This window comes from Apodemus sylvaticus, chromosome 6 (assembly GCF_947179515.1).
Source record: "Apodemus sylvaticus chromosome 6, mApoSyl1.1, whole genome shotgun sequence".
In the NCBI taxonomy this organism is placed as follows: domain Eukaryota; kingdom Metazoa; phylum Chordata; class Mammalia; order Rodentia; family Muridae; genus Apodemus; species Apodemus sylvaticus.
The window spans coordinates 4,021,301-4,143,196 of record NC_067477.1 but is presented as its reverse complement, the minus strand read 5'-3'; the positions used below and the strand labels follow the sequence as shown (position 1 = coordinate 4,143,196).

Here is a 121,896-nt window from a genome sequence, read left to right as displayed (position 1 = left end):
ACTGTTCAAGCCAATCAGCCAAAGACCCTCCGCTAGAGTAAAGGGAACTTCTCAGCAAAAATGCTTGCTCTCGATTGAATGGTCTGTAGGACATTCTGGCTTTCTGAATGATTGTCTAGGAACAGGCCAGGGAGCAAAGACAACGTGACTAGTTAACACTCAGGCCACAAACACCACATCCTAGCTCTACTCAGACAGCTCAGCGACAGGGAAATAAAGGTAAGTCACAGGCTTTCAGTGAGGGGGTCTGCAAACCTGGGATAGTACAAGAGCTCTGTGTGTATCAGCACATGTCAAACAGTGGAGACAGAAATGCCACAGTCCTCTGCTGGCTTCTCTCAGGCTGCCTTCTTGATCTGCTCAAGTGCAGTGCTTCTCAAGGGTAACACGGAGCCTTATGGTTAGGCACAGTGGCACACATTTACAATCCCACTGCTGAGGCGATGGAGGAAAATTTAAAAAAAAAATTCATGGACAATCTTAGCTAATGTAGAACAGAGTCTGAGGCCAACCAGGCTATATGAGACCACTTTAAAAACAAATACAGCACAACAATAACAAAATAGCCCTCGGTTTGTATGGAAGGGTTCATAGGATGACTCAGAGACAGAGAAGGTCCTGAGTTCAAATCCCAGCAACCACATGGTGGCTCACAACCATCTGTAATGGGATCCAGCGCCCTCCTCTTGTGTGTCTGAAGACAGCTACAGTGTACTCATATACATAAAATAAATAAATAAATAAATCTGAGAGATGGCTCAGTGGTTAAGAGCACTGACTGCTCTTCCAGCGGTCATGAGTTCAAATCCCAGCAACCACATGGTGGTTTACAACCATCTGTAATAAGATCTGATGCCTTCTTCTGGTGTGTCTAAAGATAGTTAGTGTACTTATATATAAAATGAATAAATAAATCTTTGTTTTAAAAAAAGACTATAGAAAAGAAGTAGCATTTTGAGAAAGAAAGAGAGAGAGAAAGAGAGAGAGAGAGAGAAAGAGAGACCTTGGATTCTGGAATTCACTGAATCTTCATATAGAGCATTCCTTCTCTGGCATGTGTGTAGGAAAAACTTAGCACTAAGTACTGTGCTATTTATTCTGCATAACTTGTGCTTCAACTTCAAAATCTGAAGAGCAAAGCCATTCTTTTCAGTACAATTACACAACTGAGTTGAACCTGAACCAGAGCGCATGAGCTCAGATCTGGCTAGAGGAGATAGCTGTGGAGGAGTGCAGCCATGGCCCACCTCCGCCCCTGACCTATACCCTCCCCTGGTTCTTGGAGTCCAAGCTGTCTTCCCCTCTACTGCTTTGAGAAGCGAATGCAGGACCCCCTGCCTTGGGCATCAGGACTCCAGGCTAAGAATTCCAACTCTGGAAATCAGAAGCTCTTGAGCTTTTGCCGGATCTAAGAATTGCATCATCTGCTTCGCTGGCCCCAAGGCCTTCAGACCGAGACGGAGGCACGGAATCAGCTTTCCTGCTCCTGCAGCTTGTGGACAGCTTGCTGCGGGGCTTCCCAGCCTCCGTACTCGGGTAAGACAGAGCCCTGGAAACTCTTCCTTTCTCTCTTCTTGGTTCCGACCTCCTGGAGAACCTTTCCATGCAGGGAGAACTAGGCTCAGCATCTCGAACGGTGTGTGTGCTCAGCACACATGGATTACCGGACTGCTGTGATGCTCAACACAAAAATAAATTATAAGAAAAAGCTAAACTTAAAAAATTATATTTTTACAGGTACTATGAGCTGCTCATCTTCTAGAAAACCTGAGCCTGCGGTATGGGTGGGTTAGACCTGACAGTGAGGTGAGACGCCCATGAAAACCGGCTCCATTCACTGACTTCCTCTGTTAAAAAAAAAAAAAAAAAAAAAAGGACGCAAAAGCTTGCCTTCAAAATTCGTACGATAACATAAACAAACTATAAGGTTGTTTCCTCCAGCTTTGACAGAATATTAGGTAAAACTCATTTTCACTTTAAAGACTCAAAACAATATGAAGTGCATCTAAATCTTACATTTAAAACAGGAATTTAGCTTGCTTTGCAGGGTACTAACGGGAATCAGGATGAGCCACCAACCCCATCATCTGATACGTTTTTTGCAAAGGAAGAGATTCGCCCTTTACAAATCAGCCTCGTGTCACTTTCCTTCTGTGCACATGAGAGGTGGAGATGACTGTGGCTGTACCCTCTAATGGGTCGTGTGTCTTTCATAACCACCCCCCCCCCAGGCACAGCAAATAGATTCAGTTTATATACTCCCATGAAATTGTTCCCCTCATTACAGGGCGGTGTCAGAAAGAAATACTGGGAAATAATGTCATTTTGTAAAAGTAAGACAAATAGAGATGAAACAATCACTTCCATTCTTTGCTGTTGTTGAAGATTTTATGTTGAACACGAGGCTCTTGTAGATAAGAAGAAGAGGGAGAGTCGGCGGATATTAGTGGGTGTTGTCTGTCAGTTCCCGAGGATTCTCTCTTTATGTGTTCATATAGGCTTCTAATGTTTCCGATAAGCTTCACTGAATCAATTCCGTGTGGAGAGTGCTAGCTGTTTGGCCGTCATAGTGGAGCCAACACTTCACTGGCAAAAAAAGCAAAGGGACTCAGAGACCACATCCTAAGAGAGCAGAAGGCCGGCTAAAACGGCATGTGAGGATCACTGCCCCAGGTGCCGCTTTCTGTGTGAGAAGCCTCCATGATGTTGAGGACGGACAGAAACCCTAGAGTCTGGAAACCAGAGCAGCTCCTCAAGTGGGAGATGCCAGGACGCTGCCCCAGAGGATGTCAGTGTGGAAGGGACAGGGAGCCCAGACATCAGGAGGTGGGAATGAAAGGGGGACTGAGGGCAGGTCTGGAGAATGCTGGAGGGCGCAACACAAGGCTGAATTCAGGTTCAGATCCAGGCTGTGAACATTGGGAAGTCCTATCATAGACCCAAGCACAGGAGTCTCTCTCTCTCTCTCTCTCTCTCTCTCTCTCTCTCTCTCTCTCTCTCTCTCTCTCTCCCTCTCCCTCTCCCTCTCCCTCTCCCTCTCCCCATCACTCTCTCTCTCTCTCTCTCCCTCTCCCTCTCCCCATCTCTCTCTCTCTCCCTCTCCCTCTCCCCATCTCTCTCTCTCTCTCTCCCTCTCTCTCTGGCAAATCCATTCCCATCTTTTCACTACCAGTGGGACTTCAAACAAAAGCAGAATAGCAGGTTAGGGAGCCTCTGTGGGTGTTCTTTCTGAGGTCCAGCCAACTGCTGTAAACAGCAATGACCCTACTCCCCTTGTGTCAGGGTATCTGCTCTTGCTTTCTCAGCTGCCACAGTGATGACCACTAGATGTCATGTTCCACAGGACACCTCTTTCTAACGTTCTATCTGAGGAACCTTGACCTCCTCTGGTGATCAGTCTCTTTGGGACCTTCGCTCCTCTGGGATACGCACAGGAAGAACAAGCCCCTCTTGTCCCCCCTGCCTATATCTTATCCTTATCAGGACTATCACTGCACCTCATCACAGATGCCATTGCTGTAGGTAGAGCCCTGGCATCTCACCCAGTTTTGACCTATAACACCCAGCTGTGAGTTTAGAATGCATCCCTCCTGTGTATCAGCTCTCCTAATTCTAATTGTAACCCTCTGGGGTGGAAGGGCAGGCAGGGGTCATTGTTTTGATTTACAAATGTGCAAGTTCACTGGCTGGAACAGCAGAGAGGGGTTGTGGACAAAGCCAGAGCCCAGGCTTCCTGACCCCAAGCTGCAGACCTAGTGCCCAAACCTTCTCCTCCATAAGATCCCCTGATGGACAAACATAGACAGATGCGCAGATAATGGAAGGGTGACAGACAACAGATAGAAACCTAGGTCCATGGATCCACGGGGCTCTGATGTCAAGGAGCATATGAAGAACTCAATAGGGAGAAAGATAACGGGCAGACAGACACCCCAAAGTGTGAAGGATGCATTTTGTACTATTTTAGTCTTCTGATTTTGTGTTTGAAATTATATCTGAATAAGAAGTTTAAAACTTGCCTGCTTTACTTAATCTAGTGCTATTGTCTGCTGGTAGCTTTCTACTCTTCCCTAGACTGGTCTGTCGAGCAGTGGCAGTGTCCCCACAAGCCTAGTGTACAATGGGCCACACATGTGACACCTCGGGGTTTGGGGTGCCAATGGGCAGACCCACTTTTGCCTTGATGAAGTCTCTGCTTTCTGTTTAACTTGGCCTTGGGCTCTCCAGGGGACAACCATACAAGAGCTTTCTCTTTTCTCTCTGCTCACACTAGTGCAGACCCAACCAGGTCGGACAGAAGCTTTCTGCACTTCTTCCTTGAGCTGCACACAGGCTTCACGTTTGCACAGGAAGTTAGTGCCAGATGCTGCCTCAGCGCTCACGTTCCCTTACCTGGAATTGGGCGATGCCCTTCATAGGTGAGCATCTGCTTACTCGAGCCTCCAGCTCTCCAACGGCTTGAACATGGCAGCCCACAGTGGAGTGACAGAGAAGCGAGGCAGTACAGTTCAGTTAGCAAAGGGAGCCCCCGGGGAGGAAGGAGCAGGGCTGACAAGGGATGTACCCAGGCCAGGAGGGGGTCGGAGTATGGCCCAGGGCCCTGCACCACAGGGAGAAGTAAGGGTGGAGGGAGGGATGCTTGGACAGAGATCTGGTGGACCAGAGTGCCAGGGAGAAGCTAAGCAAAAAGGAGTAGGGGCGCGAGGCGGGGACTGGGCCGAGGGGCGGGGCCGGGGCTTGCAGCTTGGAAGGCGGAGAGGGCGATAGGCGCGAGACTGAGGAAATCCGCGCTGGGAGGCCCCGAGCTGGGGACGGTGCTGCTGAGGCGCCAAGGACCGAGGCGGCGCGCTGAGCCCAAGATGAGGGCGTCAGTGGTGCTGACCTGCTACTGCTGGTTGCTGGTGCGGGTGAGTGAACCCGCGCCCCCTTCCCGAAGAGGTGCATCCTGCAGTGGACCGCTGGGCTCACCTCCCAGCTCGTGAGTCCCAGCACGAGCGGGCGGAGCGTGGGGCCAGCGGAGACAATCCAGAGCCCAGTGCGTCCTATTGAAGCCTTACCGAACCCTGGGCTGCTGGACTCACGGGCAGTTTTCCTATTCCCACCGCCTTCGCGGGTTCGCCTGAAGTGGGGTGCAGGTTCTTCTCGATACCCCGCCCCCGGGACGACCTGGGTCCTGATCTGGCAGTGGGCCTGGAGTTGGGGACACCTCTAGCACCCAGCAAGAAGTGGCCACCTGCTCTGGTTTTGCTTCCAAAGGAAACTGCTGTTACTCTGTGGTTAAATGTTTCTCTTTCCATCTCCTGGTCCGCGCGTTTGTTTAGTATGTGACTGAGGGAAAGTGCTGTGGCTAAGAAAGTTTCCTTTTGGAAATACTCTTTTTTTTTTTTCTTCTAAGAGAGCCAAAGGAACCCCTTGTTACATGGGTTGCATTGGTTTTTTGTAGTTCTCCGGAACTCTACCCTTTATTTGAAAACCTTTCTTAAGAAAGAAAAGAAGGGTTTGAGCCTTATTTCTTGCTCCGTTTCCTTCTCTGCTCTGAAAACTGTATCCCTGTGGAGCTCAAGGTTTCCACACATATCTAGGCCTCCGGCTGAGGGAGCCAACCAAGCTAAGCGTGTGCAGCAAGAGGGGAGGGGTTGTTCAAGGAAATCCATCCGTCATTGTTGATGAAATTTCAGTTTTCTGGAGCATATCTTCTCTGCCCCCACGGGCGGCTGAGGGAAGCTTCCCAGGGATGCTCCTGAAGCCTCGGGACTCCGTCCACTTTATCCTTTCGGACGTCCCAAAATTTCATCGTTCCCCATGTTCCAGGAATGTCACCGATGGCAGGCTTTTAGCACTTTAACTTATCATCTCATCGGTTCTGAAAAGCGGGTTGCTGTTGCTAGACATTGGATCTCTGCATTTTGGTGGTTGTGTAGCAACGAGCTGGTAAATCCATGGTACCTCAGGTGGTCTTTAGGTGAAGTGAATGTGGCAGAAAAGCCAACATTGAGTTTTGTCCTTTGATTCTATTAGGAAAATATATTCCTTGTTGGAATGCTAGCTGGCCTATATCAACTGTAGGATAACTAAACACAGGGAGAAACCAAGACAGACGGACGGACAGACAGACAGCACAGACAAGTAATGACAGCGAGTGCTCTATTAGCAGCCCAGCCTGGGAGGATACTAGGTCTTTATTATAAGAACAGCGATCAAAAAATGCTGTGTTCCTGGACTGTAAGCTCAGATGCTCCTTTAGTCTCTGACTGGCACTCAGCTTCAGTGTCTACAGACACTGTGAAAGCTTTTCAAAAACCTCCCACTGCTCCTGGGATCAGCTCTGTTTCCCTCAGTGCTGTCTCTTCCATCTAGTCCCTCTTGTTTTCAGAAGGCGCTTCATGCCCAGCTAGGCAATGATGACAACATTATCTATAGGAGTAGGGTTACGTTTCGAGTGTGTCCCGAAGTGTAAGGAAGTTCACTTAAACTATTCTGACTCTAGGGTAACCACAGAGAGGGTCCTCGGGTGCACAGAGAGTCTGTGCACACCCCACAGCCACTAAGAATTAACTTGCTTTACTTAAGCCAACCAAAGGCTAGGAAATGGGCGCTCTTCAGTTCTGAGAGGTGCACATTTCTAACTGCCCATTGCTCTCAGTAAGTAATCACAACATACAATGCCAGTTTACTTTCCTGTTCAGAAAAAGTATTCTGCTGGATTTCATGTTTGTTTCACAAAATAAATAGAAAAGTTTTTCTTATCTTTTTCTTTTAATAACCACACCAGGAAAGTGAAATCGCTACTTTAAAATGAATTTCAGCTTCAAAGGAATTTAGAAAGGTGAAGTTTTGAATCTTCCTGTAGTCACTTAACCCCCTCGTGTAATTTTTAGTTACTTCTATTTCTCTAACTTGAACAGGTGAGCAGCATCCATCCAGAATGCCGCTTTCATCTAGAAATACAGGAAGAAGAGACAAAATGTGCAGAGCTGCTAAGCAGCCAAACGGAGAACCACAGAGGTAGGTTTGGGGATTAAATCTGGGCTGTGGTCCTAGCTGTCTACACATCTCAGCCCCTTGAGGGATTGGAGGCCACCTACACCTTAAAAAAATAGGGACCCTTGCCACTGTTCTGGTGGGACACCAGCAAAACTAATGTAATTGGGGATTTCAGCAAACCTTTAAAAAAAAGAAAAAACTTTACACCAACAGTTTCAATGGCTTGATGAGGTAACTCCTCCTAACACCATGTTATAGCTCTGTCTTGCTCTGCAGGGGCAACTCTGGTTCCCAGGGAATAATAGCATATATCTGAATTCTTGGCTCTAAAATATTAGCTATCTTTGAAGGTGGTCCATCTAAGAATGATAGAAACTTGTCAGAAGCGGAACAGGAAAGTGGGACTTCAAGAAAGTGTGTTTTCTGAAGACATAGCTGTTGTAATACTGTGAGTTTGCTGAGTTTGTCCTCTGAGTAGAACAGAAAGTTTTCTCAGACACTAGGCCTTTGATTTGTGACTCCTTCATGTTCACCCCTGCGTACCAGTGCAGTTATCAACAGCAGAACCTTTTCTCTGGGATCTCACTGCTCAACAGTCATGTGTACACCTTTTTCAAGAAAGAAACTAAAGGAAAAAAAAAAGTCCATAGTCTACTCTTTGTTAGCAAGACTCCAACACTCCACTCTGAACCTCTTACCTAACAAAAGAGTTACAGCTACTTCACTAATGTGAATTTTCTAGGAGCCACATTGAAACAAGTTTCTTAAAAAGTGAGATTAATCTTAATAATATATTTTGTATTAACCTAAATTATTGACCTAATTATCATTTTGACTTATAAACAAGAAATTATTGTTTCAACATTCTTCCTTTCTTTTATAGTCTTATAGTGCATTTTGTTTCTACATTGTTGTTTCTACATTCTTCCTTTCTGTTATAGGCTTAGAGTGCATTTTTAAAGAATGCTATTAGCACCTCACCGTTTGGGATAAGTTCCTAGTACCACAGATTGATCAGGGGTTCCCACACTAGTCAGAAAGGCTCTAAATAGGCACCTTTCCCCCATTTCCTCATCTTAAAGTGAAGCCTCTGGCTCAAAGCTTCCTTTAACAGCCTGTGATTTTACAGCACACATGTGGTTCTGAAGGCTACATTCCCCAAATTGTCTAGTTGACCTCAGTCCATCCACACAAACATAATCAGTCAGTCCCGCTGCCCCACGAAAAGCTAGCAGTAAAGAACTGACTTCAGTTGGCAACAAATGAGAGATGTGGGTCAGCACTGTGGTCACTGAAGCTGACTCTGTTCAGTAAAAATTCAGAGTTCAGGAAAGCAATCCTGTGACAAAGGCACATACACACACACACACACACACATACACACTAAACAACAACAACAATAGTGATAACAATAACAAGATGAAGAGGAGGAGGAAGAGGAAATGAACTTAGACATGAGGCTGGTGACATGACTTAGTAGCTAGGAGCACTTGCTGGGTACCCAGCACCCATGGCATCACATTTCTAACTACAGTTCAGAGGAATCCAGTGCCCTCTTCAGAACTCCATAGGCTTCTGCATACACATAGTAGGCATGTATGCTCCCAGGCAAGCATTCATACATATAAAATAGAAATAAATCTTTTTTTAAAAAATGAAATTATAATGGGAGCTAGGCAGACCTCTGTGGCTAGAGCTGCTGGTGGCAGAGCTCCTAGGCTGGGGACTCCTGCTGAGCGGCCCTCTCAAAGACAGCCTCCTGAGCCAAGCTTCCTGGGTTCCCAGAGTACAGTCTGTATGAACAGCCTAGGGAGAGTCTATGAAAATTGCTCAGACTTCCTTCATGCCTGTCTGGCACAACCAGGTGGATCACGTCTGTAGGACTTCTCCCTTGTCATACGGACAAACGGTTTTTCTTGCAAGAACGGATGCCTACTTGGACGTTTTTATGTTGCAGGCTCCTATTATCAGTGTTAGCTTACAGAAAAAGATTGTGTATATCCAATTCATCCACCTTTCTGTTTTGTAAGACTCCCTTGTCATAAGCCAGCCACCCTCAGGAGAGCAGGGCTGACCAGCAGCAGCGGCCAGTGTGCGGCTCCCAGAAGAGACAGCCTGTGAACCCGGTCCTCGTCGGCTCTCTGAAATATGCAGAGTTCCAATGCCAAGAGTATAAATAGCAGTAGGTTACCAGGATGAAGATGCTGCAGGCAATGGGAGCCAGAGGCTGTGCAGAGCCAAAGCTGAGGGGCCGTTTCTGGTGAGACAAGGCCACAGGACATATCCTCAGGCAGTCACAAGTCACATTGCTCAGTTCCTAACATCTGTGAGAGCTGCCATCATATTCCCTGGCAGTGTGTAATTGGTCTAGAAGAACCTCAGAAATTAGAAACAAAATAGCTTTGATGTTGGCAAAATAACTTCCACAACCCTAATATGGAACTCTTCCTCTTTGCTTTAGGATGAATCAAGAAAACAAAACGGAAAGATGTAGTAATCCCATACAAAACCAGTGTCAATTCTAAAAAGGATTCAGAAAGCTCTGGAGGTGTTTGGAGTCCTATAGTTTAATTTTGGTTCGCTGCTAAGACAAGCTTGTTAGTATGAGGAGGAGGAGCTCAACATCACAGATGATGGAGGGTGGAGGAATGTTCTCTGGGAAGTCAGTAGAGGAACTTTCCTGTGGCTTCCCATCACCTCGTGCCCACATCTATAGCCACTGAAGGGATTAGCAGAACAAAAGTTAGCCTGGCATGCCTTGATAATCCCCTCCCTGGAAAAATTTACCAAAGGATGTGTTTTGCTACAGACCACTTAGAACCAGGTAAAGGAGGGTGCTGAACAGTGACCATTGGTTTGTTTTAAACAGAGCGTTGGACTCATTGGAGGAACTGTGAGGGCCTTGTTATTCCCTGCTGGCAAGCTGGACAGACAGTAGCCAGTCACAGATTCGTGATAGTAGCAGAAGATGCGAAGCTGTGGGGCTGGGTACCTGTGGAGGAGACCCGGCTTGGGGGAAGAAGAGGCAGGCCTGTGTCTGGTCTGGCAGCTGGCTGGAAACGTTGAGACTCCGGCATGGCAGGTTTAGTTGGAAAGAGAGACAGGGAGAGGAGAGGAGAGGAGAGGAGAGGAGAGGAGAGGAGAGGAGAGGAGAGGAGAGGAGAGGAGAGGAGAGGAGAGGAGAGGAGAGGGGAGGAGAGGAGAGGAGAGGAGAGGAGAGGAGGGGGGAGGAGAGAGGGGGGAGGAGAGGAGAGGAGAGGAGAAGGGAAGAGAAGAGAAAGAGAAAGAGGACAAGAGAGAGAGGAGGGGCCAAGAAGCTCCTTTTATAGTGGGCCGGCTACCTGGCTGTTGCCAGACAACTGTGAGGTGGGGTAAACATGGCTGTAGCCAGGTGACTGTGAGGGTGGAGTACCAGGGCCTTGGGGCAGGCATTGCCCTATGACTGATGCTCACAGGGTTATATGTCCACAGGAAATGATGAGCCAGAGACAGACTCCCCTGCTTCACACGATGATAGTGTGAGCGTCACAGTCACCAGGGTTTAGTTCTTTGAAGACTCTCAGATCCAAGGCCCATGCATCTGGGTCACAGCCCCACCCTAGTAAATCCTCAGCATCCACAGCAGCTTGTTAGAATCCTGACAGCAAGTTGAGGATCCAAAGGCGGGGAGGTGCCTTAATTGCCAGACCACCCAGAGGAGCACAGTCTCTGTTGCCCAAGGCTGTTCGCATGTGACATCCTCAGAAGAGAAGAGATGCAAACAGATTCTCCTTGCAAATTATCCGTGGAGGGGCTCGGGATCCCACACTGGAGAACGGTTAGCAGACTGAGGCAGCTTATTTTTATTATCCAGGAATGGTGTGTGGTCACCAGTGACCACAGCATACGGGTCATTAATCCTTCTACCATGTGTGTGTGTGTGTGTGTGTGTGTGTGTGTGTGTGTGTGTGTGTGAGAGAGAGAGAGAGAGAGAGAGAGAGAGAGAACATGTTTGGTTCCTGTTACACCTCACAAATCTTATACCGTGCCTTTAAAAATATTTGAACTGGCTTTTACAGAAGCAATCAATGAATATTTTTACATCTGAAATTAGTGTTAGGAATTAGTGACTGTGGACACAGAGAAAGTATTACAGTGAGAAGCCTGTCCATTGCCCTGTGAGGCTGACAGTGCTGGTGCACAGTGCCATTGAAAACCATCCATGTGTTTGTTCTGTGTCTTGATCCCCCTTCTCTCCCTTAGTTTGGAGACTGTGTCTGCTCTACCTTCTCCTTTGAGTTTATGTAATATCTAGTACATTCCTTCAGATGGGTGACAATATTTTGCTATTAGAAACGATGTCCCAATGTTCTTAGGAATTAAATATCTCAACCAGCACCTGATGAACTTCATGATAGTCAGCTTCTTGTGACCATGTAAATAGCAAGGTCTGTGTGATGCAGTTCTTGGTCAGTGATGATTGGACCCTGAGCAGAAAGTTTAAAGCAAGAGGAAAACCATGCCCTGTCTTCCCACCAGGTGCTGAGGTCCAAGAATGGTGTTGTGTGCCTGACACAGGCCTAGGCACTGCAGGGTGTTCAGTACAAAGGAAGAGGCACACTCCTGTGCTACCTGAGGTTTTCTCTGTTAAGAGTGAGTTGGTCCTGAACTTGCTACCAGAAGCCCAAGACCTCAGGGTAAGAACACTGAGTCCAAATAAGGGAACTTTCTAGACCCTAGACCCCCTCTACACATGCTGGTTCTACATCTATTGCTTGTTAGAAACAGAGCAGGATTTTCTAGAAGGACATTGCCTCATTCTTCAGTGTCTGCTCAGAGATAGGAGTGCCACTTAAATGCTCAGCCACAGATTCCAAGCTCCGTTCGGTTCCCTCATCTGGGTATTGAAAGCTGCCTGTCAGGCGAGGAACTCCACCTGCCTGGTGAAGTGAGTGCTTTCTTTCCTTGGACCTGTGTTAGTTTATGAGGTTCCAGGCATTGCCCTGGGTTCTTCTGAGTTCTTCTTCTCTGTGTTCTTCCTTCTAGCTGCTCTTCTGTGTTGCTTTCCACATTATGACCTTGACATAAACCTCTCTGTCTTGTCTGGAGATAAGTTAAGGCTTCTGGGAGCAGCTGTGGCTTTTCTAGATGAGACAACTCACTGGACGGACACCATGTGAAGTGGCACAGATAACCCCAGAGTCTTGGCTGCTCAAGTGTGGAATGAGGGGTTTCCTAACCTTTCCTGAGCAGCCCCAAGAAGACTTGAGTGTGACAGTGGGTCACAAGTTACAGATAAGAATGAAATACATGCCTACCGTAAAGCTGTGCTGTGCTTTGTGGGCACCCTCCATGAGGTTATTCTGCAGTTTAAAGCACACTGTGAACATACACACATGCACACATGGTTTGCCAAAAAACATACTAGGATTTACAAGGAAGGGGAGAGGAGATTTCCACCTGGGTGTTTGGTACTAGCATGAGAGACATGTGTCAGGCTGATCTCAGATGTAGGAAGTATGAGGGGGTTGTGGCAACGGCAGGCTAGGAACATCAACACAGATGAGGAGAGAGCAGAATATGTGTAGCCCCGAGGGTGGAGACGCAGAGGGCTTTGGAGCGGCAGTGTCTTGGTATGAGCTATGCTTTAGGAAGGTCAGGGCATCCTTGGAAATAAAGAGACACAACAAGCAAATAGCATCCCAGAAGAGAAATGAAAATGTTTCTTGTGGACAGTGGTAGGGGACAGCAACTCCCAGAAGCCATTTCAGGGAGCAAGAGGCTGGAGTACAAGGAGAGAAGGGCAGAACGGCCTGGAGGCTACAATGTGCACTGCCACCTGCCCTATGGTGTTCCACAGAAGAAAACCACTCAGAGTTCAGGGGAAACTGCCTCCTGTGGGGTAGGCTGAGCCTGCTTCCATGTGGACGCACTGGTGAAGGAAGAGACCAGCAGGGGCTGTGCCCAGCAGGGAGTGACAGACAGAGCTCAGTCTCTGGCTTGTACAGAAGGAAGGGTGGAAGTTAGCCGGAAAGAGAATGATTTAGCTGCAAGGCCCAGTCACCTCAGGGACATGTCGGGTCTGCACGACAGAGGCTAGAGCAGGAAGAATTACTTAGGTCTCAGAACTGGCCTTGAGCAGTTGAGGAACTGGGTCTGTTCCCAAGAAGTTGGATTGCATAGCTGACTCCTAGCCAAAGTACTGATTGCTAACCTTCCAGGGCCTAGGCATCCTGGAACACACAGCCCTCTGGTTCTACATTGATACAGCTCTGTCCTGGCTAGAGCTGAATAGTGGCTTGGCATTAATTTCCATGAAGGGTTGGACTCACAGCTCCCTGAAGGAGCCAGTACTTTGTTCTCCTTGCCTGGGTCAGCGCCTGCTAGTAGATACACTGGGGTGGTCATGGGAAGTCACTAAGTCCTGATGATGAATCTGAGGGAGATTATTTTGAGATCCATTGGCAGGATGTCTCATGACAGTGTTGGATCTCCAGATGGGATCTGCTGCTATGCAAAACATTACTCTGTTCTGCCCAGTCGTGAACTTCCAGACGTGAAAGCCAGTACCTCCGCCACCCGTGGTACCTGGGCCACGGTAGACTTTGGAGAAAAGCTTTGGGAGTATTTCAAATGAGAGGAAACAAGCTTTGTGAATATCCTAATAAGTCAGAGGGCCAACATTGTGCGAATAGTCAGCACACACATTAGTTAGGTACCCACATTGTGTCACCTTACTATCCACTGTCCACATGGTGCCACATGAGGGTGCCAGGACAGTCAGGTAGGAAACAGTCTCCATTTTTAAGTGGCAGTGACTAAGCAGGTCTCTCCACGTGGATTATAGTGACTCCTGCTGGAATGTACAGATATTGGGGTTTTATTGGATTTGGCAGAGTTCCCCTGCCAAAAAAAAAATGTAGGCTCTGTCCAGATCTGCATATGACTTTATAAAACCCTTTAGTTCATTTAGCAGATTGTGTCGCTTCTGGGTCTGAATTGTGGTGCAAAACTTAGCTCAAGTTTCAGAATCTGTTTTCAACCTCTGAGACCAACCTTGAACCTAAAGTAAACCTGCTACTTTAGATTCAAAAGCCAGATGTGAGATGACTTCCCAGTGCCATCCAGCAGCAGTTCCCTATAAATGGTGTTTCCAGGTCTTGGTTGGTAGTTAATACTTCACCCTAGAGACTGAGGATGAAATTCTAGCCACCCCCGCATTAGGGTATAAGCATTTTACCTGGATCCTGTACAATGTCATGTGGCACTCCAAACTGTGGAGTCCTGGCTTCGAAGAACCTTCTAGCCTGACCTGATTCACCACTCTTTCTCTACCACTAGGAGTGGCCTCATTCATCAGCACGCCCCAGGCTAAGCTTCTGCTACCCATTCCTGCAGGAAGAACTCTGTCAAGAATCTCCTGAGAGACAATGCTAATCCATCCACAGTGTGGCACCAAGCACAGTAGATGTTTAAAAAACCCTCTTTGAAAGCCTCATAATTCCCAACACATAAGCAGCATGACCACAATGTATTTAAAACTGCCAATAGAAAGGAGCAGTGTCCTAATTAGATTCTGTCTCCATGAATGGTTAGGTTCCTGATGGACCCTAAGCCTGTCCCTTTAATAATCTTTGCAATGTCTTCTAGCCCCAGTGTGTGGTCATCTGTACCCACATTAACTGTCTCCTGAGAGGGGCAAGCTTTCCTTGGGCGCTTCATTCATTAGTTTTGACAGGCTATTGCTATTGCTTTGGTATTTCCCTTAAAAAGTTTCTTTGCTGTGCTTCTCCCAGTTCAGTTACTGTCATTATTCCTAATTGCAGCTTTCCTAAAATGGCATTTGGCAACATACCTAGATGAGCTAATGCATAGATGGAGTTCTGATCTCACTGGCAATATTTTAAGAACAAATGAAGCATCCTTAGAACAAAAGAAAGGGATAAATCCTCTCAGCAGATCTCCTGTAACCTCTCTCTATCCTCAGAGCAACTAATGAAGACTCTAAAGCCCTGAGAATAGCAAAGGTTGTTACAATTAGCTACTTGAGTAGCCAATATCCACAGCCATCCCACAGAGAAAGCCAGCACATTGCATTCACATTCCTAGGCGCTGTGAAATTCAGACACAGGTGGTCCACTTCCTGCTTCCTGTGTAGACTTATCCACTGCTTTGGAGCCTAGTGTGCAGTGTCCTAGTTACAAGTTGTCTGTGGATTCTGGACTTTTACTGGAGCAGATGTGAATATACATATTTACCCCTATGGGGCACCAACAACAGGCAAAAAGAAACTGTTGCACCCAAGGCCAGTTTGATGAAGCTTTATGTTTATTGGATTACTTATGGTAGCAACACTGTCATTTGTAGGTAGAAACAATGAAGAGTCTTCCCTCCTCCTACCCCCAGAAACTATGTACTGTTTGTATCATTTGGGCAGAGACCTCATAAGTATTTTAATGAGTTTCCAGCATCTGTGGCCCCTCTCCTTCTTCACACAAGAGTGTTCAAATTTGAAGAAAATAACCACACAACATGGAGCAGCTGTTCAGAGAACAGCCACATCAGTACGATGCCTCCTTGTTCAGGAAAAAAAAAAAAGCATTTTGCTCTGCATGGTGGAGGGCCTGAGTGCCCCACCTAATACTAGGTGTCCAAAAGTGGTATTCATTGAGATTTCTGAGCTGCAAGCCAAGCAAAGTGATAATGAAAACATGCTAGATTCCTGTGGGCCTCAGTTACCCCTGCAAGGCTCCAAGACACCCAACGAGGCTGAGGGGAACAATTCCACACTGATCTGATTTGGCCTCTAGACTGCGAGCAGCCTGAGGGCCAGGCTAGCCTAGGCCAACCCTATGGTCTTTGGGTGTATGCAGCCAAGTGAGGAGGCAGCCATTCCAAAACTGCATTGTATCCTCAGGGCTCCTTCAAAAGACCAAAGGAGGATTTGCTTTTTGTTGTCACAATGCAGAGAAGCCAGCATTCTCCCTTACTGAGACAGTGTAGCATCTCTGTGGGGCCAGCAAGCAGAAGTCTGAGACAATCCAGGTCAAAATAGATGAGCATAGTTCAGAGCAGGACAAGCCACTTGTAAAAATTACCTTTCCCAATTCAATTTCCAAGTCCATCCAGCTCTGCCTCTGAGGTTGATGACAGGCAGAGAGGATCGGTGGATTTGATGGCACAATGATGATTAGGTTTTTTTAAAAAACCATGCTTTAAAATTGTAGCACTTAGAGAAATCACAAAAATGTTCTTGCTCAACAGCCACCGGAGGAGAGAAAAGACAAAGGGCAACACAAGTACACCCTGCACATGTGAGCACAGGTGTGCCTAATACAGTTGCGCCCTGGACAGGTGGTGTGCCTGCACTAGACACTCACAGTGGATACTGTGCACAACTGGGTACCCAGGAAGGTGAGCTCCTGGGCAGGTGTGCCCCTCAGCAGGTGTACCTCTCACAGGAGAGCTCTGGATAAGTGCACCCTGCACAGACGAGCTCTAAATCAGTATACTAAACAGAGTTGAGCTCCCAGAAAGTGGACCCTAGAAAAGGTAAGCCTTGCACAAGTGAGCCCTAAGAAGATATGCTCTGCACAGGTCACCAAACCTGATTACTAGGTCTGTTAATATAGGCTCTGCTACTGGGTTGTCTTAACAGCAGGGCCTCAGAAGTACTTGGCACTGTTTTAGTATCTGCTAAGGATTTGTACCTGGATTTACTGTTTGTAGGAAAAATATGTTGATTCTCTAACTCTGACCATTCTGTATATACTCATCAGCCAGTGTTCTTAGGAAAGTATTCTTTAACTGGGAAAGAATGCCAATTCCTTTTAAAAGGTAAGCCCATACATTCTTTTTATCCCTGTTCTGTACTTAATCACTGTATTTCCTATCAATTATTTCATAAACATAATGGATGCTGAGGTTGTAAAATGGGGTTTGAACTGTTAAATTCAGACTTTGGAATACTTTGCTGCCAATGAAAATAACCATATTATAAACACATGACATGATAAATGAGACAGCCCAGCTACGTGGGAAGATAAATAATAATTCTTCCTCATGAAAAGAAGTCCTATGACACCTCTCCATGCAGTGCGTCTGAGACTATTGGAAGCAGGTGTTGAGAGGACTCATTGAGGACAGATCCGTGAGCAGAACTTAGAGAGGTCAGCCTGAGGTCCCTCTACAACTTCCTCAGCCACTTATGCCTACTTAGTACCTGTGGAATTCCATGACCTTCTTCCTCGGCTCCTTAATACGGCACAGGGAAAGTGCCCTGGGAGAAAGGGAGAGTTAGAGATAACAGCTGAATCCTGGTACTTGTTGAGTAGAGAAGACTAAGTGGGAGCTTTGTCATGTGATATACGAAGATTAAGATGGCTCAGCAAGATGGCCTACAGGCACTGCTGAATTCACAAGGTATTCAGTGATACCAAGGGTAGCACTGAGGCAGCTCCAGTGAGGGAACTTCTGTGCAGACAATGCAGGACCTCAGCGGAGGGTAGCCACTGTGTAGCCATGTTATGTATAAGTGGGAGTCCCTTTGATAGTTTATGTGGAGATACGGGCCTAAAGGACTTATAGGGTACACTCAAGAGGATCTGCTCTGCTCCTGGCTCTCCTCTCTGGATCATGACCTAGGAAGCCTGGCACATCCATAGGATCCAAGAGGAACTCTAATTCTGTGTCCTGCCAGATGGCAGTTCTGGCCACAGCAAATTCTATGCAGGGAATGGCCAGGGTACAAGAAGTACTTTGTCTGGTTCCTCCTGAGGTAAGGAGAAAAAAAACCACTTTCTGTAATAAACACTTGACCTTATCTTGTGTCTCCATCACGAGCCAGTTGAGCTGAGCTGTCACGACTAAGGCTCTGACCGCTTTAATTGCTATTATTAAGTTGCAGGGACTTTTTTCTTCCTCTCTTCTGTATCCTTCCCATCTCTTCACATTAGAGCACTCCTGTACTCACAAACCCACTGCTCAGATGGGACTGACGCCCAGAGGCGAATGTGAGGTAAGGTGTGTAGGGTCCCCTCTGTCTGTTACATCAGAGCATGTATGCTAAGATGTTTGTGACTCGCTGTGAGGCTTCACATTGGCCTCTTGGAGCAGGCAAACAACATCCAAGGCTGTTTCTGTTACCACTGGGAAGGAAAGAATTCTTTGGATAGCATCCTCAGGAGGACTTCTGGCTGCTTGCATGGACAGCCAAGGGGACAGCAGAGAATGACCCCTGGAAAATTAAGGGACACAGGGATAGAATGCATTTAAATACCCCATCCCAGTGGGTGGTCCAGGGACACAGGGGTGAAAGACATTTAAATAATACCCCATCCCAGTGGCTGCTCAGAGGACGAGCATCCTTATCCCTGTATCTGTTGTGAAATAGGGAGAGACTGATAAAGCACACAACTTGAGCTTCCCATAAGCACTGTCTGGGCCAGTCTTCCTTGCCTCATTCTTTTGAGAACTTTTGCCTCTGTGAGTTTAAACTTAAGCTTTTTTTTTTTTTTTTAAGATTTATTTATTGTTATATGTAAGTACACTGTAGCTGTCTTCAGACACTCCAGAAGAGGGCATCAGACCTCATTACAGATGGTTGTAAGCCACCATGTGGTTGCTGGGATTTGAACTCAGGACCTTCAGAAGAGCAGATCAGTGCCCTTAAGTGCTGAGCCCTCTCTCCAGCCCAAACTTAAGCTTTCTGAATGTGGAACGGAAGCTGTTCTTCAATGCTGCTGTTCTACGGCACAGCTCACACTGACTCGTGTCTTCCTTGGCTGCACATACTGCATACAACCAAGGAGGAAAGGTCCAAAAAGCCTCCATACAGCTCTCACATGACTTCCTTAGGTTCCTCCATACTAGTGAGACCAGACCTTCCATAACAATCCACTCTCAAGCCAATAATACCCAAGGACATCAGACCACACCCAAAGCTCCGTGTGTTTGTGTGTGTGTGTGTGTGTGTGTGTGTGTGTGTGTGTGTGTGAACAAGCCCAGGTTGCCATGGCTGGAGCCCACAATCACCTGTTAAGTTTGCAGAACCTGCCTCTAACCTAACTAAGTGGGAAAGTAGACAGAAGGAAGTGAATCTGAATCTCAAGACTGTGTAAAACTAATATAAGCCCTTTCAGAGGAAGTAAAGGAAGCTAAAAACAAACAAACAAAAAACTGCAAAGGACCTAGTGATGCTACCTTCAGCTTTGTAGCCCCTTCAAATGTATGAATAGCAGAACACCTAGATACCTAGAAATATCACCCAGGAAGGACCAAATCACCAAACCCAGCAGCCAGCTCAAACCCAAAGGAAAATATCTGCACTGGCTGGTTTGGCGTCAACTTGACACAAGCTAGAGTCATCAGTGAAGAAGGAGCCTCAGTTGAGGAAATGTCTCCATGAGATCCATGCATTCTCTCAATTAATGATCAGTGGAGGAGGGCCCAGCCCATTGTAGGAGATTTCATCCCTGGCTGGTGGTCCTGGGTTCTATATGAAAGCAGGCTGATCAAGCCATGAAGAAGAAGCCAGTAAGCAGCTCCCAGCCATGGCTCTGCATCAGCTCCTGGATCCTGTCCTGTTTGAGTTCCTGTCCTGACTTCCTTCAATAATGAACAGCAATAGCCGGGCGGTGCCTGTAATCCCAGCACTCTGGGAGGCAGAGGCAGGCAGATTTCTGAGTTCGAGGCCAGCCTGGTCTACAGAGTGAGTTCCAGGACAACCAGGGCTATACAGAAAAACCTTGTCTCAAAAAAAAAAAAATCCAAAAAAATAAATAAAATAAATAATAATGAACAGCAATGTGGAAGTGTAAGCCAAATAAGTCCTTTTCTCCTCAACTTGCTTTTTCGGTTATGATGTTTTGTTGCGGCAATAGAAAACCTAAACTAGACAGTGTTATTCAGTATCCCAAGCATCTGGAAATGTTTAAGGTATACAAATAATGACCTCTGCCCTAACCAGGCTCAGCTCACCAGACTACCGATTCTTCCCCGAGTATTCCCAGACTTAGGTCTCCTCAAGACTTAATACCATGAGGAGCCAGTTTACCACACTGAAGTTGCAAATCAGCAAGAAAAATATAAGGACTCTCTTTTATTTTAAAAATGTGTGGTATGGGAACACAATGGAAATCTTGTTCAGCATTATAAAAGAGGAAACTTATGTTATTTGCCGTAACATGATGGGTCCAGAGAACTTGATGCATAGTAGAATAAGCCAGTTGCAGAAAGGCAAGCACCACAGAACTCACTTATGTGGAATCTAAGTCCGATTCATAAAACAAAAGGTAGAATGGTGTCATCAAAGGCCAGTTTTGGATGCTGTTTAGATGGCATGAAGTTTCAGTTGGGCAAAAAAACTATGTTCTAATGACCTGTTGCATAGAGAGTTGACTATAGTTAGTGACAACTAGAATGCTAATATAGTTCCTTTTAAACAGTCTTACCGCCGGGCAGTGGTGGTGCATGCCTTTAATTTTACACTTGGGAGGCAAAGGCAGATGGATTTCTGAGTTCGAGGACAGCCTGGTCTACAGAGTGAATTCCAGGACAGAGCTAAACAGAGAAACCATGTCTTGAAAAACAAAACAAAACAAAAAACAACAAAAAAAACCCACTCCCCCCACCAAAAAGTTCTTACCACAAAGAAATTACTTTTGAAGTGATAGATACACTAATTTATTCAGCTTTCAATGTATACATTGTATCCAACATCTCATCTATACCATAAGTATATGTAATTATTAGTCATCAGTTTAAAAATAAATAGGACTTTTTAAAAACAACACAGTGTACATTGAATTATTCACACGCTTTCAAGCACAGGCCTGTTGCTTTCTTCGAAAGTATAAAGTGAACACGTAAGCTGCTCCTGCCTCAACAGTGTTGTGTGAGTATCTCAGGGAAGAGCCCTCGGCCAGGAGACTGCCTAATTAGCAGTGTTCTTGCCCACTGTTTAGAGAGATTCGCTCATTCTCAGTGCGTTCTCATGACCCATAACTTGCACCTAATTCTTGCCTCTCCTTCTAGGCTGCAGTGGCGTCTGGGACAACATCACATGCTGGCGCCCTGCAGACATTGGGGAAACTGTCACGGTGCCCTGCCCCAAAGTGTTCAGCAATTTCTACAGCAGACCAGGTACTTGCATTGATTCCTGGTCTCGTGGGTGTTTTTGCTGTGGGGGTGGGGTTGGCGGTCAGTTTTTCCCAAACGAAGCAAGGTCCAGCTTGCTTCTTTTGTAGCCATGTGCTTACTCCCTGGTCCTAAAGGAGCCAGAGAACATCTGGCCCGTGTTGGGCGAGTTCTCCGTTAAGGAAGCAGGAATACCTCAACCTCTGGAGCCTGTATAGGCAAGCAGGGCAGATACAGGGGGGAAGACTGGAAGGTAAACTCTCAGGTGGCAAAGCAGCAAACGTGTGCATGCGTGACACTAGAGATGGGAGTGGGTAGAGGGAGGGAAGGTTCCTGTAAACCCAAGAGAGATTAGCTCAAGGTCGTAATGTTAGGGAGAGAATTTGGGGCACTGCACAAAATATGCTCCGGCTGACCAGTTTGCTGCTGCCGAGAGTTTAGAGAATTTGGTGCCATCTGAGCCTCTGTCCTACATTGTTCTTTATGCACGTCTCAGGATCCAGGTTTTCATAACACAGAGGAATCTGTGTAGAAAAATAGAGATTAGAAGACACAACTCGAGATAGGAAAGTGCAGTGCTTTGGAGAACTGGGAAATAGTTTTATCTGGGCAGAAACGAAGGGAAAAAGCTGTGAGGGATGATAATGGTATCAGGGACTCCGTCTCTGCCTGGGGACCTGGGCCCCTAACCTGCCTCTTTGGTCATCCATGGCCATGTTAGAGAATCTCAGCCACTCTCAATATTCTGACCTCTATAAGCTGTCATCGGGTCCATTCACAAACATCTCCCTCAGGGGCTTGGCCATGAGTGTAAAGAGGCAGTCCACCCTGAATGACAGCGGGTCAGGTGTGGCCTGAGTCAGAGGCGTCAGGAGGGATGCCAGATGGTCCTTGGGGAATGTGATGGGACACTGGTTCCTAGAGTCCATCAAAGACTATGGAGTTGCATCTGCCCAGTAGTGCTGGTTTCAGATTCACCAGCCTAGCAGGAACTGCTAATGTACATTGCCAGATGGGAGATGAGCTCTCAGTGCCTGGTGCCATCCGCTCACTACCAGTGAACAGGTGGCCATCACCATAAAAAAAAATGCAGGGCCTTTGGGTCAAAAAGCCTATCTCCTGCTGAAGCTCAAAAATTACCCAGCCTCCAGGACCTTAGTCCCCCACCTGTAGAATGAGAACTGCAATATAAACCACACTTGCCTCTCAAGTCCGCTCTGAAAGTGAAGATGCACGTAAAGGAAGACCTTTGTAAACTGAAACGTCCTCTACCCTGTGGGTCCCAGGAGTAGCCTGGGCAAGAAACAGAAGCTCCACAGAGGACAAGGTCCTGTGTCATAGCCTGGGCATCTTGAATAAGGATCAGGCCTGGTCGGTTGAAATCACTAATGCCCCGTCTGTCCCTTTCCCACCAGGTCTGTCCAGAGTTCATACTTTGTGTGGTCACCTGCCACGTTCTTTGTAAATAGAGTGAATGCTTCATTTCTGGATAAGTTTGACATTTAGGAATAAATGATGGAAAGGTCATTTTTAAAAAAAGAAGGAATAAATGATAGGATTTTTAAAATCACAAAACTGCTGTATTTCTTACTATTTAAATCTCAATCATGCATTTTCCTCCAACTGATAGCCAAGTGGAAACTGCCCTACGCTGCTTCTTAAGTATTGAAGGGTGAGGGACAGGCCAAATGGAGAGGAGACAGGATAAAAACTAAAGAACAAGAGCGGCCACCCCAGAGTGCTGGGCCTGGCCTCCAGCACCCTGATAGACGCAGACATCGAATATGCTATGGGTTGTCATTCAGCTTGGGAATGTCAACTCTGAGGCTTTCCCAGTTGCAGTCAGTTCCAGTCCTGCTTTTACCATACTGTGATACAGCATGTCCACTAGGCCCTGGCAGGGAGGTCTCAGGAGGAAGGATGCAGTGCGGGGCGACCACGGAAGGACTTCTGGGCAGCCTCAGTCACTTGCCGACTAGGGCTTCAGCTTATCATATCATCCTTGATCGTGAGGCTAGCTTTCAAGGACCAAACATCTGAAATTTACTTTCCAGGAAACATAAGCAAAAACTGCACTAGCGATGGATGGTCAGAGACATTTCCAGATTTCATAGATGCATGTGGCTACAGCGACCCCGAGGATGAGAGTAAGGTAGGTGCCCGACCCGCCACACAAGCTCCACTCATGGACACTGCAAACAGACAGCATTCTCTATAGGGCTCCACACTGCTGTAGCAGTACAGCTTCTCGGTCCACACTTGGTCTCTGATATGCTATGGCATTCAGGATTTGCTGATTCTGCATAATTTGGAAGGCCCAGGAAGGAAGGTTTTCCTTATCTGTAAACATGTCTGGATGGGAGAGACTCCATTAAGTGGGTTATACCTGCCACAGACTACTTCTTCTGGGGTCTCCTGAGCAATGCATCCTTCATGCCATCTGGATCTCTCCATCCCATTTATAGTTTTGCCCTTATCTGGATTTCTGGGAAGCAGATCTGATCCCAGATCTGATCCCAGAAGCACAGCACACAAGTCCAATGCCAAACATCTTCATAAGTTCTGAAGCTGGGTCTGTTTGTAGCTGTTGTTGTCTTATCTCAGGCCACTCGGGCCAGCTGCCAAGAATCTGTCCAGCCATAGCTATAGCAGTCATCTAACTATTTCTAAGACAAGAGTCTTAGAAATGCCACATCCATGAGCAGATCTTTCCGTAAGATGTAGTTCTTGGTGATCTGGACATTCCTAACTCAGCCCTGTACCTCGTCCTGGCTCCATCTCCACCCTGGCAACCTGGTATATGCCAGCATCACCTTCCTTTGTGATTGACCATTGGCTCCTCCTCAGCCTGGGGCACCTTCTCACTGTAAGGAGGACTCTAGCTCCTTACAAACCCACATTCAGTTACAGACAGACATGCTGACTGCTCGGTAAGGTTCTGAATGTATGGGAGACTCTACAGAGACCCAGGAAATAGCCAAGCACAGATTCTTCCACATAACCACAGAGCACGGTCACTTTGTGCCTCATGTCACCTCCTGTCTATCACGGTGCCTTCTTACTGTCCACGGGAGCAGTGCTGCTTCTGGGAGTTGACCCACTTGCCCCTTGCCCCAGACTAATTGTTTCCCTTTCTTCATTAACATTTCTATTTCAAAGCCAAAAGATTATCAAACTCAAGGGAAGAAAACGCCATGTTGTGAACGTTCCTCTAGTTGAGGGCAGCATTCCTGGGCAATAGCAGCATAGCAGCCGCAGAGTTGCCTGTGTCTTATGAACTAGACACTCAGGCTTGATGGCACCAGTTCCACAGACAGGTGCTCAGGCTTGAGATGATGCTGTGATGTGTCGACCTTCATCTTTCTGACCTTACAACCTTCCACTTCCACCTTACCCTTTTATAATACTGGACCCCCACAAATATGGACCCAAATTGCACACATGCTTTGACATTTCCACAAGACAGAGAACCCACTGGACTCCTAACCTCTTCAGCTGCATTGCTAGAGGTCTCAGCTCTGGACTGGGATGTTGGCTGGGATTCCAGCCCTCTAGCACACTCAGAACACCCTGAAGAGGGTTCCACACTGCATCCTGCACAGTGTATAAAAGCTGAGAGATGAACCAGTATTGAAGACCACGACTCCTTGCATTTGAATAGATGCCAACTCACTTCTGACCCAATACCCCACTCAGGAACCCAAACACAAAGCCCTGGTGAGATGTAGAGACAGAGCACCTGTGTCCTCTCTGTCCCCTGTGCTCCACACTCTGATGACCTGATTCTGTTGTTTGGTCTCACTTAATGAGCTCCCAAAGAAAACAGGTTTCTTTCCTGGCTGGTGACACCGTGGTGCTGCCTGCCTGTTCTGTTGTGTGTAATCACTGCCTTTAGTTTCTCTGTGACACGTGTATCCCCTGTTCTCTGTGGCTATGATTATTGGTGAAGCCGTGGGTGGTGCCCATCCCCCTAGAGTGGCTTCTGAGCACACAGGACAATTGTTTGATCTGGACTCGGTGATTACAGAGTGTACTGAATTTCATGTCGCTGAACCCCACCCACATATCCTGCAGACCAACCTCAAGAGGTTCACTAATCTGAGTCAGGCTCACAAGCCTGGAGAATGCAGACAAAAGGCAGCTACTTAGGATGCAGCTGAAGTCAAGGTGCAGAGAGATTACTGAAGCAGAAATGTCCCCACCCTAGGTCACCTGCATCACATCCTGCATGAGTGACGAGAGGCCCGGATTCTCAGACTTCCCCCCTTCTTCCTCATTAACCAAATCCCTGAAATGGCTGTTTCTGTCCCATCAGTTAATGGCACCATCTTAGAGGTCACCTTGGTGCCAAATGATGCTTATCCTTTTACCCTTTTATAATTCTGGACCCCAACAAATATGGACCCAAATCCCACAAGGGCCTTGGGTAGGATCACGAAAAGCAAAATTCTGGGCATTCTGGCCTGCAGCTCTGAGGGCTGCATTCTTAGTACCCCTTTCTTGTCTGCACAGAGAGATAGGCAAAAAACCCATTTGAAAGCTCAAGGCTCTATCCATGTGGAATAAGATCTGGAACATGTTTTTACAGAAGACACGGGTGCATGTTAAACTACCCTAAAGCATTTTGATGAGTTGCCTCTGGGAAGCTGCCCACTGACCTTCTGGGAGTGAGCATCACCTCAGCTCAGGCTCTGAGTCTGCTGAGATGGTTCTTAAGTCCTCTTCTGAGCATCCTGAATTCTGATCCATAGCAGGGATGATGGTCCTGGCTTCAATCCCATCCCTCTGAAGCTGGTCAGGTGGGACAAGATCACCTGGTTAGGGGCCATGGAGACAGATCAAGCAGCCATGACTCTCGAGGATTCTGTGAGGGAGTATAGTTGAGAGGATTCTTACTTCTAGGTGGGATGGTCTGCCCTGTTTGCTTTGTATCTGAACCTAGCAGGTGTTTGTTTTGAGCAGTGTCCTGAGGGTGCTTCAACACTCTCTTCCCAGCCCTATGTGCAGATCCCTTGGGGAGGCCTGGGCCAGACATCCCCCCCTGAGACACACACACACACACACACACACACACACATGTGCCTTCACCTCTCGTATGTACAAAGATCTCTGGGAGCCTGCATTCTGAACTCTCCCCAGTTATAAAGAGTGACATGGATGTAAAAAGCTCTGATGCCTCTTTGCAGAGCAAGTCCTCTCTTTTCCTTGATTTCTCCTAGGTCACACTCAGAGAGTATTTCCAGAGACGCTGGAAAACTCCCGAGGCCCATTCGCAGCTTCTGAAGGGACTATAATTAAACCCTGCCTGTGTGAGGCACGGCTTCTGATCCCTCATGCATTCTGTCTGTTTTTGAAGAACTATTTTTGTTCTTAATTAAACATTTCAGAGATTCTTCAAATAGCATAAATTTATAATAATGGATTAAAAAGTCAAAATATTTTAATGCAAAAGGCAATAGAAATGATGGACCAAAGTCAAAATGAGTAATGCTTCCAAAGTGCAGCTTACACACTTTAAATACTTTAGATACTAGGTTGCTTCACAGACTCCTTGAAGTATAAAACTGTGGCAAATACGGTGCCATCATAGATGCCCTGAGCATGGGACAGATTACATTCAGGCTCTGGGTGCACACACACATGGCCAAAGCGGAGGCCCCTTGTCAAGCAGGACAGGGGCATCTGAGAAATGACCATGTGTAGAAGACCAGCTCTTTTTCTGTGCCTTGTTTAAATGGAAAAGCCGTACAATATATTCTGATGGCAGTTTCCCTCCATCATCTCCTCCCAGATCCAACTCCAAGGCTTCTTTCTACTTTTTAAAAAACAAACAGGCAAATTCAAAAGGCAAAGAAACCAGATTTAAAAAAAATAGCAGTGAAAAGGAAACAGACAGACAGGCAGACAGGGAAACCACAATATAAAAGATCAGTAAAATAGAAAATTCCCCCAACAAAGCAATATGAAACAAAAACCCTACAAAGCCACTCCTAAGTTCATCACTCTCTAATTGCATTTAGGACCCACTACCCAAGATGGAGCCCTTGCCTGATACTGCTCAGGTAGCCGAGAGCCTGAGTCTAGACTAGCGGTGGGCCTGAGGAAAGCCCAGGTCTTCTTGCCTGAAACAGTTTGAGCTTTGCCTCAGCACTGCACTTTCTCCTCAGATCTGTGATTCGGGGTATCCCACTCACTTGTAGTCATATTCTCCCAAGAGGGTTACGTGGGTGGTCATCATTGTTTCAAAATACATTAAGAGAAATAAATACCTGTCACAAAAACCATAGGGCTGGCTACATATGGAAGAGTAATAAGATCAAATTACAGTGCCAGGAATCTCTTTGAGTAGAGATATTGGGGTCCTTGGGGCTTCAACAGAGGGCCCTGAGCTGCCTAGACGGCTATAGCCTCCTTGAGAACAAGGAACCACCTCTGGTATGCCTTCCCACCTGGCTCTCAAATAAAAGATTGCTTTGGCTAAATTTAGAAGAGAGCTTTTGGCACTTGTGTCAAGTAGACACATTTCTTCCGTATTATTTGATATTCTTAAAAATATTCACACCCTCTCCTCCCACCGTCCTCCACACTAGGCCACTCTCCCTGATAGGGCTCTTCATGCTTATCATGGCTGATGGCACAGACCACACCGTCAACCCTCTGGCACTATGAAGGCACTTGACCCCTAATAATAGGCTGGGAGTCCTAGGAGTGGAAGGAGGAATTCACAGGGAGCCTCTGTGACAATCCAGAATGTCCACCTACAGGGATGTGTCAGGATGAGAGCTCCTGGATGTCAGTTGCAGTACTCACCAGGTGACAGATTCCTGCAGGAGTTCACAGGGACATGGGCATCTGCTCATTTCAGTATAGGTTATATTCACTCCTTATTGCGGTGTTGCTGTTTTTTACCTTGCATCAAAAGGCTTATGTTTCATAGTGTTTAAGGCACATTGTGTGCCAAGCTTAATGCCAGACAGTAGTAAGAAGAAAAGGTTTACGGAAGGCAGAGCGAGATAAGCTGTGGACAAGATAGGCTTAGCAACTGGAAAAGGCTAGGCAAGGAGATACACCACAGATGGTGTGGCAGGGAACTGGAATCACAGTTACCCACAGGGGCCTATGGCTGACCTTGGACTCGCAGAAGTGTGACCAAGAAGTTGCCTTGCGAAGACGGACTGAGTTATCCTGTTTTAACAGGAGCTTCACACATGGGCTTTGATGCTTTGCAGTAAGCCATTAATTCTCAAGGCCAAAGGAGAAACAAGACAGAGAGAGGCAGTCCGGGAACATGCTATGGTTCTCTCAATTCTTAAAGCCCCTCCACTGAGAAATACTACCCTAGAACTGGGAGTGGATGCAAGTCAGAAAATTAAAGGGCTGAGGAGCAGTCTATGAAGATGGCCACTCAGGAAAAAGTACGAGCTAAAGTCATCTCTATACCTCAGTCTTCAGAGTCCCCCTCTTTCCTTTGTAAGAGCCTATCTTGATCCTTCAGGGATCTTAAGTCAAAATATTTTTTCTTTAATAAAAGTAAAAACCTACCATGAAATAAATTACTTGCAGGGATAGAATAAGAGCCCCATGCAGACTAGACACAATCTTCTAGATGGCAGCATCTGATGGGCTTCTTGGTCCTCTCCTACCTGCAGCATCTCTCTGTGATGGGTGCAGATCCTCCAAAGAAAGGTTGTAAACCCTGAAGGTTCATGAGGACAGATAGAAAGTCTCACACTTCCAGTGAGCTAAATTCCCAGCTCTTCTCCACCTTCCTAGAGTGAAGAACACATCTACTGAGTAGACGCTAGGTCATGCTAGGCCAAGCATCAGCACCATGGCCAGTTCTGCCTGATGACTGCCTCCATCAAGCCTTGGCCAGGTGCTCTCACTTCTTTATTGTGTGGGAAACAGTTGAAAATAGTTACACAATCCACATACCCTTCAGTAACTGAGGATTTGGACCACCAATGTAAGGCATTAAGCAGCAGAATAAGCTTTGAGAAGGGTCATTACCCTGACTGATGCGTCCTACCTGGAGGCACGTGTTTGTCAGTGCAAAAATCTGAGATAAGTAGGCAAATGTTTGTTTCCCCACCTATAAAATAAAGTCAGCAAATAAATGGCTCACTTCTTCAAAGTATACTTGGGATCCCAGAGCTCACTTCTGATTCACTGTTGGTAGGCTGCTTTCTGTGCCATATCTGAGATTGTGTTCTTGAGGGTACAGCATGCTCCACAGGTATTTGATGTGACTGATAGGGAGCCTTGTTGGGAGCAAGGGATTACCTGGGGAGGGACATAAAACGGGACTGGGACCATGGGTGTTGTTGTGGCTCTACAACTCTCCTCTGTAGCTTGTTCGGATATAGACGCAGTCCAGAACAAAAGAATAAAAACCAATAACACAAATACAAGATATACTTATCTCATGGGGAAATTCATGCCATAACACTATCACTGAAATTAACTCCTTGACACTGTCTCTGAAAACTCACCTCCCCAGCACCATGCTTGCAGAAGTGGGTACCATGACCTCACTAATCCTGGAAACCTGGCTAGGATTCCAATACCAGGCATGATTTCCCTCCTGTTGAGTGGGCCATAAGTCCAATCAGACAGCTGTTTGTTGCCAACAATATGAGTGCTACTTTTTGCACCTTTATGCATGTCTTGCTATGCTGGTCATTTCTGTGGCTCATAGGTTTTACAGCTGAGGACATTTTAATTGATTCCCTCCCTTGGAAGTTTGCATAGTATTTTCTGAAACAGTGGAAGCAGGACCACAGGAAAGAGGCTCTTAAGTCAGATCCAGCTTGAGTCATACAAGTCTGATGTCTGCTCTAAGTGTGTGGTTGGTGTCTTTGGTAATAAGGGCCAAGCCTCAACCCTTGAGAAACACACAAGGGCTACATGACTATCCTACCAAAAGCAATTTACAGATTCAATATAATCCTGATAAAAATATCAAAAACATTCTTCACAAAACCAGAAACACATCTTAAACTCATATGAAACCAGGAAATATTTTGATAGCCAAATCAATCTCAGAAAAAGAAAAGAATACTAGAGGAATTGCTATTTTTACTTCAAGGTACATTATATAGTTATTGTAATAAAGGCAGTCTGGTGTTGGCACAAGACAGGTATGTAGGCCAATGTAATAAAACAGAAGACCCAAACATGAGTACTTATTACTACAGCTACCTGATACATGACAAAGAGGCAAAAATTTATACACTGGAGAAAAGATGGCATTTTCAACAATTGGTGCCAGGAAAACTATATTTTCATATGCAGAAAAAATGAAATTAGACCCATATCTATTACCCTGCACAAAAATTAGATCCAAGTGAATCAAAGACCTCACTTTGAAACATGAAGAACTGAACCTGCTGGAACATATAGGCAGCATCCTAAAAGATATAGGTGTAGGAAAGGACTTTCTGAATCGGACTCCATTTACCAAGAAGCTAAGACAAGCAATTGACACCTAGGGCCTCATGGAACTAAAAAACTTCTGTATACCTAAGGACATAATCCATTGAGTGAAGAGAAAATTCACAGAATAGAAGAGAATCTTTGCCAGATGTACATCTAACAGAGGATTAATAATCAAGAATATACAAACAAACAAGCAAAAAAAACCAAAGAGCAAAAACAAACAAAAAAAACCACACACACACAACCAATTTTAAAATGGACTAGGAATCCAAACTAGGAGTTCTTAATAAAAGAAAGCAAAGTGGCTAATAAGTACCTCAAAATTATTTATTCATTATTCTTAGCAATTAGGAAGATACAAAATAAAATAACATTGAGAGTAATTTATTGGGGTAAGTCATCTTATCCCAATAAAAATGACTAAGATCAACAAAATAACTGACAACAAATGCAGGTGAGGCTGTGGAGAAAGGTGAACATGCATTCCCTTGTGGGAATGCACCACGCACTCATGCAGGCGGTGATGCAAATTGGTATGGCAACTCTGAAATCAGCATGAAGAATTCCCCAAAATTTAAAAATTTTAAAAATGTCTATATGGCCCAGCAATGCCATTCCTTGGTATATGCTCAAAGGACTCAACGTCTTGCTAAGCAATAGTGATTCAGCCATGCTCATGGCTACTCTACTCACAATAGCCAGGAAACAAACAACCTAACTGTCCCATGACTGAATAATGAAAATGTGGTATATATACACTATAGAATACCATTCAGCTGTGAATAAAAAAATGAACTTTGCAGGTAAGTAGATGGAACTAGAAGGATTATATTGAGTGAGATAACCTAGATGATTGGCTTCCTTTCTTATACAACCAAGTTGTATATAACCAGCACAGGGATGTACCTCACACATCAATAAATACTCAAGAAAATACCCCATAGACATGCCAAAAGCCAATCTAAAGGAGCCGATTCTTTAATTTCCATTTTTCTAGGTGATTCTAGTTTGTGTCAATATAACCTAACCAGCATAACTGATCCATTGTCAACAAAACATACAAACACATCACTATTAAACCATAACTTTTCCTTTCTATTTCCTAATATCTAATGTTACTATCACAATATGAAACATAGTATTACTTTTAAAGTCTTTTAAAAAAATCTCAAACACCTTGAAAGTTTAAAGTCTCTTTAAAATACCCAAAGTCTCTGAACTGCAGGTTTCTATAAAGTCAAAACCAAGTGAAATCATTCCAAAAGAGAATACCCAGGAGATAAAAATAAGAATAAGCAAACTAAAAATCGAACAATATAAATAGTTCAGCCCACAATCTAGAACACACAATCTCCCAAAGAGTTTGTGGGCAAATCTTTTCTCCATCTCTGCCAGGCACAGCACACACAGCTTGTCTACTAGACTCACATCAGCTCCACTCTACACCTGGATGGTCAACCCACAATCCTGGCATCTCAGATATGCTGAGGCCTTGACTTCAGCTGAGCCTACATCTTCAGCAGTGCCTTTTCTTAGCCTCTTCAAGGATATCTATCCTTCCACATAGAGCCTTGGCTTCTCTCCAGAACTCATTCAGTTCTGGTGTTTCCACTAATCAATGACCTCTCCTGACCTCTCACAATGCAAAGACTCAGCTTCTTTCAATAATGCCTTCAGTCCTGTGCTTTCATCCCAACGAAGCCAGAACACATGGGAGACACACATTACCAACTTCAGCTGCCAGCTTGAGATGCAGCTGTGGCTCTCTCTGAACCACAGTTTCAGTGTGCTACCCCTGAGGAAATACTTTCCTGGGTATTTCACCCAAATGAAGCTGGTCTCTTGTTAATCATAACTGATTCTTTAGCTCTAGCTAAGCAGCATTGATTGCCCCCATCAAAGCAAAGATTTCATTTCTTTTGGGGGGAATCCTGAAAGTGGTAGTAGTATTGTCTCTGGCTCTTTTGCCTGCTCTTAGGACCCTTTTCCTATGGCTGAGTGAGATCCCAGTCTTGATGTGAGGGTTTGTGCCTGATCTTATCGCATCTTGTTGTGCCGTGTTTGGTTGATGTCCCTGGGAGGCCTGTTCTTTCCTGGTGGGAGAGACTGGTGTAGACTTTATCTGGGAGACAGGGGAGGAGACTTGGAAGGGGTGAGAAAGGGAAATCTGTAGTTAGGATATATTGTATGAGAGAAGAGTAAATAAAACACTCTTTAAAACAATTCTTAATCCAAAATACCACTTGAAGGAGCCTAATAGAATCTTTGTTATCCTCTGAAACTTCACAAGCCAAACCTCCACCATATTCATTTTTCTTGGCATTATCTTCCAAGTTCCCTCAAATAGCCCTTTAAACTCCAAAACCTCAATGACTTTTCCAACCCAAATTTCCAAATCCTGCTACAATATTTTCCCAAAACATAGGCAGCTCTACCACAACAATATTCTACTCTCCAATATCAATTTTTGTTCTACTTTGTTTTTTCTTACGTGGATAAAATATAACCAATATCAACTTAAGGAGGAAAGAGGCTATTACAACGTATATGTTTTAATCAATGATCAAGGAAGCCCAGGGCAGGCGCTCAAGAGGCAAGAACTAAAGCAAAGACAATTGAAGAATACAGCTTGCTCACCTGCCCAGAGATGGCATTGCACACAGGCAGGAGGCTAGGCCTTCCTATGTCAATCATGAATCAGTATGCCTGAATGCCAATCTGATAGAGGTAATTCCTCAATTGAGGTTCTCTTTTTCTAGATGACTCAAGTTTGTGTCAAATTAACAAAACTAACTAGCACTGGGTGTGGTGGTTATAGAGTCATAAATGTCAATTTTCTATCAGGAACAGTAGGAAAACTACACAGGCTTCAGGAGAAAATAGAACTAGCCGCAACAGTAAGTAGCAACAGCACATGCAGGAAATAGGCCAGCAGTGTCAAAAGAAATTCAGAGAGAGACTCTTGACATGAAAATTTTGTGGAGTGAGAAACCATCTGTTGCTGAACGAGGAGACAAGACCAAGCACAGCCTCACAAGAGTGGCCAACAGGCTTCTGAGGTGTGCTGGGCACATCGACAGAGATGCCACTCTCACTGGTTAGAGTAGATAGCTACCTAGCCGGTGCTATGATATACCAAGCTGTCATCCATGACCTGAGGCTAGAGCTGCCACAGCTGCTGGGAAGACAGCTCTGTGAGCTTCTCTGTTAATGCAGCTGCCAACTCAGTCATAGGTCAGTCCTGGCCTCCCTGGTTAATTTTATTTTCATTTAATAATCATCACTCTCCTTTGACCATCCTCTCTGTTGATTGAGGCCATCCCCAGCTGCTAGGTATTACTGATGTTCACATCACATTCCTTTCCTATGTTCACAGACGTCAGAAACCAGAGTCCCTGTAGATTCTTAGAGTGGCTGTGGTCATGTGGTTTTTGGCTGCCTGGTTTTCATGGAGATCAGGGACAGCAGAGATTCTGGGAATTAAGAAGGAACTGTCACAGGACTGCAGGTCAGGTATTGGTGCCTAAACTTAATGAAAAGAAAGACCAATGAGCCAGCACATGCTTTTCAGCCAGTCTTCATTTTCTTAGATAAAGTTTAGCTGGGATTCAGATTTTTCCAGACTACCACTGGTGTCAAAAACACTACCTCTCATTTATCTAATGAGCAGCCTGTGTCCCTGTGATTTGTGTCATATAAATCTAGCTAAAGAAGCCACAGCTGTGCTGCTGTAGATGAGGCCTCTTCCAATAATGCACAAGTGCATCCTCTTGTTGACATCTTCCCCAGTAAGTTCTGAGACATGAAGAACATTGCTCACCTCAAGAAAATATTGACACCAGTTAGAAACAGTCTGTGAACAATTGCTTTAGTTGAGGAAGCTGCATTCACTTGATACAGGTGTCGATTCAGACGACAACACTCTAGGGCTTCCACCCAAGTTAATTGTCTGTATGGTGCACATAGAGACTTAACAAATGTTTCTATGGAAACGAAAGACAAACAAAGGTCAATAGTCAGAACAAATGGCATACTGGGAAAATCCCAGGAAAGAGGTTCCAGCTCCCAGTTCCCAACTCCCAGCCCCTAGCACCTTTGAGTTGCATGGGGTGGAGGGGCAGTGTCAACTGATAGTTGTTATGGTTTCAGCTAAAATTTCCTTGGTGGTGTCGTCAGATGTCCCAGAAGAATGGCTATGCAGCACAGCCTGACAATTGCCAGCCACTGTGGGAGTAGTGATTTCTCTAAAGCTTGAAGTAGCTTTTCTAGATCCAATTTTCAGGCCGTGAAGAAAGGGGCAGCCCCAGTTTCCAGTGATTGAAAATTCTAATGGAATAAAAATGGAAGATTATCTTGAATGGTCACAGGAAGATGTTGGAATAAAATGGTTTAGAGATAAAATGAAAGTTGAAGATACTAGACAGGGCTAGAATCATTGTTGGGGGCATTGGTGTTCTCTACTAACCAGGTTTCTTCCTGAGATGGCCTATTCCTGTCAAAGGAAGGCACAGATGACTACGCAGAGTCTAATGTAGTCTTATTAAACCAAGTATTTGCCCAGTCCCGCAAAAGACCTTCAAGTCAGCACCAGCGATGTCCAAGGAGACTCATTGGCTCTATAAGGTCAGCCATAGCCCATTAGAACTTTCTGGAAACAAGGAGTTTTCAATTAGGCTTTGAAAAGCTCCTCTGGGCCAAGGACCCACCACTGTGTCCTGTTAGTGAGAAGAGAACCACCATGAATTTACACAAATCACAACATTCCACAAAAGTTAGACTATGCAATAAAAGCTTCTCGGTTCATTTTGTTTACAAAAGCATACTTTGCCAAAGTTTCAGAAAGCTCCAGTGTAAAGAGAATATGAGTTCTTTGAATCTAGGAAACAGAACATTAGAGTGTCCAAAAAGTTATTTCCTGGATCTGTCAGTTTGGTTATTCTGAATATTCCCATCCAGCTGAATTCATGACCTTGAAGCTGTCCAAATGCTGGGCTCACCCAGCTCCCATGGATCTTCTTGCAGTCTGTCTGTCAGTATGATAACTCCTTGCAGAACCTTTTGGAAAAGTGTCAGATTAAGAGAGTAGCTGTTAAGAGAGTAGCTGTCAAAGGGCCGTGGTATAGACTCATAAGGACTCACTATAAACAATGTGTCACTAGAACTGGCCTGACAGCCTGGTCTTGGGACACACTGGGTTTCCAAGAGTCTCATACGCTTTCTGGCAGGCCTAAGTTAATGGCATCTATCCGCACAGATATAAGGTAAGGGCAGTTAACCATCATCCTCTGTGAAAAAGCCTAATTAACTCAATCTCTCTGTGTTTAGAAATAGAACAAATTCTTTTGAGTTTGCTAGGAGCCCTCTGGAAAAACTCAAGTTAGTTTGAAATCAAAAGGCTTCATTTAGGATTCAATTTGCAGAAGTTTGTCAAAAACGTCAAAAAATGTAAAAGCATTGTTTAAATAGGATCAAAAGCAGTTGTCTCTTTAAAATAGTGACAGATTTCAAAGGCAAATACACCAAGTTACATAGTTATTTAAAAGAAAGAAAATGTAACATTTTAATAGTGAACCATAGGAAATTATTTCAATGAAAAAGAATCTTCCCTAGTCAGATTATTCAAAAGGCAAGGGAAACCCTTTGAATCTTCTCTCAAGTTGAGCATTTCTGCTGGGCTTGCATGTCACTGATAGAGTGCTGCCTACATATGCTTACAAACTCAAGACCATGAACTCCCCATCAACAATGAACACAAAATTGAGTAAGGTCAAGAAATGGTGGAGCATGCTAGTAAAGTCAGGACTGGGCCAGCAGGAAGGTCCTGAGTTCAAGGCCACCTGCAGGTAGATATCATCTCAACAAACTCAAAGAAGAACAGGAAGAGAGACAGGAAAAAAATGAAAGGAAAAGAATGAAAGTTTAATCAGCATTATACATTTTTTAAAAAAAACACATTCTTGGGCTGGTGAGATGTCTCAGCAGTTAAGAACACTGGCTGTTCTCCAGAGGTCCTGAGTTCAATTCCCAGAAACCCACAGGGTGGTTCAGGACTATCTGTAAAGGGATCTGATGCCCTCTTCTGGCATGCAGGTGTACATGTAGATGGAACACTCCCACATTTAAAAAACATACCAAAAAATATATATATACATATATATATGTATATATATATATATAAGGTAAAGAAGCAAATTCTTATTTTACATTCACATTCTTATATTTACATTACAAAATCTTATTGTACATTGTTTTATAATAATGCTAATTTAAAATGCTAATAGTTCCGTACATAGCCTTAGCACAGAAGGTCCTCTCTCCCCTTCTCTGTCTCCTCTCCTCGGTCTCTTCCTCTAGCTTTCCATGTGTCCTGACTATCACACAAGTCCTCTGTAGATTGGATGTCCTGTAAGCAATTCTTTTTTGTTTGTTTTTTGTCTTCTGCTTTTAGTGTGACATAGGACTGTTGACTAACAAACCAATTCTCTTCAGTGATCTATCAAAAAGCAAGATAAACATAAGTTGGACAGCTAATTCTTCTTATTAGAAATTACACTGATTTAATCCATTTGGGTTTTTTTTAGCTTTTATTGTTGAGAAATTTTGTAACACAAAGACAGTTTGACTGGTTAGAAATAAAAAAGTTATGGGTCTGCAACATGTGACAGTTTTCTGTAAACATAAGTCTTTTTAAAACTAAAATCCAGTATTTTTATTTACTGGAGATTATCCAAATCATAGAAACTTGCACATTTCTGAGTTAATTTGATTTTTTATTTCTGATTTCCACTTTGGGGAATACTTACATAATTAAGTGCTTATTTTTCTTTAAGCTAACTAAACAGGACATTTTGCAAATTAATTTTGTTCCCGGATAAATTTTCATCCAGGGGTAAAAACATACCTTGCATACACACATATAGACAGAAATAGAGATCTCATAACTTTCCATTTGAAATATCAGGCATGCATAGGTAGAATAATAAAGAATTCAGTGATTTGTCCTGAGTAGCTGAGTCAAGGCTGTGCTTCTGGAAGATGAAATATAGTAATCATTCCAACGCCCAACACTCTGAACCATGGATTTTTCATTTCTGCATCATATTGATCCCTTCAGAGTGACTTTATCTGTGGGAGCTCTATCCCCAAGACACTCAGACGCTCTTTCAAGCCTTCCCAGAAGCAGACATCTTGACTAAGCTGACAGTTCTTCAGAGCCTTGACAGGTCCAGGCTATCCCTTCAGAATTTACCCATTTTTCCAAGAAGGCACAAGACTCTGTTGTATTGTAGGCTCCAGGACAAAAGGGACCCATCGTTGCCTGATATACCGTAGCTCAGCATCTAACCCAAAGCACAAGGAATTAGATACTTTTTCCACTTCTATTGGGATGTTGGTTCATGAACCACTGTCAACTTGACCCCAGTTTTACTAGTAGTTAATTGGAAAACAGCAGTTCCTGAACTCTAATAAGGACCTGCAAAAGCCATCTGTGGAAATCAGAGATCAAGCTAACATGACATAAGCAATTTGTTAGTGTGGCCTGGGTTGGATTGTAGCCCCTCGTTCCCAAATCCAGGCTACTGGGAATTAGCTGATTAATGCATCCCTGGAGCTAGCTTTGTGCTGCGTCCTTTACCTGCCTTCCAGTACCTCGGCAACAATAGTCGCCATAAACATTTTAAAAACAGGTGAAATTTGGAGCAGCAGGTTTCCCTTTATCTTTTGATCTCTTTTTGTTGGTTCAAATAAGCCAAGTTTCTGTATGATTCTAACCACACAAATGAGATAAGAGGACTTTGTTTTGGTCCAGGCTACGATAACAAAATATTTCAGTGACTTATCAACAGCAGAAATTCATTTCTCCCCAGTATAAAAGCTGAAGTACAAGGTCAGGGTACTGGCAGATGCTGGGTCTGATGAGATTCCCCGCAGACAGCTGCCAGTATCAGGTTTGGAGTTGCTCTGAGGAAGGACCCACCCCAACTCATAAGCTGATCCCTCAGGACCTAGCAAGACTCTGTCTCCTTATTGTTAAAGATTCAATACATGGAGCTGGAGACTTGGCTCAGCAGTTAAGCGCACTGACTACTCTTCCAGAGGTCCTGAGTTCAAATCCCAGCAACCACACGGTGGCTCACAACCATCTGTTATGAGATTGGATGCCCTCTTCTGGTGTGTCTGAAAACAGCTACAGTGTACTTACATATAATAAATAAGTAGATCTTAAAAAAAAAAAAAAAGATTGAATACATGGATTTGAGATGGGGACACAGATCCTGAGGCCACAGTACCCATAAACACGGAATTTTATTTATTTTTTAATTGTAACAAATTTGTAAGTAAAAAAAATATATATATATGCCAAGTCTGATTACATTGTGCTGATCACCGATGTGGCTGGAAGATGTCCCCTGTTTGTTTTTAATTTTTTTATTTTGATTGCTTCTTTCCCTTTCCAGTTTTCCTGAGGGCATTTTACCTCCTTGCTGACTCAGCACTTCATCCACTAAGAACTTTGTCTTATTTTTCCCCAACCTATTTCCCTACACTAGTCTCCATAGTCTATATAATGTAAGTTTAGTAGTACAAATCACAATCCACTTGCCTTTTACTTGATGGGTTCTTCCTTCCCTTTACCCGTTGGCCATTCACAAGCTCATGCCCAGCCATCTTGTCTCTCCTCTTAATGGCTTTTCACACCAGCTAGCTAATATACTTGAAATGTATTGCTCTGATAAATCAGAGTGATATAATTGTTCACCAAGAGGTTCATCAGTCTCCCAGAATCATATCAATTTTTCTGCTCTTCCTGCCCCATGGAAGCCAACCCTGGAGTCTTATCCTCACTCTAGGCAATCACAGCTGAGCCCCACCTTTCAACTGTCTTAGTGTCCATTCCCTAGAAAACCCAGATTTCCTGCCTCAAAGTGGGACTTGTTGATTGAAATAGAAGTCTTACCCGGGATGAAGAGCAGTAAACATTGTCCTGCAATGGAGTCTTCATACTCCGTGGTACCTGCCTTGTGTTCAGGTCCTAACTATACTTACAGGCGTCTTGCCACATGTGTGGCTGATGGTTTTATTCTTTCTGCTGTTGCTTTGAGACTTTATGTGTCTATTTTCCCATCCCAAGCTGCAGTTGTGTCTCTCCTTTTCCAATGTGTAAAGTGCTCCCCCCCCCAGGTCTTATTTTATGGGTCAAAAAGCTAAACAACAACAAAAAGTTTCTTACAAGCACCAACTTTTAGATAAACAATGGTTGTTGGTCTTTGGATCTTAATTCAAGTCTAACCCAGTGATATCTACAGCACAGAGTGTTACTCAGCTCTTTGAAGACTTGGTATTGTTAGCACAGAGCTACACATTACATGTTCTTTAATTTAAATGTACGAATATGTGCAAGCCACATTGAGTATTGATTTTTCATTGTTTTATTGTCTTAATGCTTCATAAATACTGTGTTACCCTATGCCCAGACCTATTCCCTTGCAGACTTCTTACAAGTACAGCTGCTTTATGACCTTTGCACCTTTAGGAACATCTGTTGATCATTGATGAGCACCAGCTCTGCTCTAAGTATTTCCACAAACTAATAAATGAAAACAAAAGCCTGCTGAGTGTAGCTTCTGGTCCTCCCATTCCTCACAAATCCAATGATGATGTGATTTCACAATTGCTTCCTTCTTCTGGCTGTCAATCAATGGCTTGTCATTCCTAGAAGGGTTCTCATGAGACCAACACCAGCTGCTGGCCACACATTCAGGCATAAATGCCACAGGGAGTCTTTCTTCCCGAAGATCATGGTATACACTGATCAGAAGTCCACCATTTGAGATGACTAGAGATCTCAAAGAAAGATCTGAGAAGTGGGGCTCAGGCTGATGGCACCAACAACTCAGAAATGAACATTTTTAACCAGATCTAGTTCCCTAGAGTATGAAAAAAATCATACAAAAGACAATGGCTGATTTTTACAGAGCCAGGATTCAACTCTCACTTCAGCCACTGTGGCTGACATACTGAAAACTGATTGCAACCATGGGTGGGATCGTGCTACATCCTTGAGTCAGACGCAAACATAATTAATACTTTCTAGATGGGTGCTCTGCCACAGACATCCTTTCTTGAGAGTCCATGGATGATTGCTTCTGTGCAAAGCTTCACACTGGGTCTTCTGGGTCAAGCTTTTGAAAGGGGAAGTCACTTCCTTACCCCAAGTTTTGAAACATTCCATGTATCCAAAAACCACTGTTTCATGACACCATCAGAATAGTTGCCTTTTCTTAGAAAGGACAAATATAACATTAAACTCTCGGAGTCATCTTTTGTTGCTGTTTGCTGTGGCGGGACCCCAGCTCTACAAAAATACCAAACTTCAAAGCTTCAAAAATGTTTCCTTGCTAAGTCTAGGCCAGCACTCGCTGCAGATACTTGGCTGCTGCCTATGAACATTCCCAGCCTTTTCTTGCCAGCTGCACCATTCCTGCAAGGTTCTAGTGGGAAATCACACATTTTCAGATCCCTGGGCACTGACCATGAGGCAACAATTGTTTAATACAACGGAACCTTTCCCAGCCCTGTTAGTTGTGCCTGATCCAGGACCCTAAGGTGTCAGACATTCAACAGTCACCAAAGGGCAACCTGATACAGTGGCTCTGACTTTATGGTCTCACCAATGAAAACTTAAAATGTAGACTCTACTGGGAATATATAAGGCTGATGAAAACTTCATCAATAAAAAAAATGAAAGAAATGTGATAGATTAAGGAAAATTGAGAGACACTCCCAAGTCTGAGAGGGGTTTCCAAGAAAGGGAAAGGTACCCATTTTTTTAATGTATGAAGTTTTATCGGACAAAGACTAAGGCAATCTCTATTGACTAGTTAACACCTTTATGCATGTCCCAACCAGAAAATGATTATGTTCAGCTCATTTACCCCCAGTTAGGGGTGGTTGATTTCCCTTTTGTCCATCTCTGATTTGTGCCTTGTTAGCTGTTGACCTTGACTGTTTGAAGCTGTTAGTCACTGTCTGGTGTTGCTCCCTTCCACCTGACAGCTGTCTAAAATCTCCTCAGTTGTACCAGACCCTATGTTCTCACAGCCACCAAGAGGTAGTGCCTTTGTTCTTAGTCAACTCCTTGACTATGGGATGGTCTGTGTCATCTTTCCTAACTAGGCAGAGGCTTCGTGTTAGAAGCCAACTTTGCTTGTGATTTAGTCCGTTACAATTAGCTGCATCGGTAACCAGGATGTAAGAGGGAACAATAGTGTCTTTCATATGCCCCTCAAGAGCTGAGGCCAGAGGGAAGTTAGCCTGACTGAACTGGCCCTGAGCCCTGTCCCTTCTCATATCCCTCTAGTTTGGTTAGCCTACACCTAAGTACAAGTCCTCTTATTTACTTTTCTCAGTGTCCAGGCCTTGATGTGTTAACCATTAACCTTCTTTTTAGTTCCCAGTACAACTCTCACTTGTATGTTTGTGTGAGAGCAACTTGTGTGGCCCTTTCCCATACTTCCTACAAAGAGCTAACCTTTCAGCATTCCTGTCCTCTCTGTAGATGTAGATACTCACACAGGGCTCATGCGCCTTTGTTGAAAGGCTATGGTTGAGGTAATGAGGCCAGCACCTGGTGGTCTCGGGACTGTATCTCAGCAGGGAGGGCTCTGCAAACTGTGTAACTTCTCAGAGGCTCCAGGTCAGGAAGGAACATGAAAACAAATAAACCAGCAAGCTCCGGTGGGAGCGAATGTCTGCCTAGTCAGATGCAAGTCCAGTGGAGATGCTCATGAGAACCAGATAACAACTTAGGATGGTAGCTAACATGCACTGTCAAACCTTCATACCAGAATGGAAAATCTCTTCCTCTGTTGGTTCGGGGTTGAGGCCATTGACAACTGGAGCTTAGAGCCCTGAAATGTAGCCAGGGTAACCAAGTAACTGATTTAAACCTTACTTAACTTCAGTGAGTTTAATTTAAAGGCCCCACCCAGCAAGAGGTAGGTAGAAAGCATCTGCATATTCCTTACCACAGGAACCATGGATTACTTTTAAGATAACAAGTAGATATAAAGATTCTTCTTACATCTCACCAAATCCCTTAATTTGACACACTAAAGTGTACATTCATCTTAACCCCTGAGCCAGGTGATTCAAGAAGCTACTTTATTTTCTTACAAAGTATTAACGACAATGATCTTCCCAGCACTTACCTCTGTCCTTCCAAGTATAAGATATGAGGAACTTCCTTTGGAAGACAAGTTCTCAGTCGAGCTTTAGATAAAGATGTGAAATGGACAAAACACAAATAAATAAGCCTGGTGTGTGTCACCACCAGGAAAGACTGCCCACTCCTATGGCCTCTGGAGTCCCTGAGTCCAGGCAAGAGCCAGGGCTTTGAAAGAGAGCCTGATCTCAGCAGCTGTTGTCTCAGCTCCTTGGGCCAAATAGTTACTTCACTAACTGTCCAAACATCACAGTTTGCAGATCTGTGAGTCATCGTTCATTCACTGGTTAAACACCATGCAGTGGTGCCTAGTGGGCTCCCAGGGCCTTAGGAACTCTGTAGGAACTATATGCAGTGATGAGGATGACAGGTGAGCTGGGACACCAGAGAAACTCATGTGTCCAGAGTCAAGAGTTCCAAGAAGACCAGCAGGGAAACTGGGGCATCAGCAGAGGGCCTTGGGGACTTGGCAGAAGAGATAGCTTCTAGATGAAGGGGCAGCAGGATGGCTGGGGATAATTAGGGAGTCTTTCTCTGTTGTCCATGTCTTCTAGTTAGTGTTGAGGTTAGGCTAATTTGCTTGTTTGCTTTGTTTTGCTTGGGCATACTTATGTGTGTGCTCACATGCATTGACGAATGTGTCCATTGATGGATGTGTGCTATGCATGTATGTGTGTGTGCATGCATTGATGCATGTGTGCATAAGTCCATATGCACACGTATTATGTTGGTGGTGCTGACAATGGGCTTACTAACACTCCAGAAACTGAAATGCTGCGAGATCACAATGCTCCTGCACCTCCCCGCCACCCTTTTCAGCCGCAGTGCCTTTGCACTACCCGTTCATTTTACCTGATTACTCTCCTCTTTCCAAAGGCCGGCTCTAATCATAGTGTCATGATTGCAACTGGCCTCAGCCAGTGCAGCTGGTGTGAACCCTGATCCACATTCTACTTTCTGTAATAGGCTGTAACATACCATGTGATTCCTCTAGCCAGCCTGGATGTTGGTTTGGGTCACTGTGATTCCAATCTCCTTCATCACTGACATCTCTGGCTCCAGTGGTCACTTGATGATATGTGTTAGGTAAATGAAAGTAATGGATGTCTTTGCTTTGAAACCATAGTTGATTAGCCAAGTGTCTGGGTTACTCCACTTTTACATAATGAATGGCTTGATTTTAGTATATCTCTGTTCAGATAGTATTCATTTGTTACCTTAGACGGCAGTCATGCAAGCTCAGCTACAGAAATGATGACATTCACAGGTTTCTGGCAATCCTACTAGAATGCTTGTGATACTTGTACTGCACACAGCAATGGTGAAATACCCTCCTCACCAAAATATGTTATGTTTTTATTGGCTCATTAGAAAAACTTGCACACTGGTTTTCCTTGTCATCACCCACTACTCTAGTTGGAGCCTTTCCTACCTCTTGAGTGCCTTCTATCAGTAAGTCATGCATGCATTCCCGCATCCCCACAGGGAAGACTGATGTGTTCCCAGGTAACTGCTGTGTAAGTCTGTCCAGCACCAATGTCAGTGTGTTTGCTGACAGGGCTCCAAGCTCAACTTGCCCGAGCCCAGACTTAGATAATCAGATGGTCACTGCAGGCCTCCCACACTGGACACCATGATGAGCCAAGAGGTCACAATAACAGCAGTACTCCAGAGTTCTGATTTGCCAACTCCCACGGGCCAGATGAGGGTAAGGAGGTAAGGGTGAGGTAAGGGATGCTTAATCATAACAGGGTTTTTCTAGAAGCACTAAAAGCTCAAGAAGAAACATACATGCTTAGAAAAATACATAAGGTCAAATATAATCATGGATAAACTTAGTAAGTATGTTAGCAACAGAAGAATTCATGGAAAGAAACCTGACTGTAGTGATTTGAATGAGACAGCCCCATTGTCCCAAGTTTGTGGCACTATTCGGGTAGGCTGAGTAGACATGAACTTAAAGAAGTATGTCACCGAGGGAAAGCTTTAAGGTTTCAGAAGCCATGTACCATTCCCAATTTGCTCTCTCTGCCTCATGGATGCCATTAAAGATGTGAGCCGTCAGATTCTGCTCCAGCCTCAGGTTTGCTGCTTGTTTCCAAAGTCCTCCTTCATGGATGGACTCTAATCCCTCTGAAACCATAAGCTGAAATAAATTCTCCCTTCTGTAAGTTGCCTTGGTCATGATGTTTGATCACAGAATAGAAAAGTAGCTATGACAGTGACCGAACAGGGTGCCACAGGGAAATGATCGTGAGGTATAAAGGAAGGTGTGGTGGTTTGAGTGAGAATGGATGCCAGCGGCTCATGTGTTTGAACATCTGTCTCTCAGTTGATCAAATACTTAGGAGGGAGTAGGAGACGAGTCACTGGGAGGTAGGTGCTGAGGTTTCAAAAGCCCATGCTAGGCCCAGACTTATCCTTTATCTCTCTGACTACTGTTTGTGGAAAAGATTTAAGCTCTCCTCTACTGTTACAACACTATGCCTGCCTGCCTGCCTGCCTGCCATGTTCCCTACCACAGCGGTCATGAGTCACCTTCTGAAACTGTAAACAAGCCCCCAATTAAGTGCTTCCTTTTATAAAATGCTTTGGTTATAGTGTCTCTTCATAGCTATAGAAAAGGAACTAAGACGGAAGATAATGGGAGATGAGAATGAGTGGTCAGGGGATAAGGGGACAGGGCGGGGAGATGAGGGCAGTAATGAGGATGTAATTAAATGGGGATGAGATGAGGATCGTGGGGATGAGGGTGAAGATAAGATGGGGGCATGGGTAGAGAAGAGGAGCATAAAGTGATGAGACGTCTGTGGATTCCATAGAAGGGAAGAGGAGGGAAGGGTGAGGATAAGGTGTGGAAATGGGGAGATGAAGCATGAGGGGAGAAGGAAGGCAGAGCTGAGGCAAGAATGACCACCCTAAAGATGGAGGAAGACTGGACGGACCCCTGTATTCTCTGCTCTTCTGTGACCTGCCCTTCGTGGTACAACACCAGTACCAACAAGGAGAATTCCTGAGTTCCAAAGTGAATAGGGTGATGCTTTCAAACATGACTAGACTGTGACATATTATTAGCAAACAGGTCCCTGCATAGCTTTTTATACTGTTTTTATTTATCTAGGATTTCATCCATTAGAAAATTTATTTTGATTATGCCCATTCCTACTAACCTCTCCTCGACTTTTTCAGGACACCATGCCCAATCTCCCTTAAGATGTCATGTTTTCTTTTTTTCATTATCTATTGTTGTTGTTGTTGTTGTTGTTGTTGTTGTTAGCCCCTGAGTGAAATTAATGCATACACCATATGCTCATGGGTGTGTTGTAATGCACCGGGGCAAAAGCAATTAGCTTATCAGGATCCACATGCCCAAAGAAAAGTGACTCTCCCTCTGTCAGCAGCCATCAGCTACCAATAGGCTAGGGTGGGGCCTTGGGAACATTCTCCAGTCCATGCTGAAATTTTGGCCAGCTTGATTTCTTTGCAAGGCATTTCTGTGCAAGCAAACACAGCTGCTGTGAATTGATGTGTTCAACAGCTATTGTAATATCCAGAAGTCAGTATTTCACAACTTTCCTACTCATCCTCTGGTATTACATTCTTTCCTTCCTCTCTTCTCTAATGTTCCCTGAGCCTTGGATGGATAGACATAGGTATAGACAACCTGTCTACAGCCAAACACCCACATTTACTTATTTCCAGTACTGTGGCCACTCAAGCATCTTTACATTAACCACACTACCCATTGAAGAAGAAGCTTCTTGACCAAGCTTAAGAGTAGCACAAATTTATGGCAATAAACATAGATATTTAAAAGACGGTTTGACAACAAGACCCTTGAGTGGAACAGCAGTGGGCTTCTCACTATGGCTTCCAGTCATAGGCTTTTGACAAAACTCACAGTACTAGTGAGTGAAGACCTCAGATCCACTCAGAAAATGGGTTTTCCCATAATGATCATGCTGCTATTTCATTATAGGGTACAACTTGCCTAGCAGATCTGTATTGTAGCAAGATGCAAAGTTTTTTATGTTTTACTATAAACACTTTTAATCAGGGCCCCACATACATGAAGCTTTCTTTCCGACTCTCTGTGCATCAAAGGCTCCTGGGATTGCAGATATGTGCCACCATACCTGACAGAGCTCTTCATTGCCCAGGAGAGTTAGTAGCAGTAGGTATGTCTGTTTTAGGACTTTTTGACAAAATAAAAAAATCATTCTGTATCAACAGGCTTATTCTCATTTTCATGCAATAATTAGTTTTGCCAGAAAGTGAAGAGATGGCATGGCCTCTGAGAAACTAGAATAGTGCAACCCATGTAGGTGTCCTATGATTGTCTGGTTTGATACACACACACACACACACACACACACACACACACACACGTGCATGAATGCACATGCAGTCCTTGTGTTTGTAGTGCCCTACAGAAGTAACTATGGACTTTCTATCCCATATCCAATGATGGATGTTAGAAGCTTAATTACATAAGAATTATGAGAAATAAAAATTCCAAGGTGTAGCCACTCTATGAGGAGGGACCTCTGAGTAACTGGCCATGTACCTTTGATGCCATGTTCTTTTCCATGAGCTCAAATGTGTGTATCACCTGGTCCTATTTGGAAATGCATTTCCAGAAGACTGTTCCATTTCTACTCCATCGGGGACCCCATCAGTTCCATTCATCTCATCCTTCCTTTGTCTTGGCCCTAATGGTAGCCAATACAGTTCCTTTGAACAATTTTTTTAACAGAACTCGTTCACTCACTTGTAGTGGCTTGTAAGAGAAGACAGATGTTCAAATAGTGAAGGTCCTTCTGGGCTCAAGATGGAGGTAGAATTATAAAATGGCCCTGTCTCCTGTCTTCCAGCACTTGGCATTCAAGAGAGAGAGGGAGTTCTTTGTGACTGAGATCTCAAAATGTTCTGTGCCCCATGCATTTGGCTAGCAGCTTACGCATGTGTTGTTTCCCTTTTTTTATTTCTTTGTAGATCTCGTTTTATATTCTGGTGAAGGCCATTTATACCTTGGGCTACAGTGTTTCTCTGATGTCTCTTACAACAGGAAGCATAATTATCTGCCTCTTCAGGTAAGGAACAAGATAATAAGCAATTCTGCAACGATTATGATAAAAGCAAACTTCCCTATAGGTTGTTCGATAACTTAGAGGTTTAGACTCTTGACTCTCTGTTTACAAAGCTAGAGAGAACCCTTGGGACTAGAAAGATAGATCAGCATTTAAAAGCATTTGCTGTTGGACAACACTAGGATTAAGTTCCCTACATCCATATTGTGTCACATGGTCATCTGTAACTCCAGTTACAAGGAATCTCTTGCTTTTCTGGCCTCTGTGGGCTTCCACACACACATTGTACACATAAACTCACTCAGTTACACATACACAGGGTAGATAGATAGATAGATGATAGATAGATAGATAGATAGATACATACATACATGATAAATAGATACATAGATAGAGAAATAGATAGATAGATAGATAGATAGATAGATGATAGATAGAAAGATACATACATACACAGATGATAAATAGATACATAGATAGAGAGATAGATAATAGACAGAAAGATAGATGAGTAAATAAGTAAATAAATAGCACTCTTGAAGAAAGGTAGCATGTTGACATTAAACATTTTGCATTTCTTATGTAAACAGGTAATGCTGCTTTTCAGCTCAACTCTCTGCCTCTGTGTCTCTGTTCTCTCTCTCTCTCTCTCTCTCTCTCTCTCTCTCTCTCTCTCTCTCTCTCTCTCTCTCTCTAGCAGTACATTCTACAAATCTGGTTAACGGTGCTGCCATTTATGGAGTTTGATCTACTGTTGCACATCTCTTTCATTCTTGAGATCAGAGAGATTTGTAGGAGCAGGAGTTTCAGGTTGTTTTCTTCTTAAAGATGATTTTAATGTATTCTTTGAAACTTCGTGTATAGATAAAGTGCATTTTACTTATATCCAATACCCCTCCAACCTCCGATTCACTACCACATACCACACCCTCTTTAATGAGGGTGTGCTAATGTCTTAGTCAGAGTTTCTTTCTTTTTTTGTTTGTTTGTTTTGTTTTGTTTTCTCGAAACAGGGTTTCTCTGTGTAGCCCTGGCTGTCCTGGAACCCACTCTGTAGACCAGGCTGGCCTCAAACTCAGAAATCCATCTGCCTCTGCCTCCAAACTGCTGGGATTAAAGGCATGCGCTATCACTTCCCGGCTTAGTCAGGGTTTCTATTCCTGCACAAAACATCTTGACCAAAAAGCAAGTTCGGGAGGAAAGGGTTTATTGGGCGTACATTTCCACATTGCTATTCATCACTAAAGGAAGTCAGAACTGGAACTCAAGCAAGCCAGGAAGCAGGAGCTGATGCATAGGCCATGGAGGAATGTTTCTTATTGACTTGCTTCCTCTCGCTTGCTCAGCCTGCTCTCTTACAGAACCCAAGAATACCAGCCCAGAGATGGTACCACCCACAAGGGGCCATCCCTCCTTGATCACTAACTGAGAAAATGCCCCACAGATGGATCTCATGGAGGTACTTCCCCAACTGAAGCTCCTTTCTCTGTGATAACTCAAGCCTGTGTCAAGTTGACACACAAAACCTGCCAGTACAACTAGATAGTTTTTATTGTTAATTTGACACAATAGAGTCACTTATGAAGAAAAAGCCTCAATTAGATTGTTTGAATCAAATTAGTCAATTATCATATCTGTGGGGAATTATCTTAATTGTTGTTTGATGTGGGAAGTCATAGCCCACTGTGAGAAGCATAGGCAGGTGAGCCTGGGGTATATAAGAAAGTTAGGTGAGAAAGCTAGAGAAAGTGAGTATATAGCCAGCCCTTACCCCAGAGGCTTCTTTCTGCAGTGAATGTTGGTTAATACAGGGAATTGTGAATATTCAGAATGCAGGCAATAAGTGACTGTAGAGTGAAGTGGTATCTGGTGTGCTTTGTGTGCACTGTATGTGAACCTATTTGTGTGTGTGCACAAGTGTGCAAGAGCTCATGCATCTAGTGTTTCTCTCAATCATTCATCACTGTATTTTGAGATGGTTTCTTATGGAACATTGAGCTTACTGATCTAGCTAGACTGACTAGTCAGCAAGCCCCAAGTCTCAAGGATCCTCTAGCCTCTTCCTCCCTGGGGTTGTGCCTGACTTTTTCACTAGAGGATCTAACTTGGGTTCTAACGCTGAGTGCAGCAAACACTTCACCAACTAACCCATCATTCCTGCCTCCTCCTGTGATTTTTGACCATCTTTATATCTTCTCTATTCCCATGTTTGTGCAGTTTCAATTGTTTGGTGTTTTATGACATTTTAATTTTTTTGTATATTATAGACACTAGCTTCTACCATTAGTAAGGTTTTTCTTAAGCTTGGTGATGTGTACTTAATATGTCAAAGTTTTAAATTTTGATGGAGTCCACTTTGCCTATTTTTTCATTATGTTGCTTGTGGGTTTTGTATAACATTTAAAAGACCTTTGTCATATCCAAGGTCATGTTCTTCCAACCCAAAATAGTTTTATCCTCTGGCTCTTGTGTTTTGGTCACTGATTCATTTTCAGTTAGTTTTTCATATGCTATGAAATGGAAGAGTCTAGCTTTTTTTCTCTCACAATTCCTACCCAGTGGTTCAACACCAACAGTTTAAAAGACTATTAAATGTTCTTGGCTTCATCAAAAGGCAACTGGCCATAAATATGAATGTTTTAAGATTCTCGGTTTGATGTACTGAGCCATTTACAGAACCATACAGCTGGATCACCATAGTCTCCAGAAAATTTGGAATCCAGAGAGAGTTGTTCTACTTCTGTTCTTTTAAAATTTGTTCTGGCCATTTGAGAAACTTTGCAATCCCATGTTACTTTTCCATGAGAATCTCGGACCCCGTTATGCAATCAATGGGTAATATTCCATGTCTTTTGAGTTTTCTTTGTTTTTCTTCATCTATTTATTTTTCTGCTTCTGACATCTGACTTTTTCTGTAGAGACATGAACAAACATGTATTTAACACATAAATAGATGGAAATAAATAAGTAGGAACCTACACCTGACCAAAGTCCCTTTAAGTCCAAATTAGTGAACTAGTGAGTTAACTGGGGCTAATTACAACAGGTTACTTACAGAGACGTGGATGACTCAATAGCAATTGCATCACTGGAAAGCCCACTCAAGCATAAATGATAATTCAAAAAAGCTGAATCTTCTCAGTTCTCTTTCTCAACATGCAGGCTGATAAACAGGTTGGTGAGTCTCCTCTATTCAAAAGCTGTTACTGTTTGAGAAGTTTTCTTGTCAATATCATAAGTTTCAGAAACTTCCTAAGACTTGTGAGGTGTTTATTTCCTGAGCTTCATGTTTATTTCCTGGTAAGATTTGTTTACTTGCAGAGCCTTAATGACTTCACTCCAAGAGGAAGTATTTCCATTTCCAAATTACTACATAACAGCTTCTAACACTGGGTAATTTTCCTTGATCTTTAAATTTACTGGATCTCTCTTTTGACTGCCTAGATTTTCCTTGGCCATCTCTAGGGAATTTCTAAAGCCAGTTGCACATTTTAAATCCAACTTTTTTAGTTACTTCTTCAAATTTCATGTATTCATTGAAATTCTGTTTGTCGAACGATTGCTCTATTCACTCCGTTTTTTTGAACACATTCAAAGCAATTGGACTTAAGCCTTTGTCTACTAAGGCTACTTCATGTGGTTTTTTTTTTTTTTTAGCTTTGTATGATTTTTATAGAGAATGTTTTATTTCTTTCTTTTTCCTATTAGTCATCCAGTTTTCTTGCTTCTTTCAATGCATCATTATCTTTTTTTTTGAAATTGAACATTTTTAATAATATGAAGTGATAACTCTAGAAATCAAAATTTGTCTCTCAGTTTTGTTGTCCTTTGTTATGAGTTGTAGCTGTTCCTGTATTATTTATTCTATTTTGTTATTGTTGTAGTACTTGAGATTGAACTCAGGACCTTACAAATGCTAAACAAGTAATAGACTACTACTGAAGTGTAACCTAACCCTTTCCTTTACTTTTATTGTGAGACAGGGTCTGTCTGAAATACTCAAGTTGGCCCTGAAACCCCTCTTGGTTTCAGGCAAATCCTGAATTTACAACCTTCATGTTTCATGCCTCTGAGTACCTGGTATAACAGCTTTGTGCTACTAGACCCAACTTGTAATCATTTATTTAGTAACTTTTCTAAACTTTTCTGTTTCATAGAGATTGCATTGCCCCTGTTGGTCTCTGAAGCCTATATACTGTTAGCTAGCAGTCAGTCACTTACTGATGGAAATTTCCTTAGACATCCACAGTCAGAGGAGAAACACAGGAAAAAAAGAAAACATATTCCCCAGATGGGGAGTCTGGCTGGGTTAGAAGCACTCCTCTAATGCTTGGACTGGCTGTTTACCACTCTGCTTTAACTTCATTTTGCTTGTGCGAAATAGCAGTAAAAGCTCTTTGGGAGCACATGACCTGCCCAGACCATGTATGCAGGTTTCTAAGTTCCTCTCTATATATGAGAGGTTTTCAAAATCCTGCTTCCCAAGAGAGCCTCTGTCCTCAGCCTTTCTTCTCAGGCTCCAGATTGTCTGTCATTTGCCTCAACAGTTAATGGTGGCCTTAGGCAGCATCCAGAAACTTTGTGCCTTTCATCACCACTGCTGCTCAGGCTGAGTGGATTCTGGAAGATCACACCCGTTCAATGAACTTAAAAGTTTAAGAAAAAATTATTTTGTGTCTGTAGGTAATTCCTGAGACCACACGACAAATATGAGCTATGGTCTTCAGGATAGTGCTAAGCTGGGCATGTACCATAGGACAAGGCAAGGCTGGCCTACGGTGTGCTCACCTGGGCTGGGGGATTACATAGCTATCAAGCCGACTAATTTCCAGAGTTCCAACAGGATTAGTCTAAGTAGTTCTGCCAGGTTTCAGGGTTTCTTGGAAGTGCTGGACAAGGGCCCCATCCCACTGTTTTCCACTGGCTCCTTGTTGGAATTCTAATTCTAATTTCAGGTGACTAAATTTTGGAACGTTCTTGTTAAATTCAACAGACTCTCTCCACCACAGAAAACAGCATCTGCTGTTCATGACATAGCCTCATCTAATAGTTTTCCTCTTCATGTGCTGCTATGTTAGTAGTATGCCTTCACTTTAAATTCTAAGGCTCACCTACACTTATGTTATAAAGAAAAAAGAAAAAAGAAAAAAAACAACCTTACAACTAAAATAACATATTTCCACAAATAATTGAATATGATTTTCCACAATTATTTCTAGAACTCAGTCTCCAAAAATTAGCATATTAACATATGCTCCATTTATGCACAGAAAAGAAAATAACTATAACTGAATTAATCTACTAACTTACATCAGTGTCTCATTTGTGTGTAATACTAGAGGGTACTTACACCTGACACTGACATAGCGCATATAACACACACACACAAACACACACACACACACACACACACACACAAATACATATATGATGAGTATGTTAAAATGAAATACAACTCTACCAAGACAAGAATACAGTGTACAAACGAATAATGGTCCATGCTGCTCTTGCTTTTAACTTTAGAGTAATTAAAATACATAAAATTTTAAATCAGACCACATTTGGCCATATTTCAGTCTCATTTGTTCCTGTAGCTCACGGCTAATGATTGGTCTGCCCAAGTCCAGGATCATGAGAGAGTCAAAGGGCAAGTCAAAGCTTGTGTGGCCAAGAAAGATGGAAGACATCAAACAGTGCCCTTAGTGTGGATACAAAAAGGAGAAAGTTAACTTGTACAGAAGGCAGTTTCCCACATAATTCAGAAAATTATACATCATTGTAAAAGCCTTTGAGGCCAAGTTTCACCTGAGAAATGGGTAAGGTCACGGCTGTGACTCTGTCTCAGAGTAGATGCATCCGAGCATGAAGACCACAAGCTACAACAGAAGATAAGCATAATGGGGACCCCCCCCCCCCCGCATTCAGCTACACAGCCTGCGTCCTGAAACGTATGGGGAAAACAGACACAGTTGACTGCAGGCTCACAGCAGCTTCTGGGTGGCTTTTGCATTATTTATTCATACTGACCTCCAATAAATACTGACCTAAGAAATAAAAGGAGAGCACATGTGCCAAGATATGTATCATGATGCAAACTGGAAACGAACAAAAACAACTGTAATAATGGAAGTTAAATAAATGGTAAACTTCATGAGAGGAAAGACCATAGGTGATCATTAAACATCAGTTTCTGACTCTCCCCGCTTCAGGAAGCTGCACTGCACAAGGAACTACATCCACCTGAATCTGTTCCTCTCCTTCATGCTGAGAGCCATCTCTGTGCTGGTCAAGGACAGCGTGCTCTACTCCAGCTCAGGTACACTGCGCTGCCACGATCAGCCGGCCTCCTGGGTAAGACTATCCTAAGGGCAAGATCCCTGTGTTCAGGGGAGGCCCTAGTACCCACCAACCTCTTCGCTCTCAAAGGGGCACAGGATCATAGTCCTTCTCAAGCCTGAGCAATGGAAAGAGGCTGGATGGGTCCAGGCCTGTGTCAGCAGGCAAGACCAGGATGTCCACTGGTGTCTAGCCACTGTGTGGAGCTGGGAAATTAAAAGACTCTAGGCCCTGGTGCCCAATGCTGAAATGAGAATAGCAGGAACACATGAGAAATCCTTTTGTAGATGAGCATACACATTAGTCTAAATCTTCCTAGAAAAAAATCAACTCACATGGTATATAAACCCCAGGCAGTGCCTGTGGGAAATGTGCTTGGTAGAGCTTTGATACAAGAACAGACACGGCTGATTAGTTTCTGCAACACAGCATGGGTTCTCCCACGTGCCTGGCTGGTCTGCCTTGGCTCTGTTTGTGGGGGATAACAGTGGTAATTTATCACCTATGCAAGTCAATTGGACAGGTATTTGAGAGCCTTCTACATGGAAGTCTTCCCAGGGATGTTCCACATTTGGGGATTTGGTGTAGTTCCTGATCTGGGGTTCTCAGTAATTTAAAGAGACAGGACACTAAACTGCCCCACCTCCCCACCCCCACTGCATGTGAGTAGAATTCATTGCTAATATCAAGTTTGGCCTGAAGAGAGTTTAATTAGCTTAGTTTTGACACAGCATAGTGCCTTGTAGCTGTATAGCATGTCTGCTATGACTAGCCCTCATCATCTACCTACACATACGTGCATTCTCCACACTCATGATATAGAAGTGGGCTTTAAAAGAGATCTGTTACAATAGCAAGGTCAACAACAGGATCCACCACCTGAAAAATTCTGCCCCTGGGCATACCTTGCTATCTCTGAAGCTCTAGTCCTGAGCTGAGGGTGTAAGCATGCCCTTAGTAGAGATGAACACTGAGGTATTGCAGATCAGTGCCCAGAGCTGCCCTTAGCAGAGATGAACACTGAGGTATTACAGATCAGTGCCCAGAGCTGCCCTTTGAGGCTTTGATTATTTAGCTCTTTCTTAAAGAAAATGATCCTCAGAGACACCCAGTACCCACCTCTATCTGAAGCATCCCTGCTTAAATCTACCTTGATGAGACCCCAAACACCTGAACCCTCCATGTGGAGGGGCAGAGAGAAGGCAGCAGGCACCCCTGAAATAGAAAAGGGTAGAGCAGCAGAACCATCCAACCCACCCTCTTCATGATGCCAGAGCCTGCATGGGAGTCTCCACCTCACACTCCAGTGTTGAGTTCCTTGTAGCAACAGTCTGTTTCCCTGCACCACTGTGAGTACTTGCTGAACCAGGATTTAGCCTGCATCACAAACGACAAGACTGGGCTGAGGAAATCCTGCAGTTTTCCCAAGGTGCTGAAGATCCACCCTGAGTATGGCTTCTCCCCCAAGGTCAGACACCACCCAGCATATCCAGGCTAGTGCCAAAGGCTGGGGTGAAAGCTGAAAATAGAGACAGGTTCCCTGAGCCTGTGTCCCAAGCTATTTTCTGGGGAATAGAGGATCCAGTACCTCTTCAAACACAGAGGAGGCACTCAGGAGGGACAAAGGTGCAAAGAGGGAGCCAAAGAAGAAAGCCAGAACCCAGCATGGAGGGGAGAGGGGAGGAAGTGCTGTCCGAAGAATGATAAAGTTATGAACACATTAGCAAAATAGAGTCAGGTTGCAGAATGAGCCATAGGAAACCTTTCTCCTTCCAAACTCCATTTTTTCCATTTTATTCCTGGATGTATTTCACTAAACCAACATTACTCTCCCAAGCAACCCACCAGAAACGTTCCCCACAATGTGACAAATTGCTTTTTCCAGGCAGCAGAACGATTCCACACATGAAGAGGCCTCTTCCTGGCCAGGGAAGGCTGGCAGAACAACTCTTCCATGTGGCCAGAGGCTACACAGGTCCCTCAACTTCTGGCAGCTTCCATACGGCAAAGCAGTTTATCACTGGAGATCGGAACAGATTTTTCTAGAGGTCTGCAGATAAGAATCCTGAGTGCTGCCTGTCTGGATGAGGGAAGTGGATACGCCACAATCCCAAACATTACATCAAGTCCCAGACAGCCATCTAGACAGGAACAGGCTCTGTTTGACTGCCGAATGTCTAAGGGAACGAGGGGATAGCAGACCAAAGGTCCAGGCTGGAGGTCTGGCTAGGGGTCTTCATCCCACACAATTGGTGTCAGAATGAAAGAGGAAAAAGAGCAGAAACAGTGAATGAGTTTGCACACATACATATGCAGAGCATATATAAAAACCTGTACACGAACAGACATTCACAAAATTTTTTACACATTCACAAAATGCACATATACAAGACATTGATCAAATACATGTATGTCTGCATGCACATATACACATGTACCTCAGACACATGAGTATGCACATGTGTATATACTCAAATGTAGACTCCCAGACAGAGCTTTGGTCTCTCAGGATCCTACTAATGATCTGTCTGGCCTTGTTCATTCTTCCATGCTGTGCTTTTACTGACCTAGCAGGGCAACAGCAGACCCCCCACACACACACACACACACTAGACACCAGTGCTGTGTGATTCTGTGAGCAATATTGTGGATGGTGAGGTCAGAAGAAGATTCCTTGTTGCTCAGGCCTCTGGTCCTCACAGGTTGCACTTGTTACCAATGAGCTAAGGGACAGAGATGAGAAGTGGCATTTCTGGTGCTATTTGGCAAGAACATGGAATCATTATAAGCGTCCTTCTGCACCTTCTCCTATATAGATGTCCTCAACTCAACCATGCCCTGTTGTCTGCCATCAACATCATGTCATGACCACCACATGGTGCAGCATGATTCATCTGACTAGTTCCCCATCACAGGCACCATCTTGGTTTTGCCCATTGCTGTCCTAACTCCAGGTGTTCTCTTCCACACACTGATGTGTTCCTATTTCTGTGAGGTGGAACTCACAGGTGAAACAGTCAACTCAAAGCATCCTAGCAACCTGAGCAGACACAACAGCACAGACTGCTTCTTACTGTTCTGGAAGCCAAAGGTCCAGGATCAAAGCCCTGCCAGTTTGGCGTCTCATGAGAGTCATAGAGAAAGAACCTGCTTCTCAACCACATCCTCATCTCCTAGCTTCTCTCATGACCAGGTTACCCACCAAAACCCCTTCTTGTACCATCACCTGGGGCTAGTGCCATGCAAAGGGCAGATGTATTTTAAACTGTAAGCAAATTAATTGATTGCTTTTAGAGAGGCACTAGGAGGACTACGACATGAAACGCTCTCCTTGGTACCTGGTGTGTCCTTTTCAAAGGCACTGCCAAGAGCAGCCATCCTTATGGGATTCTCCCCACCTCCCAAAACATGGTCTTATCTTCCCTGGACAAGTTTGTCTATATTGTTGCCTGCTGAAAGGAGCATTTTATGTTTCTGTTGCAAATATGTTTCCATATTTACCACTTGTCAGTTGCAGTTTGGTGGTCTTCTACTTCTTAGAAGTTGTCAGTGTTTTTGTATACTGGAAATTTGTTTTCAGTGATTTTGTCTACTCGAAATTTTCTCCCAGCCTTTTAGCATTACATTTTGTTTGGGTTTCAGGTTTCTTATTTTTATTAAGAGATATTTGTTCTCAATTTTGTTAATTTATGCCTTCAATGCACTTGTAGTTTACTCATTTTGTATTCTAAAGTAAGATAGTCTTTAACAAGTGTTGAAAAAGCAAGATACATTTAAACAGGTTATCACCTACCAGATTCATGTCTCAGAGATTTTGTGCTTTGTTTCACTCACTTTCCCAATGAGTGATAACAAGTTACAAAATTGTGGATCTTTGTTTCCTTGTTTTTTGCAGGGCTGGGTGGTTGCAGCATTTATGTGCAGATCCCATGCTAAGATCAGAAACTGTGGCACTGATGGAGAAGATGGACAGTAGTAGGAAGTCTCTGGTGTCTGACTGTCCCTAGAAACAGGAATCGTTCTGTACCTTATTTTAATTTGAGAAAAAGGAGGCAGAAAATCTTAAGACTATAGCTATGTGGAAGAGGCTGGGACATGGGTTGAGTTCAGCACATTGAGGGAAAGCCCCTCATAGTCATGGAAACATGGAAGGCCCTCTGGAAAGGCTTCCATGTTTCCTGTGTGTGATATAAAATATATAATCAGCATATTTAAACCTTCGGTCTCCTTTCATATAACCAGGTATTCAATCGGGATTTTAGCTTTGTACATAATTAGGAAACTGCTGCTTTTAACGGAAAAAGAATATTACTTTCAACTCCATTCTCATTTACCTGTCTATAAATATGCACACCTACAAATATATACAATAAATATACATGTGTGCAGATCCTTGTATTATGGATACAAGATGGGATATAATATGTGGGATGGATATGTTTTATGTATAGGATGGGTATATATTCAATATATACATGTGATATATATTCATATATGTGAATATAAGTATATAATATACACATTCATATATGTGTGATATGTTTATACATGTGATATGGGTGAATACATGTATGTGGGATGGGTATAGTTACAATGCATGGGCATAAATGAAAAAGATTCTAAGAGTAGGTATTTAAATTTTGAGCCAGGCAGTGGTGGCACACACCTTTAATCCCAGCACTTGGGAGGCAGCAGCAGGCAGATTCCTGAGTTCAAGGCCAACCTGGTCTACAGAGTGAGTTCCAGGACAGTCATGGCTACACAGGGAAACCCTGTCTCTAAAAACCAAAGGAAAAAAAATGTGCAATCAATTAGAGTTGGAAATAAAGTGTAAAACAAGAGAAATATAGCAAATAAACTATTTTTCCTAGGAGTTTTTAAATGATCTTCAATGGAGGGAAAATTACATATTAAATTAAAGGTTGTCAATTTTTTTAAAGTCTAGGAACCTAACTTTGGCCCATTATTTTTTCTCCCAAAATCTCTATCATCTCTTAAGGATATGATCACGGTCTGCCATCCTTTTCCAGTGTTAATCCTTTATTAAGATGTAGGGGTTGAGGTCAGGTAGCTGCAGGTTCACTTGGCAGAGCCTACCCTTCCCCCAGCATCAGACACTGACAACCTCCCAGATATCCTGAGAAATGTCCCTGCAAGTACTTCAAGTGTCCATAGCGTTGTTCTGGCTAGTTAAATGTCAACTCAACACAAGCTAGAGTCATTGGGCAAGAGAAAATCTCAGTTGATAAAATTCCCCTGCCAGACTGGCCTGTTGAGGAAATAACTCCATCAAATTGGCCTGTGGGTATTTTCTTGATCCATGACTGATGTAGAAGTGTTCTGTTCCCTGGCTGAGCACACCATGGGGAGCAAGCAGTTAAGCAGCACTCCTCATGGCTTCTGCTTCAGCTCCTGCCTCCAGCTTCCTGCCCTGACTTCCCTCAGTGAGGAAGTGTGACTTGAGAGTTGTAAGATAAGATTAATCCTTTTCTCCCTAAACTGCTTTTAGTCATGGTGTTTCATCACAGCAGTAAGTCCTAAAACAAGTATTCCGCCCTCCGTCACTTTAGCCAGCACATGCTCTGCACTACCTCTTGGGTGGGCAGTGGAGGAAATACTGAAGTAAAGACATGTCAGAGCAGCCAGGAGTAACACAGCAGGAAGGAGGACTGAGGAGGAGGAGGAGTAAGAGGAGGAGGACAAAGAGGAGGAATGTCTGAGCCTGGTGCTAAGGAAGATAGCCAACAACTGGCTCCCAGGAACTCCCTGCCTATACTCATCACTTCAGAGAATCAGAGGCTCCCTGCAGATGGTCCCTGGCATTATATATACAAAGGGCTGTGCCTCAGTATAACACATTTTTGGCCTCTGCCAGGCCAAGATATTAACAACGTCTGTCCAAGTCAGCACACTGGCTTTGCTTTACAACTTATCCAAACAGAGAGCTGCCCCGCCTACCATAACTATTTTTACCAACTGGCACATTCTCTCACTGTCTCTGGCTCCAGGTCGGCTGCAAGCTCAGCCTGGTATTCTTCCAGTACTGTATCATGGCGAACTTCTACTGGCTTCTGGTGGAGGGTCTCTACCTGCACACACTCCTGGTAGCCATCCTTCCTCCCAGCAGGTGCTTCCTGGCCTACCTTCTGATTGGATGGGGTAAGGGTTTTGTATTCTCCATCTTGATTCCCATCTCATTTGGCCAAAATATGTAGGTTTTTGCTCAAAACCCTACTCTAGGGGTATACCCCTTGGTCACCTTGGGTGCATTGAGGGTTCCGTTGATGTTAGCAATGAGCTGGGAATTTTTATCTTTTTTTATTGGATATTTTCTTTATTTACATTTCAAATGTTATCCCCTTTCCCTGTTTCCTCTCCAGATCCATCCCATCCCCCTCCCCTGCTTCTATGAGGGTTCTCCCCCACCCACCCACCCACCCACCCACTCCTGCCTCTCCGCCTGGCATTCCCCTACACTGGGGCATCGAGCCTTCACAGTACCAAGGGCCTCTCCTTCCACTGATGTACAATAAAACCATCCTCTGCTACATATGCAGCTGGAGTCATGGGTCCTTCCATGTGTACTCTGGTTGATGGTTTAGACCCTGGGAGCTCTGGGTGATCTGGTTGGTTGATATTGTTGTTCTTCCTATGGTGTTGCAAACCCCTTCAGCAAGGAACTGGTTCTAAAGCCTTTAGAATTCAACTTCTGTTCGCATCCTCCTTACCTTAAAGAAAACAGCTGCTGATATGTGTGGGCCTGTGTACCAGAGGCTTTTCATGAAGATCTCTGGCCCATCCATGTGTGAGGGTCCAGGCAAAGGGGAGAGGGTGTGAGCAGGAAGCGAGGGTTGGCTCTACACCTCCACTGCTGCAGCTGGCTCCACCTCAGTCTCCACCATCTAAGTTGCTCCATGTCACCCTGCACAGAGTCAGGCCAGGCTGGGTCTATGAGGTTGATTAGCCCATGAGGAGTGCAGGGGAGCTTCAGGTGGCCTTTCAGGAGAGCAGACCTCTTCCCAAGCTGCAGTGTTACAGCTCTTAGGACAGAAGCTCTCAGACAATGGAGTAGTTCTCACACACCTTTATTCCTTTCTGATAGGATTCTTATAAACAGTTTTGGGGTGGGTCAGGGTCTGACAGCAGGTACTTCTCATTGGCTTGGTCTGAGAGCTTGGAGATACCTTATTTGCATGTGGGAAGACTTAGTGCTGATCCGACATAACTGATGGCCACAGACCTCTCTGCAGGGGATTGTGGGAAGCTGTAGCTACATGAAAGGAGCCAGGGTCCCAAGGGGGCATAGCCAAACACCTGCCATTCCTTGCCAGGCACCTGCTGGGTCACCAGGGTTTTAAGCCTGAGTTCGACCAGGGACCAGGCTGCCTATCACAGCTCCATCACCCTATAAATAAGTAGCAAAATATGTGTTCTCTCCTTTTTCCCAATCAGCTCATACCAGCAATGAAAAATCAGAGGAGCAGGCTGATGACACACCTACCTGCTGCCAGGAGGTACCTTCCTGCCTTTCCAGAGCAGGAAGGGATGAATGCTTGCATGACTTAGGGAGTAAAACACACAGCCCCTCAGACAACATGGAACCAATGAGCATGCCTCCTTCTTATTTGGCTCCCTGTCTTCAACAGATAGATTTCAGCCCTGTTCAGATTCTAAGCTTTCAGACATATTTGTCCTTGCTGTTTAATAAGGTATAAGTGCATACCTTCACATATTGATGAAGACATTCAGCTTCCATATGGTCCTTTGGTTGAAAATTCCTCTTTACCTGTCTGGTTTTTGAGTACCAGGTGTACAGGGGTGTTGCTTCTCATTGATGAGAATAAGCCAATCTGATGGGGTCTCTCCACAGGCATCCCCAGTGTGTGCATAGGTGCATGGACAGCAACTCGACTCTCTTTAGAAGACACAGGGTAAGTGCTATATGTGCATTCATGTCTGCAAAACAAGGCCTGCTGGTACTGATAGAATATCTGAGAGCTAAAGAAGCTTGCACCATTAGAGACAAAAGACTTCCAGCCAGTCAAGACATTTCTAGGCAACATTTAGCACCCCATGATTAGAAGACACGTGGATGGTCGTGGGCAAGACTCACTACGAGTTTCAATATTTAGAAGTGTTTAGAAATGAGAGGTGAAAGTTAAGCCATGCCCATATTTAGGTGAAATCGGAACAAGCCGGGCAGAATGAGTGATTCTTTGCATGAATCTTTGGTGTCCCCAAAAGAGTCAAGTAGAAATAAGCAGGTTTACTGGGAGGGGGCGGGGGGAGAGGGGATGCATTGAGATCAGGCTATGTCGCTGCCTAGATGGCCTCTGTGAGCTCCTCCTATGAGAGCTTCTGAGCCCAGAGGTAGTGACAGGCATCCCTGGCCTAGATGTGTCTCACAAAAGACCCCAGGGTATCAGCTGTCCACTGAAGAGCATCTCACTCTTAGGGGTTGGTCTAAGCCAATCCTTTTCTTTAGTCTGCAACTTTACACTGACTTCAAAAATGAAACCCCATCCAATCACCCCAGCAGTTGTTCCTCAGCTGGGTAAACTGGCCCAGCCACCCTTGGGTAAGCAGGACTGACAACTGAGGTGGTGTCAGCTGGAAGGCATTCTTCGCTCTGTGGTTTGGAGGTCCCAGAGCCAGCTCAACTGCCCATGTCACATTGCCAAACTGGCTGGGGCCCTAGGCCATGGAACTCTGCCCTTGCTGGGACAGCCAGCATCTACTGTGAGCTGTAGCCTTCCATAATCACACTTTTGCTGGAGATAATCCTTACTGAAAGTCAAGACCACTTCAATCACTCTGGAGGCACATTTTTAATTCTTTGAGACAGAGAAACAAACAATTTGGGGGAATGTGTTTTCAGAAGGAAGAAAATGGCCTTCATGACATCAAGAGAGATGAGAGCCCATGCCTTGAATTAACATCACAGCTTTGAGACTTACCAACCTGGAGCTACACTCTTTGCTACCTCACCATTAGCAGACTGACAGGTGACTCACCCAGGAAAGCCGCTTCACTCTACATGCAGGGCAGTTAGATCTAGATGGAGGTGACTGTGCAATCTGAGTCTGATTGGCGCATTGAGTGTAAGAGCCAAGAAGGGGGAAGCTACATGTGAGAATCAGTCCTCACCTGAATAAACAGTTCTGCCCAGAGCCTCATTTGTATGTTGAGTCAGAGTGACACCAGTTTCTTTCTCTCTAACAGTTGCTGGGACACAAACGACCACAGCATCCCCTGGTGGGTCATTCGGATGCCCATTCTAATTTCTATTGTAGTAAGTAGCTGCCTGTGGAGAGGCTATGCTCTGCCTTTCTTTTGTGTACCTGTACCATGCAGAGAGGGTAGCTACTTTGCTTCACTGTGTGAAAGTGTCTACCACCTTCCTATAGGGTCCCATCACCTCCAGGGATGATACCCAAGAAAGAGTAGACTCCAAGGCGATAAGACCAGAAGGATTCTAGGCTTGGCGGGGATTAAAATAGTCTGCTGCCCATTTCCACCTGCTCAGTTAACCACAACCTTATGCAGCAGTACCCTCAATGCCCACACGAGGTCCTCTTTGGTGCAGGGGGCAGACCTTGTTCCTGGGGTAGATGGTGACTAAATCCTATAGATGGGTGATCAGGGATAAGATTTAAAGGTGCTCACAGATCACACAGTCCTTTCTTGTCTCTGCAGGTCAACTTTGCCCTCTTCATCAGCATTGTAAGGATCTTACTTCAGAAGCTAACTTCTCCAGATGTTGGTGGCAATGACCAATCACAGTACAAGTGAGTATCTGCTTGTCTAGCATGAGAAATGTGCAGCAAAGTTCGTGTGGAGAGTAGGGCCTAATGCCAATCTGCAGAAGGTCCTCAAGGTACCTAGGTGGCCCTTTAAGGCTCAAACATGCATTGACACTGGAGTTTGCCAGCCCACCACTCAGAGGGGCCAAGAAGCCACAGTGATAGGGTGATGGTGCTAAAAATAAGCACATTGTCTCGTGTTTAGTCTCATGTATGCATGTAAGGTTCATCATGCATAGAGCCTTCATGTAAGGGTGCTCCTTAAATGTGTGTCCTTTCTCTGATATCACAGCTTGACATTTCCCTTTGACCACACACGTTGTTCTTCATGTTGTCTGTCCTCCCCACCAGACCTTGGGGCTGGTTCACACAAGCACAGCTGGCACTTTGCACCTAGACCTGCTTTTAGCAGTAATCTAACAAGACATGTATCACTTAGAAGGGCACAGCCTGGCGGTCATGGATGTCACCAGCTAATCTGTGATAATCCAACGAATCAGTAGTTACCCATAGTTTACAAAGAAAAAATAGATCCCAACTCAAGAGTGATATGGACATGAATTCAATGATGTTGTGTTCGGTACAGCTCAGGTGCCTGGGTTCAGATGACGATGTGCTGGCTAAGAGCTGTATTCCCCCTGGAATCAGAGATCAGCTCCCAGCCAGTTGGAAGTTACCACCTGCAGCAAGGCTGCTTTTCATGGAAGAAAAAAAATGCAGGTGATGTGGGTGCTGATCCAGCTGTATGGCTGAGCAGAGAGGGGTCTTCCCTGTATGCTGTCTCCTCTCCTATAAAATGGAATGGGTATTTGCCTGCTGGGTTTGAGAAACAACTGAAAGGCATTCAGTGCCTGGCACAGAAGAACAGAGAAAGAACTTGCTGGGCATGTAAGTCTCAGTTGTGTCATGCTGTGCACAAAATACAAGAAATAAGCCTCTCTTTGTGGAAGAACCCTGCCAGGCTACACATAACAAGGTATAAGCTGCCACATGGTGCCTGGTCGGAGATAATGGTTCTCATGCATCCCCTCTGCAGCCCTGGAAAGCAGGGCGGGCATTCTTGGTCGCCTTGCAATTGAATTTGGATTTTCGGCAAATCCTGTTTAGTGTGTGTGCTGACCTTTTCTCTGGACTCCTGGGGAGTGTTAGTTAAGAAGGTCTTGGGATGGATACTTTTATTTTGGAAACAATTATATAGGGTAATGAAGTCTGTGCTCTTCCAGGGTGATGAGAAAGGCAGAGGACTATGTTTCACCCCTTGGGTTGTAGCAAAGAAAGACTAAAGACCTTTCTCTCCCACAGGCTTTCCTAGGGACAGATGTGTAGATAGGTTGTGTAAATATCAGGACCTGGCAGCTTCCATATAATCTCAGCTAAAGGAGTTGTGCTCAGAAGCCCGGTGACCTTGAAGGTGTACATTTGCATGGCTGCAGCTGCAGTGACATCCTGTTGGTAGAGATGCTTACCACTTGCACCATGACTATTACAGAAAGTAACAGACTTCTGTGCAGGTTATCAAATGGGAAAAACCCTGTCCTTAATTCCCAACCCATAGGACCCAACATATGGAGGAAGATACACATCTCTAGAATTTGCATACCCTGTGTCTTACTTAGGGTTTCTATTGCTGTGATGAAACTTTATGACCAAAAAGCAAGTTAGGTAGGGAAGAGTTTATGTGACTTACATTTCCACAGCACTGTTCCTTATTGAAAGAACCCAGGACAGGAACTCAAATAGGGCAGGATCCTGGAGGCAGGAGTTGATGCAAAAGCCACGGAGGGTGCTGCTTACTGGCTTGCTCCTCATGGCTTGCTCATCCTGCTTTCTTATAGAACCCAGGACCATCATCCCAGGGGTAACCTCACTCACTGGGCTAGACACTTTTCCCCACTGATCACTAATTAAGAAAATGCCTTACAACTTGATCTTTTGGAAGCAGTTCCTCAATTGAGGGTCCCTCCTTTCAGATAACTCTAGCTTGTGTGGACTTGAAGAGGAAAACTTTAAAATAAGTGAGAGAAAGTTATTTTTTTCTCCTGTGGTAGAAGATGCCTTAGTTAGGGTTTTACTGCTGTGAACAGACACCATGACTAAAGCAACTCTTAAAAAGAACATTTAATTGGGGCTGGCTTACAGGTTCAGAGGTTCAGTCAATTATCATCAAAGCAGGAACATGGCAGCATCCAGATCGGCATGGTGCAGGAGGAGCTGAGAGTTCTACATCTTCATCTGGAGGCTGCTAGCAGAATACTGGCTTCCAGACAGCTAGGATGAGGGTCTTAAAAGCCATGTATACCAGTGACACACCTACTCCAAGAGGGCCATACCTTCTCATCCTGCCACTCCCTGGGCTGAGCATATACAAACCATCACAGAAGGTAATGAAAGGGAAAAGATGAACAGGAACCTGAAGGAGTCTCCTGCCTTCCCTAGCTGAATCTAAAGCAGATGGGCTGTGTGCTTAGTGAGAGTAAGAAGCCACGAGAGGGCTTCCATGTATCTGTGTACCCTCCAGGTGGCTGCTCAGATGAGCACTCACTCCTGAGCCCTTGAAGGCACCTGGGATGGTAAGCTAGCTACCTGGTCCCTAGTATGGGGCTAATAGAACAGGATAAGGGCAGCAGACATCACTAGGAACTTGGCAGAAATGCAGATTCTCAGGCTGTTGCCCAACTCTTCCTGTTCCAGAATTCTGAGGAGGCCTGGAATCTGAGCTGTGGCAAGGCCTCCACATGGTTTCAAGTCAGCAGAAGTCTAGGAAGCTTTGGCCAAGATAACTCAAATTCCAGGAAAAATTGATCCATAATGACTGATGCCCATATCAGTAATGGAAGACCCCCTATGCGTTCTGGGGATACTGCTGTCAATCCCCCCTTCCACCACCCCCCAGTTCTGAGAATGGAATCCAGGGTCCTGCTCCTAGTAGGCTTTGTCATTGAATAGCCCAGCCCCACCAGAATTATCTGTCCAAGAGTAGTGTGGCCCAGCAGTTGGCACTCGTGACAAAGGACAGTAAATTCCCTGAAAGCTGGTGAGCCACACAATATGCCCTATAAGAATCTCGTCTTCACAAGCAGACTTGCATGTCCATATTTGAAAATTCTGCCCAGGTGTGCAAAGAAGAGGGTTCACTGGCACACACACACACACAAAAAGAGTAATCATTTGTGTATTCCCTGACTGCTTCAGCATCTGAAATGTCTCATGATCTCAGGTGGGAAAAATGAGAAGCACAAGGTGTTAGGACTATAGGGCAGCTTCAGAAAGACCACACCAGGCCAAACAGTTCCACATGAGGTTTATTGAGAGAGGAAAGGGCAAGGTGGTGGCAGAAAGAGAAGGGGGTAAGAGCAAGAGAGGAGACTTCCTCTTATATATGGATGGTGATGTGGTCTTAGGTAAAGGTAGGAGGTGAGCCAAATGGATTCTGGGAATATGGTGGCTGTTGCCTTAGCAACAGGTGTGCAGGTCGCCCTGTTGCCTATGTGATATCATAGGTTTCGGAGGTCCTGATACCAACACAAGGTATCATATCATGTCCTTCTCCTTCTACTAGGAGGCTTGCCAAGTCCACACTGCTGCTAATCCCACTGTTTGGCGTCCACTACATGGTGTTTGCTGCCTTCCCTATTGGCATCTCCTCCACGTACCAGATCCTGTTTGAGTTATGTGTTGGTTCCTTCCAGGTAAGTATGGGAGGTGCTGTGGGTGCCGCAAACTGTGGGCAGCTCTGACACTCTGTCTCTTTGCAGGGCCTGGTGGTAGCAGTTCTATACTGCTTCCTGAACAGTGAGGTAAGTCCTTTGTCAACCAGAACTGGGCACTGACATTGGGTGAGGAGGTGTCCCCATCATCGACCTCTGCCCATCTATGGCCCCGTGCAACCAAGTCCAAACTCAATGCCCCTCTTAGCAAGACCTCCAGTCCTTCCAGCAAAATTGAGCCTCTGTCTTCTACCCAACTGCCTCTTCATGATCAACATAGTTATTTAGTTATTTAGTGTATATGAGTACTCTATCTGCATGTACACTTGCATGTCAGAAGAAGTCATCAGATTTCAGTATAGATGTTTATGAGCCACCATGTGGTTGGTGGGAATTGAAAACTCAGGACATCTGGAAGAGCAGACTCTTAACCTCTGAGCCATCTCTCTAACCCCTAGCTAGGGCCAGCATCTTATTCTTCAACCCAGAATTAAGTCCAAGAAGTTGTGGTGTTGATGGAGGGGGCTAGGCCTCATTAAGAGATACATCACTGTCCCAAGACACAGGAGAGCCTAGTTCTCCTTATGTAAACACTCCTTCCACGCACCTCCAGTCCTTAGAATCTACCCACCCTAGGTATTGCTGACTGTCTCTTGCCTGATAGCCAGCCCCTAAGGAAGGCTTTTACAGAGCCAACATCCCTGTCCCTTCCCAACACTTTCTTCACTCAGAGTCTTTTTAAAGGGGAAGACATTGATGAAGGTCCTACAGGATCTATGGGGCTGTGCTAAGGCAAGACATACTCTATACTAAATCAGACTCACCAATATCCATAAGGCCATACCCTTTTCTGTGCACCACCCCCATGTCCAGCCCAGTGCTACATCAATGTAGCCTACTGGTGTCTGGCATTCATATGCATCAAAGCTGGACCTATCTCCTCCAGCTCTTGTTCTGCCCCTGACCCCTGCACACTCACCCAACACTTTGCTGAGGCCTGAGGATTACTTCTCTCCAGGAGCCAGGACTGGGGGTGAGCCAGATCCCTCATCCTGTGGCTACTGGAAAAGAGCTCTAAAGCCACACCAGCTGTTTGTTATCTAGTGGTTGAATCCATGCTGCATGCTGCTTTGGAGGATTTTGAATCCCTACATTCCAAGCTAACTCTTCACTAACACCCTCATCCCCAGGTACAGTGTGAACTGAAAAGAAGATGGCGAGGCCTGTGCCTGGCCCAACCTGGGAGCCGGGACTACCGGCTGCACAGCTGGTCCATGTCCCGGAATGGCTCAGAAAGTGCCCTGCAGATACACCGTGGCTCCCGCACGCAGTCCTTCCTGCAGTCAGAGACCTCAGTCATTTAGCTCTTTCCCTCATACAGAGCTGACATTGCTGCTGGGTTTGACATATGTGTTCGCGGATTCCTCTGCTGCCCCAGTGTCTGGTGCCTTATTGGTTCAGCCCTGGTCCTTAACTCTGATCCTCATGTGTAACTTGATTGAAACACCAATTATTATTGTCAAACTCTAGCCTTTAAAGCCATCCTCTTCATAATGTGGCTGGGCCATATTCTACTTTCAAAGAGAGCAAGGAAGCCAGATGGCCCTGAACATCAAAACTGGATTATAGTACCTCTGAAGAGAACAAGGAGAAAGATTCCAGTTCCCCGTTACTTCCTGTCAGGGAGAATGAGGTCCAGAAACAGCTGAGTCTCACCACCCTGTGGCCCCCAATACATGCCTACAAATGTCTCTGAAATTCCTCCTCAATCTGTGGCATGCCATGGAAAGCAGCTGAGAGCAGCCTTCTCCTCCAAGAAGCTTCCTGGTCCCCCTGGCCATGATTTCTGTCCTGTGGGACTACATCTGGACAGTCACACCCTTGCCATTCCCTGGACCATCTGGTAGTGACCAAAGATAAGTCAAGGAGGGTATTCATGGTTCAGCAGCCAAGCTAGGAACTCATATCCTCCTGAGGCACTTAGCATCTGCTGCTTCCTACAAGTGGTGAGCAGCTCTGGATCCCAGGCCGGCTGTTGGCATGAAGGCCCTCATGACTTGTCCAATTCAGCCCAGGGTTGTTGTCTAGCCAATAGAAAACTGTTGCATTGTTAAAGAAAATCACCATCCTAAACATTGCATAAAAAGAGAATTATTTTATCAAAGTATAAAACAGCATCAAGTATTCCTACCCAATATTTGCCAATAACAATCCATATTTTTCTGATGTTATTTGCAACTGCGAGCAAGGTGACCTGAGGAAATGCTTGCTGTGATTGAAAAAGCAGCTGAAGACAGAGAGTGCCTTTCCCTGCAGTCCTCAGAGACCCTGGAAGACTATGCCGTGGTCCAGTGCAAGGACTGTAGGTTCTGGGCACAGTCTATGTAACTTCCCCCAACACACACACACACACACACACACACACACACACACACACCACACCACACCACACCACACCACACCACACCACACCACACCAAGGATAAGAGCTGTAAAATATTTTTCCTGTGGTTTCTGTGGCATGTAGACCCCGGCCAGTATGAATACCAATGATCTCAACTATCGTGCCAGAGCCAGAGGTCAGGAAATCACAAAAGTAGGGGCTCCACTTCAAGTATGTGGGGGCCTTAGTACAGCAGAGAAGTATCTAGAGACTAACTGAGGCCCTGTGGCCAGATATATGGCCTGAATGTCGGTCCCACAGAACTGCCCCTGGACTTTTGTCTCCATCAACGCTTGAAAAGCCTCCAGTTTGTCTGCAACTGCATGGGACAGACACCTCAGATGATCTAGAGAACACCACTACCCTGCTGCCTTCCAGGGCTACAAGGCTAGAGAACAGGTTGTGGGGAGCAAATGGCCTAAGTCAAGAAATGTGAAAAGATCTGTTGGCAGTGGCGATAGGTGGATGCCACAAGCCCTGGTGTCAGCCGCGCCTCTCTCTTCCTACAGAGCTCACTGCTTAATCAGCATTTCTGAAGATACACAGTTCTCCCAAATCTGAAAGAGTCCTATCAACAACTGGGTCTGACCCTGCCATGACCCCGAAGAGACATGTAGAACCTGTGAACACAAGCAGCCACTGATTACACATGGAACAGTCAGATGTACAGGGACACCATTCCCTCAGCCTAGCATGTGCTAATGCTAAATAAAGCTGGGTCTTCTCCCTGGTAAAGAGATGGGCTGATCACAAAGTGGCCACTGCTGGAACTCACCAGTAGCAGAGGTATAGTAACCATTGGCCAGCATGTGACCTTACATATTATATGTGGACTATCTACAAACACAAGAGTGGAACTGAAGCTGTGTATATACTGCAATAAACCTAATTTCATTCTGTGTGAGAGTCTGCTATGAATGATGCTGGGCCCTAGAGCACAGCCACCTACTGCTATACCCTTGAGCACCCTGACTCTGGACCGTGCTGCCTACAATTCCTCATAGAAGAAGTAGGGTCTGAGGTACCCAAGATGTATAAGCAGCAGCCATGAGGATGTGCCCAGCATACCTGACTATTCCTACCCTGCAGTCATAATCTGCTCCCTCAGCTCTACAGAACCTGAGCCTTTTCAACAGAGCAACCTGAAATGTGTGTGCATGTGTGTGTGTGTGCATATGTATGTGTGCGTGTGTGTGTGTGTGTGTGTGTGTGTGTGTGTGTATGGTTGATGTGTGCATGCCTGTGTGCATATGTGTGCTTAGTGTGCTTAAGTACACGTTAAGTGTGTGCTCATTTGTAAATGATTGGTCATGAGCAAACTTAAAATGTGTGTGTGCCTGTAGTAGATGTGTACATTCCTGTGCATGTATGTGTGCTTAAGAACATGTTGTACATGTAAGTGCATGTGCTCATTTGTAAATGGTTGTTTGTGAATTTATGTGGGGTTCATGTCTGTGTACGTGTAAAGGTGCTCAGATATAAGTCTGTCTGTGTGTGTGTGCTTATTTGTGGGTGTTTGTCTATACTGACCCTTTGCCACTAGACAAATACAATCTGTTTCTGCTCCACACACCACACTGCTGCTGGGTAGTCAGGAACACTGTACACTGGTATCAAATTCTCAAGAGCAAGAACATAGAAGTCATCCAGACAGCTTGTGGGAAATTTCCTCAGAGAAAGCAGCAGGATGGGAGAGGAGGGCTCTGCGGGGCCTTCTAGGATCACAGATGTCCTATCTGATTAGGGACGCTTGGAATGAGGTGCTCGAAACAGGACAGCACTGCAGATGGGCCCAAGGGAGTCCGCTGCTGAAACAGCTGGGAACCACACTGAGAACCAGCTCCATCTGTGTGAATACATGTGCTTGCTTTTCTTTCTCATCCAATGCCAGCCATTTTAAATCGGCTGCTTCAGATTATGGGAACTTTAGGAGATGGGAAACCTCAGGCTAATTGTGATGCAGAAAGTGGAGTGCCCTGAGCTCAGCCTCCAGTCCCAGAGATAGTCTTTGTGAACTGGATGCAGGTCCCAGGCCTTTTTTGTCACACAGACAATTCTTTCCCTTTCTCCTCTCTTTTTACTCATGGAAATTAGGTCAAGCTGCATACAGTTTTTTAGCCAGCTTTGTTCACGCAAGCCAGAGCGGAGGTCTTTCCCTTATAAACATAAGAAAGTTCATTTTTTTCTTTTTCAGGACAAGGTCCAGGCTCAGTTTCAAGTCCCCATTCTGCTGCTTCAGCCCCCAGAGTATTTGGGATCAGAGGTGACTAACTCAGAGCTACAATATTTTCAGCAATTGCCCAATAGTACATCAGTTCCTTGAGTAGAAGTAAGGGCACTCATCTCTGGGCTAGCCTGAGGACTGGGGCCTGGGGTGGCAGAAGGCTGCCCCTTGCCACACTTAGAGGTATATGCCCTTGGTAAGCCCAGCCCTATTGATATGTTCTTTCATTTCTTTCCATGGCTGCTTGGACAGTGGTCACGAGGACATTCATGTCTGTGATTGAGAGGGACACAGCTTTCCAGAGCATCAACTCTACAGCTTTCCTCTAAATCTAGTTTAAGGCAGAACCTTGGCCTGGATGAGTGGGCAGCTTCCCTCTGCTCTAGCCATGTACAAATGAACTCCTTTATTATTGGCAAATGGGAATGAGGACAGGAGAGGCAAGGCAACCCCGCAGAAGTCACAGCTCTACCCTCCAGGGCTGTCATCATCACTGCCAGCAGGAGCCTCAGCGTGTGCTATGAGGACTTGGCCCTTACAAAGGATTTGGGACATGTTTTATATAGAAAAGCGTTCTTTTTAGATGGAAAGAAAAGGGACCCTCCCTTCCTTTGTGTTCTCTGAGGAATTAACAAGGGAAGTGAAGCCAACGGCCATGTCCGCAGGTGGTCACCTGGCTTCAGAAGACAAAGCCTTTTCTGGACCTGCAGGAAGGACACTTGCTCCCCAAGGCTGCTTAGGACCTTTTCAAAAGTTGCTTCTATTGAACAGCTGGAGCTGAAGATAACACTGGAGGGTAATTACAAAGCAGAGGCAGACTGCTCTCCTTTTAAAAGTCAGGGTTTTCATAATCTCACGTGTGAAGTTTTATGTAAAAAAAAAAAAATCTCCAAAAGGCACAGAAATTCAATATCCTTTCAAAATCCTAGCTATTGAGGTTCAAATAATGTAGTTACAAGCACAAAATGTAAACTGATTTTTTTAATCATAAAATAAATGATTACCCTCCTTTCAGAATTAAAGAGACAGCACTATAACTCCCCATGCCCCTAACATCTTGCTGCAGAGGTACTGGCTTGTATATTGCAATAGGGGTTCCTGGTTGTTACCAAAGAAAGTATTCTTGAATCTACCAGCCCTGAATATTCATCTAGGTCCAGTGTATGTGAATTGAGAGATGTGGATTCTGAACTCTAGTACTTGACTCCTGGTGAGGCTTGCTCATCCTAGTGCCTCCAGTTCATTATTCCTTGGTCCTCACTCCCTACACTTGGTGTTGATGTTCTGTCTAAGTTCCACCCCACACCTACCTGGCAATAGCCAGGTATGCCCCACCCCAGAGATCTGGCCCACTATAAGAGGGGCTGCTTGCCCCTCCTCTCTCTTTTTGCTCTCTGCTCTCCCACATTCACCTCTCTGCCCCTTGGGCTCTTCCCCCCTCCACTTGGTCATGGCCGGCCTCTACTCTCTCTATTCTCTCTCTTTCTCTCTCTCTCTCCCTCTCTCTCTCTGCCCCCCCTCTCTCTCTGCCCCTCTCTACCACTAACTCCCACTCCCATCCCCTACTCTGAATAAACTCTATTCTATACTATGCCCGTGTGTGTGTGGTCCCTCAGGGGCAGAGGTGCCCAGGCAAGGGCCCGCCTGGACACCTTCCCCCACACCGCTGAGATACTCCCCTAACCCCCTATACTCTCCCCTTTTAAGCCCCTTCATTTTTGGTGCCGAAACCCGGGACAAGAAACACCATGGGATATACTTGAATAAGCCTCTTTCACCGGGAAAAGATCAGATGGGTCAGTCCTACACCACCACCACCCCCCCCCCCACTGGTCAGAGCAACAGTTTCAGGCAGCTTTTCTGTTTCCCTACACTCTGCTTTCCTTATGTCCTCATGGAGGCTGGTCACTGCAGCTAGGGACTCCCGGCGGCATTCATAGGTCCCCGCAAGGGAGGGCGTCCCTGTTGGGGTTTTGTGTAAGCTCCACCCCACACCTACCTGGCAATAGCCAGGTATGCCCCGCCCCAGAGATCTGGCCCACTATAAGAGGGACTACTTGCCCCTCCTCTCTCTCTTTGCTCACCACTCTCCCACATACTCTCACCTCTCTGCCCCTGGGGCTCTTCCCCCCCCCCTCCACGTGGTCATGGCCAGCCTCCACACTCTCTCTCTCTCTCTCTCTCTCTCTCTCTCTCTCTCTCTCTCTCCCACTAACTCCCATCCCCTATTCTGAATAAACTCTATTCTATACCATGTCCATGTTCACTGACTCCTTCATTGACTACTTCATCATCCTGCTTACTCCTTCAGTCCCAGCAGGACCCCACAGCAGTTCCGGCAGCTGTGGCAGGTGCCTCACGCAAATGATACCTTCCTGTTCCCCGCCACCAAGCACCTCCTTCCCCCCTCCCCCCGTTTGCCAAAACTGCTGCAGAGGCTCGAGGTCCCCCCCTCCTGCCTCCTGCTGCTGAAGCTGCCACCACCCTCGCAGCCCGCGCCAGACCCCCTCCAGCGCCAGAACTGCTGCCGAAGCTCCCGAACCATTGCTAAGATACAAAACAAGCTACTTCCCAGCCAGTGCAAGCTACCTAACTTCCGACTTTCGCTGCTAGCAGGAAGTCCCACCCTGCACCTGCGCGATCACTAACCTTCCCCACTACAGCTTTTCTCGCTGACAGCCTTTACCATCAGAGCCACTGCGGGTTCTGGCACAACTGTTACCCATGGCGCAGTCTCTCCAGGATCTCAGAAACAGCTGCACTCAATCCCCACTGAGCAATGCCTCCACTCTCAGAGCCCACCACTCTCAGAGCCACAGCAAGCCTGCACTCCTCTCTCATTGCTGCGCCCCACCCCCCCACCATCATAGGGTCCCGCTCCGCTGGCTACAGCACAGATTTCTCAGGCCATTGCCTGCCAAAGCCTAGCCACAGCCCACGCCCACGCCCAGGTCCACACTGGCTGCTGAGATGCTCCACCAATTCTAGGACCCAATTCTCTCACAGCTCTACCGCTTCTCCCTGCCACCCTGTCCTCCCTCCCCTTTACTGCATGGTCTCCCTACCACCCTGTACTCCATCTCCTTCACCACGGGGTCTCCCTGCCACTGCAGTGTTCTCTGCTGTAAATACAGCGGGCCATGACTGGTCTTGCAGCCACACACAGGCAGGAGAAGCAAGGTTGGGGGACCAGGTCTCACAGCCAAGTGGTTCAAAATGTTCAACATGACAGCCAATTACACTGACTTCCACAAGTATGTGTGCTACCTGTCAGGTTCTTCCACCTACCAGATGGCAGATTTAAATAAACATTAACCATAATAGTAAATAACCCTTAGCTTTCAAATAAAGTCTGGCCAACTTCTTTTGGAACGAAGTGTTTCCTCTCATGCCTAGCCCACACTCCTGCTTAGGACATCTAGGCCCACCCTTGGGTGTACCCTAATCCGGAAGTAACCCTGAATCTCCCGTTGGCTTTTACAGTCGTCCACAAAATCCTGGTCCAGGCGGGACACTTCCTCCGGCTTTTAAAGCCCCAGCTCCTAAAAGCCCTCACGACGGTCTGGGCTCTTTGACTTAGCTGCATTTTTGTTATTACTATTCTTTCAGGACGCTGGATTTATAGTCAACAACACTCCCTCCCCTACCCAGTGGGCGCTACTTGTCTTCGACTGTACATTCTTAAAATTAACAGTCTGGTAAATGATAAAGAATCTGAACCTCACCTATTCCATGTTCCCACACCCTTAACTTGTTTGTTTCTATGGCCTGTGTGCTCAAGTTGATGTTAACGAGCCTAAATCTGCCTAGACAAACTCATTTTCTGTCACCACAATTTAATCCATTGCTGCCAGCTTTCTTACTCTGATCCTAGCATCTTTACTAACCAAGGCAATATACTTTCCTCTACCTATGCAACCTGTCAAAGCTACTTAAGATTTCCATTCCTATTCTCTCTTTAACTATTGCTCTCCTATCTTGTGCTCAATCTTATCAGAAGTTTCTTATTAGATTTAAGACAGACAGAATTCCCAAAGGCCTGACACCTTCTCCCAGGAGGTCTCAGAAGAAAGATGGACACTGCCACAGGATGCTGCCTGAAAGAGTGCAGTGGACAAAACCGGATACCTTGAGTCAAATGACTTAGCTAAACAAAGGTAAGCCATTTCTCATGTCATGGGTATCCATTCCACAGAGAAAAAGCCGTGCATCTTCTGTGCTTGAAAGCCAGACTTACAGCCAAAGCCACCATGGAGACCAGAGACCACAAAGAACTGCTGGCTACTGGAATCTGTCATTCTTTAATATTATAACTTCTAAGTTATTGTTTATTCCTCAGACTTCTGACTACATTGACAGCTAGACAGTTATCCCCTTACCTAAACTCTGTTTTCATTAAATGCTTCATATTTCCTCTTCTTGCTCTGTCACTGTCCCAACCTTCAATTCTATTCCTTCTGATCCACAAAGGCTCATCTTAAAGACTGTTCATGTGGTTAACTCATGTTGTTATCTCTTTAATAAACTTGTTAGCTATAGGAAACCTACCCAAATCTACTGCTCATGGACCAAGTAGGCTCCATCCAAGTTCCCACTTTACTACCTTTCCAAAGGGTGGGATTCCTCTGGGTTTCAATTGTACATCTTAAGAAAATTTTCCTTTCTCCCAAATGTACTTAGTCTTATTCCCTACCTATACTAATATGTTCCAACATCTTGTTAAGTCCAGGCCCTTGCCATATCCAGGACAGCTCCAGAGAAGCAACCTTCAGATGTTCCAATCTCCTCTCAGCTTCTCCAAACACAGACACCTTCTACTGGTCCTGTTCTCCTGACCTATCCTCAAATGGCTCTACAAATCTTGGACAGCAAGGAAGCAGCCAGTGCTCCTGAGACTGGACAATTACCCCCCCTACCCCTTTCTCTAGGTTCCCCAGAGACACGCTGCCCCAATGTGAGCATGAAGCAACCAGATCTCAACAATGACCCTATTCCTGCTTTGCCATATTCGCCGTCACTTCTTTTCTTTTTTCTTTTTCTTTTATTAATCAAATATTGGGGGATGTTGATGTTCTGTCTAAGCTCCACCCCACACCTACCTGGCAATAGCCAGGTATGCCCCGCCCCAGAGATCTGGCCCACTATAAGAGGGGCTACTTGCCCCTCCTCTCTCTTTTTGCTCTCTGCTCTCCTACATTCACCTCTCTGCTCCTTGGGCTCTTCCCCCCTCCACTTGGTCATGGCCGGCCTCTACTCTCTCTATTCTCTCTCTCTCTCTTTCTCTCTTCTCTCTCTCTCTCTCTCTCTCTCTCTCTCTCTCTCTCTCTCTCTCTCTCTCTCTCTCTCTCTTTCCCTCTCTCTCTCTGCCCCTCTCTACCACTAACTCCCATCCCCTACTCTGAATAAACTCTATTCTATACTATGCCTGTGTGTGTGTGGTCCCTCAGGGGCAGAGGTGCCCAGGCAAGGGCCCGCCTGGACACCTTCCCCCACGCCGCTGAGCTACTCTCCTAACCCCCTATACTCTCCCCTTTTAAGCCCCTTCACCTGCCTCTTCCTCTCTCCAGGGCTCTGCTTTGTCAGGGAGATGAGCTGTGAGAGTGAAGGAAAGCAGCAGAAATGAGCAGGGTTGGAGGGCAGGTGGGCTAAGTGGTTAGAGGTGAGGGGCCATGTGGGGTTATAGGAAAGATGCAATAGTGAGTGACCCAGAGGTCTAAGAGGCATTGCCAGTCAAGCACAGTAACACAGAATCCAAAATCCAGGTAGTCATGGTGATTAAGGGCCTATCTTAGTTAGGATTTTACTGCTGTGAAGAGACGCCATGACCAAGGCAACTCTTATAAGGACAACATTTAATTAGGGCTGGCTCACAGGTTCAGAGGTTCAGTACATTATCATCAAAGTGGGAACATGGCAGCATCTAGACAGGCATGGTGCAGGAGGAGCTGAGAGTTCTACATCTTCACCTGAAGACTGCTAGCAGAATACTGATTTCCAGACAGCTAGGATGAGGGTCTTAAAGCCCATGCCCACAGTGACACACCTACTCCAACAAGGCCACACCTTCTAATAGTGCCACTTCCTTGGCCAAGCCTAATCAAACCACAACAGAGCCCAAGGCAAAAGAGATAGCAGCAAAGTGGGGCAAACTCAGTCCCAAACACCAGAACTGCCACGGTGGCCAGGTCAAGTCTGTAAACATGATATTTTACAGACAAAGGCAAAAGAAATGTCTCCTGAGAATAACGGGCCTCTCTGTATATTTAGAAGATGAAAATCTCAATTGGCAATTCTGATGGCCAGGACATGGTATAACCAAGCAAATGTAGATATGTAAGAATCCATCTTATAGCAAAAAATTCTACTTTGCTTTGCTCCAACCACTTATGTTATTATGGTAGAAAAGGCATTCCAGAAATTCCAGTCACTGCCTTTTCAGGGCAGGTATATTTGAAACAATAGCCCAGACTAAGGATATTTACATCTGAAAAATCTTATGAGGTCCCTGCCATACAGATGAATATTGGTCAAGGTAGAAAGAATTTACATTTGAGTTGGTTCCCTAGCTACCTTTCCCAAGTTAATCTAGTTCTGCCTTTAACTCTTGATTTTGCTTACAGACAGGCTATCTCAGGCCCACCTGAATAGCAAGGGAAGTTTTATGAGGAACTGGCCTTTTGTGTTACAGGCCTCATGCAGGGAGCCCTTGAGAAAAACAACCTTTCTTAGCTTATCCATGTGTGATTCAGGATACAGTTTATACTTAATACTCAGGAAGACTGAATGGAGTCAGAGAGAGAGAGACACTCAGAGGAGGAATGAGTTAGTTAATTCATCAAGCTAAGGGCTAGAGGCTGGAGCGGATCCATTTTTGCCAGGAGGCTAGGCACGAGAACGCCAGGAGGCTAGGCACGAGAACCATCCTTCTTCAGCTCCCGAGCCGGTGTGACATTGAGACCAAGATGAAGAAGCAGTTTAGCCACATGGGCCCTGGACTTTGGGTAAACACCCTGTATTGCCCTAGAAAGCCTAGCTAGCCTTTTACAGATGTCTATGATGCTTAATTTGAGATGTTAACTTGACTTGACTTTGGGAGATACACGGAAATACATTCAGATTCAAACTGCCTCTTTGTGTGTGTGGTTTGTTCTGTCTGTCCTCTCAACCGGACCCATGCCTTCCTGGACCAAGAAATCCTGGATATCCCAAGACAGACCCATAGATGGTAACACAGAACAGCACCAAGCCCAGGTGGTGGATGCCAGGGGTTCAGTCCCAAACCAGCCCTGGATTCTCAGAAGCCCCATCCAGGTTCAGAATGAGACCCTCATGACTACCAATCACCACACTCCCCTGGGTCAGTCACATCTGAATGTGGAGGCAGATCCATTGTGGGGAGCCACAGTAGTCAGGACAGCATGTGTAGGACAGTATCAAGCTAGGTCAAGTCATTGGAGTCAATGACCATCATCAGAAATGACAGACTCCACAAGACTCTGGGTCTAGTGAACCAAACTGTGCCTTGGTGAGGGAGGTTCCCTGACCTCCCTATAGGGTCTCACACTGACAACCACCATACAGAGGCCAACGTGGCATGCTCCAGAGCAGATGAGAGAGCTTCACCCAGGCATTCTGCAAATGTGCCCTACACTCGGTCACAAGGACCTGCCTGGTAGCTCCAGAGCCACCGTGTGCTAGAATAGACTCCTTGATAACCTTTTTACCAAAAACTCATCTATGCATAGCATGATGAGAAGCACTTGGCGGTTTTAATACAACAAATTACCATAATATAATCTCCATTGTATCATGCAATATCAATTCCCAAGTTTATTCACTCTAATTTCTTTTTTTTCTTTTAATTGGGAGAACAATTAGTTATAATGAACCAGAAACACAAGATTCCACCGAAACTGAGCCACTGACAAAGTATGTTTGAATTTACACCTCGAGAGGGTCAGACACAACCAGTTAAGTAGATTAGACCAAGACTGGTTCTGGATAAACATAGGTAACTGCATTTCCACGTCAGCAGTACAAGACCCCTTCCCAGCAGTTTGTAGCCAGTCTCACACCCTTGTCTCTTCTGTCACTCTGCCACACCAAATGGCTGCTACTTCTATCCTAGAGGGCACAAGCCTTTTGGACACGACGCAAAGCCAAGAGGAAACTCGTTTTTAGGGTGTAACTTGTGCATACCCTATTCAACAGGTCAGCAACCATTTATGCAGTGTCCATGCAAGCAATACCAACTCTGACCAAATCAAAGTTGCTGCTAAAGTTGCTAACCATTCCGTGGCCTGGTAGCCACACCAACATTTCTAATTTGCTACCTTCACTATCCACATAGCAAGCACACCTTGGCTCTAGCTATTATCAACAAGTAGCTTTTAAGAAAGATATAGAACTCTGTCCCAGAGACTACCCACTAGTGAAAACACTGAATCCTTCTGGGATCATAAAAATGAACAGAGGAATTATTTTTTAAATGTCAAAGTATATGACAGGTAAGGCAGAGGCTGAAAACTTGTTTTACTCACAAGCCAATGCATTCTCATTCAAATAGAAGTCTGGATAAACAAACAACCAAATCAGAGGAAAATGGGGTTTCATATAACACTATCAAAACATAGATGGATTCGAGGCCAGCCTGGTCTACAGAGTGAGTTCCAGGACAGCCAGGGATATTCAGAGAAACTCTGTCTTGAAAAAGCAAAACAAAAAACAAAAACAAACCATAGATGGAGCCCACTAAGGCGTCAGCTGGTTGCAGGTAAGGTATTGTGATTGTCCTTTCAGTGTCAACCAGGTTTCTTCTCTTGTTTTCTCAAGGCTGTTCTATAGAGGCGGTGACTTTAGAGTCTAACAGGTAGGCAGGTGATCAGGCTTCACTCACTGGCTTTAGGAGCTGTCTGTGCCATGTAGACATCCGATTCAGCGTCCAGGTTTTCTACATGAATGCATCCAATTGGTTGTCCCGCTGTTCCATGGTCATACAGGGCGAGTAAGGGCACCTCTCCTCCTCCATGACCTCAGGCTCTACCTCCAAAGCCCCCTCTTCACTGACCTATCACACCCAGAGCTCTTCAACCAATTCTGATCCGACCCATAGCTCCAAGCCTTAGGTTGCCCTCTCCCAGGACTTACAGGACCTTGAACACTCCCTGTTCTCATGCCCATTTGGAAAGCTACAGCCCCTCTGCTCTTGACAGCGTCCAGCCCCTAAGCAGTGGGAAGGCCTCTGCCTCCAATTGCTCCCCTGGCCAGGGCATCTATGGGTCGGCCTAAACGTGCCTGGATGTTACTCTTGCCCAGGCTTTAAGCTCTTCTTTCTGCCTAAGTTTTAGTGCTGCCTGGACAGAGGGTCTATTCTCCAACTTCTGGGCTAGTCTTGTGTTTCTAGCACTGGCCTGCTGTGCTGCTACTGCTGCTACTATATCAAAACCCATTGTTTATTACCAGCATTGGCTGTTTGTTCTTTAGCATTTCAGTAAAGCATTCATTTAGAGGAGTTTTGGTTGTGCTTTTTAGCACAACTTCTGGTGCTCACTATGCAGCCATCTACAAATCCAGCGATCAAAGGAGCTGCCAGGCATCCTATGCCCACTGCTGCAGCGGCCAGGCTGGGCACTGGCCAAACCTGGGCTGACAGCATTTTGCTCAGGTTGACTAGCTATGTGGTTGAGTTTGATGCTTAAATATAGGATGCAAAAGCCCCTTGTTGTGGGTCGGGTACCTCGCAGGCCAATTCTCCCATTCGTCAGGCCTATGCCCTTCCTGCCTTTCATCCATGCCACCTCAGCTGGCTCCACCAAAACAACAACAAAAATAGTTATAAAGTAAAAATAAATGAATAAATAAAATCTATTTACTCTAATTTCTAAAAATAAACTTTGAAGTGTGCATCACACTTAACCCGGTAATTTTATTTCTGGGACTCTTCCCTAATTTAATACTCCAAGTTAAACATAGTCATAGCAATGATATTTAAAAATATAAAGCAATAAAAATAATCTAATGTTCCATCATTAAAGAATGAATAAATATTTATTAGGAATAGAGAATAAAGACTCTGGCTTTTCAGCCCAGTTGAAGAAGGTGATTCCAAGGACTGCGTATGTCCTCAGGACTATGGAAAGAGCCGACCATACACAGAAGCACCAGCTCACTCTACTGTGTCACCTGGGAGCATCTAGCAGTGTGGAAACTGCTTGCCCAGCCTGAAGCCTGAGACTCCCACCACTGCATTCTTCACAGTAATTAACTCTGCCAAGCAAACCAAGAGTAATGCAGCACAAATTACATGATCCAGTTACTCACCTAGCAATGATATTATGTAACACAATGAAGGGCAGCCACTTCTGATTGGATAAACTGCAAAAGGGGAAGAAGAGCCTGGCTTATTCCACAGGCAGAGTTGTAATCTTCGTGCGAGTAGCCCATGCTGCTAACCAGCATGGCGTCTCTTGGCACTACAGACACCATCCTGCCATTGGCATCTTCCCCCTTTTCAGAGAGGCAACGAGCCAGTTCCTCAAGAAACATAGTGCTAAGTGTGTGGGCACAGAACTCCAATACACGTGATTGGAGTACGGTCTGTCTTACAACTCACTTTCCTCACCATAACACATGGGTTTCCTTAGCTAGACAATCAGGGAACAATGGTTGGTGTACTGGCTGTTTGTGTGTGTCAACTTAACACAGGCTGGAGTTATCACTGAGCAAAGAGCTTCAGTTGTAGAAGTGCCTCCATGGGATCCAGCTGCAGGGCATTTTCTCAATTTGTGATAGGAGGGAGGGCCCCTTGTGGGTGGTGCCATCCCTGTGCTGGTAGTCTTAGGTTCTATAAGAGAGCAGGCTGAGTAAGCCAGGGGAAGCAAGCCAGTAAGGAACATCCCTCCATGGCCTCTGCATCAGCTCCTGCTTCCTGACCTGCTTGAGTTCCAGTCCTGACTGTCTTTGGTGATGAACAGCAGTATAGAAGCATAAGTTCAAAGAACCCTTTCCTCCCCAACTTGCTCCTTGGTTATGATGTTTGTGCAGGAATAGAAACCTTGACTAAGACAGTTGGGAAGGGACATGATCTTTGTCTACTTCTGAAAATACATATCTAGACTTTTTAGTTCTTTCTGAACGTGCATTTAAACTAAGACCCAAGATTGCTTTGGCCATCTTGTGTACCAAGAACTTGTGTAATGAGTCCTTGCCCCTGGATTTAGAATGGATTCAGAATGAGGCTGTGTTTAGAGAGATCTTACAGAAGTCACTGAGTCACAAGGAGCTCATTAGGGTCCCAGCATCACTGTCTTGCATATGGACACTGGTTTTCCCTACTCCAAGTTGAAGAGGCAGTTCTTTCTCATTGGATGGTCTTGGATGTCTGGGAAGCAGTGCTTGGTTCTGGCATGGGTCCATGTGTCTATGCATATGTCAGAATTTCACTGTTGATTACTGTCTCTTGTGATGAACCCAAGAAGAAGTTCAGCTTCCTTCTCTCTCAGTTTCTCTGTGTTGTTAGGGTCCCTTAGTGTTCCACAGGAATTTTAGAAGGAATTTCAAAGTCTGGGGTTGAGATCTTCAGTTGCATAGCTGCCTGTGTCTTCGGCTCTGCGAAGATCACCTCCCCTTGCCTTATGGTACCTCACAGTGTCATAAATTTTTATAATTGTTTTATCTTTCACATAGTGGTCCTTTAATGAGTTGATATTTTGTCTCTGTATATTTTTCCGACTTAAAGTCTACCATGTCTCATTCACATATTTCCCTTGGCTTCCTATTTGTATACTGTATCTTTTGTATCCTTTTCCTTTTGGTCCCATTTGTGTCTTTAAACCTAAAGCAAGTATCCTATAAATAGCCCTTAGTTGGAACATGGATATTTTTTAAAGTCTATTCTACAAACCTCTAACTTTTGAACAGAAAATAGATAAAATTCATATGTATTTAAAATAGCTATTATTTTTTAAAAATAATTTGCATTTTCAGATAAAATTTTTTAAATGATTAGTAGGCTAGTTTTTCTGTTAAACGGCACATTTTTAGATTATGTCTAATCTAATTATGCTAATATTTAGAAGTCAAACTATGCTAATTTTTAGAAGTCAAACCTAAAAGAATAACACTAGAACATTCACATAATTTAAGAATTCAGTCATTGTATCAGATTAAACTAAATCTTAAAACATTTCATCTGACAAAGAAGAGGGTTTTGTGTCTGTTAGCAAAGATCATATTTACAAAATAATAAATGCAAAAAGAAAATATCAAAAAAGAATGGAAGAAGTAGATTTCTTTTTTGCTTTGTTTTGTTTTTTCGAGACAGGGTCTCTCTGTGTAGCTCTGGCTGTTCTGTAACTCACTCTGTAGACCAGGCTGGCCTTGAACTCAGAAATACTCCTGCCTCTGCCTCCCAAGTGCTGGGATTAAAGGCATGCACCACCACTGCCCAGCTAGATTCTTTTTTAAGATTCATGACCTCACTAGGCTTGGGAAGTCGATTGGGTCTATAGTTACCAGGGACTGTTCCCCTCCTCTTGAGTGGCCCTCAAATCCACCAACAACCTGCTGGTCATTTTTGTGGTTTTAGATGTCATCGTTGGGCAGGACTATTAATTGCTTGTCTTCCTTGACAGATTTCATAGCATTTTCTGATACTGTGCAAGCTAGACCACAGAAAGAAGGCTTTCAAGCTAAGTCCAGTTGGAATAATTGAAACCCTGTGTTGCTAAAAGTATACAGTGTCTTCACAACAAGGGTTTACCTATGCAAGGCAACCAAGAACTATAGCCATAGTCTATATTGTCTGTGGAGTCATTCTGACTACCCTGACGAAACATTCTCAAACATGGTACCTGGACACTAGGGGCCAAGAATATGGTGTGAGCATCCTCTGATCTCTTCTCTTCAAAGGTCTTAGGCTCTGTGGAATCCCATAGCCAAAAAGAGCAAGTGTGCCAGCTCAGCCTCTTTTTCCTCTTCTCAAAAAGCTGTAGCATCACCCTTAGGACTTTATCTAGCTCTGTTGCCTTCCAGAGGCCCTGCCTCCAAACATCATCATGACTTTGAGGAATACGTTTCTAAAACATGAACTTTAGGGGACATATTCAAAGAAGAGCACCAAGAAATCTCATGGGGAAGCTGTCTAGTCAGGCAAGTATCTGGAGAAGTGATCTCAGGGCTCATCTCGCTGTTTTTTGGGCATCTTTGGGTCATTTGTTTCTTTAAAGCAGCACCCTCAAGGAGAATCTGTGATCATATGAAGCCACAGAAGCGCTGGCTCTTTCCAGCCTTCTTGCTTTAGCCTATTGGGAATCCTGTGCTCAGGTATCCTCACCCTGTGCAGAGTCCACCTGGGCAAGTGAGGCCTTGACTAAAGCATCCAGGACTGTGTTAGAGGGTGAAGTGGTAAGACAGCAGGCAAGGGATGGACCCAGCAGTGCTTCCTGTGAGAGATGCATAGAGAGGAACAGGAGGCATTGAGACTGTAATCAGCAGGAGTTCTGAGAAACAGAAACACAGCAGGAGATCCCTATGTTCTACTGTGCCCTGGGACTGTGGTACCTCTGAGACAGAGTACTTGCTCCCAGGCATATGCTGCAGGTGTCATACATTAGAACAAACCAGGTCCCCAGGGGTCTGCAAACTTGTGTGAATAGGCAGATAGTAACTATTTTAAGTTTGGGGACCATGAAATTTACAGCAGCCATAGGCCTTGGGATGTTGTGGCTGGGCTGGTCCTGTCTTCTAACCCCTCATCACAAAGTGATGTCCAAAGGGAAGTGTTATCCTGTTTTTGAATGAACCTCATCATAAAACATCATGAGCAGAGTTGCTTTGAAGTAGCTGAACTTTTCCTTTCACACCCTTTCTCTTTCCCTTTCTCCTCCCTTCACATTCTTCTCCATTTATTGACTGGATTACACTCTATCAACTCAGACTTGGGAGAGACTCATCTATTAATCAATTGTGTAAAGGAATCTATACACACTACCTAGCTTTATACTCCACCAACCTGTGGTATTTGTGCCCTGTGGGACATTTTTCAGAGCCTCTTGTGGGCGCAGGCTTTCTGATGTATGTAGTCTTAGTCCTGAAAGGATGACTCACTTCAGTTCTCTTTTCTGGAACAATCTGAAGGGTGCCACGTTCTGAAAATAGGCTTGTTTTGTTGGACGGGTCTTTGGGAGACACACAGAAGGAACATTCCAAGGAAGGGAAATTGCAAAGGTGCCTGGCCAGAGCAGTGACATGCTGATGCTCACTATAATTCGCTGGTCTGACACTTGGGTTAGACCTGAGTGTTGTATCTTTACCTCACACTGCCCATCCCACTGGCCTTTGCTGTGCTTCTCTTTGCCTCCTCAGAGACACTTGGAGCTGTCCCAGGGGGAAGTCATCCCCTTAATGATGATGGATGGATGGCTCCAACAGCTCACTGCTCACCTTGACACAAAGTCCTTGCTCCTCCAGCTGTAAGACAAGTTGGAATTTACATATTTCCAATGAAGATTAATAATTCATTAGATGCTTAAGTAGAAAAACAAAGTACCAATTAATCAAGGCTCCTCTGAGGCATGCTTTGCAGCCGCCAGTCTGTGGGGATTGGCAGTGCTTTTACACTGGAAGTAGGTCAGGACTGTAGAAAAACAGCTCTCATGCACTAGCATCTGTTCGCTCTAATCACTGTACTCAGCTTTGGGACTTACTATAGTTTTTATTAGTTATCCCAGCTGGGATTTATGTCTCGGGAATAAAGGACCAAGAATGGGAGGAGTTACCCTCGAAAGATTCAGGTCATGCGGTGCAGGGAAGGGAATATGGCTGACTCAATCTCTTTGCCCATAGAGCTGCAGGGTACCAGATTTTAGCACTCTAAGGAGGGAGACTCAGAGGGTGTATGTCTTAGAATTCTCTCCAGGGCTTGGTGCCTAGCAAATATCTCCTGTTTGTGACTCCTCTAATACCAGGTACAGCCCAACACAAAGGGTCTGTCCCAGGGGAACTCACGGTTCAGACCTGATCTTATCTACAAGTTGAGTTTGGGTGAAGCCAAGAATAATTCTGGGGAAAAACAAATTCTGAGATACACTCCAAAAAAAGAGTGGAGCCAGGTAAGACCTTCCCAGAACTTACAAGGCAAGACTCTCTCACCCACCCAGTCTTGACTTGCAACATGCACCACTGAAGGTTCACCCATTTTCTCCAAACACAGATTTCGTTTAATTAGACCACTCGGTGAAGGTGGAAACTATGAACCCTACCTGTGTGAGTTCTGTGAGAACCAGACTATGGTTCTCCTGGTTTTAAGAGTGCCTGGAAGATGGTAAACATACCCCCACCCCCTCCTGGTATTTGTTTGACTATTTATTTAAGGATCTAAAGCACAGAAGAGAAAAGAGGCATGTGAATATTTGAGGGAAAGTAACAATCAGCTGTGGCCTGTTTTGAAAGAAAGTGTTAGGTATGGAGAAAGAGAACTGGAACCTCCCCATTCATCAGATCCCCTGGCTCCAGCTCAAAAAAGATTCCTGGCAAGACAGTACTTGTGTTTGTGTGTGGGGGGGGAGGGGGTGACATTTTCTATAACACTAAAGAGTGTAAGCTGCTGGATTCACCTTCTGTGCCCTGTCTTCAGAACAGACCACAAGTGCAATCCAGAAAACTAGGCCTAAAGAAGATCCCTGATTCCCTGAACCAATCTACTAGATCAAGAAGATGCTTGCCCCATTGGGTCTGCAGACAAGTAGAAACCAAGAAACCCCTGATATGCCTTCTGCCTCTGGCCTCGCAGAAGCTACACTACGCAGATCTGCCACGGCTGCCAGGCCCTGGCACCCTTGCCTAGCTCGGCTTGCAGCCTCCTAAGAGACTAGCTGGTAAAGGGAAGGCAAAAAGGCACAGGGAGGTTAATCTGGCTCTAGCCCGCTTGCAGAGTCACAGGCCACTGTGGCATAGCCAGCGGGATCAGCTGCCAGGTCCAAACTTACCACTCTTACAGAACACCGTGCATTCTCTAAGCAGAATGTTAATGTAATATTTCACGGGACCTGTAGAAAACACCCTCCTAATTCATTATCTAAGGTCAGTCTTTTTCTCTAGCCTAGCTCTTCATTTTTTTTATTTTTTTTATTCGATGTATTCTTTATTTACATATCAAATGATTTCCCCTTTTCTGGGTCCCCACTCCCCCCAAGTCCCATAAGCCCTCTTCCCTCCCCTTGTTCCTCCATCTACTCCTTCCCACTTCCCTGTTCTGGTATTCCCCTATACTGTTACATTGAGTCTTTCCAGAACCAGGAGCCACTCCTCTGTTCTTTTTGGACGTCATTTAATATGTGGATTATTTCTTGGGTATTCCAAGTTTCTAGGTTATATCCACTTATCAGTGAGTGGATACCATCATTGATCTTTTGAGACTGGGTTACCTCATTTAGTATGATATTCTCCAGCTCCATCCATTTGAATTTCATGAATTCATTGTTTCTAATGGCTGAATAGTACTCCATTGTGTAAATATACCACATTTTTTGTATCCACTCCTCCGTTGAGGGACACCTGGGTTCTTTCCAGCTTCTGGCTACTACAAATAGGGCTGCTATGAAGATAGTGGAGCATGTGTCCTTATTATATGCTGGGGAATCCTCTGGGTATATGCCCAGGAGTGGTATAGCAGGGTCCTCCGGAAGTGCCGTGCCCAGTTTTCTGAGGAACCTCCAGACTGATTTCCAAAGTGGTTGCACCATCTTACAATCCCACCAGCAGTGGAGGAGTGTTCCTCTTTCTCCACATGCTCGTCAGCACCTGCTGTCTCCTGAGTTTTTGACCTTAGCTATTCTGACTGGTGTGAGGTGAAATCTCAGGGTTGTTTTGATTTGCATTTCCCTAATGATTAATGATGTTGAACATTTCTTAAGGTGTTTCTCAGCCCTCTGAAGTTCTTCATGTGAAAAATCTTTGTTTAGCTCGGTACCCCACTTTTTAATGTGGTTATTTGGTTCGCTAGGTTCTACCTTCTTGAGTTCTTTGTATATATTAGATATTAGCCTTCTGTCAGATTTAGGGTTGGTGAAGATCCTTTCCCAGTCTGTTGGTTGACGTTTTGTCCTTTTGACAGTGTCCTTTGCCTTACAGAAACTTTGTAAGTTTTATGAGGTCCCATTTGTCAATTCTTGATCTTAGTGCATAAGCTATTGGTGTTCTATTCAGGAACTTTTCCCCTGTGCCCATGTCCTCAAGGGTCTTCCCCAGTTTCTTTTCTATTAGTTTCAGTGTGTCAGGTTTTATGTGGAGGTCCTTGATCCATTTGGAGTTGAGCTTAGTACAAGGAGATAAGAATGGATCGATTTGCATTCTTCTGCATGCTGACCTCCAATTGAACCAGCACCATTTGTTGAAAAGACTATCTTTTTTCCACTGGATGTTTTCACCTCCTTTGTCAATGATCAAGTGACCATATGTGTGTGGGTTCATTTCTGGGTCTTCAATCCTATTCCATTGATCTGCTTGCCTGACATTGTAATCTCTAGGCTCACAACCCAGAACAGTTTGACAACTGACTCTGATATATCTATAATATCAGCAGCCATACTGAGAAACTCAACATCCTAGGAGCTGAGAATACAAAGGGATTAATTGTATTCTCTTGACCCTGACCTTTTGATTCTCAAAAGTCTCTTGACCTTGTAAAGACAGTTCCTGGGGCACATCTACTCAACCCTCATTTTACCAAGGGAGAAATTCAGACACAGACTCATTGGCATCAAAAAACTCAGCTGCCACCCATGAGCCACAGCTGAGGTTAAATTTCTTGGATGTTCACCTAGAACAGAGACCTCCCAAGGACATTACAATCACTGTGAGTGAATGTTCTGGAAACCATGCAATAGGGGGATAACAGTAATGGGGACTCATAGGAAAAGGGGTCCCAATCCATCCTAGCAAAGTCCACTGTTTTCATCGCATGGCCTTTGTCTTGGCCTTTGAAGCAAGTGTTTTCTACTCTGTTCAAATATTATTTGAGTACATTGCCAGAGTTTTGTGGTGTGTGTGGATTTTTGGATTAGTATGTCCTATTTTGAGGACTGTAAATCACTTTTAAACAGACATAAGCTGTTTATAAAATAATTTACTAGAGTGGAACTCAGTCTGCATTAACAGCTGAAAAATCACTCAACAGAGACATCTCCATAAAGCCGACGCCAGAGGAAGAGCTAATGAGAAGTGTGGCCCCTCCCACAACTGCCTCCTTTGTGTCTGCAGCTCAAGCATGCCAAGATGAGGAGGCCGGCCTACTCCCATAGCCCAAGTTATCTAAGGTGTGTCTCAGAATACCTCCAGACTGGGGCCAAGTCAGAAGTTGATAAGGTTGGCACAATGCTGAGCAACAAGCAACCTAGCCCCAAACACAGATTTCAGATCCCCCAAAAGCAGCTGCTCTATGACCACGGGCCTCAAAAATGTATAGAGATCTCTGAATTTCCGCTGTGTAAAGTAGGGCAAAGCAACACAATGTGTATAATCCTTCAGCGTCAACTACAGAATTCAAGTCAGTAAACATGCATGACCCTTCCCACTATTTAACTGCCACATACAAGATAATTTCATGCTAATTGTTTTTCATAATCCACTGTGGATCAGTCAGTTACACAGACAGATTCAGGATTGGCCACAGATTAGCTAACTGGCTTCTGCAGTTGCAATCCTTAGACTGGCCAGCAGGACAGGCCAGTAGGTGGTGTTTATGTTCCAGACTGCAACAATTTCTTCTTCATGGAAATCTGTTCTTTTAGACTATCTCTGTGGGTTGTTTCCTGGGATTAAGTTTACTAAAGTCATCCTGTTGGAAAACATCAAATCCACAAATGCTTTCAGAGCAGTATCTGGATGGGGTTTTGAAGGACATAACTATATACTGACTATGTGACCCCAGAGCATACCAGCCCTCACTGTGACACATGCAGGCCAAAATGCAACTTCATTCTGCAGCTGTGCTCTCACAAGTCATAGTTTGGAGCCCAAGAGAGCTCAAAGGCCCATTTCTGCATACTCTTTCCTACAAGAGAAAAGCCTGCGGGGGAAAACATGAATCTGTTGAGACTTCAGCAAGGCATCCTTGATCTCAGTGATGATCTGAGCTATTTGCCCTTAGCATATGAGTTTCAGTCTTGATCCATTCCAACACTCCCATTTGAATCTCCTTGGTTTGTGCTTCCCACTACAAATCAGAACAAAGCTTGAAAAGACCAAGACCAAGAAAAAGTGTAAGGAATACATCAAACCTGGTAAGCATGGCATTGCTATTACTCAATTTCTTCTTTAATTAAGAGAGCACTTAGGTCACAGCAAGATGCTGGTCATTTTAGAAAGGTATTCACCCCATGCCTGCCAAGTAATCATGACTGTCTTATTGGCTAAATGTGACAACTTCACTGTGGTTTTTCTGCACAGTTTTTTATTTTAATTTTTGAGATTATATCATAATTACATTATTTCTCCTTCCCTTTCTACCCTCCCATATCACTCTCCTTTACAACTGATGGCTTTTTTTTTTTTACTAATTGTTGTTAAATGTGTGTGTATGTATACCAAGTATCTAAATATAACCTGCTCAGTCTGTATAATGGTACACATAATAAATGCAAGGCTGACCTTTTGGTATTAGATAACCATACAGTGTGTTCTTCCCTAGGGAAAACTGTTTCTCCTGCTTCCAGCATTCTCTAATTGCCTGCAGTGCTTCAAGTAAGGGTTCAAGCCTCAGGAGATTTCCCCCATTTACCTTAGCATAACCTCTAATTGCCAACCTTGTTCATCTCACGTGAAGACAATCATATTGGAAATACTACATATGGATGGAGCCTCTGACATTCCTAGAGGACACAATCTCACAACAAACTTCCTGTTCCTCTGACTTTTATGATCTTTCTTCCTCCTCTTTCACAATGATCTCCGGCCTTTAGGCTCCAGTGTTGTATTGTGCATGTGTCTTTTTTGAACTAAGCTCCGTAACTCTACATTTTGGTTGACTATGGTTTTATATAAGTCTGCATCTGTTTCAAAGACAAGTTTCCTTGATGAGGGGTAAAGACTACACTTATATATGAGTATAAGGATAAGTATTTAGGATTTAAATAGCAATTATGCTAATTCAATAAAGTGGCCACAGTAGGTTCTCCTTCAAGATCTCTGACTTCACTAGCCCTGGGTAGTTGGTCAGGTTTCCTGTCCCAGGCATGATTTCCCTCCTGTTGTGTGAGTCTTCAATCTAATTAGAGAGGTGTTGGTTACCAACAAAATATGTGTACCATTGCTTTACCCTTAGGGCTATCATGTCATGCTGGTCCTTGTTGTGGCTTAATAAACTGTTGTTTGTTTACCTGCTTTGGAACCTTGTATAGCACCTTCCAGTCCATAAAGGATAATCCTCATGGAGGAAGTTAGCTAAGGAGCCTGTGGACAATATGTCTGAAATGTGCATGATGTTCTTCTGCAATATAGACTTACCTTCCAACTCTGGAAGACAGCGTAGGGCAGAAGCAATCCCCTACAATGTTTGGGAATCTCTTAGACAGCCCTGACCAATAACTCCAAAGAAGGATTCTTATGCCTGGGATTGAGGGGCGGGGGCGGGGTTGTTAAATGGCCTATGGCTCTTGTAAGGAGCATATTCACACAGAAGGTGAAAAGTGTCCCTTGTTAAAACACCTACCAATGGGAAGAATCATACACAGAAAAGACTTTCCTTGGTGACCCAGCCCCACATGATAGGTCTTTGTTATCGCCCATAATAACCATCAAGCACCATTATGTGTAGACATTAACCTTTCCATTCCACCCCATCACTTCAGGTGCTTTGTAGGCCCTTTTCTTTCACCCAGGAGCACCTGTGTCCTCAGTTTGCTGGGGCACTCACTCAGGACACCACCCTGTCTTTATCCAGAAATATAATGTGGTACTTTATTCCCCAAACCTATGTTTCACTCTCTCTTCAATTTATAGTCTTGTTTTTCTTGGGTACCTCCTCAAGCGACATTATAAAACATCAGAGTTCCTCAGAGAAAAAGTTACATGAGATGACAAATGCATACAAATGACTTGTGAGTGTGAACAAGTATTTATGTTTCATGTGAGGGGGTACACAATGGGGTTGGGTGTACACAATGGGGTTGGGTGTACAGGTGTGTATGGAAGCAAAGGTCAACCTTGAGTATCATTCCTTGGGAATCATCCTCTTTGTTTTGCTGAGGCAAAGTCTGTCGATTGACCTTGAGCTCACCAATTCATCTAGGCATGGTGGCTGGCTGGCCAGGAAAGAGCAGGATTACAAACCAGTACCATCACACCTGGCTTTTATACACAGGTTCTGGGAAGCTGACTCAGGTCCTCATAGTTGCGTGGCAAACATTTTATCATCTTCCTAAGCCCTAAAAAACTTTAATCTACAGTTGAATCTTGATAACCTCTAATTTGTCTTATTTCCCTCTACTTCCACAAGACCTTAAAGATGGTCTCTTTGACCCTGATGTTCTATGCCCTTTCCAGGGACCCTTTCTTTCATTTCTTGAGCATTTAGTGAGTGTTGTGGATTTGGAGACTTTGACATCCTCTAATTCTGGGATTTTTTTCACAAGTCTTCAGTAACTTCCACCATATTCTCTTTATGTTTCCCCTGGTTCCCAAAAGTCAGGATTGGGAATTTTGAATTTTTTAAAACACTTTATCATTTAGTTTTGCTTTTCAAGGTGTTTCCTATTGTTATTCCCAATTTAATACTGAATTTTTCACTTTGTGAGTTATGTTTTCCGTCCCCTGGAGCCCTTTTCCAGTCTCCACTGGTTCCCTGTGGGACCTTTTGCCCCTGTAACATCCCCACCTGTTTATTTACTCCCTCAGCATCACATCTTCACTGGTATGCCTGGCTCTTTCATGTGTCAAGGGCCTTCTTTATGTGTTTGCTTCCAAAAGCAAAGCATGATGATACATACCTTTGACCTCAGCACTCTGGAGGCAGAGGTAGGCAGATCTCTACTAGTTCAAGGCCCTCAGGGTCTACAGATTGAATCCCAGGGCTCATAGTGAGACCCTTTTATCAACAAAACAAACAAAACAGTAATAACAAAAACATACATAATTAGGTGCCGATGTCCAGCACAGAGGTCTCCCTCTAAACATTGCTTTCCATGTGAAGAGTCTCCCACTTCTCTAACAACAGCCAGATGCCTAAGAGTGAGTGTCCTGTGCCAGAAGTCATAGATACCAAAGTCTTATTACATGAAATTGCAACAAGTCCCTATATAAAGAGCAGCTTTCTTAAATGAGAAAGGAGAAAAGATGTGGAGCAATTTCAATGCTTCAGAGGTTTTGTTTCCATCTGAAGGAAGTTTGAGTTTTTCACAAAGTCAGAAAATGTATCCTTACAGAGCTGAGCAGGACCAAGGTAGTCTACATAGAAACACCCCTCTATTACTGTATAGGGACATCTGTGCTCAGAGGAGAGCACCTCGGTGGACTCTGCTTAAATTTCTTCTCTAGACACAACTTCGTCCAGACCACAATGATTCAGTGCGTGCTCCAGCTGGAGGGTTTGACCATAGAATAGAAGATCTATGGAACCCTACTGCCCTGAGCATGTTAGGTGTCTTTTGACAATGTCACAATCAGTAGGTTCACAAACTACCTATTTTGCGGTATATGATTTGCCAAGCTGTTCTGATCTCCCTTGATAGCTGGATGCTAGGCAAACACAGGTCTCTGGCCCTGGCTCTAGGATAAGCAACCCTTCCCAAGCAGGTATCTTCCCACTCTCTGGGACCCAGGAAGACATTTTCCATGACCTTTTCGTCAACAACGCATGCACACAGAGAGCAGCGTGTCTTGTCCAAGACTATACAGCACTCCAGGGGAATCTGGTCTTTGCCCACAAAGAGTTTGAATTTAGAGGGGGTGCTGATAAAATCTCATTATCAGACAGCTATGAGACTCACAAAATACTGATTGTCAGGAAATCAGAGAGGGAAAGTGGAGGGTGACATTCTATACTTAGGAAGGGACTACAGTCAACCTGAGCCACAGCAGGCTTGTGAATCCCTCTGTAATAAAAACTCAGTTCTGGAAGCCAGAGGCTTCAGTTCTAGAGCGCAGCAAGCAACAGCGCCTGTGTTGCTGTGTTCCAGGCTGGCACCTGTGTTCCTTATCAAACACCTGCTTCCCTGCTTTGTTCAGTCTGGGTTGTGATCCTCATCATCCAGCCTTCAGACAAACACCCAAACCTGAAGGGTGGTAACAGGCAGTAGCTATGCTCTGAAACTACTCAAGAAAAAAAGAGATATATAAATATGTGCTTTATTCCTCCAGGGCTGTGAGCAGCCTGGGTGTCTCCCCACTCCCTGTTGGGGTGGCACCACAGCAACTCTTCCTGGTGCCCTTGCTTCTCTTTATATCAGCAGTAAGGCACCATCTCATACCCTATGGGGCCAGAAATGCCCCCTTGATTTTCAAAGATGGAAGACATCTATAATTAAATCAGAAAGGCAATTCTTCATTCATCAGAGTGAGTACTGGAAACTCTGTGCCAGTTTTTTAAATGCAAAATAATTTCATATAAAAATTTAAAAATGTCTTCATAATGTTTTAGCTGCTGCGCAGGCCAAACAAGAAAAATGAGAGAGTATAAAGGTACCAGTCTTGACCATTTCTGCCCAGATAGGATGAATGTCTTAGTTAGGGTTTTACTGCTGTGAGCAGACACCATGACCAAGGCAACCCTTATAAGGACAACATTTAATTGGGGCTGGCTTATAGATTCAGAGGTTCAGTCCATTATCATCAAGGTGGGAACATGGCAGCATCCAGGCAGGTATGGTATAGGAGGAGCTGAGAGCTTTATATCTTCACCTGAAGGTTGCTAGGAGAATACTGACTTCCAGGAAGCTAGGATGAAGATCTTAAAGCCCACGCCCACAGTGACACACCTACTCCAACAAGGCTAGACCTACTCTAACATGTCCAAACTTTCTAATAGTGCCACTCCCTGGGCCGAGCATATATAAACCATCACAGTGATATTTGCTAGTCTTCCAAATACTATGACTCTCCCTATACATTTTAGGTAGAAAATGCACACGTGCATGGGGGGCACAAATACACACACACACACATACACAAAATCACCATCACCATCACCACTACCATTGCCACCAAACATAAAGCAAAGTCAGCCAGTCAGCTTCACTGACTCTTTTCTGGTATTCATGTCTCCTCTCCTTGAGGTCTTCATTGACCAGGGACCAACAGAAAGGAGGGCAGATCTCCCAGACATACCAAACATGCTGAAGGGAAGAACAACTTGCTATTCATAGAAAACAAGATGGCTAGAATTAGTGTGCCTGGCAGAAAAGGGCAAGAAAAGTCTAAGACAGGCTGCTTAATGTAACTCACCAGCTGCCAGAGAGTTGGCAATGTGCCAGACCTCTGCCAACCTTATGCCACCTTTCAAAAAGAAATGATAGGGATATGAATGCCATAAGTATGAAGTCACAGATTTCTGCAGTCCAAGAAAGCTGCAGAGTACTGTGGGTCTTTCCAGATCCTCCAGTGCCATAACAGGAATTAGCTCAGCAGAAGGCTTTCTCTGTTTCTCATAATTCCTGCTTGTATTGATAACACAGAGAACTGGCTAATCAAGGTTCTGTGAGGCTTGGTTTGCTGGACTCCTGTCCTGCCTTCATTTTGTTTGTTTGTTTGTTTGTTTGGTTGGTTAGTTGGTTGGTTGGTTTGTTATTATTGAGTAGTTGGCTTTTGGTATGTGTGGTGTATATATGTATTTTATATGTGTGGTACAAATGTGTAGTGCAAGAATATTCCAAGGTGGCTGAGGCAGGAGGGTTGTGATAAGGTCAAGCTGTCTGGACTTCAGAGTAAGACTCTGTCTACACACACACACACACACACACACACACACACACACACATACACACATATCACAAACACACAAAGACACACATACACCACACAAAACACAGACACAGATACACACATAAACACACAGATATATTGTGATCATAAAATGAGAAAGAGGCATAAGAATATGTTCCATGGGGTGTGCCTCAGCGGGCCCAGGCCGAGGCATCCCTTCCCTCTGAGGGACTAAACACACGATGGTATAGTGTAGAATAGAGTTTATTCAGGGGATGGGGAGGAGAGTTAAGGAGGCAAAGAAAGGCAGAGAGGAGAGAGTATAGAAGTAGAGGCTGGCCATGGCCATATTGAGAGAGAGGGGAATGGAAGAGGAAAGGGAAGAGAAGGCAAGAGAGAACAGGAGAACAAGAGGATAAGAGAGAGAGAGAGGGAGGAGGGGCAAGCAACCCCTTTTATAGTGGGCCAGACCTACCTAGCTGTTGCCAGGTAACTGTGGGGTGGAGCTTAGACAGAATCCTAACAAGATACACACACATACAAACACACAGAGAAACGCATGCAGGCAGCACAAACACACAGACACACAAAAATACAGACACACACATATACACAGATACAACACAGACACACAGACACCTGCTCATCCATGGAAGTGAACCAATTCATTTCAGATGCCTACAACTCATAGACAAGAAAAGACCTGGAGAACTTGTCTCTCTGAAAGAGACTTCACACAATTCTAACAACTCATCAGAGCGCCTTACAGGATGAGACTGATGTCGGACAACGAAGCATCAGTGGTGGGAGGGGCAAATCATGACTGGGCCTGCTTAGATGTTCGCAGCTCCAGGCCTTCTACTGAAGCTTTAATCTCATTTCAGATCCTGAAGATGGATTTGAGGGGTTCAATCGGTCTCTTCGTCCCTCTTCCCAATGTGATCATGTTGTATAAATCTTTTCCACTTCCCACTATTAACTTGACTCTTTTAATTGTCTTATCAAGGATCAGAGGTTGAACCTGGCTTGGGGCACAGGCTGTGACTTCTCAACTTCAATAACACTCCCAGAAGCTTCCACTGAGGACTCACCTCCTCTGAGGCATTGAGGCAGAAGTTAAGGATCCTAGAGCACTGCTGAATCACCTTGAATCATAACGTTAATGATAATGATAAACACCCTTTTTCCATGTTAATTTTTCTTTAAATAAGCTTAAGATGTGGGGAACTCAACTCCTAACTGACTGTTGTTAGACCTTTTGCAGCTATCCTAGCTTTCAGCGCTGGAAGGCACCGTGCAGACTGTTGAAAGAAAATTGTCCCCTGAGTTATTCAACTTAGTCATTCTGACTGGTGTAAGGTGGAATCTCAGTGTTGTTTTGATTTGCATTTCCCTGTTAACTAAGGATGCTGAACATTTCTTTAGGTGCTTTAGAGCCATTTGAGTTTCCTCAGTTGAGAATTCCCTGTTTAGCTCTGTACCCCATTTTTTAATAGGGCTATTTAATTCTCTGGAGACCAACTTCTTGAGTTCTTTGTATACGTTGGAAATTAGCCCTCTATCGGATGTAGGGTTAGTAAAGATCTTTTCCCAATTTGTTAATTGCCGTTTTGTCCTATTGACTATATTCTTTTCCTTACAGAAGCTTTGCAGTTTTATGAGGTCCCATTTGTGGATTCTTGTTCTTAGAGTATAAGCCATTGGTGTTCTGTTCAGAAACTTTTCCCCTGTGCCCATGTGTTCAAGGTTTGTCCCCACTTTCTCCTCTATAAGCTTCAGAGTGTCTTATTTTAAGTGTAAATCTTTGATCCACTTGGACTTGAGCTTTGTACAAGGAGATAAGAATGGATCAATTTGCATTTTTCTGCATGCAGACCTCCAGTTGATCCAGCACCATTTGTTAAAAATGCTGTCTTTTTCCCAATGGATTTTTTTTAGCTCCTTTGTCAAATATCAAGTGACTGTACATGTGTGGGTTTTTTTCCGGGTCTTCAATTCTATTCCATTGGGAGCATGCCATGGCTGTCTCTAGAGGGGCCTTGCCAGAGTCTTACGAATTCAGAAGCAGAAACTAGCAACCAAGCTTAGACTGAGCTTGGGGTCCCCAATGGAGGATCTGGAGGGTTGTCTGGAGGAGCTGAAGGGGTATATAGCCCCATGAGAAAAACAATGACTTCAGACACCCAGACACCCCAAGACTCCCAGGGACTGAATCATCAACCAAGAGGTATACATGGTTCCAGCCAAAAATGTGGTAGAGGAATGCCTTTTTGGGCATCAGTGGGAGGAGTGGTCTTTGGTCAGGTAAAGGCTCAATAGAGGACACAACAAAGGGAAATATATGGGGGGAGAGTTCGGGGGGAGGTGGGACTGTGTTGGGTAGAGGGGCATATACATAGAGGCAGGGGGAGGGAGGAGGGAATCGTTGGGGAGGGGGGCTTTTGGGAGGGGGAAATTGGGAAAGGTTTTACCATTGGCAATGTAAATGAAGAAGATACTCAATAAAAAAAATTCTCCTAAAAAAAAAAAAAAAAGAAAGAAAATTGTCACCAGCAGCTCTTCTAGACATGAACCAACCCTAAAGGCTTCGGTTCTAGCATTCCACAGGCTATGTGCCCACTGGAACAATAGTGATTTGAGTGTTATGGGTACAACCAACTGCTTTCCAATCAGATTTAAGGCTGGCTCAATGGGAGGTAACTCACATCTGGTACAAGGCTTGGTAAAGGTCGTAGAACCCAGTGCAGAAGCCACACTGTTGTTTTGTTAGATAAATGTGATGTGTTTGTCACATTGCCTTCTAAAAGGTGCTTCTCCTCATAGGTTAATTACTGTTGGCATCAGACTCTAATTAACCATGGAAGGAAAACTCTATTTTTGCAATAGGGGGTTGTACCACAGCGTCACAACGGGTCAAGCTCCTAAGACTAAATTCTTGCTTGGTTCTGTGATATGACGGTCCAATGCTTAGCCCTAAATGGAAGAAAAGAATCAGATACATGTCTGCCCACCCCACCCCACGCCCCCAAAAGCTCAAGGCACAGCACAGAAGATGGAGCAAAATGAATGTAAGAGGCAGGGGAAAGGGTGTTGTATAGCAGTATTTCCTGGATAAAGAAGAAAGGAGGGAATTTCATGAGGATCGTTAAGTAAGTAGAATCTTTCACCTGCAGTCTGTCTCAGTCCTTCTCTTTGCAGACCCTGAAAGGAAACTTTGTTATTTAACAAGGACCAGCAAGATGGAAATTTTCTGTAAGAAGTAAAACAGAAGCCCGGACTCAAGAGGAAGAGTGAAAAGGAAGAGCATTGTCCCAGCCAGCTTTGGTCTGCTCCATTTTCTGAATATGTCACTTGATACTGTGACACTGTTTACACTTGTCAGAGCAAAGCATGCAGAGACAGCCAAGATGTAATTGGGACAGGAGCCAAATTTGTAGTCACGGATAGAATCAGAAAACTTGGTGAAGAAGCTAAGAGCCTCTCTAGAAAGAAGAGAAACGAATAGAAAACACAACACAGTTACCAGGCAGAGGTTGTCAGTCAGGTCCTGCAGAGAACAAATCTAGGAGAGAAAGTGTGGTGCTCTGCTCCACGAAGGGCCTCCTCATGAAGGAAGTCTCTCTCAGGGAAGAGACAAGCAAAGCCAGACAGCATAGGCTCTGAAACTGAGTATGGTCAGCCCAGAAAAGCAGGTGTCTAGGAAGTCTTTCCATGTGTGACTGTGGTGGTTTGAATAAGGATGGCCCACACAGTGTCATATATCCAAATGCTGTCATTAGGGGGGAGTGGTATTTCTTGACTGGAGGTATGGCCTTATGAAAGTAGAAAATGTGTCCCTGGAGGTGGGCTTCGAGGGTTTTTTGTTTTCTCATTTTTTGTTTTGTCTTGTTTTTTTTTTTTTTTTTTTTTTTTATGGTGGTGGTGGTGATGGTGGTGGTGGAGGTAGTGGAGGTGGTTGGTGGTGGTAGTGATGGTGGTGGAGGTGGTGATGATGGCGGTGGCGGTGGTGGTGGTGGTAGTGGTGGTGGTGGTGGAGGTGGTGGTGATGGTGGTGGTGGTGGAGGTGGTGGAGGTTGTGGAGGTGGTGGAGGTGGTAGTGGTGGTGATGGTGGTGGTGGTAGAAGTGCTGGTGGTGGTGGAGGTGGTGGAGGTGGTGGAGGTGGTAGTGGTGGTGATGGTGGTGGTGGTAGAAGTGCTGGTGGTGGTGGTAGAGGTGGTGGTGGTGGTGGTGGTGGTAGTGGTGAGGGTGATGGTTTGGTTTGGTTTTGGTTTTGGTTTTCCAAGAAATTGCTTCTCTGTATAACTACACTGACTGTCCTGGAACTTGCTTTATAGACCAGACTGTCCTCGAACTCACAGAGGTCCAGGTGCCTCTGCCTCCCAAATGTGGGCTTTGGGGTTTAAAGTGTTCAAGCTAGGCCCAATGTCTCTCTTTTACTCTTCCTTCTGCCTGCAGGTCAAGATATAGGACTCTTGGCTCCTTCTCCAGCACCATGTCTGCCTGCACACTGCCATGCTCACTGCCATGATGATAATGGACTAAAATGAATCGGTAAGCCAGTCCCAATTAAATATTTTCCTTTACAGGCATTGCCATGGCTATGGTGCCTCTTCATGGTAACAGAAACCCTAAGACACTTTCCAACCTTTCTGTCACCCACTGGTGGCTGTTCATCCAGGAATATGTATTTAGATAGAGATTCAGGGAGCATGCTTTTAGCATGGGCCTTGTAACTTAGGAAATGTCAGCTAACCACGACATATTTGTTAATTCTTTGTTCATCCCCCCGACCCAGGGTGATGGGGTAAAGGAGACAGCATGCTCCTGGAAGCAGGCCCCCCTGACAGCAGGGATTCCTGCACTTCAGAGGTCTGAACTGCAGTGAACTGCTGTCTTTCTGCAAGTCTGGCCTGCCCTACATAGGAGCAAAGAAGCTCTGAGTCATGGTTGCCCAATGAGATCATACACCTACAAGCATATAGAGGAATGAGGGGCCTCAGGGACTCACACATGTAATAGTCTAAGCCCACAAAGCCATTTGCTACTAGACAATCACATCCATAAGACAATGCTAAGGACAGGGCGTCATAGGTAAAGCCATTGTGACAACATCCACAAGGGAGTCAAAAAGTTTGATGAGGGTAACCATGGAGACACCAGTGGAGTGACAGGGGATAGGCACTGGCAAGGCCTCTAGGGAAAACAGTTGTGTGAATGTGTTAGCTCTCTGGGCATCTCTCACCATAGCTGGGAAGGCCAACTCCCAGAACACGTTGTCAAAGTGCTCCTTTTCCCCCTACTGAAAATATATCTGTTCCAAAACAGAAACCACGGTGTTTTCAGAAATGAAGCAGGTCTTGTGGAAAGAATGGAAACATATCTTATTTGGCTATGATAAGATACACAGTCTCATCAGGAGCCTGCCAGAAAGTCTGTGCCAAAAAGGGAGCTGTGTTTATTAAGTGCTGAACTAGGACAGGGTGCCCAAAAGCAGCCATCCTCACGTCTCAGGAAAGAACCCAGCACGTACATCCCACTGCACAGACCAGGAGTAACCTGAGGGCTTCATGGATTTTCTTACAACCCCTGGCAGTGGGCAGCAAAGCCGGGCTTCACAGACTTACTGCCAACCTGAAAAGAGTCCATCCTACAGGAGCACCAAAGCTCTTTTTGCCTTTTGGTATAGAAGAATGAAGATTGAAAAGCTTTGTTGAGTTCCTACTGTCATGACTTGTAAGAAGATGGTCCCCTCTAGTTCTCTGAGCACATCAGGGGACCATGTGGGTCATTAACTTGCTATTGTTCCATATTTTCTATCAATTTATTTAGAACTTTTCAAAGGAAATGTAAAAAAAAATTTAGTGGCTCTCTGCTAAATTGATTCTGAATCTGGTCCTAATGAAATATGAGAAGCCAGAAAGGAGTTTTCCCAATGACAAATCTCTCCGGGCAGTGATCTTGATCTGCAAAATAAGCCCATGACAGATCTGAAATCGTTGGGCTTCAACCTACAATGAAGGGGCATTGATGGGGGAGAAAACCTGCACCAAACAGGCCTAGTTTCTGGGCCATGAGGACATCTACAATGCCTTTGCCTCAGTCTCAGTGGAAGGCAATGAGAACCCTCCTCCAGCAGCTTGGCATGTAGGATACATTGCTCAAGAGTGAGGTTTTCCAGGACTTTTTTTCTTTCTAAATTTACTTATTTATACTGGGGTACACAGGGGTTGGGGGGGGACCACAGTGTGGTGTGGAGTTTAGAGGATATCATACAGTAGTCAGTGCACTCTCTCCACTAGGGGGTTCCAGTTCATATAGCAAGAGTCTTTACCCAGAGAGTCACCTTGCCATCATAATGATTTCAAATCTTTGTTGTTTTTTTAACTCATGTGTGTGTGTGTGTGTGTGTGTGTGTGTGTGATAAGTGCAAGTTTGCACACACATGCTGTGTGGAGGCCTTGTGACAAATCTGTGGAGTCAGTTCTCTCCCTCCCTCTTTGCATGGGCCCCGGAGATCAAACCCGGGTTACCATACTTGCATAGCAAGCTCTTTTATCCATGGAGTCCTCTCACTAGCCTTGGGACTCTTTTTAAAAAGCCCACCCTAGATGAGTGATAACCACCAGAACTGAGTTCCATTCTCTCATCCCTGTAGACATGTACAGTGAAGTCTCACTTCCCTGCCTCTAAGCTCAGAGGCTACTGTGAAGCAAGTCTACCATTCCAACACGAACCTGGAAAATAAAGGAATGCATCATATAAAGGTGAAAATATAGAAGCTACTAATGCCCCTAGTATGAAGCATCGGTACCAAGAATTCAAATATGACATCAGAGACCAGGTTCCCCCAACACTACACATGAAAATATGATTTCTGAAGTTATCAAGCAGGGAAATGTGGTTTGTAAAGTATCACCTGAGGTAACAGGAAAACTGCAGCACCGAACCAGCCTAGGGTCTGAATCTGAACAATAGAAATTTTGGTGGTAGTTATTCAGGAGGCATATAAAACTATTGACATTTTGGCATAATTTAAGAAAGTCAAGGTCATGATAGCATGGCAAGATGACCATAACGTTGGCGCTCATATCGTGCTGGTAACCAGCAGCTCTCTAATTAGATTTAAGGATCACTTAGGAAGAGGGAAATTATATCTGCCCTGGAAGCCTACCCAAATATCCAGGGATAGTAACTTAATGGATCTTAAAGGAGAACCTACTACCACCACTTTACCAAGCCAACAGAATTCCTAACTGTATTCTACATACCTATTCTTCTACCCACAGTAAAATACAGCTCTCACTCTTCGTTGAAGCTTCTCTTGGCATTGGTCAGAGACCATACAGAAAACACAGCTAGTCAAAATGTAGAGAACCACTGATTGTGGATTAGGAATCCCCAGTGGATAAATGTACAACACAACTTCTACACGTAAAGCTCTGGGAAAGTCACAGAAAGTAGTGGTGGGAGGGTTGTAAGATATAGAAGACGAAGATGTCTGCTATGAAGTTGTGTCTTCTACAGATGACAGGGAAGCTGCGCCCATGCTACCTTGGCAATATGGCTGCCCAGACAAGACTAGAACCTAAACAAGACTGGAACACTAACACCACCAATAGACAAGCATGTATGAAAGGAAGAAATCACACGGAGCTCCACCATTTAATAAAGAACTACAGAATACTAAGTAGAGATGGGGAAATAGTCATCTCCAGGTATAAACCCCTAAAAGGTTATCCAACTCCAAGTGGCCAGTCTTGAAACCCCCTGCATATAAGCAACAATAAATGGACTCAGTAGGTTGTATTTATATATTTGTGCATCTGTACGTGTATATAACAATAACAATAAAGAGAACTAAAAAAGAAACTAATTCTGGAAGCTAAAGAGATGGCTTGGCAGTTAAGAGCACTGGCTTCTCTCCCAGAAGAAATGGGTTCAACTCCCAGCACCAACAGGTGGCTCACAACTATTTGTAATTCCAGTTCCAGGGGCTCTGACATCCTCTTCTGGCATCAGGTATGTGCATATGTACACATATGCTGACAAAACACTGGTAACATATATAAAATTTTAAAAATGAAAGGTAGTTTTGGGTAGCTGGTTAGAAAGTTGACAGTGATCTTACAGATCCCCTCTACAGTGATGGCATTGGCAGCAGGATATGGGTAGCAGTGTGGTTCCTGGGATTACTTGCATCACGTGTCTATGTGGTATGGTTCCAAATATCTTTACTCTTGGGATTCTTTAACTCCTTTTCCCCTACAATAAGGGAAAACAGTTTATAGACACCTCTAAAACATACTACTCAGTCCAAGGCCTCCAGACTTCCAAGGCACACAATACAGTGAAAGGCATAGAAGAGAATTCATAAATAATGCAAATTATGAGATAGAAAGAGGCAGTTGCAGACATCTCATGCTCCACTGACCATCAAAATGCCAGCTAGCTTAACAGCACTGAGATTCTAGGACCTAGAATCTAGGTCAACAAATACTTTTCTTTGCATGCCTGTGTTTTGAAAGATTTCGGGCTAGCAAGCAAGCAATCTTGTCTATGTGTTAAGATATCTAGGGAGTTTGTTCTTTTAGCTATTAACAGAAAGCAAAGTTTTAAGACTTAAATTTTTAATGAGTATCTAAGAAATATGTGGAGTAATAAATATCTTCTGGTAGTCACGGAAACACTGTTGCCCATGTCTTGAAAGTATTTCATAAGAGGGACTCGGCAGAGAATGTTGGAAGCATACTAACTGATCCCTGAGGTAGAGAGACATCTGCTGCACTGGAGATGACCTGGAAGCCACAAGGTACAGGAATAGGAGCAGAGGAAATATGGCAAACTTTAATGTGATCCCCAGAGAACCAAAAGCTTGAGGAAAAGCACAATTTCCTGAACAACTGCTTTTGAAGCATGTGTCCATAACACATCCCTGAGAGGGGATGCAGAAAGAAAACACATGGCGAACACACCATTCAGACAGCTTCCAAACCAAGAGCTTCTTCAAACCGGAAGCTGCGTACCAAAGCATGGGTCAGCTGGCTTTGCCCTCTGAAAGAATTTGGAGAAATCAAGACACCAAAGAGACTGATCACTCACTACATCGATTCTGTAACTGATAGCAGGCGGCACACTCCCTCACCACAGCTCACCCTGTGATGGAAAGCAGGTCATGAAAAGGACTCATCCAGAATCAAGTAGGAGTCAAGCCTCTGGCCCACTCCAGGAAGGAGCTTCTAGAAGGGCTGATTGAGGTGAGAAACACTCTTTAATGTGGGCAACACCAGTCTGTGGGTTGGAGTTCCCAACAGAATAAAACAACAAATAAAAAAGAACAACATTCATTTCTGCTTCCTGACTGGGGACACAGTGTGCCACGACCTGACCTCTTCACCCTTTTTACCCCCAACTCGCCTTGCATTACCCTCAAACTGAGAGCCAAAACAAACCATCTCTCTAGGTTGTTTTCCCAGATATTTTGCCACAGCAATGAGAAAAGCAGCTAACAGAACTGAAAACCCAGATGGAGTCACTACCCAAGGAGTGTCCAGTACTTGACCTCTTGGGCCACTGGCAACATGGCCTGCTAAACTCTCTTAAAGGATCTTCTGGGGCTGAGCACCTGTTACCAGGTTGGTAGACTCCCCAGGGACGTGCAAAGCTTTGGAGACTTGGCATTTCATTACTAAGTAGCCCTGACCTTCCCCAGGGGCAGGGGAAGTAGTTAACTTAGTTACAGGCCAATCTCCACCAGGGGGCGCTCTATCTCTCAGGCCACTTTGCTCTGATCAAAATGGGTTTCCAGATAAAGCTCAGGGGCCAGCAAGCCTCCCAGGAGAAGTTTTGTGCCAAATTGAACAAATAAATGTAAACTCAGAAGTAGACAATCTGCTAGAAGCTATAGGAGCTCACAAGAATCGCCAGTCCACACACAGGAGGGGGACATAACAGAGAAAGAACATTCTGAGCTGCTGCAGAGAATCCTATGTGGGGATCTATTCCAGGCTGGCCACACACAGAACACCCACAAGAGTGACAGGCCATCCGAGTTGCTCCACCTGCACTGTGGCCTTCAGAGGGTTGGGTAGGCCTGTGAAGCCAATAACTCATAAAAAAGTGCAAAGGGTACTCAATGTTGGGTAAATGGATCACAAATACATGGCATCTGTGAAGATGGAAGCTACAGCTGCGATACACATCTGGATCAGCTTGTGTAGCCTGAGCAACTGGCCTAAGAATCTGAACTCTCAGGAGCTCTTAAAAATGATTAATAATAAACTCTCTACACAGAGATGTGCAGACTCAGACATGTCTGTGGAGACAGATACGGGTGTGAGGAGAGGGCTTCACCAGGACTGGAGGCAAGGTGAGAGAAGTCTGGGACTCTCTTCCTTCAGAGTAAGCTCACGAGTAAACAGCAGTTCAACTAACATGTCTCGGTGCAAGAACCCAGTCCTGGAGAAGACTACAGGTTCTTTTGGGGGAAGCTGAGTTAGGAAAGTCTTCAGAATATCTAGAGCAACTATTCTATTACCTCAGAATGCAGGTCTGGCACCTAAGAGGAAAAAAATATCAGAAAGGAAGCATGGAGAGGAGAGACAAAAGGACTTCCAGCATTGGTTGTAGGGGTAGAGATCTATAAGCTAAGTGATGGCACCTCAAACCAGAGCCATTCAAAAACTGTGGCTGCCGTTCTCATCTTCACGAGTGTGGTGATATCGAAGGGGATGAGCAGGTGTTAGGAACAGAGAGACAGACAGTGGATCCTGCACACAGTCCACGTGACACTTCCCTGGAGCCAGCCAAGGACCACACCTACGGCTCTGTATGTGCCATTCTGCTCCAGCCCAGTAGGGGGAGCCTTAAGTAGTGTCCACCCCTATATCAGCTGTGATGGACAATCTGTGTCACCCAGCAGAATCCAGCTCCTATCCGGTGGCCCAGATACCATATCTCGCTAACCCACCAAGAGGAATAAATTTTCACTGTGTTTGATGTGCAGCTGAGGCCCACATATAAACACTCCCTGGACTTCCAGGCTTAGCAAAGGCTCTGGCTGAAGGTTTGGTTACCTTTTGTAACAAACAGTCCTGATTAACAAACAGTTGCTAACTAATACCATCCATTCTGTCGTGGTAAATCTGTTTATTGCTCAAGTTGTCCCTGAAAACTGTATCTTGATAAGTTACTCACACTCTATCAGTTTCATTCATAGCACCAGAAACTCCAGGCAGCTACATTTTTTTCCTTCTAACCAGTCAATGTATTCTGCTCCCTTGGCATCTCCCGGGATTAATGTACTTACAGCTTTCTAGACCTCTTTTTTTTATGTCCTTGGAAGAATCAGCAGCTGAGAAAGGTACCTCAGTGCAGAATGTGTTCTCACATTAGAAAAGACAGATGGAAAGGCTGGGAGCCATTTTGCCTGCGAAGAGCAACATCTGCCCACACATGGTGTATTAGTTATTTTGCCTGGTGCTCTTGTAGGATCAGTAAAGCAATTTAAAGAAGGATTTGTTTTGGCTTACTGTTTGAGGGTACTCAGTAGAGAAGTCCTGCAACAGGAGCTAGAGGCAGCTGGCTACATTGTACTCAGTCAAGAAGCAACTCCATTTCTTTTTATTGTTTAGTAGTTAGGATATGCCTCTCCTACTCAATTGACCTAATCTGGAATCACAGAGGCTGGCCTGTCTGGTGATTCTAGACCCTGTCAAGTTGACTACCTGAAGTTAACTACCAAGGACAGTGCCTTCACTCTAGCAAAACAAACATCTAAAGATAACATTGTCCTTGAATAGGAAGAACATGTATATTTCAGAAATGTATGTTTTTAAATGCAGTAGACGTCAAATGTAAATGCCCTTGGCATTCACAGAACATGAATTTTGTTACAATTCAAATCTCCAGGGAAAGCATCTATGAGGATTTTTAAATTTTTACTTTTACATCTTTTACTTGTGTCGGGATTGTGTGTGCTATGGGTGGGGGTGTTCATATGCCAGAGGACATGTGTGGAGGTAAGAGGACAACCCAGAGCAGGGACTTTCCTTCAACCTCTGGGGACCAAACTCAGAGCATAAGGCCTTGTGGTAAGTGCCTTTTAACTTCTGAGCCATCTCACCAGCCATCAAAGAACTTTAAAAATAGGAGCAGATGAAGTAGAATCTTGCTGGAAAAGATGCACTGGAGATTCCTGAAAAAAAATCTACTCAACATAAGACACTAGTTATTGAAGAGAATGTCTGCTCTGTGTGCCTTGCAAAAGAACAAATCATACCTATCTAAATTATGGCTAGCCTTCATGTCCTCAAATATGAATAGAAAAGAATGAAGATGCTCAAATGTGCATCTTAGTCTATTGAAATGTGTAAACCCAGGGTATATCAGTTACACAGTGCTGCAAAACACATTGCACCAGAGCAAGCAAATAAAACAATTGCTTTATTGTTCATAATTCTGTGGTCCATCTGGGTTGGACTCAGTTGGTGGCTCCTGTGGTCTCCAGCCAGACCATTCTTACATCTGTACTCAGACTCAGGCTGAAGGGTTAGCTGGTCAAAGGTGTCTCTCTTATGCTGGCTCTCATAGATTCCTCATCACAAGCACAGGGCATGGGCAAGCTCACAACAGTTCAGACCTTGCTCTCAGAGGTCCAAATAGAGAAAAAAAGAAAAAAGAAAACTACAGCTCCCCAGTATTTTCTGGGTCTGTTTTAGTACCATCATGTCTACTAACAACAGATTTGAAGAAGAAAGGTAAACTCTACCTGAAGGGTGGCAAAGTTACTGAAGAGACAGTTTGTATATTACTACTGTTCTCTTTCCAGATGTGACCAACCCTAGCTTTACTCTTCATGACCACTTTTTAAAACCTCACACTTGTAGTTCAGAAAATCATGGAAGAAAATAGTGTCATGAGCCCATAATCTTATAGACAGAAAGGACCAATGGGTGTTTGGAGTTCTGTGGATGTTGTCAGAGTCCACCAGAGAGGATACTCAGGCCTCTTCTCCCACATACCTGCAAACTAACAGCCATTTACTTTCCTTGGGGAGTCCTGGGTCAAAGGAGGAGGATTGGGTCACGTCTGGCAGAGCAAAGCAGCAAAAGTACTAAGTGGACATCACATCTGCAGAGGCATGAGCTGGGAAAGCCTTCTGCTCCACAGTGAGCATATATGAGCCTGATCTTCATCTAGAAGGTGTCAAGTCTGGACATGCATGCACCTTCTCTGCAGACACAGCCCCCTACATGGTCAAGGAAACACCACCCAGAGGAGTCCCTAACACACCCAACACAGCTGCACAGAGTGTAGGGTGCAAGGATCACACTTTGTAGTCTGCTTCCTGAGAAGCAGGGTGAGAAGGGGGCTGAGCCATCCTTGTATGCATTCTGGGGCTAAGAGACCATCCTATAACTTGGTTCCGCTCGCTGAAAGCTTTTGTAGGAACAACAGGGAATGACTCCCAGGCTCAGCAGGAGAGGTATGTTTCCATGTTCACCGCTGGTCTGTAGAGTCTAATGGCCTGGCAGTGACCAGTGTCAAGAGGTAGAAATGGTGTATTAAAATGCATTTTTGGCAGCCATGTGCTGATCAAATTGTCTCTGCCACCAGAATCTCAATGCTTCTGCTCACATTTACCCATAATTTGCTCTGTAGTATTTTCAGTGACTGAATAAATCACCCATCCCTCATTATAAATCTGATTTCTACTTGATTTTGATGCTGATGTTTGAAATCAAGAAAAAGTTTCATTCAGTGAATACTTGACATTTTATACAATAGTACTAACATAATATTATACATAGTATTTATACAATAGTATTAACATATGACAAGAACATATAAATCAACCTAAAAAGCAATTTCAGCCAGGGCTACACAGAGAAACCCTGTCTCGGAAAAGCAAAACAAAACAAACAAACAGAAAAAAAACCCTAAAAAGCAATTTATGAATTGTTTTTCTCAAGGCCTACACACCTTTGTACTTGGCCCAGCAGGGGCGATGAAGAAAAGACAGACACATGTACAGAAAGGCAAGGTTCCAGTGCCCTGTATGCACTGATGACCAGCCACCCAGAAACTCTGCACACTTATTAATACTGCTGAAGGGGACACAGGTTTATTGTATACAGCTGAAGGATGAGGAGATGAGTTGGCTAACCTTGGGAGAAGGCCTCTGTAGGAAAGCAGTTTCAACTTTCAGTGATCCTGGAGGAAGAAGCTGTGGTTGTTCATCTCTGCCTGCACTAGTTTTAGCCAAAGGCCAACAATCACTTATAAAATTCATACTTGAAATAGAAGGCTTCACCAGATCCATGGGCCTGAGACATTGGGAGCCTTAACATAGCTGTGTTCATGTCAATAATACACATTCACTCGAACAACTTCCCTTCCCGACACATTTTCTTTGATAAAAGGTAAGTATGTATCTCTCTATATACCACTGGGCAAGGTAAAACATGGGCCAGAATGTAGGGCTCGCTCAAAGTATGGCTAAGCCTTGGAAATATCGACTCTCTAGTTCTTCAACATGAAAATGTCTTTATAAAAGATTGCTCATAGAAAGAATTCCTACTTATATCCTACTTGGAAGTAGTAAAATACCGTGAGGCAAAGCAGACTAGAAAAGAATAGAACCCTCAAACCACATCAAATGTGGAGTTGAAACTAATGTCAGGGGACTGGGGTCTGAGGGAGTGGATGTCAGAGACTCTGAATAACTTGCTTGTCATTATGTATATACAAGGCATCTGTGTACACAAAGCCACAGGTCTCATCCATGAATCAGCTCAGCTACCACGAGGTGTGGGGAATTATAGTTCCACTGCTGGTCACTAAGCAACAGCTTAGTCACAGTACAGAACATGTTGCAGTGGCCTGCGGGTCATTGGCTGTCTAGAGCCCTATTTCCAATTTTCTGCTCAGAAGGTGCCAATAATTCTGTACCCAAATAGTAAACTGCCAGGGCTGTCTTGAGAAATGCTATGTGCTTTGAGGAAAATGTTATGTGAACACTGGAAATCTTGTGTCCCTGCCACCAAGCCCTCAGGCTCCTGCCCATGTTTGACCAGAACTTGCACTGTTTGCCTCTATGCCCAGCTTGTTATGTGAGTGCTTGTGTGGCAAGGGCTTTCCTGCCTGAGTCATCAATCTATCCCCATGTTAGTTCTTACAAATGAGAGTGTCCTCAGCTATTCCAGCCTGTAGTTGATCCTCTGTGAAGGTAGCATTGATGGAAATAAATCCTATGATAGAGTACAGTTATTTTCTTATATTTGCTCCCTGCTCAATGATAATTACACTTATTCCCCTTATAAAGACCTACATATGTGTTTGAAAATGCATATGTGACGCGTGTAAGTATAGAAAAGACTGAATCTTAATTTATCTATGAGCTTCATTTATGAGCACCTGATAAGTTTTCCTTCACTTGTAGCTAAACCCAGGACTTCTAGTTTGGTTCTTTCTTTCTAGTGTCTAGTGGAAGGTAAGCAACCAGTCTAATTTTCCTTCTTCAAAGATAAAACTCACTTTCTATTGGAATCTGAAAGGAATCCAAGAGTTAAGTGAGATTACCCATTCTGGCTTTTGTTTCCTATATTCTTCCAAATCCGTTGCTCTAATGAGGATGGTTTAAGGGCATTGAAGGGTTAAGAGATAAGTAAGAGACAGTGGAAATCTAACCTCAGTCCTGTCCCTCTTTAGCAACTCTAGATGAGTCTCTAACATCCTTGGGATATTTTGCTCTATGTCTAGGTCCTTTAGAATTGTCAGGTAGCTTAAATGCAATTTACCCATATAAAACATGGGCACTGTTCCCAGAATGGATGAGAACTAGAAAATAGTAAGCTTTACTCTATGTGTTCTGAAGGACACTTTCAGTCTGTGGTTAGGTATGGTTATTTAACTTAGAGAGGGAGAGATAGGAAGGAAGGAAGAAGGAAAGAAGGAAGGAAGGAAGGAAAGGGAGAAAGAAAGAAAGAAAGAAAGAAAGAAAGAAAGAAAGAAAGAAAGAAAGAAAGAAAGAAAGAAAGAAAGAAAGAAAGAAAGAAAGAAGGGAAGGAAGGAAGGAAGGAAGGAAAGAAGGAAGGAAGGAGTTAAAAATCCACAAGTACATTTGTCCCATGGTCATGAACAAGAAATCTACTTATTAGTGGAAAAAGGACCCAGGCTTGCTGTTTCTGAGAAAACAACAAACATTAGCCCAGAAGTAGGGCAATGTCTTTAAAAGGCTGCTCTTTAGGAGCTTTCTTGGTAGTTTTCTCCTGGGAGGGAGCAAAGTGCCCAGTCCCAGCAGGAGGGGCCGAGGTGGGAATAGATCATGCCATTTCTTTCCCTCTGTCCCTCTGCCTCTTCAGGACTCTATGGCCTTCTTCTATGCATTGCAGCTCACTAATTACTAGTTTTGGCTTTCTGGTTCTGGTTTATTTTCCGCCACCCTCTATCAGTCGGGGTTTGTCTGTGAGCTTAATACTGCCCTACTGAGGCTCAGCTGATCAGCTCAGGAGTCACATGTAGCTGTACATCAAAGGTGAGCACAATAAATCAGGGCAAAGTGAGAAACAAAAGCAAGACTGACTCATATTCACCGCATAACACGGCAGGTTTCCAGAGACCACCCGACAGAGGAACAAAGGCCCAGGTCTGAAACTTAGTTCTTCTGAGGAGTGTGGCCAATGACTAAGTCAGTACTGGCAAGAGGTGACATTCTAATCAATAAGCAAATTGACCCCTCTGTGCCACAGCAGCTATCCAAATCTACTGAAGTCTGGGGACAGTATTAGAGAGCTGTTTAGTACAAAAGGAAGCAGAACCTGGGAACTCAAGACCAGGGCAAAAGAGAGAAACAACAAAGGCTCCTTAGTCCTGAGGGCATCTCTTGGAATTTACACCTTTGCTCTTTGTCCCTTTCCAATCCTTGTCCTTTTTCAATCCTGTGTGAGTCTCAGGCTGTTGCTGTACATGAGCCCATAAGTGGAAGTTGAGAAAATGAATGAGTCTGGGCCTACCAATGGTGACCAGACATGCAACTCATCCTGGAAAAGCAACAGCCAAGGGAAGGTACAGAAACTCAGTGGCCCCAAGAAAACCAAGGGGAGAGTCTAGTTCTCTATCTACCACCAACCCGTGGCTCATACCCAAACTCCCTCTTCTTTCGTTGCTGCCTGTGGTGATTTGAATATGCTTGGCCCAGGGAATAAATGGCACTATGAGGCGGTGTTGCCTTGTTGGAGTAGGTGTAGCCTTGTTAGAGGCAGTGTGGCACTGTGGGGGAGGGCTTTAAGATCCTTCTCCTAGCTGCTTAGATGACAATCTCTCCTACTGGCCTTCCAATTATGTAGAGCTCTCAGCACCTTCTCTAGCACCATGTCTGCCATGGTTTGTGCAATGATGATAATGGATTGAATCTCTGAAAGGGTAAGCCTACCCCCAGTGAAATGTTCAACTTTATACAAGTTGCCTTAGTTTTGGTGTCTCTTCACAGCAATGGAAACCCTAAGACACAGCTCCTTCTCTACCTCCCCTCCACATCTCCCAACTGGGAATGTCTAGCCAAGCTGGTGAGGTTCTCATTCCTTGCACAGCTTAATGCAACTGGGCTGTCAGAGATGAGCCCAATTTTAGTGTTGAAAAGATAGATCAGAAATCCTAGCTAAAGGAAGTCTGGATTACATCCTCTCATATAGCCAGGTATAGAAGTGACCTAGAAGAAAGACCTTGTTCACAATAGTTAAAAAAAAAAAAAAAAAAAAACCACAAGGTTCAATTATAACTCATTCAGGTACTTGATCTAGGCTGACAAAAATAAGTTTTAAGGTATACATACACAAACTAGTGTGGCTCCCTGCTTAGATTTGCCACATTGTTGGTACAAGATAGCCACAGCACAGACTAAGATTAAGGATAAACTGCACCAACAGACTCACAGGACTTTGGGAACTCACAACCAGACTTCCAACACCCTCATATGAGAGTCTGGGGTCTCCATTAACTGTGCAGGGAATACCCTTTCCCATAGTCTATTGCAAAATAGCTGAAGGGAGACTGGTTAGTGAGGAAAAATGATAGAGTAACTCAAGCTAGAAACTATCATCTGAATTCTTTACCAGTGGCTCTACAAGTGGTGGGAACATGGCTCTCCTCAGTCCTTACATTCTCTGTGAAGTTTTAGCAACCACCATTAGTCTTGCAGAGACTGTGAACTCAATGGTAGCCACTTTACATATAAATGAGAAACACAATAAATACATAGGATTCTGTCTGCTATTATGGTAGAGGAGCAGTTTCTAAGGAACCTACTGATCAAGGCATTCCATTCCTGGTAGGAAGGCAGGAAGACTAACTGCAGAGCACCACCTCTCCTCCAAACCAAAGCCCCTAGTCTCATGACCAACTCTGCAACAGAACACCTGCTGCAGCCTCCCTTTCCCGCATCCATCTCAAGTGGGCTACACAGATCTTCTCCAAACTTCCTTCCACCACCTACCCATTGCCTTGTCCCAGCCTCCAACTCTAGCAGGCACTCCAGGGGAACCCACAGACCACTCTGACCAGGGAAGCAAGTAGGCTAACTGCAGATCTTCACATCTCTCTCCATTCCTCCACATCTAATCCCCTAGTGTCATCCCTAGCTCCTTAGCAGACCTTGACTGTGGCCTCTCCTCACTCTCTTAATCTATTTCCAGGAACTAACTAAGCAGATCCTGGTGGAACACCCTGTTTTCCTCCCTCTTACAAAATTGCTCTTCCACACTCAGCACATCCCCAATTCCTAAAATGTCAGGTTTCGATACCAAGAAACACATTTTACCTAAAACACCTCCCGCCCACACTTATCGGGACCTCAGAACATTTTCCTACCAGTCAATACACACCCACCACACTCTTCTAAGAACCAGATAGGAAACAGAAACCAAGGAACAAAACACCCACCCAACAAAGATCAAATGCCAAATACAATCTTCCCAACCCCAGATGTCTGGAAATCAGTATAAAAACACAATCAATAGCCAAGACAATATGTCTTCATTAGAGTCTAGCAACCTCACCATAGCAGCCTCTGAATATTCCAAAATAACCGAAGCACAAGAACAAGACCTTGAAATAACCTTTATTAATATGATGGAGAGTTGAGGGAGGGAAACAGGGTGTTCCACCAGGATCTGCTTAGTTAGCTTCTGGGAATGGGTTCAGAGAGTCAGGAGAGGCCACAGCCAAGGACTGCTAAAGAGTTGGGGATGACACTGAAGGATGGTGGGAGACATGAAGATCCTTAAAGAAAAAATGAGTAAATCCTTTAAAAGAAATCTATGACAATACACAAACAGTGGAAAGAAATTAATAAAAAAAAGTTTAAGACCTTAATGTGGAAATGGAATCAATAAAGAAACCCAAACTGAGGGAAATCTTGAAATAAAAATTTAGAAAATTGAAGAGGAACCACAAAGACAACTTTACCAACAAAGAATAAGAGATGGAAGAGAGAATCTCAGGCATTAAAGACACAATAGAAGAAATAAATACGTCAAAGAAAAATAAATTTAAAAGATTCTAGCACAAAACATCCAGAAAATCTGGGACACTATGAAAAGACCAAACCTAAAATAACATGAATAGAGGAAGAAGAAACATAGGTCAAATACATAAGAAAATATTTTCAACAAAATTATAGAAAAAAAAACCTAATCTAAAGAAGAATATGACTCTCAAGAAGCAAGAAGCATACAGAATATAGAATACAAGAAAACATAAAATAAACTAGGCCAGAAAAGAAAGTTCCTCTCAGTACATATTATTCAAAATAATAAATGTACAGAGCAAAGAAAGGATATTAAAAGCTGCAAGGGGTAAAAGCCAAGTAACATGTAATGACAAATACATAATTATACCTAAGATACCATAGATGCCAGCCCAGACTACTATAGCAGTAAAACTTTCAGTTACTATAGATGGAAAAAATAAGACATTCCATGACAAAAACAAATTTAAGAAATAGCTATCTACAAATCTAGTCTTACAGATGGAGCTAGAAGGAAAACTCCAACCTAAAGAGGTTAACTATATGAAATAAATAATTCCAGACCAGGAAAGTGAAACAAAAAAAGGAAAACACAGACACACACACACACACACACAGAGAGAGAGAGAGAGAGAGGGGGGGGGAAGAGAGAGAGAGAACAGCACAACACCAGGAATCATCAATAAATATTGGTCATTGATATCTCTTGTGCCCCACCCCCACCCCCACCCCCAGCCTTTGAGCAGGAAATTCAGGCCTCAGTGCTAACCATGACCTAGGGTGGAGCTCTCAGACCAAGGTGAAGTCCCTTGTTCTTCAAGGACCTGTAGTTTCCTGAGAGGAACTAGCCACCTGCTGAGCAACCAAACTGGTTTTGCCTTTTGGGGAAAGGGTTTTCCACCACCTTATATTTGGATCTCCCCATTAAACATTGAGCCTTGATCCAAAACACATTATCTTGGCTCATTATTTCTCTAACCCAACCATTCTATTTCAGCACCAACTTTCCTTCCAGGTGACCTCGGTTCCAGTAGCTGCAGGTGGTTACAATCTCTCATCATCAAAGGTCTCAATTCCTGAATAAAAAGACACAGACTAACAGAATATATGTGAAATTAGGATCCATCCTTCTGCTGCGTACCAGAAACACACCTCAACATCAAGGATAAACATCACTTCAAGGTAAAGGATTAGAAAGAGATGCTCCAAGCAATGAACCTAAGAAACAAGCTGGCATAGCCATTTTAATACCTCACAAAATAAATTTCAAACCAAACAGATTAGAAGAGATAGGAAAGAACACTGCATATTCATCAAAGGAAAAAATCTACGAAGAGGACATTACAATTCTTAATATCTATGCCTCAAACTCAAGGGCACCCAAGTCTATAAAATAAACACTACCACAGCTTAAATCATATATTGACCCTCACACACTGATAAAGACTTCAATATCCCACTCTCACCAGTGGACAGATCATCCAGACAAAAAAGTAACAGAGAAAAGATGGAGCTGACATATTCAACCAAATGAACCTAACAGATATTTATAGAACATTTCACCCAAACACTACAACTTATGGAATTTTCTCTAAAATTGACAACATGCTTGAACACAAAGCAAGACTCAACAAATATGAGGAAATTGAATTAACTCCTTAAATCCTATCAGACCACCACAGATTAAAGCTAGATATCAAAAACAAGAGAAATTTAAAAAATCTTACAAACTCATGGAAGCTAAACAATTCTCTACTGCATAAAAAAAAAGGTCAAAACAGAAATTAAGAAAGAAATGAAAGACTTTCTAGAATTAAATTAAAATGAATACACAACATATCCAAACTTATAGGACACAATGAAATCTGCTCTAAGAGGCAAGTTCATAGCACTGAGTACCTACATTTTTTTAACGTAGACTTCTCATACTAGCAACTTAATAACATACCTGAAAGCTCTAGAATAAAAAGAAGCAATCATACCCAAAAGGAATAAATGGTAATAAATAATCAAACTTGGGGCTGAAATCAGTAAAATAGGAACAAAAAAATTACAAAGAATCAATGAAACAGTGAGTTGGTTCTTTGAGAAAATTAGTAAGATTGACAAACCCTTAGATAAATTAGCTAAAAGTCAGAGAGAATACCCAAATTAACAAAATAAGAAATGAAAATATTTAACAACAGGTATAGAGGAAATCCATAAAATCAAAAGAAATACTTTAAGTACTCCACCAAATTAGAAAATCTAAAAGAAATAGATAATATTCTTGATATATACCACAAACCTAAGATAAATCAACATCAGATAGGAATTTTGTTTTATTTTGTTTTGTTTTGTTTTTGTTTTTTTGAGACAGGGTTTCTCTGTGTAGCCCTGGCTGTCCTGGAACTCACTCTGTAGATCAGGTTGGCCTCAAACTCAGAAATCCACCTGCTTCTGCCTCCCAAGTGCTGGGACTAAAGGCGTGCGCCACAACTGCCCAGCCAGATAAGAATTTAAGTAGACCTAAAACACCCAGAAAAATAGAAGCAGTCATTAAAAGTCTCTAAACCAAAAAGCCCACAGCCAGATCATTTTACCACATAATTCGTCCAGATATTAAAAGAAAAGATAATGCCAATAGTCATCAAATTATTCCACTGAATAGAAATAGAAGGAACCTTGCCCAATTTTTTTATGAGGCCATAGTTTTCCTCATACTCAAACCACATAAAAACTCAAGAAAAAAAAGAGAATAATAAATCAATTTCAATTATAAACATGGATGCAAAAACAATAAAATACTTGCAAACCAAATCCAAGAACATATCAAAAAGATTATCTACCATTGTTAAGCAGAATTCATCTCAGAGATGCAAGGACGATTCAACACACATAAATTAATAATGTAATCCACCATATTAGCAAACTGAAATGGAACTATGTAACCATCTCATTAAATGTAGAAAAGGCCTTTGACAAAAATTCAACACCCTTCATGATAATAGTTCTAGAGAGGTTAGAAATACAATGTCATACTTCAACATAATAAAGACAGTTTACAGCAAGCCCATAGGCAACATCAACATAAATTGAAAGGAAACTCAAAGCAACTGCAAAAAAAAAAAAAAAAAAAATCAGGAACAAGACAAAGTTGACCACTCTTTCCATAACTATTTCAATATAGTACCTGAAGTCTTAGCAAGAGTAATGAAACAACTGAAAGAGATTAAAAGGATACAAATTGAAAAGGAAGAGGTCAACATATCTTTATATGGAGATGATATGAAAATACATATAAGTGACCCTAAAAATTCCACTGGGGAACTACAATAGGTGATAAACACTTTCAACAAGGTAGCTGGATACAAAATTAACACAAATAAATTCAGTAGTCCTCTTATATGCAAATGAAAATCAGTCTGAAATCACTGAAATAACACCTTTCACAATAGCCTCAAGTAATATATCTTTTGTTATCTCTAACCAAACAAATAAAAGACTTATGTGATTAAAAATTTTAAGTCTTTGAAGAAAGAAATTGAAGGTATATCAGAAGACGGAGAGATCTCATACCCACATGGGTTCATAGGGGTAACAAAGTAAGATGGCCATTCTACCAAAAGTAATCTACAGATTGAATGCAATCCCCATCAAAATTTTAACATGGTTCTTCCCTGACTTTGAAAGGACTATTTCAGCTTCATATGGAAACACAAAAAGACCAAGACAGCTAGAACAATCCTGAATAATAAAAGAATTGCTAAATGTATCACCATCCTCCAATTAAAATTGTACTACAATCTATAGGAATAAAAACACCAAGGTATTGGTACAAAAACAGACATGTTGATCAATGGAATTGAACTGAAGACTCAAACGTAAATATACACACATATAAATACCTGTTTTGTTTTGTTTTGTTTTGTTTTGTTTTTTGAGACAGAGGGCAAAAATAGACACTGGAAGAAATAGCATCTTTAAGAAAAGGTGCTGGTCAAACTGGGTGGCTGCATATAGAAGAATCTAAATTAACCCATACTTATCGCCCTGGCAAAACTCAATTCCAAGTGGATCAAAGACCACAAAATAGAACCAGATACATTGAAACTAACAGAAGAGAAAGTAAGGAATAACATTGAACTCATTGGCACTAGAAAAGACTTTCTGAACAAAATACCATTAGCATAGACACTAAGATCAACAATTAATGGAACCTCATGAAACTGAGAAGCTTGGAAAAGGAGACTAATTTGGACAAAGAGGCAGCCTATTGAACAGAAAATATTTTTACCAATTTCACATTCAATATAAAACTAATATCCAAAATATATTTAAAAAATTATCAAGAAATTAGATGTGAAGAAATTTTAAAACGTTAAAAACTGGAGTATAAATCTCAACAGAGAATTCTCAATAGAGAAAATTCAAATGGCTGAGGAGCATGTAAGAAATGTTCAACACCCTTAGCCAACAGTGAATGCAAATCCAGGCTCCTTTGAGATTTTATCTTACACCTGTCAGAATGGCTGAGATCAACAACTAAGATGAGGATTTGAAAGAAGCAGAACTCTCATCCGTTGCTGATGGGAATGCAAACTTATGTAGCTCCTTCTAGAGCCTTCCACTCAGGTGTTCATAATTAGGATATCTCCAAGTCTAAATTTTGCTCCTATCTCCAGAATTATCAAGACAGTGGTGAGATCAATTCTCTGTGGAATCACCTTACCCAGGTATATTCAGAGACTTCTGAGTCATATGCACATCTACTTCTAAGGGGCAGTAGGCACTGGATTTACTGAAAGCCCAGTCATTCTCAGCACTGAGCATAGGCATCCCATGCAGAAGAGAGCCTGCAAGCAAAAACTCCATGAGCTAAGCCCAAGTAATGGGTTTGTTTGTCTTTTCACTTATTTATATGGGAGTAGGGAAGTCTGAGAGGCACACTTAGCTTATTGTGTCCCGCAGTGGTGTCCTAGATAGTTTTATGTCAATTTCACACAGGATAGAGCTATCTGAAGGGAGGGAACCTCAACTGAGGAAATGCCTCCATAAGGTACAACTGTAAGAAAATTTCTTACTTAGTGATCAATGGAGTGGGGCCAAACCATTG

At 44.2% G+C, this 121,896-nt stretch overlaps 1 protein-coding gene and 1 pseudogene across 1 annotated transcript; one reads left to right on the top strand and one right to left on the bottom strand.

The window, feature by feature from the left end:
* Positions 1 to 4,764: 4,764 nt before the first annotated feature.
* On the top strand, positions 4,765 to 71,017 carry Vipr2 (vasoactive intestinal peptide receptor 2). Its single transcript, XM_052184849.1, has 13 exons — positions 4,765 to 4,907; positions 6,906 to 7,005; positions 20,998 to 21,105; positions 23,154 to 23,251; positions 47,759 to 47,856; positions 54,063 to 54,204; positions 60,198 to 60,348; positions 62,060 to 62,120; positions 63,412 to 63,481; positions 63,886 to 63,977; positions 67,552 to 67,681; positions 67,748 to 67,789; positions 68,890 to 71,017. The coding sequence occupies exons 1-13, from the start codon at positions 4,860 to 4,862 to the stop codon at positions 69,061 to 69,063; spliced, it is 1,314 nt and encodes a 437-aa protein (XP_052040809.1). The 5' UTR covers positions 4,765 to 4,859; the 3' UTR covers positions 69,064 to 71,017.
* A 10,237-nt stretch (positions 71,018 to 81,254) lies between these two features.
* Positions 81,255 to 81,927, bottom strand: LOC127686802 (chromatin target of PRMT1 protein-like; annotated as a pseudogene).
* Between the last annotated feature and the right edge of the window lie 39,969 nt (positions 81,928 to 121,896).

What these genes read in the sequence shown, in the direction of transcription:
- Vipr2 (XM_052184849.1), top strand. Translation starts at nt 4,860, where the DNA reads ATGAGGGCGTCAGTGGTGCTGACCTGCTACTGCTGGTTGCTGGTGCGG. An exon ending in ACGATCAGCCGGCCTCCTGG is followed by an intron (nt 54,205 to 60,197) that starts GTAAGACTATCC and finishes CTCTGGCTCCAG; the next exon opens with GTCGGCTGCAAGCTCAGCCT. An exon ending in AATGACCAATCACAGTACAA is followed by an intron (nt 63,978 to 67,551) that starts GTGAGTATCTGC and finishes TCCTTCTACTAG; the next exon opens with GAGGCTTGCCAAGTCCACAC.